The following is a 144,179-nucleotide window of genomic DNA, read 5'->3' as shown; positions in this document are numbered from 1 at the left end:
CTAACCCCAACCTAACCCCAACCTAACCCCAACCTAACCCCAACCTAACCCCAACCTAACCCCAACCTAACCCCAACCTAACCCCAACCTAACCCCAACCTAACCCCAACCTAACCCCAACCTAACCCCAACCTAACCCCAACCTAACCCCAACCTAACCCCAACCTAACCCCAACCTAACCCCAACCTAACCCCAACCTAACCCCAACCTAACCCCAACCTAACCCCAACCTAACCCCAACCTAACCCCAACCTAACCCCAACCTAACCCCAACCTAACCCCAACCTAACCCCAACCTAACCCCAACCTAACCCCAACCTAACCCCAACCTAACCCCAACCTAACCCCAACCTAACCCCAACCTAACCCCAACCTAACCCCAACCTAACCCCAACCTAACCCCAACCTAACCCCAACCTAACCCCAACCTAACCCCAACCTAACCCCAACCTAACCCCAACCTAACCCCAACCTAACCCCAACCTAACCCCAACCTAACCCCAACCTAACCCCAACCTAACCCCAACCTAACCCCAACCTAACCCCAACCTAACCCCAACCTAACCCCAACCTAACCCCAACCTAACCCCAACCTAACCCCAACCTAACCCCAACCTAACCCCAACCTAACCCCAACCTAACCCCAACCTAACCCCAACCTAACCCCAACCTAACCCCAACCTAACCCCAACCTAACCCCAACCTAACCCCAACCTAACCCCAACCTAACCCCAACCTAACCCCAACCTAACCCCAACCTAACCCCAACCTAACCCCAACCTAACCCCAACCTAACCCCAACCTAACCCCAACCTAACCCCAACCTAACCCCAACCTAACCCCAACCTAACCCCAACCTAACCCCAACCTAACCCCAACCTAACCCCAACCTAACCCCAACCTAACCCCAACCTAACCCCAACCTAACCCCAACCTAACCCCAACCTAACCCCAACCTAACCCCAACCTAACCCCAACCTAACCCCAACCTAACCCCAACCTAACCCCAACCTAACCCCAACCTAACCCCAACCTAACCCCAACCTAACCCCAACCTAACCCCAACCTAACCCCAACCTAACCCCAACCTAACCCCAACCTAACCCCAACCTAACCCCAACCTAACCCCAACCTAACCCCAACCTAACCCCAACCTAACCCCAACCTAACCCCAACCTAACCCCAACCTAACCCCAACCTAACCCCAACCTAACCCCAACCTAACCCCAACCTAACCCCAACCTAACCCCAACCTAACCCCAACCTAACCCCAACCTAACCCCAACCTAACCCCAACCTAACCCCAACCTAACCCCAACCTAACCCCAACCTAACCCCAACCTAACCCCAACCTAACCCCAACCTAACCCCAACCTAACCCCAACCTAACCCCAACCTAACCCCAACCTAACCCCAACCTAACCCCAACCTAACCCCAACCTAACCCCAACCTAACCCCAACCTAACCCCAACCTAACCCCAACCTAACCCCAACCTAACCCCAACCTAACCCCAACCTAACCCCAACCTAACCCCAACCTAACCCCAACCTAACCCCAACCTAACCCCAACCTAACCCCAACCTAACCCCCTAACCCCAACCTAACCCCAACCTAACCCCAACCTAACCCCAACCTAACCCCAACCTAACCCCAACCTAACCCCAACCTAACCCCAACCTAACCCCAACCTAACCCCAACCTAACCCCAACCTAACCCCAACCTAACCCCAACCTAACCCCAACCTAACCCCAACCTAACCCCAACCTAACCCCAACCTAACCCCAACCTAACCCCAACCTAACCCCAACCTAACCCCAACCTAACCCCAACCTAACCCCAACCTAACCCCAACCTAACCCCAACCTAACCCCAACCTAACCCCAACCTAACCCCAACCTAACCCCAACCTAACCCCAACCTAACCCCAACCTAACCCCAACCTAACCCCAACCTAACCCCAACCTAACCCCAACCTAACCCCAACCTAACCCCAACCTAACCCCAACCTAACCCCAACCTAACCCCAACCTAACCCCAACCTAACCCCAACCTAACCCCAACCTAACCCCAACCTAACCCCAACCTAACCCCAACCTAACCCCAACCTAACCCCAACCTAACCCCAACCTAACCCCAACCTAACCCCAACCTAACCCCAACCTAACCCCAACCTAACCCCAACCTAACCCCAACCTAACCCCAACCTAACCCCAACCTAACCCCAACCTAACCCCAACCTAACCCCAACCTAACCCCAACCTAACCCCAACCTAACCCCAACCTAACCCCAACCTAACCCCAACCTAACCCCAACCTAACCCCAACCTAACCCCAACCTAACCCCAACCTAACCCCAACCTAACCCCAACCTAACCCCAACCTAACCCCAACCTAACCCCAACCTAACCCCAACCTAACCCCAACCTAACCCCAACCTAACCCCAACCTAACCCCAACCTAACCCCAACCTAACCCCAACCTAACCCCAACCTAACCCCAACCTAACCCCAACCTAACCCCAACCTAACCCCAACCTAACCCCAACCTAACCCCAACCTAACCCCAACCTAACCCCAACCTAACCCCAACCTAACCCCAACCTAACCCCAACCTAACCCCAACCTAACCCCAACCTAACCCCAACCTAACCCCAACCTAACCCCAACCTAACCCCAACCTAACCCCAACCTAACCCCAACCTAACCCCAACCTAACCCCAACCTAACCCCAACCTAACCCCAACCTAACCCCAACCTAACCCCAACCTAACCCCAACCTAACCCCAACCTAACCCCAACCTAACCCCAACCTAACCCCAACCTAACCCCAACCTAACCCCAACCTAACCCCAACCTAACCCCAACCTAACCCCAACCTAACCCCAACCTAACCCCAACCTAACCCCAACCTAACCCCAACCTAACCCCAACCTAACCCCAACCTAACCCCAACCTAACCCCAACCTAACCCCAACCTAACCCCAACCTAACCCCAACCTAACCCCAACCTAACCCCAACCTAACCCCAACCTAACCCCAACCTAACCCCAACCTAACCCCAACCTAACCCCAACCTAACCCCAACCTAACCCCAACCTAACCCCAACCTAACCCCAACCTAACCCCAACCTAACCCCAACCTAACCCCAACCTAACCCCAACCTAACCCCAACCTAACCCCAACCTAACCCCAACCTAACCCCAACCTAACCCCAACCTAACCCCAACCTAACCCCAACCTAACCCCAACCTAACCCCAACCTAACCCCAACCTAACCCCAACCTAACCCCAACCTAACCCCAACCTAACCCCAACCTAACCCCAACCTAACCCCAACCTAACCCCAACCTAACCCCAACCTAACCCCAACCTAACCCCAACCTAACCCCAACCTAACCCCAACCTAACCCCAACCTAACCCCAACCTAACCCCAACCTAACCCCAACCTAACCCCAACCTAACCCCAACCTAACCCCAACCTAACCCCAACCTAACCCCAACCTAACCCCAACCTAACCCCAACCTAACCCCAACCTAACCCCAACCTAACCCCAACCTAACCCCAACCTAACCCCAACCTAACCCCAACCTAACCCCAACCTAACCCCAACCTAACCCCAACCTAACCCCAACCTAACCCCAACCTAACCCCAACCTAACCCCAACCTAACCCCAACCTAACCCCAACCTAACCCCAACCTAACCCCAACCTAACCCCAACCTAACCCCAACCTAACCCCAACCTAACCCCAACCTAACCCCAACCTAACCCCAACCTAACCCCAACCTAACCCCAACCTAACCCCAACCTAACCCCAACCTAACCCCAACCTAACCCCAACCTAACCCCAACCTAACCCCAACCTAACCCCAACCTAACCCCAACCTAACCCCAACCTAACCCCAACCTAACCCCAACCTAACCCCAACCTAACCCCAACCTAACCCCAACCTAACCCCAACCTAACCCCAACCTAACCCCAACCTAACCCCAACCTAACCCCAACCTAACCCCAACCTAACCCCAACCTAACCCCAACCTAACCCCAACCTAACCCCAACCTAACCCCAACCTAACCCCAACCTAACCCCAACCTAACCCCAACCTAACCCCAACCTAACCCCAACCTAACCCCAACCTAACCCCAACCTAACCCCAACCTAACCCCAACCTAACCCCAACCTAACCCCAACCTAACCCCAACCTAACCCCAACCTAACCCCAACCTAACCCCAACCTAACCCCAACCTAACCCCAACCTAACCCCAACCTAACCCCAACCTAACCCCAACCTAACCCCAACCTAACCCCAACCTAACCCCAACCTAACCCCAACCTAACCCCAACCTAACCCCAACCTAACCCCAACCTAACCCCAACCTAACCCCAACCTAACCCCAACCTAACCCCAACCTAACCCCAACCTAACCCCAACCTAACCCCAACCTAACCCCAACCTAACCCCAACCTAACCCCAACCTAACCCCAACCTAACCCCAACCTAACCCCAACCTAACCCCAACCTAACCCCAACCTAACCCCAACCTAACCCCAACCTAACCCCAACCTAACCCCAACCTAACCCCAACCTAACCCCAACCTAACCCCAACCTAACCCCAACCTAACCCCAACCTAACCCCAACCTAACCCCAACCTAACCCCAACCTAACCCCAACCTAACCCCAACCTAACCCCAACCTAACCCCAACCTAACCCCAACCTAACCCCAACCTAACCCCAACCTAACCCCAACCTAACCCCAACCTAACCCCAACCTAACCCCAACCTAACCCCAACCTAACCCCAACCTAACCCCAACCTAACCCCAACCTAACCCCAACCTAACCCCAACCTAACCCCAACCTAACCCCAACCTAACCCCAACCTAACCCCAACCTAACCCCAACCTAACCCCAACCTAACCCCAACCTAACCCCAACCTAACCCCAACCTAACCCCAACCTAACCCCAACCTAACCCCAACCTAACCCCAACCTAACCCCAACCTAACCCCAACCTAACCCCAACCTAACCCCAACCTAACCCCAACCTAACCCCAACCTAACCCCAACCTAACCCCAACCTAACCCCAACCTAACCCCAACCTAACCCCAACCTAACCCCAACCTAACCCCAACCTAACCCCAACCTAACCCCAACCTAACCCCAACCTAACCCCAACCTAACCCCAACCTAACCCCAACCTAACCCCAACCTAACCCCAACCTAACCCCAACCTAACCCCAACCTAACCCCAACCTAACCCCAACCTAACCCCAACCTAACCCCAACCTAACCCCAACCTAACCCCAACCTAACCCCAACCTAACCCCAACCTAACCCCAACCTAACCCCAACCTAACCCCAACCTAACCCCAACCTAACCCCAACCTAACCCCAACCTAACCCCAACCTAACCCCAACCTAACCCCAACCTAACCCCAACCTAACCCCAACCTAACCCCAACCTAACCCCAACCTAACCCCAACCTAACCCCAACCTAACCCCAACCTAACCCCAACCTAACCCCAACCTAACCCCAACCTAACCCCAACCTAACCCCAACCTAACCCCAACCTAACCCCAACCTAACCCCAACCTAACCCCAACCTAACCCCAACCTAACCCCAACCTAACCCCAACCTAACCCCAACCTAACCCCAACCTAACCCCAACCTAACCCCAACCTAACCCCAACCTAACCCCAACCTAACCCCAACCTAACCCCAACCTAACCCCAACCTAACCCCAACCTAACCCCAACCTAACCCCAACCTAACCCCAACCTAACCCCAACCTAACCCCAACCTAACCCCAACCTAACCCCAACCTAACCCCAACCTAACCCCAACCTAACCCCAACCTAACCCCAACCTAACCCCAACCTAACCCCAACCTAACCCCAACCTAACCCCAACCTAACCCCAACCTAACCCCAACCTAACCCCAACCTAACCCCAACCTAACCCCAACCTAACCCCAACCTAACCCCAACCTAACCCCAACCTAACCCCAACCTAACCCCAACCTAACCCCAACCTAACCCCAACCTAACCCCAACCTAACCCCAACCTAACCCCAACCTAACCCCAACCTAACCCCAACCTAACCCCAACCTAACCCCAACCTAACCCCAACCTAACCCCAACCTAACCCCAACCTAACCCCAACCTAACCCCAACCTAACCCCAACCTAACCCCAACCTAACCCCAACCTAACCCCAACCTAACCCCAACCTAACCCCAACCTAACCCCAACCTAACCCCAACCTAACCCCAACCTAACCCCAACCTAACCCCAACCTAACCCCAACCTAACCCCAACCTAACCCCAACCTAACCCCAACCTAACCCCAACCTAACCCCAACCTAACCCCAACCTAACCCCAACCTAACCCCAACCTAACCCCAACCTAACCCCAACCTAACCCCAACCTAACCCCAACCTAACCCCAACCTAACCCCAACCTAACCCCAACCTAACCCCAACCTAACCCCAACCTAACCCCAACCTAACCCCAACCTAACCCCAACCTAACCCCAACCTAACCCCAACCTAACCCCAACCTAACCCCAACCTAACCCCAACCTAACCCCAACCTAACCCCAACCTAACCCCAACCTAACCCCAACCTAACCCCAACCTAACCCCAACCTAACCCCAACCTAACCCCAACCTAACCCCAACCTAACCCCAACCTAACCCCAACCTAACCCCAACCTAACCCCAACCTAACCCCAACCTAACCCCAACCTAACCCCAACCTAACCCCAACCTAACCCCAACCTAACCCCAACCTAACCCCAACCTAACCCCAACCTAACCCCAACCTAACCCCAACCTAACCCCAACCTAACCCCAACCTAACCCCAACCTAACCCCAACCTAACCCCAACCTAACCCCAACCTAACCCCAACCTAACCCCAACCTAACCCCAACCTAACCCCAACCTAACCCCAACCTAACCCCAACCTAACCCCAACCTAACCCCAACCTAACCCCAACCTAACCCCAACCTAACCCCAACCTAACCCCAACCTAACCCCAACCTAACCCCAACCTAACCCCAACCTAACCCCAACCTAACCCCAACCTAACCCCAACCTAACCCCAACCTAACCCCAACCTAACCCCAACCTAACCCCAACCTAACCCCAACCTAACCCCAACCTAACCCCAACCTAACCCCAACCTAACCCCAACCTAACCCCAACCTAACCCCAACCTAACCCCAACCTAACCCCAACCTAACCCCAACCTAACCCCAACCTAACCCCAACCTAACCCCAACCTAACCCCAACCTAACCCCAACCTAACCCCAACCTAACCCCAACCTAACCCCAACCTAACCCCAACCTAACCCCAACCTAACCCCAACCTAACCCCAACCTAACCCCAACCTAACCCCAACCTAACCCCAACCTAACCCCAACCTAACCCCAACCTAACCCCAACCTAACCCCAACCTAACCCCAACCTAACCCCAACCTAACCCCAACCTAACCCCAACCTAACCCCAACCTAACCCCAACCTAACCCCAACCTAACCCCAACCTAACCCCAACCTAACCCCAACCTAACCCCAACCTAACCCCAACCTAACCCCAACCTAACCCCAACCTAACCCCAACCTAACCCCAACCTAACCCCAACCTAACCCCAACCTAACCCCAACCTAACCCCAACCTAACCCCAACCTAACCCCAACCTAACCCCAACCTAACCCCAACCTAACCCCAACCTAACCCCAACCTAACCCCAACCTAACCCCAACCTAACCCCAACCTAACCCCAACCTAACCCCAACCTAACCCCAACCTAACCCCAACCTAACCCCAACCTAACCCCAACCTAACCCCAACCTAACCCCAACCTAACCCCAACCTAACCCCAACCTAACCCCAACCTAACCCCAACCTAACCCCAACCTAACCCCAACCTAACCCCAACCTAACCCCAACCTAACCCCAACCTAACCCCAACCTAACCCCAACCTAACCCCAACCTAACCCCAACCTAACCCCAACCTAACCCCAACCTAACCCCAACCTAACCCCAACCTAACCCCAACCTAACCCCAACCTAACCCCAACCTAACCCCAACCTAACCCCAACCTAACCCCAACCTAACCCCAACCTAACCCCAACCTAACCCCAACCTAACCCCAACCTAACCCCAACCTAACCCCAACCTAACCCCAACCTAACCCCAACCTAACCCCAACCTAACCCCAACCTAACCCCAACCTAACCCCAACCTAACCCCAACCTAACCCCAACCTAACCCCAACCTAACCCCAACCTAACCCCAACCTAACCCCAACCTAACCCCAACCTAACCCCAACCTAACCCCAACCTAACCCCAACCTAACCCCAACCTAACCCCAACCTAACCCCAACCTAACCCCAACCTAACCCCAACCTAACCCCAACCTAACCCCAACCTAACCCCAACCTAACCCCAACCTAACCCCAACCTAACCCCAACCTAACCCCAACCTAACCCCAACCTAACCCCAACCTAACCCCAACCTAACCCCAACCTAACCCCAACCTAACCCCAACCTAACCCCAACCTAACCCCAACCTAACCCCAACCTAACCCCAACCTAACCCCAACCTAACCCCAACCTAACCCCAACCTAACCCCAACCTAACCCCAACCTAACCCCAACCTAACCCCAACCTAACCCCAACCTAACCCCAACCTAACCCCAACCTAACCCCAACCTAACCCCAACCTAACCCCAACCTAACCCCAACCTAACCCCAACCTAACCCCAACCTAACCCCAACCTAACCCCAACCTAACCCCAACCTAACCCCAACCTAACCCCAACCTAACCCCAACCTAACCCCAACCTAACCCCAACCTAACCCCAACCTAACCCCAACCTAACCCCAACCTAACCCCAACCTAACCCCAACCTAACCCCAACCTAACCCCAACCTAACCCCAACCTAACCCCAACCTAACCCCAACCTAACCCCAACCTAACCCCAACCTAACCCCAACCTAACCCCAACCTAACCCCAACCTAACCCCAACCTAACCCCAACCTAACCCCAACCTAACCCCAACCTAACCCCAACCTAACCCCAACCTAACCCCAACCTAACCCCAACCTAACCCCAACCTAACCCCAACCTAACCCCAACCTAACCCCAACCTAACCCCAACCTAACCCCAACCTAACCCCAACCTAACCCCAACCTAACCCCAACCTAACCCCAACCTAACCCCAACCTAACCCCAACCTAACCCCAACCTAACCCCAACCTAACCCCAACCTAACCCCAACCTAACCCCAACCTAACCCCAACCTAACCCCAACCTAACCCCAACCTAACCCCAACCTAACCCCAACCTAACCCCAACCTAACCCCAACCTAACCCCAACCTAACCCCAACCTAACCCCAACCTAACCCCAACCTAACCCCAACCTAACCCCAACCTAACCCCAACCTAACCCCAACCTAACCCCAACCTAACCCCAACCTAACCCCAACCTAACCCCAACCTAACCCCAACCTAACCCCAACCTAACCCCAACCTAACCCCAACCTAACCCCAACCTAACCCCAACCTAACCCCAACCTAACCCCAACCTAACCCCAACCTAACCCCAACCTAACCCCAACCTAACCCCAACCTAACCCCAACCTAACCCCAACCTAACCCCAACCTAACCCCAACCTAACCCCAACCTAACCCCAACCTAACCCCAACCTAACCCCAACCTAACCCCAACCTAACCCCAACCTAACCCCAACCTAACCCCAACCTAACCCCAACCTAACCCCAACCTAACCCCAACCTAACCCCAACCTAACCCCAACCTAACCCCAACCTAACCCCAACCTAACCCCATTCTAACTCTGTACAAAGGTATTCCAACTCTGTCGAAAGCATTCCAACCCTGTAGAAAGCATTCCAACCCTGTAGAAAGCATTCCATCTCTGTACAAAGGTATTCCAACTGTGTCGAAAGCATTCCAACTCTGTCGAAAGCATTCCAACCCTGTGGAAAGCATTCCAACCCTATGGAAAGCATTCCAACCCTGTGGAAAGCATTCCAACCCTGTGGAAAGCATTCCAACCCTGTGGAAAGCATTCCAACCCTGTACATTACATTCTAACTCTGTACAAAGGTATTCTAACTCTGTACAAAGGTATTCCAACTCTGTCGAAAGCATTCCAACCCTGTAGAAAGCATTCCCACCCTGTAGAAAGCATTCCAACCCTGTAGAAAGCATTCCAACCCTGTAGAAAGCATTCCATCTCTGTACAAAGGTATTCCAACTCTGTCGTCAGCATTCCAACACTGTAGAAAGCATTCCATCTCTGTACAAAGGTATTCCAACTCTGTCGAAAGCATTCCAACTCTGTCGAAAGCATTCCAACTCTGTCGAAAGCATTCCAACTCTGTCGAAAGCATTCCAACCCTGTGGAAAGCATTCCAACCCTGTGGAAAGCATTCCAACCCTGTAGAAAGCATTCCATCTCTGTACAAAGGTATTCCAACTCTGTCGAAAGCATTCCAACTCTGTCGAAAGCATTCCAACTCTGTCGAAAGCATTCCAACTCTGTCGAAAGCATTCCAACCCTGTGGAAAGCATTCCAACCCTGTGGAAAGCATTCCAACCCTGTGGAAAGCATTCCAACCCTGTGGAAAGCATTCCAACCCTATGGAAAGCATTCCAACCCTGTGGAAAGCATTCCAACCCTGTGGAAAGCATTCCAACCCTGTGGAAAGCATTCCAACCCTGTACATTACATTCTAACTCTGTACAAAGGTATTCTAACTCTGTACAAAGGTATTCCAACTCTGTCGAAAGCATTCCAACCCTGTAGAAAGCATTCCCACCCTGTAGAAAGCATTCCAACCCTGTAGAAAGCATTCCAACCCTGTAGAAAGCATTCCATCTCTGTACAAAGGTATTCCAACTCTGTCGTCAGCATTCCAACACTGTAGAAAGCATTCCATCTCTGTACAAAGGTATTCCAACTCTGTCGAAAGCATTCCAACTCTGTCGAAAGCATTCCAACTCTGTCGAAAGCATTCCAACTCTGTCGAAAGCATTCCAACCCTGTGGAAAGCATTCCAACCCTGTGGAAAGCATTCCAACCCTGTAGAAAGCATTCCATCTCTGTACAAAGGTATTCCAACTCTGTCGAAAGCATTCCAACTCTGTCGAAAGCATTCCAACTCTGTCGAAAGCATTCCAACTCTGTCGAAAGCATTCCAACCCTGTGGAAAGCATTCCAACCCTGTGGAAAGCATTCCAACCCTGTGGAAAGCATTCCAACCCTGTGGAAAGCATTCCAACCCTGTAGAAAGCATTCCAACTTTGTGGAAAGCATTCCAACCCTGTGGAAAGCATTCCAACCCTGTGGAAAGCATTCCAACCCTGTACATTACATTCTAACTCTGTACAAAGGTATTCCAACTCTGTAGAAAGCATTCCAACTCTGTAGAAAGCATTCCAACTCTGTAGAAAGCATTCCATCTCTGTACAAAGGTATTCCAACTCTGTCGTAAGCATTCCAACTCTGTCGAAAGCATTCCAACCCTGTGGAAAGCATTCCAACCCTGTGGAAAGCATTCCAACCCTGTGGAAAGCATTCCAACCCTGTGGAAAGCATTCCAACCCTGTAGAAAGCATTCCATCTCTGTACAAAGGTATTCCAACTGTGTCGAAAGCATTCCAACCCTGTAGAAAGCATTCCATCTCTGTACAAAGGTATTCCAACTCTGTCGTAAGCATTCCAACCCTGTGGAAAGCATTCCAACCCTGTAGAAAGCATTCCATCTCTGTAAAAAGGTATTCCAACTCTGTCGAAAGCATTCCAACCCTGTAGAAAGCATTCCATCTCTGTGGAAAGGTATTCCAACTCTGTCGAAAGCATTCCAACCCTGTAGAAAGCATTCCATCTCTGTACAAAGGTATTCCAACTCTGTCGAAAGCATTCCAACTGTGTCGAAAGCATTCCAACCCTGTAGAAAGCATTCCATCTCTGTGGAAAGGTATTCCAACTCTGTCGAAAGCATTCCAACCCTGTAGAAAGCATTCCAACCCTGTAGAAAGCATTCCATCTCTGTACAAAGGTATTCCAACTCTGTCGAAAGCATTCCAACTCTGTCGAAAGCATTCCAACTCTGTCGAAAGCATTCCAACTCTGTACAAAGGTATTCCAACTTTGTCGAAAGCATTCCAACCCTGTTGAAAGCATTCCAACCCTGCACAAAGGTATTCCAACTCTGTCGAAAGCATTCCAACCCTGTAGAAAGCATTCCAACCCTATAGAAAGCATTCCAACTCTGTACAAAGGTATAACAACTCTGTCGAAAGCATTCCAACTCTGTCGAAAGCATTCCAACCCTATAGAAAGCATTCCAACTCTGTACAAAGGTATAACAACTCTGTCGAAAGCATTCCAACTCTGTCGAAAGCATTCCAACTCTGGAGAAAGCATTCCAATCCTGTACATAACATTCTAACTCTGTACAAAGGTATTCCAACTCTGTCGAAAGCATTCCAACCCTGTATGAAGCATTCCAACCCTATAGAAAGCATTCCAACTCTGTACAAAGGTATAACAACTCTGTCGAAAGCATTCCAACTCTGTCGAAAGCATTCCAACTCTGGAGAAAGCATTCCAATCCTGTACATAACATTCTAACTCTGTACAAAGGTATTCCAACTCTGTCGAAAGCATTCCAACCCTGTATGAAGCATTCCAACCCTGTTGAAAGAATTCCAACCCTGCACAAAGGTATTCCAACTCTGTCGAAAGCATTGCAACCCTATAGAAAGCATTCCAACTCTGTACAAAGGTATTCCAACTCTGACGAAAGCATTCCAACCCTGTAGAAAGCATTCCAACTCTGTACAAAGGTATTCCAACCCTGTAGGAAGCATTCCAACCCTGTTGAAAGCATTCCAACCCTGCACAAAGGTATTCCAACTCTGTCGAAAGCATTCCAACCCTGTAGAAAGCATTCCAACCCTATAGAAAGCATTCCAACTCTGTACAAAGGTATAACAACTCTGTCGAAAGCATTCCAACTCTGTCGAAAGCATTCCAACTCTGGAGAAAGCATTCCAATCCTGTACATAACATTCTAACTCTGTACAAAGGTATTCCAACTCTGTCGAAAGCATTCCAGCCCTGTATGAAGCATTCCAACCCTGTTGAAAGCATTCCAACCCTGCACAAAGGTATTCCAACTCTGTCGAAAGCATTGCAACCCTATAGAAAGCATTCCAACTCTGTACAAAGGTATTCCAACTTTGTCGAAAGCATTCCAACCCTATAGAAAGCATTCCAACTCTGTACAAAGGTATTCCAACTCTGTCGAAAGCATTCCAACTCTGTAGAAAGCATTCCAACCCTGTACAAAGGTATTCCATCTCTGTCGAAAGCATTCCAACCCTATAGAAAGCATTCCAACTCTCTACAAAGGTATTCCAACTCTGTCGAAAGCATTCCAACCCTGTAGGAAGCATTCCAACCCTGTCGAAAGCATTCCAACCCAGTAGAAAGCATTCCAACCCAGTAGAAAGCATTCCAACCCTGTAGAAAGCATTCCAACCATGTACAAAGGTATTGCAACTCTGTCGAAAGCACTCCAACCCTATAGAAAGCATTCCAACCCTGTAGAATGCATTCCAACCCTGTAGAAAGCGCTCCAACCCTGTATAAAGGTATTCCAACTCTGTCGAAAGCATTCCAACCCAGTACATAACATTCTAACTCTACGCAAAGGTATACCAACTCTGTCGAAAGGATTCCAACACTGTAGAAGGCATTCCAACACTGTAGAAGGCATTCCAACTCTGTAGAAAGCATTCCAATCCTGTACATAACATTCTAACTCTGTACAAAGGTATTCCAACTCTGTCGAAAGCATTCCAACCCTATAGAAAGCATTCCAACTCTGTACAAAGGTATTCCAACCCTGTAGGAAGCATTCCAACCCTGTTGAAAGCATTCCAACCCTGCACAAAGGTATTCCAACTCTGTCGAAAGCATTCCAACCCTGTAGAAAGCATTCCAACCCTATAGAAAGCATTCCAACTCTGTACAAAGGTATAACAACTCTGTCGAAAGCATTCCAACTCTGTCGAAAGCATTCCAACTCTGGAGAAAGCATTCCAATCCTGTACATAACATTCTAACTCTGTACAAAGGTATTCCAACTCTGTCGAAAGCATTCCAACCCTGTATGAAGCATTCCAACCCTGTTGAAAGCATTCCAACCCTGCACAAAGGTATTCCAACTCTGTCGAAAGCATTGCAACCCTATAGAAAGCATTCCAACTCTGTACAAAGGTATTCCAACTTTGTCGAAAGCATTCCAACCCTATAGAAAGCATTCCAACTCTGTACAAAGGTATTCCAACTCTGTCGAAAGCATTCCAACCCTATAGAAAGCTTTCCAACCCTGTACAAAGGTATTCCAACTCTGTCGAAAGCATTCCAACCCTGTACAAAGGTATTCCAACTCTATCGAAAGCATTCCAACCCTATAGAAAGCATTCCAACCCTATAGAAAGCATTCCAACTCTGTACAAAGGTATTCCAACTTTGTCGAAAGCATTCCAACCCTATAGAAAGCATTCCAACTCTGTACAAAGGTATTCCAACTCTGTCGAAAGCATTCCAACTCTGTAGAAAGCATGCCAACCCTGTACAAAGGTATTCCAACTCTGTCGAAAGCATTCCAACCCTATAGAAGGCATTCCAACCCTGTAGAAAGCATTCCAACCCTATAGAAAGCATGCCAACTCTGTACAAAGGTATTCCAACTTTGTCGAAAGCATTCCAACTCTGTCGAAAGCATTCCAACTCTGGAGAAAGCATTCCAATCCTGTACATAACATTCTAACTCTGTACAAAGGTATTCCAACTCTGTCGAAAGCATTCCAACCCTGTACAAAGGTATTCCAACTCTATCGAAAGCATTCCAACCCTATAGAAAGCATTCCAACCCTATAGAAAGCATTCCAACTCTGTACAAAGGTATTCCAACTTTGTCGAAAGCATTCCAACCCTATAGAAAGCATTCCAACTCTGTACAAAGGTATTCCAACTCTGTCGAAAGCATTCCAACTCTGTAGAAAGCATGCCAACCCTGTACAAAGGTATTCCAACTCTGTCGAAAGCATTCCAACCCTATAGAAGGCATTCCAACACAGTAGAAAGCATTCCAACCCTATAGAAAGCATGCCAACTCTGTACAAAGGTATTCCAACTTTGTCGAAAGCATTCCAACTCTGTCGAAAGCATTCCAACTCTGGAGAAAGCATTCCAATCCTGTACATAACATTCTAACTCTGTACAAAGGTATTCCAACTCTGTCGAAAGCATTCCAACCCTATAGAAAGCATTCCAACTCTGTACAAAGGTATTCCCACCCTGTAGGAAGCATTCCAACCCTATTGAAAGCATTCCAACCCTGCACAAAGGTATTCCAACTCTGTCGAAAGCATTCCAACCCTATAGAAAGCATTCCAACTCTGTACAAAGGTATTCCAACTCTGTCGAAAGCATTCCAACTCTGTAGAAAGCATTCCAACCCTGTACAAAGGTATTCCATCTCTGTCGAAAGCATTCCAACCCTATAGAAAGCATTCCAACTCTGTACAAAGGTATTCCAACTTTGTCGAAAGCATTCCAACCCTATAGAAAGCATTCCAACTCTGTACAAAGGTATTCCAACTCTGTCGAAAGCATTCCAACTCTGTAGAAAGCATTCCAACTCTGTAGAAAGCATTCCAACTCTGTACAAAGGTATTCCAACTCTGTCGAAAGCATTCCAACTCTGTCGAAAGCATTCCAACTCTGTAGAAAGCATTCCAATCCTGTACATAACATTCTAACTCTGTACAAAGGTATTCCAACTCTGTCGAAAGCATTCCAATCCTGTAGGAAGCATTCCAACCCTGTGGAAAGCATTCCAACTCTGTACAAAGGTATTCCAACACTGTACAAAGGTATTCCTACCCTGTAGGAAGCATTCCAACCGAGTAGAAAGCATTCCAACCCTGTAGAATGCATTCCAACCCTGTACAAAGGTATTGCAACTCTGTCGAAAGCACTCCAACCCTATAGAAAGCATTCCAACCCTGTAGAATGCATTCCAACCCTGTAGAAAGCGTTCCAACCCTGTATAAAGGTATTCCAACTCTGTCGAAAGCATTCCAACCCAGTACATAACATTCTAACTCTACGCAAAGATATACCAACTCTGTCGAAAGGATTCCAACACTGTAGAAGGCATTCCAACACTGTAGAAGGCATTCCAACACTGTAGAAGGCATTCCAACTCTGTAGAAAGCATTCCAATCCTGTACATAACATTCTAACTCTGTACAAAGGTATTCCAACTCTGTCGAAAGCATTCCAACCCTGTATGAAGCATTCCAACCCTGTTGAAAGCATTCCAACCCTGCACAAAGGTATTCCAACTCTGTCGAAAGCATTCCAACCCTATAGAAAGCATTCCAACTCTGTACAAAGGTATTCCAACTTTGTCGAAAGCATTCCAACCCTATAGAAAGCATTCCAACTCTGTACAAAGGTATTCCAACTCTGTCGAAAGCATTCCAACCGTATAGAAAGCATTCCAACCCTGTACAAAGGTATTCCAACTCTGTCGAAAGCATTCCAACCCTATAGAAAGCATTCCAACCCTGTACAAAGATATTCCAACTCTGTCGAAAGCATTCCAACCCAGTACATAACATTCTAACTCTACGCAAAGGTATTCCAACTCTGTCGAAAGCATTCCAACCCTGTAGAAGGCATTCCAACTCTGTAGAAAGCATTCCAATGCTGTACATAACATTCTAACTCTGTACAAAGGTATTCCAACTCTGTCGAAAGCATTCCAACCCTATAGAAAGCATTCCAACTCTGTACAAAGGTATTCCAACTCTGTCGAAAGCATTCCAACTCTGTCGAAAGCATTCCAACCCTGTAGGAAGTATTCCAACCCTGTTGAAAGCATTCCAACCCTGCACAAAGGTATTCGAACTCTGTCGAAAGCATTCCAACCCTATAGAAAGCATTCCAACTCTGTACAAAGGTATTCCAACTTTGTCGAAAGCATTCCAACCCTATAGAAAGCATTCCAACTCTGTACAAAGGTATTCCAACTCTGTCGAAAGCATTCCAACCCTATAGAAAGCATTCCAACCCTGTACAAAGGTATTCCAACTCTGTCGAAAGCATTCCAACCCTATAGAAAGCATTCCAACCCTGTAGAAGGCATTCCAACCCTGTAGAAGGCATTCCAACTCTGTAGAAAGCATTCCAATGCTGTGCATAACATTCTAACTCTGTACAAAGGTATTCCAACTCTGTCGAAAGCATTCCAACCCTATAGAAAGCATTCCAACTCTGTACAAAGGTATTCCAACTCTGTCGAAAGCATTCCAACTCTGTCGAAAGCATTCCAACTCTGTCGAAAGCATTCCAACTCTGCAGAAAGCATTCCAACCCTGTACAAAGGTATTCCAACTCTGTCGAAAGCATTCCAACCCTATAGAAAGCATTCCAACTCTGTACAAAGGTATAACAACTCTGTCGAAAGCATTCCAACTCTGTCGAAAGCATTCCAACTCTGGAGAAAGCATTCCAATCCTGTACATAACATTCTAACTCTGTACAAAGGTATTCCAACTCTGTCGAAAGCATTCCAACCCTGTATGAAGCATTCCAACCCTGTTGAAAGCATTCCAACCCTGCACAAAGGTATTCCAACTCTGTCGAAAGCATTGCAACCCTATAGAAAGCATTCCAACTCTGTACAAAGGTATTCCAACTTTGTCGAAAGCATTCCAACCCTATAGAAAGCATTCCAACTCTGTACAAAGGTATTCCAACTCTGTCGAAAGCATTCCAACCCTATAGAAAGCTTTCCAACCCTGTACAAAGGTATTCCAACTCTGTCGAAAGCATTCCAACCCTGTACAAAGGTATTCCAACTCTATCGAAAGCATTCCAACCCTATAGAAAGCATTCCAACCCTATAGAAAGCATTCCAACTCTGTACAAAGGTATTCCAACTTTGTCGAAAGCATTCCAACCCTATAGAAAGCATTCCAACTCTGTACAAAGGTATTCCAACTCTGTCGAAAGCATTCCAACTCTGTAGAAAGCATGCCAACCCTGTACAAAGGTATTCCAACTCTGTCGAAAGCATTCCAACCCTATAGAAGGCATTCCAACCCTGTAGAAAGCATTCCAACCCTATAGAAAGCATGCCAACTCTGTACAAAGGTATTCCAACTTTGTCGAAAGCATTCCAACTCTGTCGAAAGCATTCCAACTCTGGAGAAAGCATTCCAATCCTGTACATAACATTCTAACTCTGTACAAAGGTATTCCAACTCTGTCGAAAGCATTCCAACCCTGTACAAAGGTATTCCAACTCTATCGAAAGCATTCCAACCCTATAGAAAGCATTCCAACCCTATAGAAAGCATTCCAACCCTATGGAAAGCATTCCAACTCTGTACAAAGGTATTCCAACTTTGTCGAAAGCATTCCAACCCTATAGAAAGCATTCCAACTCTGTACAAAGGTATTCCAACTCTGTCGAAAGCATTCCAACTCTGTAGAAAGCATGCCAACCCTGTACAAAGGTATTCCAACTCTGTCGAAAGCATTCCAACCCTATAGAAGGCATTCCAACCCTGTAGAAAGCATTCCAACCCTATAGAAAGCATGCCAACTCTGTACAAAGGTATTCCAACTTTGTCGAAAGCATTCCAACTCTGTCGAAAGCATTCCAACTCTGGAGAAAGCATTCCAATCCTGTACATAACATTCTAACTCTGTACAAAGGTATTCCAACTCTGTCGAAAGCATTCCAACCCTATAGAAAGCATTCCAACTCTGTACAAAGGTATTCCCACCCTGTAGGAAGCATTCCAACCCTGTTGAAAGCATTCCAACCCTGCACAAAGGTATTCCAACTCTGTCGAAAGCATTCCAACCCTATAGAAAGCATTCCAACTCTGTACAAAGGTATTCCAACTCTGTCGAAAGCATTCCAACTCTGTAGAAAGCATTCCAACCCTGTACAAAGGTATTCCATCTCTGTCGAAAGCATTCCAACCCTATAGAAAGCATTCCAACTCTGTACAAAGGTATTCCAACTTTGTCGAAAGCATTCCAACCCTATAGAAAGCATTCCAACTCTGTACAAAGGTATTCCAACTCTGTCGAAAGCATTCCAACTCTGTAGAAAGCATTCCAACTCTGTAGAAAGCATTCCAACTCTGTACAAAGGTATTCCAACTCTGTCGAAAGCATTCCAACTCTGTCGAAAGCATTCCAACTCTGTAGAAAGCATTCCAATCCTGTACATAACATTCTAACTCTGTACAAAGGTATTCCAACTCTGTCGAAAGCATTCCAATCCTGTAGGAAGCATTCCAACCCTGTCGAAAGCATTCCAACTCTGTACAAAGGTATTCCAACACTGTACAAAGGTATTCCTACCCTGTAGGAAGCATTCCAACCGAGTAGAAAGCATTCCAACCCTGTAGAATGCATTCCAACCCTGTACAAAGGTATTGCAACTCTGTCGAAAGCACTCCAACCCTATAGAAAGCATTCCAACCCTGTAGAATGCATTCCAACCCTGTAGAAAGCGTTCCAACCCTGTATAAAGGTATTCCAACTCTGTCGAAAGCATTCCAACCCAGTACATAACATTCTAACTCTACGCAAAGGTATACCAACTCTGTCGAAAGGATTCCAACACTGTAGAAGGCATTCCAACACTGTAGAAGGCATTCCAACACTGTAGAAGGCATTCCAACTCTGTAGAAAGCATTCCAATCCTGTACATAACATTCTAACTCTGTACAAAGGTATTCCAACTCTGTCGAAAGCATTCCAACCCTGTATGAAGCATTCCAACCCTGTTGAAAGCATTCCAACCCTGCACAAAGGTATTCCAACTCTGTCGAAAGCATTCCAACCCTATAGAAAGCATTCCAACTCTGTACAAAGGTATTCCAACTTTGTCGAAAGCATTCCAACCCTATAGAAAGCATTCCAACTCTGTACAAAGGTATTCCAACTCTGTCGAAAGCATTCCAACTCTGTAGAAAGCATTCCAACCCTGTACAAAGGTATTCCATCTCTGTCGAAAGCATTCCAACCCTATAGAAAGCATTCCAACTCTCTACAAAGGTATTCCAACTCTGTCGAAAGCATTCCAACCCTGTAGGAAGCATTCCAACCCTGTCGAAAGCATTCCAACCCAGTAGAAAGCATTCCAACCCAGTAGAAAGCATTCCAACCCTGTAGAAAGCATTCCAACCATGTACAAAGGTATTGCAACTCTGTCGAAAGCACTCCAACCCTATAGAAAGCATTCCAACCCTGTAGAATGCATTCCAACCCTGTAGAAAGCGCTCCAACCCTGTATAAAGGTATTCCAACTCTGTCGAAAGCATTCCAACCCAGTACATAACATTCTAACTCTACGCAAAGGTATACCAACTCTGTCGAAAGGATTCCAACACTGTAGAAGGCATTCCAACACTGTAGAAGGCATTCCAACTCTGTAGAAAGCATTCCAATCCTGTACATAACATTCTAACTCTGTACAAAGGTATTCCAACTCTGTCGAAAGCATTCCAACCCTATAGAAAGCATTCCAACTCTGTACAAAGGTATTCCAACCCTGTAGGAAGCATTCCAACCCTGTTGAAAGCATTCCAACCCTGCACAAAGGTATTCCAACTCTGTCGAAAGCATTCCAACCCTGTAGAAAGCATTCCAACCCTATAGAAAGCATTCCAACTCTGTACAAAGGTATAACAACTCTGTCGAAAGCATTCCAACTCTGTCGAAAGCATTCCAACTCTGGAGAAAGCATTCCAATCCTGTACATAACATTCTAACTCTGTACAAAGGTATTCCAACTCTGTCGAAAGCATTCCAACCCTGTATGAAGCATTCCAACCCTGTTGAAAGCATTCCAACCCTGCACAAAGGTATTCCAACTCTGTCGAAAGCATTGCAACCCTATAGAAAGCATTCCAACTCTGTACAAAGGTATTCCAACTTTGTCGAAAGCATTCCAACCCTATAGAAAGCATTCCAACTCTGTACAAAGGTATTCCAACTCTGTCGAAAGCATTCCAACCCTATAGAAAGCTTTCCAACCCTGTACAAAGGTATTCCAACTCTGTCGAAAGCATTCCAACCCTGTACAAAGGTATTCCAACTCTATCGAAAGCATTCCAACCCTATAGAAAGCATTCCAACCCTATAGAAAGCATTCCAACTCTGTACAAAGGTATTCCAACTTTGTCGAAAGCATTCCAACCCTATAGAAAGCATTCCAACTCTGTACAAAGGTATTCCAACTCTGTCGAAAGCATTCCAACTCTGTAGAAAGCATGCCAACCCTGTACAAAGGTATTCCAACTCTGTCGAAAGCATTCCAACCCTATAGAAGGCATTCCAACCCTGTAGAAAGCATTCCAACCCTATAGAAAGCATGCCAACTCTGTACAAAGGTATTCCAACTTTGTCGAAAGCATTCCAACTCTGTCGAAAGCATTCCAACTCTGGAGAAAGCATTCCAATCCTGTACATAACATTCTAACTCTGTACAAAGGTATTCCAACTCTGTCGAAAGCATTCCAACCCTGTACAAAGGTATTCCAACTCTATCGAAAGCATTCCAACCCTATAGAAAGCATTCCAACCCTATAGAAAGCATTCCAACTCTGTACAAAGGTATTCCAACTTTGTCGAAAGCATTCCAACCCTATAGAAAGCATTCCAACTCTGTACAAAGGTATTCCAACTCTGTCGAAAGCATTCCAACTCTGTAGAAAGCATGCCAACCCTGTACAAAGGTATTCCAACTCTGTCGAAAGCATTCCAACCCTATAGAAGGCATTCCAACACAGTAGAAAGCATTCCAACCCTATAGAAAGCATGCCAACTCTGTACAAAGGTATTCCAACTTTGTCGAAAGCATTCCAACTCTGTCGAAAGCATTCCAACTCTGGAGAAAGCATTCCAATCCTGTACATAACATTCTAACTCTGTACAAAGGTATTCCAACTCTGTCGAAAGCATTCCAACCCTATAGAAAGCATTCCAACTCTGTACAAAGGTATTCCCACCCTGTAGGAAGCATTCCAACCCTATTGAAAGCATTCCAACCCTGCACAAAGGTATTCCAACTCTGTCGAAAGCATTCCAACCCTATAGAAAGCATTCCAACTCTGTACAAAGGTATTCCAACTCTGTCGAAAGCATTCCAACTCTGTAGAAAGCATTCCAACCCTGTACAAAGGTATTCCATCTCTGTCGAAAGCATTCCAACCCTATAGAAAGCATTCCAACTCTGTACAAAGGTATTCCAACTTTGTCGAAAGCATTCCAACCCTATAGAAAGCATTCCAACTCTGTACAAAGGTATTCCAACTCTGTCGAAAGCATTCCAACTCTGTAGAAAGCATTCCAACTCTGTAGAAAGCATTCCAACTCTGTACAAAGGTATTCCAACTCTGTCGAAAGCATTCCAACTCTGTCGAAAGCATTCCAACTCTGTAGAAAGCATTCCAATCCTGTACATAACATTCTAACTCTGTACAAAGGTATTCCAACTCTGTCGAAAGCATTCCAATCCTGTAGGAAGCATTCCAACCCTGTGGAAAGCATTCCAACTCTGTACAAAGGTATTCCAACACTGTACAAAGGTATTCCTACCCTGTAGGAAGCATTCCAACCGAGTAGAAAGCATTCCAACCCTGTAGAATGCATTCCAACCCTGTACAAAGGTATTGCAACTCTGTCGAAAGCACTCCAACCCTATAGAAAGCATTCCAACCCTGTAGAATGCATTCCAACCCTGTAGAAAGCGTTCCAACCCTGTATAAAGGTATTCCAACTCTGTCGAAAGCATTCCAACCCAGTACATAACATTCTAACTCTACGCAAAGATATACCAACTCTGTCGAAAGGATTCCAACACTGTAGAAGGCATTCCAACACTGTAGAAGGCATTCCAACACTGTAGAAGGCATTCCAACTCTGTAGAAAGCATTCCAATCCTGTACATAACATTCTAACTCTGTACAAAGGTATTCCAACTCTGTCGAAAGCATTCCAACCCTGTATGAAGCATTCCAACCCTGTTGAAAGCATTCCAACCCTGCACAAAGGTATTCCAACTCTGTCGAAAGCATTCCAACCCTATAGAAAGCATTCCAACTCTGTACAAAGGTATTCCAACTTTGTCGAAAGCATTCCAACCCTATAGAAAGCATTCCAACTCTGTACAAAGGTATTCCAACTCTGTCGAAAGCATTCCAACCGTATAGAAAGCATTCCAACCCTGTACAAAGGTATTCCAACTCTGTCGAAAGCATTCCAACCCTATAGAAAGCATTCCAACCCTGTACAAAGATATTCCAACTCTGTCGAAAGCATTCCAACCCAGTACATAACATTCTAACTCTACGCAAAGGTATTCCAACTCTGTCGAAAGCATTCCAACCCTGTAGAAGGCATTCCAACTCTGTAGAAAGCATTCCAATGCTGTACATAACATTCTAACTCTGTACAAAGGTATTCCAACTCTGTCGAAAGCATTCCAACCCTATAGAAAGCATTCCAACTCTGTACAAAGGTATTCCAACTCTGTCGAAAGCATTCCAACTCTGTCGAAAGCATTCCAACCCTGTAGGAAGTATTCCAACCCTGTTGAAAGCATTCCAACCCTGCACAAAGGTATTCGAACTCTGTCGAAAGCATTCCAACCCTATAGAAAGCATTCCAACTCTGTACAAAGGTATTCCAACTTTGTCGAAAGCATTCCAACCCTATAGAAAGCATTCCAACTCTGTACAAAGGTATTCCAACTCTGTCGAAAGCATTCCAACCCTATAGAAAGCATTCCAACCCTGTACAAAGGTATTCCAACTCTGTCGAAAGCATTCCAACCCTATAGAAAGCATTCCAACCCTGTAGAAGGCATTCCAACCCTGTAGAAGGCATTCCAACTCTGTAGAAAGCATTCCAATGCTGTGCATAACATTCTAACTCTGTACAAAGGTATTCCAACTCTGTCGAAAGCATTCCAACCCTATAGAAAGCATTCCAACTCTGTACAAAGGTATTCCAACTCTGTCGAAAGCATTCCAACTCTGTCGAAAGCATTCCAACTCTGTCGAAAGCATTCCAACTCTGCAGAAAGCATTCCAACCCTGTACAAAGGTATTCCAACTCTGTCGAAAGCATTCCAACCCTATAGAAAGCATTCCAACTCTGTACAAAGGTATAACAACTCTGTCGAAAGCATTCCAACTCTGTCGAAAGCATTCCAACTCTGGAGAAAGCATTCCAATCCTGTACATAACATTCTAACTCTGTACAAAGGTATTCCAACTCTGTCGAAAGCATTCCAACCCTGTATGAAGCATTCCAACCCTGTTGAAAGCATTCCAACCCTGCACAAAGGTATTCCAACTCTGTCGAAAGCATTGCAACCCTATAGAAAGCATTCCAACTCTGTACAAAGGTATTCCAACTTTGTCGAAAGCATTCCAACCCTATAGAAAGCATTCCAACTCTGTACAAAGGTATTCCAACTCTGTCGAAAGCATTCCAACCCTATAGAAAGCTTTCCAACCCTGTACAAAGGTATTCCAACTCTGTCGAAAGCATTCCAACCCTGTACAAAGGTATTCCAACTCTATCGAAAGCATTCCAACCCTATAGAAAGCATTCCAACCCTATAGAAAGCATTCCAACTCTGTACAAAGGTATTCCAACTTTGTCGAAAGCATTCCAACCCTATAGAAAGCATTCCAACTCTGTACAAAGGTATTCCAACTCTGTCGAAAGCATTCCAACTCTGTAGAAAGCATGCCAACCCTGTACAAAGGTATTCCAACTCTGTCGAAAGCATTCCAACCCTATAGAAGGCATTCCAACCCTGTAGAAAGCATTCCAACCCTATAGAAAGCATGCCAACTCTGTACAAAGGTATTCCAACTTTGTCGAAAGCATTCCAACTCTGTCGAAAGCATTCCAACTCTGGAGAAAGCATTCCAATCCTGTACATAACATTCTAACTCTGTACAAAGGTATTCCAACTCTGTCGAAAGCATTCCAACCCTGTACAAAGGTATTCCAACTCTATCGAAAGCATTCCAACCCTATAGAAAGCATTCCAACCCTATAGAAAGCATTCCAACCCTATGGAAAGCATTCCAACTCTGTACAAAGGTATTCCAACTTTGTCGAAAGCATTCCAACCCTATAGAAAGCATTCCAACTCTGTACAAAGGTATTCCAACTCTGTCGAAAGCATTCCAACTCTGTAGAAAGCATGCCAACCCTGTACAAAGGTATTCCAACTCTGTCGAAAGCATTCCAACCCTATAGAAGGCATTCCAACCCTGTAGAAAGCATTCCAACCCTATAGAAAGCATGCCAACTCTGTACAAAGGTATTCCAACTTTGTCGAAAGCATTCCAACTCTGTCGAAAGCATTCCAACTCTGGAGAAAGCATTCCAATCCTGTACATAACATTCTAACTCTGTACAAAGGTATTCCAACTCTGTCGAAAGCATTCCAACCCTATAGAAAGCATTCCAACTCTGTACAAAGGTATTCCCACCCTGTAGGAAGCATTCCAACCCTGTTGAAAGCATTCCAACCCTGCACAAAGGTATTCCAACTCTGTCGAAAGCATTCCAACCCTATAGAAAGCATTCCAACTCTGTACAAAGGTATTCCAACTCTGTCGAAAGCATTCCAACTCTGTAGAAAGCATTCCAACCCTGTACAAAGGTATTCCATCTCTGTCGAAAGCATTCCAACCCTATAGAAAGCATTCCAACTCTGTACAAAGGTATTCCAACTTTGTCGAAAGCATTCCAACCCTATAGAAAGCATTCCAACTCTGTACAAAGGTATTCCAACTCTGTCGAAAGCATTCCAACTCTGTAGAAAGCATTCCAACTCTGTAGAAAGCATTCCAACTCTGTACAAAGGTATTCCAACTCTGTCGAAAGCATTCCAACTCTGTCGAAAGCATTCCAACTCTGTAGAAAGCATTCCAATCCTGTACATAACATTCTAACTCTGTACAAAGGTATTCCAACTCTGTCGAAAGCATTCCAATCCTGTAGGAAGCATTCCAACCCTGTCGAAAGCATTCCAACTCTGTACAAAGGTATTCCAACACTGTACAAAGGTATTCCTACCCTGTAGGAAGCATTCCAACCGAGTAGAAAGCATTCCAACCCTGTAGAATGCATTCCAACCCTGTACAAAGGTATTGCAACTCTGTCGAAAGCACTCCAACCCTATAGAAAGCATTCCAACCCTGTAGAATGCATTCCAACCCTGTAGAAAGCGTTCCAACCCTGTATAAAGGTATTCCAACTCTGTCGAAAGCATTCCAACCCAGTACATAACATTCTAACTCTACGCAAAGGTATACCAACTCTGTCGAAAGGATTCCAACACTGTAGAAGGCATTCCAACACTGTAGAAGGCATTCCAACACTGTAGAAGGCATTCCAACTCTGTAGAAAGCATTCCAATCCTGTACATAACATTCTAACTCTGTACAAAGGTATTCCAACTCTGTCGAAAGCATTCCAACCCTGTATGAAGCATTCCAACCCTGTTGAAAGCATTCCAACCCTGCACAAAGGTATTCCAACTCTGTCGAAAGCATTCCAACCCTATAGAAAGCATTCCAACTCTGTACAAAGGTATTCCAACTTTGTCGAAAGCATTCCAACCCTATAGAAAGCATTCCAACTCTGTACAAAGGTATTCCAACTCTGTCGAAAGCATTCCAACCGTATAGAAAGCATTCCAACCCTGTACAAAGGTATTCCAACTCTGTCGAAAGCATTCCAACCCTATAGAAAGCATTCCAACCCTGTACAAAGATATTCCAACTCTGTCGAAAGCATTCCAACCCAGTACATAACATTCTAACTCTACGCAAAGGTATTCCAACTCTGTCGAAAGCATTCCAACCCTGTAGAAGGCATTCCAACTCTGTAGAAAGCATTCCAATGCTGTACATAACATTCTAACTCTGTACAAAGGTATTCCAACTCTGTCGAAAGCATTCCAACCCTATAGAAAGCATTCCAACTCTGTACAAAGGTATTCCAACTCTGTCGAAAGCATTCCAACTCTGTCGAAAGCATTCCAACCCTGTAGGAAGTATTCCAACCCTGTAGGAAGTATTCCAACCCTGTTGAAAGCATTCCAACCCTGCACAAAGGTATTCGAACTCTGTCGAAAGCATTCCAACCCTATAGAAAGCATTCCAACTCTGTACAAAGGTATTCCAACTTTGTCGAAAGCATTCCAACCCTATAGAAAGCATTCCAACTCTGTACAAAGGTATTCCAACTCTGTCGAAAGCATTCCAACCCTATAGAAAGCATTCCAACCCTGTACAAAGGTATTCCAACTCTGTCGAAAGCATTCCAACCCTATAGAAAGCATTCCAACCCTGTAGAAGGCATTCCAACTCTGTAGAAAGCATTCCAATGCTGTGCATAACATTCTAACTCTGTACAAAGGTATTCCAACTCTGTCGAAAGCATTCCAACCCTATAGAAAGCATTCCAACTCTGTACAAAGGTATTCCAACTCTGTCGAAAGCATTCCAACTCTGTCGAAAGCATTCCAACTCTGTCGAAAGCATTCCAACTCTGCAGAAAGCATTCCAACCCTGTACAAAGGTATTCCAACTCTGTCGAAAGCATTCCAACCCTGTAGAAAGCGTTCCAACCCTGTCGAAAGCATTCCAACTCTGTACAAAGGTATTGCAACTCTGTCGAAAGCATTAAAACCCTATAGAAAGCATTCCAACCCTGTAGAAAGCATTCCCACCCTGTAGATAGCATTCCAATCCTGCATAAAGGTATTCCAACTCTGTCGACAGCATTCCAACCCAGTACACAACATTCTAACTCTACGCAAAGGTATTCCAACTCTGTCGAAAGCATTCCAACCCTGTAGAAGGCATTCCAACTCTGTAGAAAGCATTCCAACCCTGTACATAATATTCTAACTCTGTACAAAGGTATTCCAACTCTGTCGAAAGCATTCCAACCCTATAGAAAGCATTCCAACCCTGTAGAAAGCATTCCAACCCTGTAGAAAGCATTCCAACCCTGTAGAAAGGTATTCCAACCCTGTAGGAAGCATTCCAACCCTGTTGAAAGCATTCCAACCCTGCACAAAGGTATTCCAACTCTGTCGAAAGCATTCCAACCCTGTAGAAAGCATTCCAACCCTATAGAAAGCATTCCAACTCTGTACAAAGGTATAACAACTCTGTCGAAAGCATTCCAACTCTGTCGAAAGCATTCCAACTCTGGAGAAAGCATTCCAATCCTGTACATAACATTCTAACTCTGTACAAAGGTATTCCAACTCTGTCGAAAGCATTCCAACCCTGTATGAAGCATTCCAACCCTGTTGAAAGCATTCCAACCCTGCACAAAGGTATTCCAACTCTGTCGAAAGCATTGCAACCCTATAGAAAGCATTCCAACTCTGTACAAAGGTATTCCAACTTTGTCGAAAGCATTCCAACCCTATAGAAAGCATTCCAACTCTGTACAAAGGTATTCCAACTCTGTCGAAAGCATTCCAACCCTATAGAAAGCTTTCCAACCCTGTACAAAGGTATTCCAACTCTGTCGAAAGCATTCCAACCCTATAGAAAGCATGCCAACTCTGTACAAAGGTATTCCAACTTTGTCGAAAGCATTCCAACTCTGTCGAAAGCATTCCAACTCTGGAGAAAGCATTCCAATCCTGTACATAACATTCTAACTCTGTACAAAGGTATTCCAACTCTGTCGAAAGCATTCCAACCCTGTACAAAGGTATTCCAACTTTGTCGAAAGCATTCCAACTCTGTCGAAAGCATTCCAACTCTGGAGAAAGCATTCCAATCCTGTACATAACATTCTAACTCTGTACAAAGGTATTCCAACTCTGTCGAAAGCATTCCAACCCTATAGAAAGCATTCCAACTCTGTACAAAGGTATTCCCACCCTGTAGGAAGCATTCCAACCCTGTTGAAAGCATTCCAACCCTGCACAAAGGTATTCCAACTCTGTCGAAAGCATTCCAACCCTATAGAAAGCATTCCAACTCTGTACAAAGGTATTCCAACTCTGTCGAAAGCATTCCAACTCTGTAGAAAGCATTCCAACCCTGTACAAAGGTATTCCATCTCTGTCGAAAGCATTCCAACCCTATAGAAAGCATTCCAACTCTGTACAAAGGTATTCCAACTTTGTCGAAAGCATTCCAACCCTATAGAAAGCATTCCAACTCTGTACAAAGGTATTCCAACTCTGTCGAAAGCATTCCAACTCTGTAGAAAGCATTCCAACTCTGTAGAAAGCATTCCAACTCTGTAGAAAGCATTCCAACTCTGTAGAAAGCATTCCAACTCTGTACAAAGGTATTCCAACTCTGTCGAAAGCATTCCAACTCTGTCGAAAGCATTCCAACTCTGTAGAAAGCATTCCAATCCTGTACATAACATTCTAACTCTGTAGAAAGCATTCCAATCCTGTACATAACATTCTAACTCTGTACAAAGGTATTCCAACTCTGTCGAAAGCATTCCAATCCTGTAGGAAGCATTCCAACCCTGTCGAAAGCATTCCAACTCTGTACAAAGGTATTCCAACACTGTACAAAGGTATTCCTACCCTGTAGGAAGCATTCCAACCGAGTAGAAAGCATTCCAACCCTGTAGAATGCATTCCAACCCTGTAGAATGCATTCCAACCCTGTACAAAGGTATTGCAACTCTGTCGAAAGCACTCCAACCCTATAGAAAGCATTCCAACCCTGTAGAATGCATTCCAACCCTGTAGAAAGCATTCCAACTCTGTCGAAAGCATTCCAACCCTGCAGAAAGCATTCCAACCCTGTACAAAGGTATTCCAACTCTGTCGAAAGCATTCCAACCCTGTAGAAAGCGTTCCAACCCTGTCGAAAGCATTCCAACTCTGTACAAAGGTATTGCAACTCTGTCGAAAGCATTAAAACCCTATAGAAAGCATTCCAACCCTGTAGAAAGCATTCCCACCCTGTAGATAGCATTCCAATCCTGCATAAAGGTATTCCAACTCTGTCGACAGCATTCCAACCCAGTACACAACATTCTAACTCTACGCAAAGGTATTCCAACTCTGTCGAAAGCATTCCAACCCTGTAGAAGGCATTCCAACTCTGTAGAAAGCATTCCAACCCTGTACATAATATTCTAACTCTGTACAAAGGTATTCCAACTCTGTCGAAAGCATTCCAACCCTATAGAAAGCATTCCAACCCTGTAGAAAGCATTCCAACCCTGTAGAAAGCATTCCAACCCTGTAGAAAGCATTCCAACCCTGTAGATAGCATTCCAACCCTGTATAAAGGTATTCCAACTCTGTCGACAGCATTCCAACCCAGTACACAACATTCTAACTCTACGCAAAGGTATTCCCACTCTGTCGAAAGCATTCCAACTCTGTCGAAAGCATTCCAACTCTGTCGAAAGCATTCCAACCCTGTAGAAGGCATTCCAACCCTGTAGAAGGCATTCCAACTCTGTAGAAAGCATTCCAACCCTGTAGAAGTCATTCCAACTCTGTAGAAAGCATTCCAACCCTGTAGAAGTCATTCCAACTCTGTAGAAAGCATTCCAACCCTGTACATAATATTCTAACTCTGTACAAAGGTATTCCAACTCTGTCGACAGCATTCCAACCCAGTACACAACATTCTAACTCTACGCAAAGGTATTCCAACTCTGTGGAAAGCATTCCAACCCTGTAGAAGGCATTCCAACTCTGTAGAAAGCATTCCAACCCTGTAGAAAGCATTCTAACCCTGTAAAAAGCATTCCAACCCTGTAGAAAGCATTCCAACCCTGTAGAAAGCATTCCAACCCTGTAGAAAGCATTCCAACCCTGTAGAAAGCATTCCAACCCTGTATAAAGGTATTCCAACTCTGTCGAAAGCATTCCAACCCAGTACATAACATTCTAACTCTACGCAAAGGTATTCCAACTCTGTCGAAAGCATTCCAACCCTGTAGAAGGCATTCCAACTCTGTAGAAAGCATTCCAATGCTGTACATAACATTCTAACTCTGTACAAAGGTATTCCAACTCTGTCGAAAGCATTCCAACCCTATAGAAAGCATTCCAACTCTGTACAAAGGTATTCCAACTCTGTCGAAAGCATTCCAACTCTGTCGAAAGCATTCCAACTCTGTCGAAAGCATTCCAACTCTGCAGAAAGCATTCCAACCCTGTACAAAGGTATTCCAACTCTGTCGAAAGCATTCCAACCCTGTAGAAAGCGTTCCAACCCTGTCGAAAGCATTCCAACTCTGTACAAAGGTATTGCAACTCTGTCGAAAGCATTAAAACCCTATAGAAAGCATTCCAACCCTGTAGAAAGCATTCCCACCCTGTAGATAGCATTCCAATCCTGCATAAAGGTATTCCAACTCTGTCGACAGCATTCCAACCCAGTACACAACATTCTAACTATACGCAAAGGTATTCCAACTCTGTCGAAAGCATTCCAACCCTGTAGAAGGCATTCCAACTCTGTAGAAAGCATTCCAACCCTGTATATAATATTCTAACTCTGTACAAAGGTATTCCAACTCTGTCGAAAGCATTCCAACCCTATAGAAAGCATTCCAACCCTGTAGAAAGCATTCCAACCCTGTAGAAAGCATTCCAACCCTGTAGAAAGCATTCCAACCCTGTAGATAGCATTCCAACCCTGTATAAAGGTATTCCAACTCTGTCGACAGCATTCCAACCCAGTACACAACATTCTAACTCTACGCAAAGGTATTCCAACTCTGTCGAAAGCATTCCAACTCTGTCGAAAGCATTCCAACTCTGTCGAAAGCATTCCAACCCTGTAGAAGGCATTCCAACCCTGTAGAAGGCATTCCAACTCTGTAGAAAGCATTCCAACCCTGTAGAAGTCATTCCAACTCTGTAGAAAGCATTCCAACCCTGTACATAATATTCTAACTCTGTACAAAGGTATTCCAACTCTGTCGACAGCATTCCAACCCAGTACACAACATTCTAACTCTACGCAAAGGTATTCCAACTCTGTCGAAAGCATTCCAACCCTGTAGAAGGCATTCCAACTCTGTAGAAAGCATTCCAACCCTGTAGAAAGCATTCTAACCCTGTAAAAAGCATTCCAACCCTGTAGAAAGCATTCCAACCCTGTAGAAAGCATTCCAACCCTGTAGAAAGCATTCCAACCCTGTATAAAGGTATTCCAACTCTGTCGAAAGCATTCCAACCCAGAACACAGCATTCTAACTCTACGCAAAGGTATTCCAACACTGTAGGAAGCATTCCAACCCTGTAGAAAGCATTCTAACCCTGTAAAAAGCATTCCAACCCTGTAGAAAGCATTCCAACCCTGTAGAAAGCATTCCAACCCTGTAGAAAGCATTCCAACCCTGTATAAAGGTATTCCAACTCTGTCGAAAGCATTCCAACCCAGAACATAACATTCTAACTCTACGCAAAGGTATTCCAACTCTGTCGAAAGCATTCCAACCCTGTAGACGGCATTCCAACTTTGTAGAAAGCATTCCAACCCTGTACATAACATTCTAACTCTGTACAAAGGTATTCCAACTCTGTACAAAGGTATTCCAACTCTGTCGAAAGCATTCCAACCCTGTAGGAAGCATTCCAACCCTGTAGGAAGCATTCCAACCCTGTAGGAAGCATTCCAACCCTGTAGACAGCATTCCAACCTTGTACAAAGGTATTCCAACTCTGTCGATAGCATTCCAACCCTATAGAAAGCATTCCAACCCTGTAGAATGCATTCCAACCCTGTAGAAAGCATTCCACCCCTGTAGATAGCATTCCAACCCTGTATAAAGGTATTCCAACTCTGTCGACAGCATTCCAACACAGTACACAACATTCTAACTCTACGCAAAGGTATTCCAACTCTGTCGAAAGCATTCCAACCCTGTAGAAGGCATTCCAACTCTGTAGAAAGCATTCCAACCCTGTACAAAGGTATTCCAACTCTGTTGAAAGCATTCCAACTCTGTAGAAAGCATTCCAACCCTGTACAAAGGTATTCCAACTCTGTCGAAAGCAGTCCAACCCTATAGAAAGCATTCCAACCCTATAGAAAGCATTCCAACCCTGTACAAAGGTATTCCAACTCCGTCGAAAGCATTCCAACTCTGTAGAAAGCATTCCAACCCTGTATAAAGGTATTCCAACTCTGTCGAAAGCATTCCAACCCAGTACATAACATTCTAACTCTACGCAAAGGTATACCAACTCTGTCGAAAGGATTCCAACACTGTAGAAGGCATTCCAACACTGTAGAAGGCATTCCAACTCTGTAGAAAGCATTCGAATCCTGTACATAACATTGTAACTCTGTACAAAGGTATTCCAACTCTGTCGAAAGCATTCCAACCCTATAGAAAGCATTCCAACCCTGTACAAAGGTATTCCAACTCTGTCGATAGCATTCCAACCCTATAGAAAGCATTCCAACCCTGTAGAAAGCATTCCAACCCTGTAGAAAGCATTCCACCCCTGTAGATAGCATTCCAACCCTGTATAAAGGTATTCCAACTCTGTCGACAGCATTCCAACCCAGTACACAACATTCTAACTCTACGCAAAGGTATTCCAACTCAGTCGAAAGCATTCCAACCCTGTAGAAGGCATTCCAACTCTGTAGAAAGCATTCCAACCCTGTACAAAGGTATTCCAACTCTGTCGAAAGCATTCCAACTCTGTAGAAAGCACTCCAACCCTGTACAAAGGTATTCCAACTCTGTCGAAAGCATTCCAACCCTATAGAAAGCATTCCAACCCTGTACAAAGGTATTCCAACTCCGTCGAAAGCATTCCAACTCTGTAGAAAGCATTCCAACCCTGTACAAAGGTATTCCAACTCTGTCGAAAGCATTCCAACCCTATAGAAAGCATTCCAACCCTGTACAAAGGTATTCCAACTCTGTCGAAAGCATTCCAACCCCATAGAAAGCATTCCAACCCTGTCGAAAGCGTTCCAACCCTGTCGAAAGCGTTCCAACCCTGTAGAAAGCATTCCAACCCTGCCGAAAGCATTCCAACCCTGTAGAAAGCATTCCAACCCTGCCGAAAGCATTCCAACCCTATAGAAAGCATTCCAACCCTGTACAAAGATATTCCAACTCTGTCGAAAGCATTCCAACCCACTACATAACATTCTAACTCTACGCAAAGGTATTCCAACTCTGTCGAAAGCATTCCAACCCTGTAGAAGGCATTCCAACTCTGTAGAAAGCATTCCAATCCTGTACATAACATTCTAACCCTGTACAAAGGTATTCCAACTCTGTCGAAAGCATTCCAACCCTATAGAAAGCATTCCAACTCTGTACAAAGGTATTCCAACTCTGTCGAAAGCACTCCAACTCTGTCGAAAGCATTCCAACTCTGTAGAAAGCATTCCAATCCTGTACATAACATTCTAACTCTGTACAAAGGTATTCCAACTCTGTCGAAAGCATTCCAACCCTATAGAAAGCATTCCAACCCTGTACAAAGGTATTCCAACTCTGTCGAAAGCATTCCAACCCTATAGAAAGCATTCCAACCCTGTCGAAAGCGATCCAACCCTGTCGAAAGCGTTCCAACCCTGTAGAAAGCATTCCAACCCTGCCGAAAGCACTCCAACCCTATAGAAAGCGTTCCAACCCTGTCGAAAGCGTTCCAACCCTGTAGAAAGCATTCCAACCCTGCCGAAAGCATTCCAACCCTATAGAAAGCATTCCAACCATGTACAAAGGTATTGCAACTCTGTCGAAAGCACTCCAACCCTATAGAAAGCATTCCAACTCTGTACAAAGGTATTCCAACCCTGTAGGAAGCATTCCAACCCTGTTGAAAGCATTCCAACCCTGCACAAAGGTATTCCAACTCTGTCGAAAGCATTCCAACCCTGTAGAAAGCATTCCAACCCTATAGAAAGCATTCCAACTCTGTACAAAGGTATAACAACTCTGTCGAAAGCATTCCAACTCTGTCGAAAGCATTCCAACTCTGGAGAAAGCATTCCAATCCTGTACATAACATTCTAACTCTGTACAAAGGTATTCCAACTCTGTCGAAGGAATTCCAACCGTATAGAAAGCATTCCAACTCTGTACAAAGGTATTCCAACCCTGTAGGAAGCATTCCAACACTGTTGAAAGCATTCCAACCCTGCACAAAGGTATTCCAACTCTGTCGAAAGCATTCCAACCCTATAGAAAGCATTCCAACTCTGTACAAAGGTATTCCAACTTTGTCGAAAGCATTCCAACCCTATAGAAAGCATTCCAACTCTGTACAAAGGTATTCCAACTCTGTCGAAAGCATTCCAACTCTGTAGAAAGCATTCCAACCCTGTACAAAGGTATTCCATCTCTGTCGAAAGCATTCCAACCCTATAGAAAGCATTCCAACTCTATACAAAGGTATTCCAACTCTGTCGAAAGCATTCCAACCCTGTAGGAAGCATTCCAACCCTGTCGAAAGCATTCCAACCCAGTAGAAAGCATTCCAACCCAGTAGAAAGCATTCCAACCCTGTAGAAAGCATTCCAACCATGTACAAAGGTATTGCAACTCTGTCGAAAGCAATCCAACCCTATAGAAAGCATTCCAACCCTATAGAAAGCATTCCAACCCTGTAGAATACATTCCAACCCTGTAGAAAGCGTTCCAACCCTGTATAAAGGTATTCCAACTCTGTCGAAAGCATTCCAACCCAGTACATAACATTCTAACTCTACGCAAAGGTATACCAACTCTGTCGAAAGGATTCCAACACTGTAGAAGGCATTCCAACACTGTAGAAGGCATTCCAACTCTGTAGAAAGCATTCCAATCCTGTACATAACATTCTAACTCTGTACAAAGGTATTCCAACTCTGTCGAAAGCATTCCAACCCTATAGAAAGCATTCCAACACTGTACAAAGGTATTCCAACCCTGTAGGAGGCATTCCAACCCTGTTGAAAGCATTCCAACCCTGTTGAAAGTATTCCAACCCTGCACAAAGGTATTCCAACTCTGTCGAAAGCATTCCAACCCTGTAGAAAGCATTCCAACCCTATAGAAAGCATTCCAACTCTGTACAAAGGTATAACAACTCTGTCGAAAGCATTCCAACTCTGTCGAAAGCATTCCAACTCTGTACAAAGGTATTCCAACTTTGTCGAAAGCATTCCAACCCTATAGAAAGCATTCCAACTCTGTACAAAGGTATTCCAACTCTGTCGAAAGCATTCCAACCCTATAGAAAGCTTTCCAACCCTGTACAAAGGTATTCCAACTCTGTCGAAAGCATTCCAACCCTGTACAAAGGTATTCCAAATCTATCGAAAGCATTCCAACCCTATAGAAAGCATTCCAACCCTATAGAAAGCATTCCAACTCTGTACAAAGGTATTCCAACTTTGTCGAAAGCATTCCAACCCTATAGAAAGCATTCCAACTCTGTACAAAGGTATTCCAACTCTGTCGAAAGCATTCCAACTCTGTAGAAAGCATGCCAACCCTGTACAAAGGTATTCCAACTCTGTCGAAAGCATTCCAACCGTATAGAAAGCATTCCAACTCTGTACAAAGGTATTCCAACCCTGTAGGAAGCATTCCAACCCTGTTCAAAGCATTCCAACCCTGCACAAAGGTATTCCAACTCTGTCGAAAGCATTCCAACCCTATAGAAAGCATTCCAACTCTGTACAAAGGTATTCCAACTTTGTCGAAAGCATTCCAACCCTATAGAAAGCATTCCAACTCTGTACAAAGGTATTCCAACTCTGTCGAAAGCATTCCAACTCTGTAGAAAGCATTCCAACCCTGTACAAAGGTATTCCATCTCTGTCGAAAGCATTCCAACCCTATAGAAAGCATTCCAACTCTATACAAAGGTATTCCAACTTTGTCGAAAGCATTCCAACCCTATAGAAAGCATTCCAACCCTATAGAAAGCATTCCAACTCTGTACAAAGGTATTCCAACTCTGTCGAAAGCATTCCAACTCTGTAGAAAGCATTCCAACTCTGTACAAAGGTATTCCAACTCTGTCGAAAGCATTCCAACTCTATCGAAAGCATTCCAACTCTGTAGAAAGCATTCCAATCCTGTACATAACATTCTAACTCTGTACAAAGGTATTCCAACTCTGTCGAAAGCATTCCAACCCTGTAGGAAGCATTCCAACCCTGTCGAAAGCATTCCAACTCTGTACAAAGGTATTCCAACACTGTACAAAGGTATTCCTACCCTGTAGGAAGCATTCCAACCGAGTAGAAAGCATTCCAACCCTGTAGAATGCATTCCAACCCTGTACAAAGGTATTGCAACTCTGTCGAAAGCACTCCAACCCTATAGAAAGCATTCCAACCCTGTAGAATGCATTCCAACCCTGTAGAAAGCGTTCCAACCCTGTATAAAGGTATTCCAACTCTGTCGAAAGCATTCCAACCCAGTACATAACATTCTAACTCTACGCAAAGGTATACCAACTCTGTCGAAAGCATTCCAACACTGTAGAAGGCATTCCAACACTGTAGAAGGCATTCCAACTCTGTAGAAAGCATTCCAATCCTGTACATAACATTCTAACTCTGTACAAAGGTATCCCAACTCTGTCGAAAGCATTCCAACCCTGTATGAAGCATTCCAACCCTGTTGAAAGCATTCCAACCCTGCACAAAGGTATTCCAACTCTGTCGAAAGCATTGCAACCCTATAGAAAGCATTCCAACTCTGTACAAAGGTATTCCAACTTTGTCGAAAGCATTCCAACCCTATAGAAAGCATTCCAACTCTGTACAAAGGTATTCCAACTCTGTCGAAAGCATTCCAACCCTATAGAAAGCTTTCCAACCCTGTACAAAGATATTCCAACTCTGTCGAAAGCATTCCAACCCTGTACAAAGGTATTCCAACTCTATCGAAAGCATTCCAACCCTACAGAAAGCATTCCAACCCTATAGAAAGCATTCCAACTCTGTACAAAGGTATTCCAACTTTGTCGAAAGCATTCCAACCCTATAGAAAGCATTCCAACTCTGTACAAAGGTATTCCAACTCTGTCGAAAGCATTCCAACTCTGTAGAAAGCATGCCAACCCTGTACAAAGGTATTCCAACTCTGTCGAAAGCATTCCAACCGTATAGAAAGCATTCCAACTCTGTACAAAGGTATTCCAACCCTGTAGGAAGCATTCCAACCCTGTTCAAAGCATTCCAACCCTGCACAAAGGTATTCCAACTCTGTCGAAAGCATTCCAACCCTATAGAAAGCATTCCAACTCTGTACAAAGGTATTCCAACTTTGTCGAAAGCATTCCAACCCTATAGAAAGCATTCCAACTCTGTACAAAGGTATTCCAACTCTGTCGAAAGCATTCCAACTCTGTAGAAAGCATTCCAACCCTGTACAAAGGTATTCCATCTCTGTCGAAAGCATTCCAACCCTATAGAAAGCATTCCAACTCTATACAAAGGTATTCCAACTTTGTCGAAAGCATTCCAACCCTATAGAAAGCATTCCAACCCTATAGAAAGCATTCCAACTCTGTACAAAGGTATTCCAACTCTGTCGAAAGCATTCCAACTCTGTAGAAAGCATTCCAACTCTGTACAAAGGTATTCCATCTCTGTCGAAAGCATTCCAACTCTATCGAAAGCATTCCAACTCTGTAGAAAGCATTCCAATCCTGTACATAACATTCTAACTCTGTACAAAGGTATTCCAACTCTGTCGAAAGCATTCCAACCCTGTAGGAAGCATTCCAACCCTGTCGAAAGCATTCCAACTCTGTACAAAGGTATTCCAACACTGTACAAAGGTATTCCTACCCTGTAGGAAGCATTCCAACCGAGTAGAAAGCATTCCAACCCTGTAGAATGCATTCCAACCCTGTACAAAGGTATTGCAACTCTGTCGAAAGCACTCCAACCCTATAGAAAGCATTCCAACCCTGTAGAATGCATTCCAACCCTGTAGAAAGCGTTCCAACCCTGTATAAAGGTATTCCAACTCTGTCGAAAGCATTCCAACCCAGTACATAACATTCTAACTCTACGCAAAGGTATACCAACTCTGTCGAAAGGATTCCAACACTGTAGAAGGCATTCCAACACTGTAGAAGGCATTCCAACTCTGTAGAAAGCATTCCAATCCTGTACATAACATTCTAACTCTGTACAAAGGTATTCCAACTCTGTCGAAAGCATTCCAACCCTGTATGAAGCATTCCAACCCTGTTGAAAGCATTCCAACCCTGCACAAAGGTATTCCAACTCTGTCGAAAGCATTGCAACCCTATAGAAAGCATTCCAACTCTGTACAAAGGTATTCCATCTCTGTCGAAAGCATTCCAACCCTATAGAAAGCATTCCAACTCTATACAAAGGTATTCCAACTTTGTCGAAAGCATTCCAACCCTATAGAAAGCATTCCAACCCTATAGAAAGCATTCCAACTCTGTACAAAGGTATTCCAACTCTGTCGAAAGCATTCCAACTCTGTAGAAAGCATTCCAACTCTGTACAAAGGTATTCCATCTCTGTCGAAAGCATTCCAACTCTATCGAAAGCATTCCAACTCTGTAGAAAGCATTCCAATCCTGTACATAACATTCTAACTCTGTACAAAGGTATTCCAACTCTGTCGAAAGCATTCCAACCCTGTAGGAAGCATTCCAACCCTGTCGAAAGCATTCCAACTCTGTACAAAGGTATTCCAACACTGTACAAAGGTATTCCTACCCTGTAGGAAGCATTCCAACCGAGTAGAAAGCATTCCAACCCTGTAGAATGCATTCCAACCCTGTACAAAGGTATTGCAACTCTGTCGAAAGCACTCCAACCCTATAGAAAGCATTCCAACCCTGTAGAATGCATTCCAACCCTGTAGAAAGCGTTCCAACCCTGTATAAAGGTATTCCAACTCTGTCGAAAGCATTCCAACCCAGTACATAACATTCTAACTCTACGCAAAGGTATACCAACTCTGTCGAAAGGATTCCAACACTGTAGAAGGCATTCCAACACTGTAGAAGGCATTCCAACTCTGTAGAAAGCATTCCAATCCTGTACATAACATTCTAACTCTGTACAAAGGTATTCCAACTCTGTCGAAAGCATTCCAACCCTGTATGAAGCATTCCAACCCTGTTGAAAGCATTCCAACCCTGCACAAAGGTATTCCAACTCTGTCGAAAGCATTGCAACCCTATAGAAAGCATTCCAACTCTGTACAAAGGTATTCCAACTTTGTCGAAAGCATTCCAACCCTATAGAAAGCATTCCAACTCTGTACAAAGGTATTCCAACTCTGTCGAAAGCATTCCAACCCTATAGAAAGCTTTCCAACCCTGTACAAAGGTATTCCAACTCTGTCGAAAGCATTCCAACCCTGTACAAAGGTATTCCAACTCTATCGAAAGCATTCCAACCCTATAGAAAGCATTCCAACCCTATAGAAAGCATTCCAACTCTGTACAAAGGTATTCCAACTTTGTCGAAAGCATTCCAACCCTATAGAAAGCATTCCAACTCTGTACAAAGGTATTCCAACTCTGTCGAAAGCATTCCAACTCTGTAGAAAGCATGCCAACCCTGTACAAAGGTATTCCAACTCTGTCGAAAGCATTCCAACCCTATAGAAGGCATTCCAACCCTGTAGAAAGCATTCCAACCCTATAGAAAGCATGCCAACTCTGTACAAAGGTATTCCAACTCTGTCGAAAGCATTCCAACTCTGTCGAAAGCATTCCAACCCTGTATGAAGCATTCCAACCCTGTTGAAAGCATTCCAACCCTGCACAAAGGTATTCCAACTCTGTCGAAAGCATTGCAACCCTATAGAAAGCATTCCAACTCTGTACAAAGGTATTCCAACTCTGTCGAAAGCATTCCAACTCTGTAGAAAGCATTCCATCCCTGTACAAAGGTATTCCATCTCTGTCGAAAGCATTCCAACCCTATAGAAAGCATTCCAACTCTGTACAAAGGTATTCCAACCATATAGAAAGCATTCCAACTCTGTACAAAGGTATTCCAACTCTGTCGAATGCATTCCAACTCTGTAGAAAGCATTCCAACTCTGTAGAAAGCATTCCAACTCTGTACAAAGGTATTCCAACTCTGTCGAAAGCATTCCAACTCTGTCGAAAGCATTCCAACTCTGTAGAAAGCATTCCAATCCTGTACATAACATTCTAACTCTGTACAAAGGTATTCCAACTCTGTCGAAAGCATTCCAATCCTGTAGGAAGCATTCCAACCCTGTCGAAAGCATTCCAACTCTGTACAAAGGTATTCCAACACTGTACAAAGGTATTCCTACCCTGTAGGAAGCATTCCAACCGAGTAGAAAGCATTCCAACCCTGTAGAATGCATTCCAACCCTGTACAAAGGTATTGCAACTCTGTCGAAAGCACTCCAACCCTATAGAAAGCATTCCAACCCTGTAGAATGCATTCCAACCCTGTAGAAAGCGTTCCAACCCTGTATAAAGGTATTCCAACTCTGTCGAAAGCATTCCAACCCAGTACATAACATTCTAACTCTACGCAAAGGTATACCAACTCTGTCGAAAGGATTCCAACACTGTAGAAGGCATTCCAACACTGTAGAAGGCATTCCAACTCTGTAGAAAGCATTCCAATCCTGTACATAACATTCTAACTCTGTACAAAGGTATTCCAACTCTGTCGAAAGCATTCCAACCCTGTATGAAGCATTCCAACCCTGTTGAAAGCATTCCAACCCTGCACAAAGGTATTCCAACTCTGTCGAAAGCATTCCAACCCTATAGAAAGCATTCCAACTCTGTACAAAGGTATTCCAACTTTGTCGAAAGCATTCCAACCCTATAGAAAGCATTCCAACTCTGTACAAAGGTATTCCAACTCTGTCGAAAGCATTCCAACCCTATAGAAAGCATTCCAACCCTGTACAAAGGTATTCCAAATCTGTCGAAAGCATTCCAACCCTATAGAAAGCATTCCAACCCTGTACAAAGATATTCCAACTCTGTCGAAAGCATTCCAACCCAGTACATAACATTCTAACTCTACGCAAAGGTATTCCAACTCTGTCGAAAGCATTCCAACCCTGTAGAAGGCATTCCAACTCTGTAGAAAGCATTCCAATGCTGTACATAACATTCTAACTCTGTACAAAGGTATTCCAACTCTGTCGAAAGCATTCCAACCCTATAGAAAGCATTCCAACTCTGTACAAAGGTATTCCAACTCTGTCGAAAGCATTCCAACTCTGTCGAAAGCATTCCAACCCTGTAGGAAGTATTCCAACCCTGTTGAAAGCATTCCAACCCTGCACAAAGGTATTCCAACTCTGTCGAAAGCATTCCAACCCTATAGAAAGCATTCCAACTCTGTACAAAGGTATTCCAACTTTGTCGAAAGCATTCCAACCCTATAGAAAGCATTCCAACTCTGTACAAAGGTATTCCAACTCTGTCGAAAGCATTCCAACCCTATAGAAAGCATTCCAACCCTGTACAAAGGTATTCCAACTCTGTCGAAAGCATTCCAACCCTATAGAAAGCATTCCAACCCTGTACAAAGATATTCCAACTCTGTCGAAAGCACACCAACCCTATAGAAAGCATTCCAACCCTGTAGAAAGCGTTCCAACCCTGTAGAAAGCGTTCCAACCCTGTAGAAAGCATTCCAACCCTGCAGAAAGCATTCCAACCCTGTATAAAGGTATTCCAACACTGTCGAAAGCATTCCAACCCAGTACATAACATTCTAACTCTACGCAAAGGTATTCCAACTCTGTCGAAAGCATTCCAACCCTGTAGAAGGCATTCCAACTCTGTAGAAAGCATTCCAATGCTGTACATAACATTCTAACTCTGTACAAAGGTATTCCAACTCTGTCGAAAGCATTCCAACCCTATAGAAAGCATTCCAACTCTGTACAAAGGTATTCCAACTCTGTCGAATGCATTCCAACTCTGTCGAAAGCATTCCAACTCTGTCGAAAGCATTCCAACTCTGCAGAAAGCATTCCAACCCTGTACAAAGGTATTCCAACTCTGTCGAAAGCATTCCAACCCTGTAGAAAGCGTTCCAACCCTGTCGAAAGCATTCCAACTCTGTACAAAGGTATTGCAACTCTGTCGAAAGCATTAAAACCCTATAGAAAGCATTCCAACCCTGTAGAAAGCATTCCCACCCTGTAGATAGCATTCCAATCCTGCATAAAGGTATTCCAACTCTGTCGACAGCATTCCAACCCAGTACACAACATTCTAACTCTACGCAAAGGTATTCCAACTCTGTCGAAAGCATTCCAACCCTGTAGAAGGCATTCCAACTCTGTAGAAAGCATTCCAACCCTGTACATAATATTCTAACTCTGTACAAAGGTATTCCAACTCTGTCGAAAGCATTCCAACCCTATAGAAAGCATTCCAACCCTGTAGAAAGCATTCCAACCCTGTAGAAAGCATTCCAACCCTGTAGAAAGCATTCCAACCCTGTAGATAGCATTCCAACCCTGTATAAAGGTATTCCAACTCTGTCGACAGCATTCCAACCCAGTACACAACATTCTAACTCTACGCAAAGGTATTCCAACTCTGTCGAAAGCATTCCAACTCTGTCGAAAGCATTCCAACCCTGTAGAAGGCATTCCAACCCTGTAGAAGGCATTCCAACTCTGTAGAAAGCATTCCAACCCTGTAGAAGTCATTCCAACTCTGTAGAAAGCATTCCAACCCTGTACATAATATTCTAACTCTGTACAAAGGTATTCCAACTCTGTCGACAGCATTCCAACCCAGTACACAACATTCTAACTCTACGCAAAGGTATTCCAACTCTGTCGAAAGCATTCCAACCCTGTAGAAGGCATTCCAACTCTGTAGAAAGCATTCCAACTCTGTAGAAGTCATTCCAACTCTGTAGAAAGCATTCCAACCCTGTACATAATATTCTAACTCTGTACAAAGGTATTCCAACTCTGTCGAAAGCATTCCAACCCTGTACAAAGGTATTCCAACTCTGTCGACAGCATTCCAACCCAGTACACAACATTCTAACTCTACGCAAAGGTATTCCAACACTGTAGGAAGCATTCCAACCCTGTAGCAATAATTCCAACCCTGTATAAAGGTATACCAACCCTGTAGAAAGCATTCCAACCCTGTAGAAAGCATTCTAACCCTGTAAAAAGCATTCCAACCCTGTAGAAAGCATTCCAACCCTGTAGAAAGCATTCCAACCCTGTATAAAGGTATTCCAACTCTGTCGAAAGCATTCCAACCCAGAACATAACATTCTAACTCTACGCAAAGGTATTCCAACTCTGTCGAAAGCATTCCAACCCTGTAGACGGCATTCCAACTTTGTAGAAAGCATTCCAACCCTGTACATAACATTCTAACTCTGTACAAAGGTATTCCAACTCTGTACAAAGGTATTCCAACTCTGACGAAAGCATTCCAACCCTGTAGGAAGCATTCCAACCCTGTAGGAAGCATTCCAACCCTGTAGGAAGCATTCCAACCCTGTAGACAGCATTCCAACCCTGTACAAAGGTATTCCAACTCTGTCGAAAGCATTCCAACCCTGTAGAAAGCATTCCAACTCTGTACAAAGGTATTCCAACTCTGTAGAAGGAATTCCAACCCTGTACATAACATTTTAACTCTGTGCAAAGGTATTCCAACTCTGTAGAAAGTATTCCAACTCTGTACGGAGCATTCCAACTCTGTAGAACGTATCCCAACTCTGTACAAAGTTTTCCAACCCTGTCCCACGTTCTCCAATGGTGTCCAACCGTGTCCCGCGGGGTTCAACGGTGTCCAACGGCGTCCCACGTTGCAGTCCAGTCTAGATCATCCAAAATTCTTTTCGCGGCTTTTGGTGACCCAAACTGGACTGGTGCGTAGTTCTTAGCTTGGTATCGCTTTCCAAAGATTAATCAACTGATTAATTTTTGAAAAACGATGCCAATTACCAGGTCTCACCACGCGGAGGTGACTACGCACGAGACCCGCCCATGAGTTATTTAACATTATGCATCGGTCTCGACATTCAACCTATTGGCAAGAATGTCGAGTTCTGACTCTAATCGATCATGGGCCTGCGTAAAGAGATAGTTATTTCGTAGTCTAACACCTATCTCCTACGCAGCAGTTACACGAATCTTTACAAACGTAAAACAAAGCTTACACGACGCAATATCTACCTCCCACACAACGCAACATGTATCTCACACACAACGATTACATCGATCAGTACAGACATCGTACAATAATTCGCAACCCTACCGGCAACATTCCGTATCAAAGATACATTTGTCTAACTTGGAACGAAAGAAAAGAAGTGAGGCTACTATGGAAAAGTAGACCCAACAATCAGACGATGAAAGAAAAACCGCGGTTCGCCCGGAACGAACGTAATCGCGATCTCTCGAAAGATCTCACAAACCTACGTGACGTACCCCCGTGCACCAGATAACCCTAAGATTCAGTGGAAGCGCAAGCATTGACCTTCGCCCGATTCCTGTCACGTCGTTTGGATCTTATCACGGTCGATGCCACTTACCGATGATACCAGTGTCCAGCAAATGGGCCTGCAATTTAACACACTCCAACTGAACAGTTGAACCCGGGAAGGGACCGCTGAACAGGATTACAAAGGCAAGGCCCCAACTGAACAGTGGGGTCCACCCCCGCGAGTTCGAACAGAATTACGGAGGACATTAAATGCAGGTCCCCTGTCCAAGTACCGAAGTACCAATCGGACAGTATTGCAGAACTGCGACTCAATCGTCAACAGATTCACAGGTATCACCAGCATGAGGACAACGCCCGCGATTCGAGGCAAACAACGAGCAGTCGTCGAGTAGTCACCAAGACAAGAGGTGTCCTTGGGCGACCAGCGAATCCAAAGTGTTGTCCCGTGTACGTTGACCCGCGCGTACCCGGAATACGCGCGAGCGAGTACGCCACGCGGCAGTTTGAAAGAACTGAGCGATCGTGAAACGATAAATCGCGGGAACAATTTTTCTAATGTGGTAAGCGAGGTGATCAAGAGAGAAAAGATTTTTATTTTTGCAAAGATAAAACTCGAAGAATGGATTCCAAGATAGACAAGTATCGTTCTATAGAATGAGCTTACAATGCATTACAATACATAACATAGGTATCTACCTTATGACTAATTAGGGCTAAAACGCACGCATCCCACGTTGTCCCACGGTGTCCAACGGTGTTCCATGGTGCCCCACGTTGTCCCTCGATGTCCCACGGTGTCCCACGGCGTCCCACGGCGTCCCACGGCGTCCCACGGCGTCCCACGGCGTCCCACGACGTCCCACGACGTCCCTCGACGTCCCACGTTGCAGTCCAGTGTAGGTCATCCAAAATTCTTTTGGCGGCTTTTGGATATTCACACTGGACCAACGGTATCCAACGGCGTCCAACCGTGTCCAACGGTGTCCAACGGTGTCCCACGGCGTCCCACGGCGTCCCACGGCGTCCCACGGCGTCCCACGGCGTCCCACGGCGTCCCACGGCGTCCCACGGCGTCCCACGGCGTAACACAGCGTCCCACGTCGTAACACAGCGTCCCACGTCGTAACACAGCGTCCCACGTCGTAACACAGCGTCCCACGGCGTAACACAGCGTCCCACGGCGTAACACAGCGTCCCACGTCGTTCCATGGCGTCGCACGTCGTTCCACGGCGTCCCACGTCGTTCCACGGCCTCCCACGGTGTCTCATGCTGTAGTCCAGTGTGGGTCATCCAAAATTCTTTTGGCGGCTTTTGGATATCCACACTGGACCAACTGTATCCAACGGTATCCAACGGCGTCCAACGGTGTCCCACGGCGTCGCACGTCGTTCCACAGCATCCCAAGGCGTTCCACAGCATCCCACGACGTCCCACAGCATCCCACGGCGTCCCACAGCATCCCACGTCGTTCCACGTCGTTCCACGGCGTCCCACGGCGTCCCACGGTGTCCCATGGTGTCCCACGGCGTCCCAAGGTGTCCATCGGTGTCCCACGTTGCAGTCCAGTTTAGATTATCCAAAATTCTCTTCGTATTTTTTCTTGATCTAAACTGGACTGTATTAGCATGGTTCTTAGCTTGGTATCGAATTATTGTACAATGTTTGTACTGATCGATATAATTGTTTTCCAAAAATTAATCATCTGATTAATCTGCGAAAAAGATTACATTGAGCAGTACAAAATTGTACAATAATTCGCAATCGTACTGGTAACATTCTATATCAAAGATACATTTGTCTAACTTGGAACGAGAGAAGGAAAATGAAACTATTGACACTGCATATACAATTTAAAGTCTTGTTGTACTAAACTTATGAGAATATCGAGAAGTTATATTACTCCAACGTGATCGCAAAATGTTTCTTTTAAAAATGGGAAAATGGGAAAACAGGAAGAAACCTGAACAATCAGGCAATGAAAGAAAAATCATTTGGGTAACTAGCATACATATTTAATATGCTATGAAATTTTCAAATATGTAACTGAAATGTATTTTCTGTAAATTGATAAATTTGAAACAAACATATTTACTGGATTTAGTATATGAAAGAAACAGGCATCTTTAAAACGAGAACATTTTATACATGAAAAATAAACTAGTACTAATGATCAATTATAGATCAAATTACTATTGATTAAATTATAGCGAATATAGAGAATCATTTGTATCTTTTTAATCGAAACTAGGGTTACGTTGAAAACAAGAATTTTAAGTAATAGAATTTAAACTGAATTAAAAATTAAAAATTTCATTTAAAATAACTAAGATGAGAGAAAACCCGCTTATTAGAAAATCACTTGCTTCGTCTTTTAACTTTTAACAGTATCTGTTATTTCCTACAACAACATAGTGACTTGCAACATAATGTACCGAAAGATATGCAGATAAATAATTTTGTTCAGAATTTTTGTTACAAACGTGACGATTATCGCGAATGAACTTTTGTTTCATGCAAATTTTTACGCCACGAGGCTCAGTAGAGATCATATTTCTAACCGTCGCTCGCGATCCTCCAGCGTCGGAGAAATAATCTCTTATCTGCTCGACGAAAAACATACATTGTATCGACGATCGCATAGTTGTCACTAGGCAGCGAGTTCTGGAACCGTCGATTTCGGACCGTTATTTCTAACAAAGAAGTCGGCCTGCGTGATCATTATGCGCTCGTCGATAGAATGTACGTTTTTCGTCCGGCAGATAAGAGGATATATCTGCGACGCTGGAGGAACGCGAGCGACGGTTGGAAATATGATCTCTACTGAGCCCCGTGGCGTAACACAAATGAAATTCGAATATTTATAAAATTCTACATTACTCTTAAAAGATTAAAAATATCGCGGTCGAAAACATTCTAAAAGTTATGGTTCTAAGAACGAACAATCACCAGCATTAATTCCAATCGCAATGAATTAAATTTTAAAAAATATTTCAAGCCTTCATAGCAACATTAAGATATTTCATTATAATACTTTTTTACGCATGAAATCGCTCACAATTTCATACATGTAAATATATATTACATATATATACATGTAAGAAATGTATGTAATGTAATAATGTAAATATATACATGTAAATATAAATTATACATTCGTAATAAGGTTCTGTATTTTAGCAGTCATGGTAACGTTAACGCTGAGAAAGGAATATGTCTTATAGCAGTATTTTCAGTAATAAACGTAGTAATAAGAGGTGCATTAATAAGGGACGCTGAAAAAGAAACAAAGCAGTAGCCAGAAGGGCTACTAAAATTCGATCGTCTTCCACTCTATATAAACCCGATCAACGCGCCGAGAGTGGAACTGAATATTCTTGTTTCGCAACGCTAATTTACTACTAATATTTATGAAGCAAAAAATTCTCAAAATCAAACGCGAAGAGTGCTTTGTTATATGTGCAATATCAATTAATCTATCATTAAAAAAAAAAAAAAAAAAAAAGAAAAGTCTAAAAATTCCCGAAACTTGAGACGCAACGCTAATAAATTTAAATCTACGCACTCGTATTTAAACAATACGCAACACTAATAGCGAGAGATCGTAGTGCAACCATTTAGGAGGTTGCTGATGAACGACCCCACTTGCACAGCTCTTACAGCTGTATCGTGTGATCCAGGAACAGTGTCCGACAAATACAGTCGGAAGGTTTGGGCATTCTGTAAACGCAACTCTACTTAACAAAACGCGATCATTCGTTGTCGCAACGCTAAAGGGAAAAATAAGTAGAACTCGCGATGGAACAACATCGCAACGCTAACTCTTAAAGTGAATTTAATGAAAATTATTATTTACTATATGAAAAAGCAACATTAAATATTCTGGTATTGCTACTTGCAATACTATAAAATTAATTAAACACTTTTATAATCTAATTTTAAACAATGCAAAACAGGAAAAATTCTAAAAATTGCAAAAGGCAATCGCGATATCGTAATTCGCAACTCTAAAGCAAACGCGATTATCATTTTATCGCAACTCTAATACAACCCGTAATTAATTTATCGCAACACTAATAAGAAAAATCACGAGTGGAGGGCTGACATATCGCAGTGCAACCATTTAGGAGGTTGCCGATGAACGATCACACTTGCACAGCTCTTCCAGCTGTATCGTGTGAGCCAGAAACAGTGTCCGACAAATGCAGTCGGAGGGTTTGGGCATTTTATAAACGCAACTCTACTTAAGAAAACGCGATCATTCATTATCGCAACGCTAACAGGAAAAATTAGTAGAACTCGCGATGGAACAATATCGCAACGCTAACTCTTAAAGTGAATTTAATGAAAATTGTTCTTTACTATATGAAAAAGCTACTTCAAATATTCTGATGCTGAAACTTGCAATACTATAAAATTAATTGAAAACTAACATTTTTATAATCTAATTTTAAACAACAGAAAAAAGGATAAATTCTGATACGTATAGTTCTATAAGAAATTCTAAAAATTCATAATAAAATTTGCAAAAGACGATTCACTACTCTAAAGCAAGCGCGATTATCATTTTATCGCAACTCTAATTCAAACCGTAATCATTTTCTCGCCACACTAATGCAAAGCCGCGATATTATTTCGTAACTCTAATACAATCCGTGATTAATTCGTCGCAACACTAATACGAAAAATCGCGATTGGCCCAATGGGACGATGGACCGATATATACATCGGCCAAAAAAGCAAAGACTACTACTACTACCACTACTACTACTACTACTACTACTACTACTACTACTACAAATACTAAAAGCGAGCATAGTGACAAAGTAGTAACCATAATGACTTCCCATGCTCTGGACGACCCAGAGGATGGGTAGCCATTGGTAGTTGCCCTCTTGAGTGACAGTTTGTCGGGCCTCTTCGGCATATAGCCTCTTCTTTCTTCGAGCGCAATGCCCGCTGAAACTTAAATCTAAGCTCGAGACTTCTAAATCGCAAACAAAAAAAAAAAAAAAAAAAACTTATAAAGGTGAAATAAAAATATAAACCGCGGAAGCTGATGGAAGTGCGCATGGACTGGCCAACGATCACAGCTGTGATCGTTGTCCACTCGCACGTGCGTGCTCGAGCGATAAACGTTCGTTTCGAGCCCACTCGCGACCGCGACCGCGAAATTCGAAAAATCGAGGGGCAAAACCAAAGACGAGAGCATGCTCTACTCGTGCCGGTTTCACCGTCGATTTTTCAAATCAATTTCCAGAAACAGGTTGGTCACACGAAAACGCGCCTACCCGACCAGAGACTGTGCCAACCTGCCCGGCCCTACCTACTTATAATTAACAGACACACCAGAAAGTATACTACCTATCCTACCTAGCGCTATATTTAAAAAATGGCAAAACGGGCACACCAACACACTCGCTCCACGGTTCTCACACAAACGCCCGGGTGCAAAGGTCCTACACTAGAGAGGACGTCCCGGGACGCCTCCGACACCCGAGCTTAGCAAACATGTACACTCTAAGGGTACGTACCTTTTTCCTGAAATCGACTGACGAAGGCTAGTGATCATTGCGTACAACGTGATAAGACACGTCTACAGAAATTATATTTTTTAAATGAATATAAGTAAACTTGTAATTATATTTGCAATTGATAGCAATATTATGAGTGCATATACACTTAATCGCGTGGATGATATTATCACAAAATGTGATTGTATCGAGACGTAAATTGAATCGATATATGTCTCGATATTTTTAATATTTGAAGTTTTAACGAATGAAAAAAAGCGACGCAATTCCACGGCCTAATAACACACATACACAATGTGGAAATTACGTCGTGCACGATACGCTAACGCATCGTCAGTCGCTGAGAAATTATTACATTACTTAATTCTAGATCATCGTGCCCAATGTCTTTCTCCCATTCAAGTAGCACCTGGGCACGTGAATGAGATCCTGACAATGGGCACGGAAATGGTTAAACCTGAAAATCCTGAACTAAAAAGATGATTAGTTTGTATAATTCTTATTTAACGGTCTAACGTTCTTTGATTTTATGTTTTACTATTTCGTTTTGATTAACTCTAATTTATTAATTTAATAGTAACTAAGTAATACTACTATATTAATTTAACAAATCAAAACAAAATTTTAATATTGCAAAAAAGGTAACGTTAATTGAAAAAAGATTAAGATTCGATCAAATGGAACAGTTGACTCTAAATATATTACTAAGAAAGAAATAATCTCAGGCGATCTCTTTATCAAAGCACATACTCGAAAATGCAGAAGCAGTGTTCAAAATTATTGCTTTGATTAAAACACCTGCCTGTCGCGAAGTGTCTTCTTGCACGTAAGATTTCACACATTTTTGTACGGAAAAAAATGAATTTTACTTAATATTGACTTACCTGATAAACGTGACTTAATATTGTCACGATCAATTCATTGCTAAAAATCAAGTATATTTATGTCATACAGGTATATTCGTGTAGATATTTGCCATTTGCAAATATTCTTACGGAATATTAACACGCATATTTATAAATAACACGAATATATTCGGAAATGTATATGTTTAACCTAACTATTAAAAAACTAATTATTATAATCGCGATATGCAAGAAGACCTATCCTAAACTAATAAATTTGAAAAAAGAATGTTACTACTCGCGGGTATAAAAAATACCCGCGGTCACTATGCTCGCAAGAAATTCTACGTAATACAACCGGTCACCCGTGCCGATTCGGACCTTTCATCCTACGACATGATTGAGTGACCGGAGGAACAGAAATGCATGCGACTCACCGTTCGATGCGAAGAAACGGAGGACGTTACCCTGGATGCTGTGGTATCCCAGCGAATATCATCAGGGAGGAATCGTTGAATGGCCAATGGTAGCAATGGGGGTTGCGAAAAATCTGTTACAAAAGAAAACATGATGAGTGATTGCTGACTATTTGAAAAGTTGGAGATAATGAAAAATGAAGGTTTCTTAACTTTAATAATTTTAGTAATAATAAAGATTGAAATTCTAATAAACTTTGATTAGTATAAAAACTGAAACTCTAATATGAAAGTTCAAAATCTAAAAATTAAGAATCTAATGATTTCTTAAATATGTTAATTATTTGTTTCATAATTCGGTATTAAGACTTTAACACTTATTTTATTTTAATGAAAGAATAACCACAGAAAACACTAACCTCCCAAATTTTCAATCAAATTGTATTTTTTAATTGATAGTGATCAAAGAAAAGTATACCGAATAGATATAATAGAAGTACGATATGTAAAAATACTTACATTCTTGGCCTTTGAGCCACTCTTAAAACATTCTCAAAGAAGATGAAGAAGTTGAAGCAGTGATATGCCTATAACAGAACATGAGATATCATTAATATCGTTAATACGTAATAACAAACTTGAAACTTTAGCAATAATAAAGAGTAACGTCTAATAAATATGTAAATTGGAACTCTAGTACAAAAGTTTTGAAAACAAAACATTCAGTGATTTTTTATGCGTATCAGACGGTTTTATCGTACTTAAATATTAAGACTTTAAGATTTTATTTCAATTAAAAAGGACATTTATAGCTTTCTAAAATATCATTAATTTTTACTTTATAATTAACAATATTTCAAACAAAATATAATAAATAGAACAAATTGAAATACAATATATAAAACTACTTACATTCTTGAGCTCCTGGAGAGGCTTTATCCTCTTGAGGGTGGCACTGACTCTAATACCGAAAACGAATATTCAAAAAAATAAATGTATAAAAAAGAAAAAGAAAAGACTACGTTACCACGACCGCGTAAATTATAATCGGCGAACAAGAACTCTAATATCGCGTACAAATTTGATTGATAAAATTTTATTATTTTCGCGTGTGATTATTCGATCGAATTTAATCAAAACTATCGTGATTTTAAAATATTGAAAAGAAACTATCGCGTAACAAACACTGACTCTACAACCGCATTGCGCGCGGTCACAAATATTTCCTGAAAATAAAGCTGTTTAAAGGCGGGGATGGGGGTGGGGGTGGAAAAGAAGCGAAACATCGTTTCGATAATTTTCTTCTTTTTCCTATCGGACGTTTACTTAGAAAATACTGCTACTTTTTTACACTCAAAAATTATTATTAAGAAATTGGAATAAGTTTGAAAAATATTATTTAGTTGAAAATTATGAGATATTTCTCGATAGCGAACAAATGCTTACGAATACCGTGAATGCGGTGCAATCGTTTGCAAGAATTATATTGTTCGTAATTAGAATATATACTGTGAATTTTCGTTATTAGAATACGAAATATACATTCCACTAATACACTATCGCGTGTTATAAATATTGGAAAATATTTGCAAGAATTCAAAAGTTCACCACTAAATATACTTAAAGAATACTGCACAAACGCGCGCGAAACCTTGTTTCGAGATATTTGAATCTAACTGTTGTTAGGGTGCAAGTTTATGACGTTAACTGCAGCAAATTCACATATTGTAGCAAAAGAAATTGAATTCGATAAGTAAATTGTTTTGATATAACTCAATTTAAACAATAAGATAATTCGTTAAAAATTTGTTTGAAATAGGAGAATGATTACATACATCGGAAATAGAACAATAATTTATTTAATCGTCTTTATGTTCATTTTAGTATTCCAAATAATTAAGAAATTATCTATTATGAAATATGTATCAAATATACTTTAAAATAAATATAAATTGTACATCAAACGTAATCCATATTCGAATAAAAAGACAACAGAATTATTCATACAAAACTATCTTAGTTAAAATATACTTATCGGTTTGATCATTAATAGTCTTTGCATCCATATGTCAATTTTTCTGTTATTTTTATATTATCTCTGCTATCGACAAATAAGGTACACGAAAAATTACTAGAAATTAAAACAAATGTATAAAATAATTAAATGAAATTATAGTCTAGATTCAGTGGAAAAGAAGAAAAGATTTTTATATTTCGTTCCAAGTCAGAAAAGTATCGATGTACAGAATGGGCTTAAAATACACTTGTCCCACGGTGTCCAACGGTGTCCCACGTTGTCCCACGTTGTCCCACGGTGTCCCACGGTGTCCAACGGTGTCCAACGGTGTCCAACGGTGTCCAACGGCGTCCCACGTTGCAGTCCAGTCTAGATCATCCAAAATTCTTTTCGCGGCTTTTGGTGACCCAAACTGGACTGGTGCGTAGTTCTTAGCTTGGTATCGCTTTCCAAAGATTAATCAACTGATTAATTTTTGGAAAACGATGCCAATTACCAGGTCTCACCACGCGGAGGTGACTACGCACGAGACCCGCCCATGAGTTATTTAACATTATGCATCGGTCTCGACATTCAACCTATTGGCAAGAATGTCGAGTTCTGACTCTAATCGATCATGGGCCTGCGTAAAGAGATAGTTATTTCGTAGTCTAACACCTATCTCCTACGCAGCAGTTACACGAATCTTTACAAACGTAAAACAAAGCTTACACGACGCAATATCTACCTCCCACACAACGCAACATGTATCTCACACACAACGATTACATCGATCAGTACAAACATCGTACAATAATTCGCAACCCTATCGGCAACATTCCGTATCAAAGATACATTTGTCTAACTTGGAACGAAAGAAAAGAAGTGAGGCTACTATGGAAAAGTAGACCCAACAATCAGACGATGAAAGAAAAACCGCGGTTCGCCCGGAACGAACGTAATCGCGATCTCTCGAAAGATCTCACAAACCTACGTGACGTACCCCCGTGCACCAGATAACCCTAAGATTCAGTGGAAGCGCAAGCATTGACCTTCGCCCGATTCCTGTCACGTCGTTTGGATCTTATCACGGTCGATGCCACTTACCGATGATACCAGTGTCCAGCAAATGGGCCTGCAATTTAACACACTCCAACTGAACAGTTGAACCCGGGAAGGGACCGCTGAACAGGATTACAAAGGCAAGGCCCCAACTGAACAGTGGGGTCCACCCCCGCGAGTTCGAACAGAATTACGGAGGACATTAAATGCAGGTCCCCTGTCCAAGTACCGAAGTACCAATCGGGCAGGATTCCGGACCTGCGACTCAATCGTCAACAGATTCACAGATATCACCAGCGTGATGACAACGCTCGCGATTCGAGGCAAACAACGGGCAGTCGTCGAGTAGTCACCAAGACAGGAGGTGTCCTTGGGCGACCTTCGAATCCAAAGAGTTGTCCAGTGCACGTTGACCCGCGCGTACCCGGAATACGCGCGAGCGAGTACGCCACGCGGCAGTTTGAAAGAACTGAGCGATCGTGAACCAATAAATCGCGGGAACAATTTTTCCAATGTGGTAAGCGAGGGGATCATGAGAGACGAGATTTATATTTTTCATTCCAAGATGGATAGGTATCTTTGTACGGAATGAGCTTACAATGCACATAACATAGCTAACTATCTTATGATTAATTAAAGCTAAAACGCACGCATCCCACGGTGTCCCACGGGGTCCCACGATGTCCCACGGGGTCCCACGATGTCCCACGGTGTCCAACGTTGCCCCCGCGGGGGGGGTCTTAGTCCAGTCTAGATCACCAAAATTATTTTGGATGATCAAGACCAGACTATATTCAAGTAGTTTTTAGCTTGATATCGTTTTTCAAATAATAATACTAATATTCAAAATAGTACTTGGTGTATTATTATTTGGAAAACGATACCAATTACCGGGACCCACCACGAGGAGGTAACTACGCTCGGGTCCCATTTACATAAACAGTTTTTAAGCATTGGAAGCAGAGATGCAAAATTATTTTATAACAAAGAAGTAGCGTGTATTGAAATTTATTAATTAGAATGGCTGTATTACGTGGATCTGCATAATCATACTTGAATATTGAACTTATCATCGAAGAAACGAAACCATGCAAGATACCAATTGTAGTGCGTATGGATGAATACGGTGTTGTTTCCTTGGTTTTGTGCAGACATGGAAAATTACATTTCATCCATAGACACTCATTAGGTACACTCTGCGTTACCACTGGTTTTATATAAAATAGTGAAATGAGAAATTAAATACTTTAGAATTTAAAATTAAAAAATAATGCTATATAGAAATACAATAGCACTTCAGGGACTTGAAAGATTTCGTAAATATTAAATAAAACGAAATAAATCATTAATTTACTCACAACGAATTGACGGTATTCATTTAAATCAATGAATGTAGAGTTGTTTCCAATTAATGGTACAACTGTTATAAATTAAGAGCATAATTACTTTAAATTAATGGGAGGATATAGTTATAAATTATTGGTATAATTGTTAAGAATTCATGGAGTAATTGTTTTAGATTAATGGCTTAAATGTTATAAATTAATGGCTTAGATGATATAAATTAATAGTTTAAATGTTAGAAATTAATGGTTTACATGTATAAGGTAACAGTTTAAATGCTATAAATTAATAGTTTAAATGTTGTAAATTAATAGCTTAAATGCATAAAATAACAGTTTAAATATCGTAAATTAATAGCTTAAATGTTGTAAATTAATAACTTAAATGTTATAAATTAATGGCTTACGTGTTATAAATTAATAGTTTAAATGTTAGAAATTAATGGCTTAAATGTATAAAATAACAGTGTAAATGTTGTAAATTAATAGCTTAAATATTGTAAATTAATAGCTTAAATGTTATAAATTAATAGCTTAAATGTTATAAATTAATAGCTTAAATGTCGTAAATTAATAGCTCAAATGTTAGAAATTAATAGCTTAAATGTTATAAATTAATAGGTTGAATGTTAGAAATTAATAGCTTAAATATTATGAATTAATAGCTTAAATGTTATAAATTAATAGCTTAAATGTTATAAATTAATAGCTTAAGTGTTGTAAATTAACGGTTTAGACGTTATAAATTACTAGTTCAATGTTATTGTTAATATTTTTTGTTTATTTACAGTATATTTAAGTTCTTCTTCGATGTTCACACTCCGGCAGTTCAGGCACTAAAGAGCTCGCGCGCGACTTCCGGGTTCCTTATATACCTTTACAAAGTGTCGAGATGTCAATCAAAGGGTAACGATCTTTTGACAAAGCAACAGACGGTTTTTCCATTATAACAAAATCACATTGACCAATTTCTTAATTTTTATTGTAAATGGACACCTTCAACGATTTAATACGACATCCATTTTTATCGTTTTAATAGTTCTTACAAGCTAAAACTATATTCACACTTCTTTGATACTAGTTTTCGACTATCAGTTAGTTAGTTAGTTTGAACAGAAAAAGAAACAAAGCCTAACGGCAGTCGATGACGTTACTGTGAAATAAGTTAAGGTATAAAATTCATATTAAACATTATATTATATTATCGATATTGGTTCATTTACTCGTGCTAATTACAAAAGAAAATGTTCTTTTTTCTTGAATAACACCTACATCACTGTCTGCGGTATTTACAATTCTTATTTAATGCTAATTTAAAAGTCAGGTACCTTTTTAATTCCTCTAAAGTTAAACAAGTAAATTTACTCGTTATAGTTGTAACATAAAATGGCTTTTTTTCTTCGATACCGCCTGCATCGCTGTACGTAATACTGATATTAATTATGTAGCGAATAATATGAATTAATTGGCTGTAATCGCGATTAGGTATTTCTTCGTTAGATCTATCAAACGATCTATTAGGCTGTTAGCGAGAGACTTATTGATTCCTTGAAGAACGGTTTGGTTGTTATAAATTAATGTTTTAAATGTTGTTAATGTATGTTTCAATTGTTATAAGTTAATAGTTTAACTGTTATTAATTAGTTGCTTAAATATTGATAATCATTGGTTGGATTATTCTAAATTATATTATATAATTAATAATAAGTATAATTATTATTAAGTAATAGCTTAAATATTATAAATTAATGCTTTAATTGTTCTTAAGTAATGTTGGTTTAATGGTAATAATGGTTTAAATGTTGTTAATTAACGGTTTGATTGCTTATTAATGCTTTAATCGTTATTAATTAATAGGTTTAATGTTATAAATTTATAGTTTAAATGTTATAAATATATGTTTTAAATATCGTTAACTAATGGTTTCATTGTCGTAAATTAATGTTTCGAAATGTATTAAATTCATAGTTTAAATGTCATAAATTAATAGTCTGAATGTTGCAAATTAATGGTTTAAAGGTATAAAGTAATAGTTTAAATGTCGTAAATTAATCGCTTAGATGTTGTTAAATAATAGCTTAAACGTTATAAATTAATAGCTTAAACGTTATAAATTAATAGCTTAAATGTTATAAATTAATAGTTTGAATGTTAAAAGTTAATGGCTTAAATGTATGTCGGAGATGAAAGGAATGTCCGGGTCACAAAGGTCACGGGGACCTTTCCTTTGGAATTCTTTGGAAAATCCCCAGTACTTTAGTCTTTTTTCGGCACTGGACGCGCGGGAAGCAGCAAAAAGGGAAACCTGGGAGCGATGGCAATACCAACTGGCCGAGGAGGATGCCGTGCGGCCACACAGGATGACACAGGTGCTCACCGGCCACGGGGTATTCGGGGAGTACCTGCTACGCATACAGCGGGAGGTAACCTCTATCTGTCACCACTGCAAGGAAGAGGAAGACACGCCGCAGCACACGTTGGAGTTTTGTCCGGCGTGGGCGGAACCGTGACGCGTCTTTCAGCTCGTCATCGGCGAGAGTGTAGCCCCCGAAGCTATAGTAAAAGCAATGCTGAGAGGGCGCCAGGAATACACCGCCGTCCGCACCTTCTGCGAGCAGGTGATGTTCGCGAAGGAACGGACGGAGAGAGAAAGGAAAAGAGCCCGCGATCCAGCTAGAGCGACAAGACAAGGAGCTCGACGCTAGGGGGCGTGGTCCCCTCTAGCGGCCCAACATAAAAACAAAGCATGCCTCCCTCAATAAGGGAGAACACGACGAAGGGTGCCCCCTGGTAGTAAATCGCAAGAGAGCCCAGGGCACCTCCACTAAAACGTGATGACCACCGTGGAGTTTTTGTCGGTAAGAGTGCGACACTACTCGGCTGCTGCGAAAGCAACACCGAGTGTCCATGAGGATTTCTCCACGTATAATAAAAAAAAAAGGACTGTGCATGTTGTATGCCAAACTCGGCTGTCGGAGGCGTCCCGGGACGTCCTTTTTAGTGTAGGACCTTTGCGCCCGTGCGTTTGTGTGAGAACCGTGAAGCGAGTGTGTTGGTGTACCTATTTTGCCATTTTTTAAATATAGGGCTAGGTAGGATAGATAGTATACCTTCTGGTGTATCTGTTAATTATAAGTAGGGGGCATAGAGCCGGGCAGGTTGGCACAGTCTCTGGTCGGGTAGGGGCGCTTTCGTGTAACCAGCCTGTTTCTGGAAATCTGATCTGAAAAGACGACGGTGAAACTGGCACGAGTAGAGCATGCTCTCGTCTCTGGTTTTGCCTATCGATTTTTCTAATTTCGCGGTCGCGATCGCGATCGCGAGTAGCCTCAAAACGAACGTTTATCGCTCGAGCACGTACATGCGAGCGGGCAACGATCACTGCTGTGATCGTTGGTCAGTCCACGTGCACTTCAATTAGCTTCCACGATTTATATTTTTATTTTATAAGTTTTTTTTTTTTTTTGTTTGCGAATTAGAAGACTCGAGTTTAGATTTATGTTTCAGCGGGCATTGCGCCCGAAGAAAGAAGAGGCTATAAGCCGAGGAGGCCCGGCAAACTGCCACTCAATAGGGCAACTACTAATGGCTCCTCATCCTCTGGGTCATCCAGAGCATGGGAAGTCATTATTGTTACTACTTTGTCACTATGCTCGCTTTTAATATTTTTAGTACTAGTAGTAGTTTTTGTTCTTTTGGCCGATGTACATATCGGGCCATCGTCACATTGGGCAAATCGCGATTTTTCTTATTAGTGTCGCGGAAGAATGATTACGGTTTGAATTAGAGTTGCGATAAAATAATAATCGCGTTTGCTTTAGAATTGCGAATTACGATACCGCGATCGTCTTTTCCAATTTTTATTATGAATTTTTAGAATTTCCTATAGAACTATAAGTATCAGAATTTATCCTGTCTGTTATTGTTTAAAATTAGATTATAAAAATGTTAGTTTTCAATTAATTTTATAGTATTGCAAGTAACAATACCAGAATATTTAAAGTAGATTTTTCATACAGTAAACAGTAATTTTCATTGAATTCACTTTAAGAGTTAGCGTTGCGATATTGTTCCATCGCGAGTTCTACTAATTTTTCCTGTTAGCATTGCGATAATGAATAATCGGGTTTTGTTAAGTAGAGTTGCGTTTACGAAATCCCCAAAGCCCTCCAACTGCATTTGTCGGACACTGTTTCTGGATCACACGATACAGCTGGAAATGCTGTACAAGTGTGATCGTTCATCAGCAACCTCCTAAATGGTTGCACTACGATCCCTCGCTATTAGTGTTGCGTATTGCTTAAATACGAGTGCGTAGATTTATATTTATTAGCGTTGCGTATCAAATTTCGTGAATAATAATAATAATAGTAATAAAGAAATAATCGTGAAATTTGTGGTTAAAGTACGCCCGTCCTTTCCGCACAATTTAGTTCTCCTTGCCTGTGACGTCACATATGCCCGTCCTTGTCGCACAATACAGCTTTCCTTGTCTAACAGGAGTTGAGATACCTTCACTTACATTCTATACTCCTGTTACTTTGCCGCAGTTCCAATCGGTTTCGATAGATGGCGACGAGTCCGACACCTCACCGCGGAGCTGACCTAGCTCTTTACGTGTCGCTTACTTGATTAAATTTACATTTATTTTATATTGAATTTGATGAGATTCCTACCCGAGACACATATATGTATGTACATATTCGCAAAAGACTGTCGGTACTACTGCAGCAGTGTATTCTGCTTATAGTTGTGGATCTGGGACAGCATATACGTGGGCATTGGTTGCCGGCCGCCGCTACGTTTCAACAAAGTCCGAAACTAAACCAACATTGGAATTATAATGTTTGCTTTTTAATCAGGTTTCAGGGTTTGAAGTTAGATACACATTTACTTATTTTTGCTCGTCTTTATTGCACAGCCCATGTTCTCACTTATACTTTTACACGTTCTCTTAACACGTTCTAAACAAAGTAAACGTACGTGCGAGTGTTAGATTTTCAATCAAGATACGAAATTGTGTACACGCTGCTTTCGGATGTTACCGATTCCATAAAAATACCGAATTCGTTAAAATTCGTATCGTCTGAACGTGCTTTGTTTTACTAGTTACAGCTACATACATACTTTCCTATAAATCCATTTTTAAACACTTCTTTTACATCGTCCTTCTCCGTACAATTTCTCAAAATTAATTTTGCAGTAGCAATGCTCGTTTCAAATTGAAGGAAAGGAATTTATGTTGTATTATAATAATTATATAGTATTAATATTATATGGTACTATGTATGTCACACCTATATTTATAATATTTACTTCTATTATATAATTATCTTTTTTATTAGGATACTCTTTCTTAAGATGATATTTTTATTAAGAAATATTGAGAATTTATATATATTATCTTTTATTTTAAAAATTAGAACATATATATATGTACACACACACACACACACACACACACACACACACGCACGCACACACAATACGTTTAAATTTTAAAATAATTCTTTTAATTGAAATAACGTTTTACCAATGCCAATGCCAATGCCAATCGTACATTCGATGCGATATTGTAATATATTTGAAGAGGAAAGGTTACATAATGCGAATTATTTGCGATTCGTGCTCAGGTTGGTTAGATATATGATGAAACGGTAATGGGCAATAGATGAGTTATTGAACTGAAGTGATTTAAAGGTGATAGCTCTATTATACTATTTGTGTGTGATTACACATATCGTTAGGATATATTTAGTTCTAACATTTTTATTTCACTTCTTCGCACAGCTATTACAAAAAAAGCTATAACATTCGATCCAAAATTTCGTACACATATTACGTTGTTCGACATAATATTAGTGACAAGCAGAGGAAATCCTCCTGGAAACCTATCGTTAATGATCATAGGTATTAATCGCACGTCGATCGCGCTCTTACATAAACACGTAGCTTTGAAACAGCGCGTGTTATACACACGTTAAGAAAAATATACATAGAAAAATGTGACCAGTCACATAATAAATCAAAATACATGAACACAACGTTACGTTCGCTTCTTCTGAAATACAGTTGTTTATAATTCTTTTCACGTAGCGAAAGAGGATATTCAAAAGAGACCTAGAAATATTATGGTTGTAGTAATCGCTCGCTCAGTGAATCGTATTCGTTCTCGCAATCGGTAAATACAAATCGCGAATTACGTGTACGCTTATTTTCGTTTCATGATATTGGCATTCTATACGCATGTACAAAGTTCTATATAGATAAGACACGTATAGAATATAAATGCCATCCGATATTTCTTTCCCCCATACATATTAGCCCCCATACGTCGCTACCGGATATAATAAATTGTGATTTGTAGCTTTTGATGTTTGTAACTTTTGAAATATGAACTGGAAATGGATTGATCCCTTAAATGGCTTGTAATAACGTTTGCCGTACGCCTACTCTTTGACTACTTCCATTCACGAATAGTTTACACGGTTTCGTGGCAGTTCTATGCTAACTGTTGTATTTTTTAATAATAACAGCGTACCTACGTCACAAAAGTGGCAATGAATTGTAATTCCAGAAAGAAACGAAAAGTATTTAGAAATATTTGTCTATAAATATTTAATCTTGATTATAATTAATAAAAAATTTTATGAAAGCAATGGCAATTGTCCAAAATCGATCATCCGCTTCATCGATTTCAATAATTTTTAAATATGTTGTCGAGGGCATGATTCTGAACGACTTTTTCCTATACATATATGATATGTATTTCGTTCTTATCTTCTGTTTATAGTTTATACAAGTTTACATAGGCTTTCTACTTTATCCGGCACACATATATATATATGTGCTGTCACGTACGCGCTACACATAGACAGAATTCACTGCGGTGTGGTACTGACGGTTTTTTCTATTCTATTTTCTTTTTCTTCTTCATCTTCTTCTTCTTTCGAATATCTCGTAAACTATAGTCTACCGGCAGTTACATGCATAGGGAAAAATTATTCAAAATGTTGATTTCTACAACACCAATCAGAAATCATCGAAATCGTCGAGGTGGATTGATAATTACATGAAAACCTTTCTATGGAATTATCGTTGTTATTATTTCTTAAATTGTTTTGATCGAGAATCTTATTTAAGGGACGAATCCAATACGGTCAACGGTGCCTTCGATGGTACTTTGTGTCTACTAAATTATTTATAAAAACGAAGAGCAACCATTCATTTCCATATACGAATAGTATTTAAAACCACTCGACTTATGAATAATACGTAGGCTGTCTAAGAGTTGCGATAATTTTTGTGATTAACGAGTCGTTGCCTTAACAAGAATTATACATTTTGACGTTCAACTTTCGCCCAAGCCGCAAAAAAATATAAAATTTCTCAATTACAATAAATACAATCTAATATTTAAGTGTGATCTGAAATTAATTCTTCTATATTAAAGTTCATGAATTTCTCATTAAGAGGCATAATTTTGTTTGATTGTTTATCATTTTCATTGAGAAAAACTGATTCGAAAATTTCATGTTTCTCTTATACATATAGGTGTACGTTTCGTGGTACATTTATTATGTTGTATCTGAAAATGCACAATTCATCCCTGCAACAAAATAATGCCGGAGACGTATCGCGTCTATATGTAGGCTTTTTTTTTTTACAATATACATGAACATATATGTATTTCATCGTGTAAATATAAAGCCCTGTTTTTCCTGATCAAATAATCGGTGAATCTACAGGAAAGCTAGTTACTCCCTGATTTTGATGATTTGGAAACATGTTGTAAAGCTCAACGTTTTAAACAACTTTTTTCTAAACATATAACCGGCGATCGGCTTTAGTTACCTTAGCTACTTAACTTAAATCTACATAAACGATAGGAGAAAGAAAAACGATAATGCGGTGGCCGCGCATCGTACCGTTAGTTAGATTCGCATAACTCGCGGTGAACTCGGCGCGGAGGGGGCTCGTCGTGATGTCGTGCTTATGAGTGGTTCTAGGGCCCCTTCCGCCATGCGTCAAGTACGGCCACCGTGGAAATTTTAGCCGGTACGAATCCGGCACTACCCGGCGCTCTCTCCCCGGAGGGTGCGGGGCGCCTATGAAGGTTTCCTCCACGAAATAAAAAAAAAAGGCGTTATTTTATTCGGCCACCGCACCGCGTTGCGCCACGCCCTGAGGCAGCCGCCAGCCAAATTGACTCGTACGCTGCTTCGGATAGAAAATTATAGACAGAATTCACTATAGTGGTATCGACAGCTTCTTACGAATATATCGGTAACTAAGACCAACAGGTGGTTGTACGTATAAAACAAAAAAAGGATGTTCAAAATGTTGAGTTTTACAGCGTAATTCAAAGTCATAGAAATCGATAAGGGGCATTTTTGCACTTTCACCAAGGAACCTTATTTGAATAAAACTGTATTTGATGCTGTTGAACGAACAAACGAGCAAATTACGTCATTATTTAAAAGCAATCGAATCGAAGTCGAAAATGATATCTAACCAGTTTGTCGCTTTTTCGATAGACGTAATAAAATATTAGGATTACTGCCATCTCTAAATAGCAGTATATACAAAGATGTATGTATCTTGTGGTGATATGTCCTTTTTCGTATTATATAGCGATAGTTGATTCTTTGGCGAACGTACGTTTCTCCGAACGTTATTTCGGTTAACCAAAGCATCGTCGATAATCACGGTAAACTATCTGCACTTTCTTACACGTATCATCGTATCTATTTAGATGTTAAATTACACATACTATAATCTTTTGTTGTTTATCGATATGGATTAGTAACGTATTAATAGTAATTACTACTTATTTGATGCTTAGGGATATTCGCTAGGGATGATATTACTTGTTGTTGTTACTCATTCGAATAACACACTCGAAACATAGGTAATTGAAATTCGGCGAGTGTTATTTCACGCAATTGATTCTGCATCGTCGATTTCGAACGTGCAGATAAATTTTATTCTTTTACATATATAGTATAATACGTATGCGTTTTATGTCGCAAGGAGAACTAATACTTCTCGTTCCTGTCCTCTGAAACTGATCTTTTCTTTGCGAAAATATATAGTAAAAGATCGATGTTAATCGTTCGATCGTCAAATTTCTTGTGTAGTACCTACACATGTATGTACAAGGTGTCATGTTGAAATCGTAAATATCCATCGCCACAGAAATACCATCGGTACAAGGTATATACGGTAATTAAAGAGCGTTGCGATCGTTTCGCGACGCAAGAGTAAATTCAACAGCGATTGCTTTAGAGTCCATTTCCGTTTATAGACTGTTTCTTTCTTCTTTTCTTTTATTTCTTTTTCATTCTTTTTTTCTTTTTTCTCTTTTCTTTTCTTCTTTTCCTTTTTTTTTTTTTTTTTTTTTGCAAGATAATGGCAAAAGATAGTTTAGCGAAAGATGGAAAAGCACGGTTCTACGTTTCTGCCTATGCTAGTCCACGGTCAAAGTCGAAAGAATACGGCTCGTAAACATTAATCTATTAGTTCTACGTATAACTAATATTATTGATAATAAGATATATTTGGCGTGATAACAATCATTGAAGCACTAATCGCATACATAAGTTCTCGTGTCTTCGTATGTATCGGTGATTAAATTTTTCATTTGTTTGTTTATTGCGTAATCATCGAGTAATTTATATAATCACACCATAGGATTTCATGTAGTACAAGATTAGGACCATAGAATGAGAATATGTAAAAGGAATTCAAAATAATAAAGGAATTCTAAATAAATTAGAAATCTGAAGTAACATAACGCTTTAGCTTTCCTTTAGTTATTGGGTCAATGAATAGAAGCTCGTGCTTGAAGGATTACAACGGTGATAGTTCGAGTTGCTGAAAAAACCGCAGCAGCTTTCGAGATACGTATTAACGAATATGTATATTAGTGTTAAAATAGTAGTACACAGCGTAGTCGACGCGATAACTGCTTTGCCCGATGTTCGGTAATCGACTTATCTCTATGTAACTGGCCGCCTTACAGTCACGGCGGCCTCAAGGAATAAACCAAACCCAATGTGATATTCTCGAAAGCTCTCTCGAAAATCTTGGAAACTACGAGTTTCCGGCAATCTGGACCACCATTATCGTAATCCTTGAAGCACAAACTTCGGATTAAAGTGTCACACGCTCTCCTATTCGTTGTCCTTTTTAATTCTAAAGTTATACGATAGCTTATAAGTAAAGTGAATGTAAATCTAAGCAGTTAAAGGAAGGATAAATAATAAAAATTAATTTTCAATATTTCTATATTTTTGTTTAGCATTTAAATTCATAGTAATCCATTTTAATAATATATGTATACTTAATAGAATTATTATGTTAATTTTTTGGCGAATAAAATATAGATTCAATATGTTCCTACGAAGCAAATATTTATGTACTTTAATGATTGTTATAAAATTTCCGAGCACAAAAAATGGACCACGATATTAGAATTTGTCCAACTATAGATATATACGGATATTCATTCTTTTAACTAGTAATTAATATTGTTGTACTATAAAGTATAAAATAAAAGAACTTCAAAAATATCTTATTATCAATCTATTTTTATCAAATTAATTAATTTTTCTCGCAGTTTGTTCACCTACTACGAATTAATCTAGTTCCTTTATCTAATTAACCGATCGAGTCTAAGTTTTTCGTTGCATATTCACTGTTTTTATCTCACTCATGATTTTGTAGCGTTTATCCTTAAATTGTATGTACGTATGCATATGTGTATGTACGCCTACGCGAAACTTGCATGAGAATTCCGTTAACAGTAAATCGAAGAAACGTATAATAGAAAATAGATGCAAAGGCGATCGATATAGTCACATTATACATTTACACATACAAATACGCTTTCGTATGAAATGTTTCCGGTAAAGCAACTGTTAACGAAATCTCAGAGAGTATAGAAGCGATTCGAAATATATGTACAAATATGTAATAGCAGCAGACATCGAGGAGCTGTAGATGTGATGCATAAAGGAAATAATGTAATGAATTTGAGGCGGGGAGGGGGGGGGGGGGGGAAATGGCAATGATTCTACGTATAAAAGAAAACTACAAAGAAAATCAATGTTGAACATGACACAAAACACCTTAAAATTATGCAATGTAAAATTATGCAGCATACACAAATTCCTCGTTACAACAAAAAATTATAGTTTATTTTATAATATAAATAAAAATCGGTAAATTTGGCTTTGTTATTAAAGATATATGTACGTATATTTATATACATTTACTTTCACTTTTTATGGCATGTAAATGAATAAGTATCACAAGTCGATCTCTAATATTTTTGTCTTAGTGTTCTGCGAATAAGATTTTAAGTTACAAATACAGTGGATTTCGGTTATTCAGGACACATCGGTACTACCGTCAGTCCGGTTAAACGGATGTCTCAATTATGCCAAGTATCACATAGATCAATACAGAATTACGTAGGTAGTTAAGATAACAAAAAATGTAAAACAAACTACATAGTTGATGAGAATATTTTGAGAAGATAAAGTAACAGCGAGCGGAAACGATAGAGAAATGCGATACGTAAGTAATGCGTCTGTAAAAAGATAATAAGGCAAAGGAATGCGGATCTAGTTGATTACATCTAATACACCCAATACAATCATATAGATAAGCAATCGTTCTGCCCGAAAATATTACGGTACAAATAAGATATAGCCATGTGACGATGAGCAAAAGAAAGGAAATGGTAGTCTTATTTGCCCCTATGTCGCGCCGTCCCGCTTGCTATCTTCTCTTTCTCATAGACTACCGCGGTCATCTGTCCCAAAAAAGCCAAACACGCTGCTGCTTCAATTAATGAAATTAAGCGAAGAAAATTAGGACTATCTACAAATGGTTTTCATTTATTCGATCAGGTTCTATACTTTCAACTTCGTTTCAAATAAACGATTACCTCGGTTAACCGGTAGTTCAAATAAGCGTAATCCACTGTAGTAACTTTATAATTTATTTCTTCTGTTATGAAGAATTTATGTATATCTGTTCGTTGCGTGATTTAAACTAACTGAAATGAAAAAAATATACAGATTATGTGCCCGCTATTATGTGAGAATGTAAAATGGCATCACAATGACTTCGATCATAATTTAAAAAGTATATAAGATTAATTACATCGTGCGTAAAGATAATATAAAGATAATATGCTGAGCGCGCGCGCGCATTTGTATGAGTAATAAATGGGCACTCACATACATACAAGAAATTATGAATACAATCACAAACTATTTACATACAATGTTAATAACCTTTTCTTAGCTTTACATTAGACGAACCATTTTTATACGTATCAACTTATTAAATAAAAATGGTTGTCTTCAAACACACTTGCATACTCATCCACGTATGATTATCGTTATTTCTGAACTATTGGGGTTTATAGGGGGATATATGCTTGTCTAAAAGTTCATAACCAGTACTAACCTTTTTCCTTGTTTGCGTCTTTCAAAATGTTTACAACTGCGATAAACGGGATGCATCTATTTTTATGGAAACAAAGTCTTTTACGTCTATTATTCTTCGTTTACAGTTCAATTGAAAACTATATTACGTGTGTACGACGTATGTATGTATATAATTTCTGCGTGTGTGTGTGTGTGTACGCGCGCGCGTGCGTGCGTGTACGTATGCGTGTACGTGTACGTGTGCGTGCGCGCTTGATGCACGTTTAGAAATTGACAACCGTTTATCAAATTTATATATGTATGTATACAATAGTTAACCTCTAACTAGACCTTGAGACTAAATTATGGCTTGTTTATCTTTTACTTCCTCGGTATTTTATATCGGTAAATTTTAATTAACCGTATGTGTGTGTTTATAAACCGATGCTACTCATCAATTGCTTAGGCCCTCTTTTTAACGTGGATAAAAGTGTACGATCAGTATCATCGTACGTATATCGCGTTAACATACTGGTGACATCTCTCCTCTTTCTTCTTTTTTTTTTTTTTTTTTGTTTTTCTTTTTCATATCTCTTAAGCCCGATTATTATAGTTTTGTTCATGAATTATGCATACAAGATATTTATATTATTAAACGCGAGACCGGAGAAACGTTAATAGACGTAATTCATTCACTCTATAATATGAGGCACGCAGACAGCCATAAATCATTACAGTGGTATCATTTATCTTAAGAAATCAAATAAACTCGATGCACGATTAGGTAGTATGTTTCTTCTATCTTGATAAAATTGATTGAATAACTTTCTTTTACTTCATCGGAATGTATCCTAAGGGAAACTCTCATTAGCAATGCTGGAAAATTTAAACGCAGAGAAACTAGTGGAATCTGATAATAAAAGATATCAGAGGTATTTAGAATTATCGGCGAAGGTACAAGGGCAATGTGAATGATATATCAATCCAATTCGTCTAATCGTGAGCTTCTTTTTTACACTTAATTTACCTACGCACTTTTAGATAACCATTTGTCTTAAAGCTGAAATCTTGGATACCTATTAACGAGTTTCCAACAAAAAATGTTTCCTAGAATCATATACAATAGTATATGTAACAGTTACGCTCAGTCGTGCCACGTGTTCGGAAAAGCGCATCATTATTGCACTGATCTGAGACTATAATTGTTTTACATTAATAAACATAATTGGTGTTTTTTCCTTGCGAAGTCAACAAATGTATCTCTGTTGACGCTTGATAAGTTTGCCTATCTATAACAGATCTATATGATGGACGTTTACATATATATCTAAATAAGTTTAAAAAGAAATGTATGACATTTACTACTTTTTACATATCGCTATTCGCCGATATAAAGCAAATAAATAAATAGCTTTTATATATATGTGTATATATATGTATATACACACACACACACACACACATACAATTCTATAGAATTATATATATATTTCTATAGAAGAGCTAGTGCATGCGTGTGGGCGGGAGAGTGGTGAGGGGTTAGGTTGGGAGTGGAGTTGTGGGAGGGTGGGAGGGAGAGAGAGAGAGGGAGGGAGAGAGAGAGAGAGTGAGAGAGAGAGAGAGAGAGAGAGAGTGAGAGAGAGAGGGAGAGAGAGAGAGAGAGAGAGAGAGAGAGGAGGAGGAGGAGGTTGCTCTTTCTATCATGCCATGTTAAGCATCATTACAGCTGTGTATCGTTTAAGTATACATTGCATAGATCCATAGTAAACATGATTTTCTCCCTTACTAACCTTATAGCAAAAAGGAAAAAATTGCAAAAATACATTGAGACATGATTGATCTAGCCAATTCATTAAAGTCTCTCTATACGTATTTCGATTCAATCGATATCCGTGCACGCAATTTATATTCTTAAACAAAACAAAAACACACACACGCGCGCGCGCGCGGACGCAAGCACGCGCACACGGACGCACACGCACACGCACACATCAAATCTCAATTTGATCTAAATGACTGACTATTCGCATTCTTTTTTCTGTTTTACTTTTCAATAGAGACTGAATATTCCATAAAATGAGATACAACAACCTCACAGAGGTTGTTGAAGTTGAGAACAGACATAGCTAACCCTTTCACCGCCCTTAAAGCGTTGCATCATTTTTATTCGGCTTGTAATTAGGTAAATTTACCTAAACACCACAACTACAGATATTCTAATTTACTGATTCAGCCTTTCGATTTTGAGACGCAGGCGGTGAAAGGGTTTGATATATTCTAGTTCTGTGACTGTGTTTTTTTTCCACCGCGCGGCTTGATACTCTCGGAAATCTGCCACATTGCTTCCTCACAGAGGAAATCGCTAAAATTATTGAAGAACGTTATTATACGTTCGTGTTTCTTGAACGAATATGTTCTGCAATAAATAAATAAACAATTCAATTTAGAAATAACATTGAAATATATATTCGTTATTTTTTTTTTTTTTTTTTAAATTATTAAACGAGCGAGCTTACCCTTTTTTGAACCTTTTCATATTTTCAACGATATTAAACTGTTGCCATCTTTTCGAAAAATTTATCGTACCATCCGGTAACAAATCATTGTTTCCAATATGCACGAATGTAAGATCTTGTAACACAAGTCCGCTGTAAGTGAAAAATATGCTTCGAATATTTGTTAGCTCTTCGATGAACTTTGCTTCGACGAAAACATTGCTTTTCGATTATTGAAAAGGAAAAAAAAAAAAAAAAAGAAAAGAAAAAAGAAAAAAGGATTAAAGGTACTTACATGTACGGAATGCATGGCGGTTGTGTTTCTGCCAGAGCTTGCCTGTAAGCTCTGAAACTACTGGAACTATCAATAAGAGCGCAATATTCTTTTAAACCTTCTGTAATATGTTTCTGCCATTCGAGCCTTCTAATTGGTGCGCTATCCAACGCAGAAAGCAAGGCTAAGTAGCTATTAAAATTATTTATTTTTCTAAGGTGCTTCATTATCTTGATAAATTTAACAACGTATTTCTCTCTATCTTTCGCTTCATTCTCTAATCTATGTTCCAGTATTCTCGATCTAGCCCAGTACGACATTTTGTTAAAGTGTTCTGTGAACCTAGTTAGATTCGGACTTCGTTCTTCATTCTGTTCTTGAGCCCAAATTAGTACTTCCGGAATCTCAATCTTCATGAATAAATCAGCATCTAACAATGTCATTTGTTCTGCAATTTGTTCGCTCTTGAAATCGAGAAGGGAAGCTTGCTTTGTTGTTACACTCAACGAAGAAAGAATCGGTTGTGTAGATTGCAACTGTTTCGCTGCGTGTTTTTCCAAAATTTTAACACGCAAAGCTTTTGCCATAGTAAGATCACCGCTACATACCAATTGCTGTACGAATTCCATTAGAGTTTGCAACAGGGTATCATCGAGATCTGACATGCTGGAAGAAATTATAACCTCTTTATAGTTACATTGAATTATTTGCGATATATTTAGGAAAATTTCTTTAATTTTTTAGTTAATTTTCTAGAAAACTTACGTTAAATCGCTGACAACTCTAACCAACAAGGAAAATGCTTCACGTGCTGCTCTTTGTTTAATAACGTCAGCAGAACAAGAGAATCGTTGATGACGCTTGTGTAATTTTTGAATTAACTCCAATGGTTGCATAAACGTTCTATATGTTGTTAGAAACGCCTCTTGATACAAAAAGTCTGTAAATAAAATAAGCATGCGGTAATTAATTCGTATGGTAAATGTTTTCTTTTTTTTCTTTTTTTTTTTTTTTTTAATTGCGTTTCGCAGAAATTTTCGTACACATGATGAAAGTATTTATTTTTCGGGAGAGGAAAAGCAATTTTATATTTTGTAATTTTAAGTTACAGCAGAATTGAAAGTAAATCCAACAAATAATTATTATTATTACTGACCTGATTCTTTCTCATCTATGAAGCATGAAAGAATACGAAATGCATTATATATCATGACATGACTTCAATGACTATTCATTTGTCAATACAATTTATATTATAACGCTTGAATAGAAAACTTACCATGTTTATTAGCTTTGGTTGCATGAATTAACAATGCATCCGGGTGGCCACCCCTTATATCTGGCCCTTCTTCGTCTGGTTTCTTGAAGACTAAATACTTGCTGATATCGAGTTCATCCAAAATAGTATCGTCTTGATCGACGTCTCTCAAGTCCAAGTTATTATCATCGACGGAAATCGACGATAAGGCATTACTCGCAGGTCTTGAGGACGGTAATATAGTGTCCAAAGCAACGTTATTCTAGAAATGAAACGGCAACAGATTAGTAATGATGTGTCTAGGTAATACAAATCTACGTTAATCTACGTTACTTTATGAAATATTTACCAACTTCGCTGGAGACAATGGTGATAACTCCTTTTTATCATGAATACAACCAGATTCCTCTACTTTCATTGGTGTTGACGTTACGATTGGTTCGATTGTATGTATGCTTTGCATACTAATGGTGGGTTTTGGCGAAATTGGTGGTGGCGTTGCATTTGATTTAATGGAACGGGATCTCTTTGGTGGTAATGCTGGTGGGAGACTAGAATTATTCGTTACTTCCGCTACTGATGGTGTCATAGTTACGGAGGTACTGAAAAAGATATAATAAGCTTTCTTGTACTTTCTATATTAAACACGGGAAGATGTGTATAAATTTTCATATCTAGAAACGCATACTTTGAATTGTCATGTAATGTAGTTATAGTATGTGCCATGAAAGAACACGATTGTGTCGTAGTAAGAGCCATTTCGTGTTGTTGCCATTCCGCTTGCATCGAATTATAAGCTGCGACTGAATGACGGGTCCCAAGACCAGAGATGAAATCGTTGTTGCTGTGAGAACAATTCCCAAACATCTCCATGTATGCCATGACTGGAATAGATACGATTAAATTGATACGATTCTAATCTACTAGACAATGTGATATACTTAAGAAAAATAAATAAATAAAAAAAAAAAATACGATTCCATATATATATGTGTGTATACATGTATGTATATTATTTCTATTTTTATCACACATGTGTATATATATGGTACATACAAGCATGATTCATGTTACAATAAAATATCAAAGCACAAGTGTATAAAATACAGAAAAACACTGATGCACAAGCATGTATCTCGATAGATAATGACATATATGTAAGGTAGCGAATACCAGATTATTATAAACTCACTGGAATAAGAGTGAAATTCGTTAAACGACATTCTTACCGCGATTAAGATTACATTCTTCGCGGTTAAACGGTTACTTAAAATTGGAATAAATATCATCACGATGATGCAAGCATGAACAAATATCGTGTCGATCGAGGAAATTTCGGATCGTTGGAGATATATCCTCTAGTCGATTCTTTACGCGTAATTGTGGAAACGAAAACTAAAGTCGGCTGTCTTAATTCTAGAGTTAAAGAAGCGTAAGTGTTAACTGACTATTAGCAAGAAAAGGTCAATTTAATTAATGAAACAATGACGACGCCCACATAAGTGGTTGAAGATTAGTTTCTACGGTTAATGAAATTTAGAGCTATTATACGGAAATGTCAATGGAAATAATATATTTATAAAGTACGATGTGTAACAAATTCAAATCAAATAAACGTATAGAGTTTGATTTGACAAAATAATTTAACTAATGAAAGGAAAAGATGAGTGTGGATAGAACGTAATGAGATCTGAAAGTTTAATAATTTGTATGTAAGAAAAAAAAAAAAAAAAAAAAAAAGAAATATATATATATATTTCACACACATTACTCTATGTGTTTTTAGTATTATTTCATTATTTCAATTATATATATTAAGATATAAGCCATGAGAAAGCCCAAAAATATGAGTGACATATCCAAGCTTAGTCAAATGAAATCGCGTTGATGATTTCGACAAAATGAAATGAAAAATAACGACGAAAACATGCCGCAAAAAGCTAAGATATTAAAAGTCGTGTATAATTAATGCGTGAAACGACGGGTTTCAACTTAGCGTGAACGTGTGTTTGCTGAGGGATAGCTGATTTGCGTGGGCAGGATCCCACTTACCAGAATATGCCACTGATTGGAACACTGGGGGATACAAAATATTGTATCAGTTTTAACCTACTACGTGGAAAAGATTCTGAACGACTAATCTAATATAATCTAGATAATCTCTAACGTAATTTTGTTTAATAATTATTCTCTTCAAATTCAGGCAACTTCGTGTTTAACACATATCCATTATCATTGATACTTTATTTGAATATTTTCAACAGCGACAAAGCAATCGTAGTATGGTGTTAAATATTATCTGCTGTATTACTGTTGTTTATTATAATTACTATAATTCGACTTACTATGCCTTTTCTTAAGCGGCAGTGGAGGGGGTTTACTGGTATCTGTATTATCGCCGTTATTGGTATGTAAACTACAGGTTGATAAATGCTCATTTTCAGGTACATTGTCGTACTGTGACGGTTGACGTTCTTTCCTCCGTTTCGATCGCTTTTCCGGCAATGCTGGCGGCACACCATTAGCGTCCGATGCAGAAATCGACTCCATTTCCTACGAGACACGGAAACTCACGTTTAATAAGAACATAATATGTCGATGTTTGCACATTTTTAATCTACGATGCATCGACGATCGAAATTATTGCATAGTCATGATAGAATTATAAATACATATAGAATTTCTGCAAATAATCAGCGAAAAAGGAGCTTGATTTCTATGCTATGTTTCGATTTAAAAATTGTTTAAACTGTTTTTTTAGTAATAGATATAAGTAAAAGATTTATAAGTAAGAAGAAATAAAATCACGACACACAACACCCACATTTACCAATTTTTCTAATACAGCAGGATCTCCAGTTCCGGAAATATTTGTTGTACTAACGGTACTCTTCGTACTAGTCATTGTCTTCTGAGTGAAAATAGACCCGTTATTGTCCGAAGACAGTTTTGTTTGGGAAAACGATTGTTGCGAATTAAACGTTTGGGAATTGTAACTAATACTGCTTTGCTGAGAAGATCTTTTGGACGTTATACTGGAGGTGGTATAACTTTGAGACGAACTTCGTTGCGAATGCATGGATACGAAACCGGATTCCTGCGTTTGAGTCGATAATCGTTCCATTTTTCCTTCTATACCTGAAACATAATCGCCATATGGTTCGTTATAACGCGTTAAAAATGTTTACTTGCCTGTTCTTCAACTTTCTTACGAAAAGATACTTTGCAACGCTTCCCAATTCCTGTCGGCGGGCACTATTTTACGAAGGTAAGTTTCATTTAGATAATCTAGATTTAGCAAACGAATCAAGAAAAAGAATACCAACCTATTAGACCGATCGGAACGAAGATCTATACTATACTGTTTAGTCACGTAGTCTAAAGGTCTGACACCTACGTTGCCTGCTTCGCTCTAGCTATTCGAGAAATTCTTGCATAATTTTAGCTCTTGTACATTTTTTCTTTACATTTAGAAATGTGCAACGTCATCGGCACCGCCTTTACTTCAGCTTGACGGTGTTGGCGACAAATATAAAACGATTTTGTATTACCCACCGGTAAATGGATTAAGCATTTCTTGCGGAGTTTGTTGACCCAATAACATTGTGCTTGGTATGTTTGTTTCGGAACCGTCCCAGCAACTACAGTTTGAACTACCATTAACTTGCATACCTATAAATGTAAAAAAAATAATCAATATATTTAGTTTCTCTCTATATCGACTGCATAATGTTTGGAAAAAGATTGATTCGATCGATAAAAATGAAACTTTTACGCATGTATGTATATAATTAAATAATTTTTTTTTTTTTTTATCGTTACGCCACATAATCTTTTGCCGTTAATTGCTCGGCGGGGAGTTAATTATTTTCGAAATATGTATCCTAACGTATCCTAAGAGATTTTCAGTAAGACTGATTCGACGATCGAGACAAGCACAGTTGAAAACCGCTTCGCTGACTAAGCATTGTCCGCATGGTGAACCTTTCGACACAAATGGAAATGTACTTGTATAGATCTACCGCTACAATTTTAGGATACTTCTAATTTCGTTGTCATAGATCGGATATAAATCTTCATAGAACAAACTAATACGACTAATACGATATTTCAATGTTGAGAAACGGGAGCTACGCTGAGGTTGCCTCGTTTCGGAAAATGTTGACGCTTAAATTTAAAACAGATGATTAAATGTTGGCAATTTATAAGTGACATTGATTGAATGGCAACCGGGATGGCAAAGATGAAATTACGAGCTAAAGCGATTTTTAGATTACGCTATAGGTACTCTAGAGTGGGATTCTTATTTCTTGAGAACAACCAGCAGAACAGCCAACAGAACAACTAGGAACAACGCTCGAACCTCCTACCGTGAAACTGTGCTTTATACGATTGCTCTTTAAATTTCAAACTCCTAACACGCTTGAGTTCAAGATTACATCATCTTCCGACGTACTATGTGCAACCCGCGTCTACTAAAACGATGTACAGGGACTGTAGAATACTTTACTGTTAATATATTTACTTTACTGTTAATTCCAGTTTGATGAAAACGTGCCGCCACAGACCCCTATCCCATTTGGTTCCATTTGGTTCCATTCCGATTGCCATTCACTTGTGTAAAAGGTATTTCATCGCATCAATTTAAGTAACATAACGACTAACACTAATAGTTGGATACAGATGTGTTGAAAAGAAGACAGAAGGCAATTATATTACAAAATGCAAATAATCTACGTTACAAAAAAATATCCTAATATCGTATTATAGTCGTATATACGTATTATAAGTTAATCTATAATATAAACATATTATTTATATAAATGATAATTTTGTCTACGTGTGCTTCTCTTTATTACTTTCTTCTTTTAAGTATACTTGAAACTGACTCGATATCGAGTCAATGTTACCGAGATTATGCAAGGTATATCTCGTTTATCACATTCTTATTGGCCTTGATTAAATACTCGATGCTATGATACGATAAAAGGATGAATCTGTTACCTTGGATAGTAGCCATCAGGCTGAGATCCATACTATCGTTCAGAGACTCGTCGTTTGGTCCCATGATCGCCCGTATCTCATCTTCGTCACGGGAATGATTCAAGGCCGAATCCAAACTGCCAGCCGACGCGCTCAGAAGAGACGACGAATCCTCCGGAGATCGACTTCGTAGGGAAACACCGTCGAGACTAGATGCTAAAAAACCTTCGGATTCATCGAGCAACTGTTGACCTCTCGTTCTCCGTTTCGGTGGCAATGGTGGCGGTGTACCGGAAGAACTATTTTCTTCCGACAGACACATATTAGTTCTGCAATTCACCATCCAAACATTATCTTTTAATCGTACTCGTTTAACGTAGAACTACTTTTACACTACATTCGAGAATAGATGCGTTGTTACGCACTATCTATAAAAAGCATAGGAAGAAACTACCTCTCGGGGAGTGGCGGTTTTGGGGGAGGACTAGAATCCCTTAAAATCGACTCTGAACTATGCGAGCTACGGACCAAACTAGTAGTCGCAGCTGTTTGCTCTAAAATCTGCCTTTCCCTTGGCGTTAACGGAATATCAGGCAAAGAGTTTCTTTGCGGCGTCATTTCCGATCCATAAGACGACGTTCTGAAAACGCGATTTCAATGGTTCATCGTCAAATTCTGCTGATTACCACTGATTGACACAAAATGGTATCGAACTTTTAGTCATTATACTAATAAAATCGAACAAATAATTTTTTGTAACAGTATGGAAGAATGTAAATTTATCGAAAATCAGTGTTTGAATCAAAGAACAAGTAGAAAGATTACCTATTACTAGCTGTAACGACGACAGGTTTCTGTCTATTGGCAATCTTCTCGTTCGCCAGGGCAACCAAATTTTTCACAGCTTCTTCGACTAATCCTATGATGTGTGTAACGTTCTCGGTATCCAACGCAGAGGACTGGTCACCGTGCAGCAACACGTCGTCACAGAGTTTTAATAATTGTGCTAGAGCTTGATACACTTGGTTCGTCGCAGATCCCAGAGTAGAGCTTCGTCAAGAAAATACGAAGGTCGCGATTACAAACGATATCGTATTTAAAGTTATTATATTCGATAGCATCTACAATTTCGTCTCTCTTTGCATTTCCAATAGATGATAATTAAAGTTTGAAATTACAAGCATAGATTACATTTAAGATTCTAGAGAATATCTTCGATCTTAATGTTTTAACTGAACTTACTAGTTGAACAGAAATAAAAATAAAAATGGAAATAAAAATAAAACTACGATATATACATACATATTTTGTTCCAATATATCTCAAAATACCTAGTTCCCACTAGTTGTAATTATACGATAATTGATACAGTGCTTATCAACCTTTAATATTTTTTCAATATTTATTACTATATATTTGACTTTTACACAGAATACATTTGTAGTTGCATCAGCTCGAAGAATATTAGTTCGCGCAGGCGTTTTATATAAAAATTTAGAATTTTAGAATTTTATCTAAACACTTGCTTCGAATGTTACAAACGTAAAATATATTTCCATGATTTACATAACTTTTTCCACATAGCAAGTAACGAAGAAAATGACCAAATTTAATTTAGAATTAAAAATAAGATATAAAATTTTCAGAAGTTGTTCGAACATTTCGACGTCCCTGGCAGTGTTGTGCGTTGCTCGTTTAGCTCGATGTTAAATTAAGTTTAGTTATAAAATAAATATCTGGCATATATTTTCACGCGCACCAGCGATCCTTGATATCGAATAGATGAAAGTAGCCGGTTCAAAGTTTCAAAGTCAGGAAATATATATGTTTTTTGATATACCAAGTCACTCGATTGATCTACAAGCTCTTTCGTTTCGTTCATTCTCTGGAGGATAGGAACGCAACTAAAAGGAACTTCGGAGAAAGATCGTTCGATACGTTTTTGATCGATACTTTAATCACGATCGAATTCGCTTACCTGTTCTCGTAGAGGAGATAGGACTTCAGCACAGTGTGTATGGTGGTAACAGTATCGAGGACGATGGTGCCGTTGCCGGGCAGCATCTCGAGCTTTTTCTTTGACACGACGTCCCGGAAGTGAAGCAGTGCCAGTTGCACTTGTCGCACGTGGATATGCAGGTCTCGGAGGGGATTCTTGTCGAGGGTGGTCGCGCCATCGGTGCAGCCGGGCGCGCTTTTATCACGCGGTGTTCGCGGCGAGGAGGGCGAGGCGGCCCTCGTAGCCGCTCCGCTGCCTCCACCTCCGCTTCCGCTACCAGGAGAGCGCATGTGGGAGAGCTTCTCCAGGAAGTCCTCCTTGAAGGAGCGCGCACGACGCGCTAGTTTACCACCACGCGCCTTCCCGCTGGAGCGTTCCTCGACTTCTGTAACAGACGATAAACAGAAAATTGAATATCGTTTATCGCGACACAGAAGGCGATTATGCGTTTCCTCGTCTTTTCGTTTCAGACTTGCGTAGGTTGCAATAATAATTTGCGTGCGTTCAACCAAACTTATTCCCGTGCAATTTTCTATTTTTTCGTCACATAGTAGCCAGTTTAAAACCATTATTCCACTTTAAAGATATGGAAACAGATTGCCACAGGCGAACATACGTTGCAAACGATCGATCGATGTAACTTGTATCGTAAAGGGTGTAAAAGGTAAGTACGTGATATCCGTGTTAACTGGTGAGAAACGCGTTTAATGGACTGTCGTCGCAACGATTACAACCGATCGATCGAGTGGCGAAAATTTTATGCTGGAAAATTTCGCGCTAGAATAGCAGACGTACTGGTACGTAAATTCCATCGGTGAATTCACCGTGCAAACGAAACGGATAAATATATCGGGAATAGTAAACAAACGCGACCAAACGTTTAAAATCAAAGCGACGCAACGGCCGGGGCTCGATTGATCGGTTCGTTTGTCGAGAAGATTCGAATGTACAGGCAGAAGGGCTTTCGATTCGATTCGATTCGATTCATTTCGAGTTATCTTTTTTCATTTTTACGAAGATTGTTTGGATAAGTTTGATTTGGTCAAGTACCAGTCTGCTATTATATGGTTCGGTGGTATGATGATAACTAAGAAGAGGTATACATATAGTTATATTATAGCATCTGCAATTGATGTTACAGAAATATATCTACCTATACTTGTTAATTCGGTAATACTATTGGTTAGAAAATTGTTGTTGTCGTTGTCGTTGCTGCTGTTGTTGTTGTTGTTGTTGTTGTTGTACGAACCGAGTCCAATAATAAGTATATAATAAAGTTGTTAAGAAATATGTTATGTTATAAATAACGATAGAAGGGTATTGTAGAGCTTCGTTTTAAAAGTGGACGAGCGACCAAAGAAAAGGTCGACGTAATTTTCAACGTATGGATTTGCTAGTTTAATAATTCTATTTAATGGATCGTCGAAATGAGATGCTGGATCGATTAATGCATATACTCTTGTAATACTGGTAATAATTTTCAATGAAAACGAAATAAAAATAACTCTATTTCAGTCTGCCAGAGAGGTTCTGCGGTTCTCGAGCGTAGATGGCCATTGTCAAGTTATGACGCTCCAAGAGCTAACTTTAAAGCAACAAATCTGAGCAATCTCTGTTGGCCTGGTTGATAGGATTATATATTTGTCACACAGGGAGGACCAAATAAGTAATGCGCAGTATTCTGCAAAGTGTGTGTAACGCGCACTTTGAAATTTCCTTTAGGTATTTAACGAAATCGCTGCTATTACCTGGGAAAATATTGTCGAATCTAATCTATTAACGAAAATGTAAATACACATGTCATAGCAACGTTCAACGTTCCACTTTGCACAAAACACCCCGAAAATACCCACCGCAAAGATCGGTCTATCGAACGCTGTCCGCAACGCTTCTCTTCGATTAATAACTTCATGCTCGAATCATTACCAGGTTGTTTGCCTGGATAAGCGCGCATGGAGACAGAAGGGGTTGGTTGAACCAGTCATCTTTGGTGGTTTGCGTTTCGCGATAGGGGGAAATGCAAGCAAGCGACTGGTCGAGGCAATCTCTGCATCTCTGATCACGTATGCACGTGTGTATGTACGCCGGTAAATCAAGTTCTATTCACGAATTCCGATTGAAACCTCAATCAGGCGTGATTTGCGCTAAAGGCAGGATTCGGATGGCCGACAGAGATAATAGAAAACACGGAGAACGGAGGACGGAATCGAAATTGCCGTGACTGACTGGATCCACGGAACATGCTCGATCCTGTACGCTGTCTATACCAAAGAAGTGCGCCTATACTCGAGGCTGCTGCAACCAGCGCACCCGCGCTTCGCAAATAATCGCATGTACGACAGAGCCTTTAACAGTTTATTTGAGAAAAGGCACCCGCATATTGTTCGACCAAGGTATTCGTCGTTGCTCTCTATGCGAGTTTCGATCGTCAGGACGCTGACAAACGACAAAGGAGAACGTTCTGTGAAATTGCTGCTGCACGGCAATGCCAAGCCACACGCTGCTTTTACGATCGTTAACGAGCATCATAACATTACATCATAACGAGCGTTGTTTGCTACGTATTGCAGTTTATTCGCTAGACATTACTCTTTCGGATTGCTGGCTGTTCGGATCGATGCAACACGCCTCATTCGATACCCGTTTTTAATTAATGGACGAGACACAAGAATAACTTGACCATTGGATCTTGCCTAAAAACGCGGTATTTCTCGCGATAATATTCGTCGCTTGCCTGATACAGTATCGTCCTTTCAAATAAACTTTGGATTATTCACTTGCGCGCCTAATATATCCCAAAAACAAGATCGCTCTTGCGTGGGTATACATGTGGATGTATACGTATATGTACATGCTTAATGGTGTTAATAACAAGAAGATAATCGATGAACGCAATCGTTGGATTCTCGCGTGAAGTTAATAACTCGCATGGTAACGCACACATACAGAGCAAGCAGCCCTTCGTCAAGTAAACATCACGTTGCTGGTACACATGGCGCGGATCTTGTTGTTGTCGCGAGGTAACACGAAGAGCACAGCGGTCAGATCATCTTTTCATCGTTATCGCGAACGTGCAACGTGCTCGAGAATGCAACGACCGCGATAGCTTTCCACGCATGTCCCTTTAATCGCGTCACTGCCAGCCATTCATCAGCGTGAAAGCCTCTCGCTGCGCCGTACCGCACCACCTCGAATACGTGCAAGTGGAAGGGCTTTGGGTTGATGGGTTGATGGAAAACGTGAACACGTGCGAGAGGGTTTGAGAGCCGGCGGTCATCGCCGTCGTACAGACATGAATCAAAGCGAAATACTCCGCTTTACTCTGCTATACTACCCGTTCGTCATTCTAATCGCGGCCGATCGTCTTTCGAATACCGATGGATCTCGAATGGCGTACAGCTCGAGATTGGATAGCTTCGATAGTTTGGATTAACAACTGTACGATCGATGAACGAGAGACGCATCGGTGTTTCTGAAAACGGCTGACGAGTGAATTTTTAGCATGCCGATGGATGAAGGGCCAGGCCAAAGGGGTTGAGATCCGTCTAACGATCGCCTTTAAGTAACACATCGAGAGGAGAATATTCGGACATTGAGCAAGATTTGCAAGCTTGGAATGCCTTTTAAGCGTCTTAGTGAATAAGTTAACGTGAAATACACAGCTATATGGAGAAAATGACCAACGGTTTCTTCTCCTATCTTCTTCAAAACAAGTGCCTGTTGCAAGTGTTCCGCTAATGAATAATTCTCGATACTACGTTATCGACAATTAGAGGTTTAAGATGTTATAGGCTTGCATGAAAACAGATATACATACGTACAAGGGGATAAAATGCGTTGTACGTTACACGTTAGTTGATCCTCGGTTATTAGGCGCGCGTTTCAATTCGCCAAGTTATGGATTCTGTTATCGAGGACGGTATCATACTAAGAATTACTGACTAAAATTATTATCTCTTTTCTCACTCGATTCACCAGCTTACCGAGCGTGAATGAAATAGGGAAAAATATAACGATGTTGTTATTAACAATCATCGTTATTATTAGTTAGCCGTATAAAACAACGAGTAGAGTGCGCGTCTCAATTTCGAAATTAGTTAATTTAGAAATCAGATTAATGCCCCAGATTGCCATTGGCGAGTGTAGCCAGGATAGAAAGCCAGCGTAACGTTCGATACAGATTTCCAAAAACGAAAATAATCCGACAAGCGCCAGTTTTACTCTTTCGTGGTGAAACGAGTATTGCCGCAGCGACAAATGAGAATAGGCTTTATCGTTGGTCTCCCTCCCTCCCTCTTTCTCTCTTTCTCCCCCAGCTTGAAAACATATTCCGATCTGGTACTAGAATATTTATAGCAATGTTGAACGAGAGTCACGCGCGCGAAACCATCTAAATTGGACCTGACAAAGCGGAATAGAAGAATATCGAACGGCGTTAACAATTGCCTTATTGTTAGGCGGCTGAAAATTCATTATCTACAGCTTCGTTAACGAAAGCGCCTGTTCGAACTAACGAATTTCGGATTAGCGACGACGCATCGTGCGATTACGAGGTGCGGAAGTCGAGCAAGAAATTCTGCAAAGGTAACCGAACATCAAGTTGAAACAATAACGGAGTTATTAAGAACGACGAGTTTGAGCACGGGAGGATTTAAAGCTGTATTTACGGTGTTTCGGCACTGGAGGATTGCTGCGGATGACTCGTGCAGAGCGGAGGAACACGAAGTAAGACCGGTAAGATAGGTACATATTTACACGAGTTCACTGAATCAATTTGAATCAGTTTGAAATGTTGGAAATAACTCGACATCGAGCATTATATCGTCAACCTATTAAAAATTATCTCGACAAACTTCGACGAAGTAGAAGCAGATCGGCAGAAGAATACCTGACTCGGCAACGATCCATCCCCAGTGTACTCCCTCGCTCGTCGGGCAGTTCTCGCCCTTATCTCCGATAACGATTTCGCGAAAAGATATCGACGTCCACGCGACCTCGTATCGATTCATCGTCCTTCTAATCGAGGAACCAGCCTGAAAATCGTCCGCGATACGAAGAAACTCGATGACGCTAGGCTGCGCGCGACTCGGTCTCCATAACGTTACGTTGCGAACGAAACAGCGCAAAATGTTTGAGGCGATCTGTAATTCCTATCTCGTCGATAGGAAGAAGAAGGGGCGAAGAAACGATGGAACAGAGAGACATACGACGAACGAGAAGAGGGCTAGGGAGAAATAAATAAATGGACGAAAGCGAAAGAAAGAAAGAGGGAAAAGAAGAACAAATGAAAGGATCTTTCGTAGATGGAAGTTAGATGAGTGGAAGCGGAAATGTATCGGAGGTTGCGCGCGCGCGCGTTTGTGTGTAGGTGTAGAGGTGTAGCATGTATTACGTACATAGGTAGGTATATGACGAAACACGTGTGGAACATGGGACTCGGGATGGTACATCGCGGTCTGCGGTTATCGGACACGCGATTTCATGGTAGATCGTGCCTAATACCGAAATGCGGATTTTCCGGGTATTTCGCGGCGGAACCGCGGGAAATCAGGACCATCCCGCTGTCCGTGGAAAACGGTCTATTAATCAATCGCTTCGTAGCGGTAGAACTTAATATTATCGGAGATTTTGCTTGACGAGATTTATTGCGATAACGCGAATGAAAAGTTACGTTTGACGAGCGGATATGTACACCGCGTATCGAGTTGACGAGAAAATCCTGCTTTTCCTTTTTTTCCCCTATAAAAATAATTAAAAAACGGTGTTTTTATAATTCTCGATATAGATACTAGGTAATAGATGATAGATACAAGATACGAGATAGATATTAATAGTAAAATATACACATATGGAAAGTGTCTGGTAAATCGCTTCCTATTTCGCTTATTTCCTAAATGATCGCGAATCATAACTGTTTCATCTACCGATCGATGCAGATTTACGTTTCATTTGACGTTTCATTTGTTTTGCGACGAGGTAATGAATTTTAGATAAGCGCCAGCATATCCGACTCCGACACGCGTTCTTAACCGAATTGTTCGATCACGTTAAAAATTGTTGCTTCGAACTTGTGAAGCTAGGATGGCGCGTGACGCGACGTGTCGTGGTAAGTTGTCGCTGACAGGATATACGCAATGCGATACAATAACCGAATGAACCCAACCGATATACATACTTAAATTCGTTAAAACGTTAAAGCGCTTCATAGTTTTAGCTTTACAATGACATTGAACGTCGAAAGTACTAAAAATTTTACAAATATTTAGTTGATATGTTTCAATAAATAGCGTTAGCGGTTTTCCGGCACGATAGCTCCGCTAGTGAATCTGATGCTAATCGCTGGTCGTTAATAACACCGATGCCAATCAGCGCGCTAAAGAAGAACGCGAGTGTTGGGGAATGAAAGAAAGCTGATGTCAGGATCTAAGAATATCCATCAGCGATCGTCTGGGTATTAATCGCGTTGAGACGGAATATTCACGATATTCTCCCAATATCGTACCTTTTTCTACCATCGCATCAGCACCACTTGATCTCTGTCAACCTACACACCGCACGCTGTGAAAAAGGAAGACAGAGTTATATGTATCTAGAGTAAATAGAGGCGATAAGTTCTTGACTCGATGCCTGTTTGTCAAATGGATTTTCATACCGTCGGCGTTGTGGATCGAAAGTGGAACGTCAGAAAGAAAAGAACTTCCATTCGAACAGATAGAAAATATATCGTATCGTCGCTGTTATCTCGTCTAAATAATCTGTTATTTTTCCGGAACACACGCATCCTCAAGTCACGCAGTGCCGGCCAGTTTCCTTTACACGGTGCATTCCGTGAGACGGGAGTCGCGCCGAAATAACCGCGAGGTTGTTGCACCGCTCTGTAATAATAATACGCGGCGGCGGCGGCGGCAGCGGCGACGACGACGGCAGCGACTATGTCCTGTTCAGTCTTCGAAAAACGTGTTAAACGTGGCACTTGAATTTCATCCTCCCACGCCTGTCCCTTCAATAGTTGGAAGGGGGACACTGGATGGCGGCGAGAGGCGACGGTATGTCGGTCTGGTGTATAACGTTGTAAGGTGTAAGTATAGCGTGTTCTCTGTTCGATCGAACGTGTTTTACGATATGGTAATCATTCGACTGTGTGAGAACTGTTAATGAAAGCGTTAGCTTTTTCCCAAAAATGAAATGTCGGTAGTTGACTGACGTGATGTAATAGCGTTTTAAGCCGCGTTGAACAGTGTCGACACTATACGAAGAAGCGTTGTTTAAAGCCGGAGTTTAAAGAGCTTTCGAAATAGCTTAAATGCCGACAGAGAATTATTCCAAGATGGTGCCTTCGGACAACGAACTAAATTTAGTAAGCGAGCCCGAAACCGGCGCGACGCGAAGCAACGGCCAAATCACGATGTAAGTGACGAAACATCGAGGAACGCTTCGCCGAAGACGAGAATGTTCCCGGCTTCGAAGCAATCAAACTGTATCGTTATCGTTATCGTTATCGTTACCACCACCGTCGCACGAAGCGAAGGGTGAATATCAACGAAGAAGGGAAGGAATATGTGCATATCGAGCAATTTTTTATCTAATTGCAGTGTTTAATCGCGCTCATTGTGTCTCAAACTATATAGAAAAGTTAATAAACGGTCATTGTGGCATGATTTCTCGTTTCGACAGAAAAGCGACACACGTTGCTCTCTCTCTCTCTCTCTCTCTCTCATCTCCCTCTTATTATCTGTTGTTATTCCCATCGATCACCTTTCATAACATTTCTCTCACTTTCTATTCTTAATCCGATTATCACTCGCGTCTAAAACTACAAATACAAATTTAATTACTGCGTCCAATCACAGACGGATAACATTTTTAACCTCTCACTTCAATCGTAAGAACTAATCGAAACGTTTTATAAAAATCTCCATCTCTGCCTGTCCCTATCCCCCCTCTTTCTCTCTTTAATATATATACCAACGAATAAAGTAAATAGCTAACAAAGAAAATGCAAGGGGAACGAGCAAAGAGAAAAAAGAACCGACGAATGTTATACCGCCGTGCATGAAGGATTTCTATAAAAATTGTTTTCGCTTTATTTTTAATTCTATAAATATAGACTTAAACTTCCATTCTAACATCGTAGCCAATATGTACATATATATATCGATTCTTTTTATCGATCGTCATTTGAATGTAAATGATTTATCTTATCGCAACACCTAACCGAGTTAATTACACTTATTACAGAATATTAACGAGTCTCGTGTAATTTCGATCGGTGGTTTAATCATACGCTATGTAACCACCGGCTCTCGTTGGACGAATCCCGATTAACAAATCCCCCGGCTAATTTGTTAACAGGTTAAATTCCATGCAGCTGCATCGCCGTTATGGAAGCGGCCAAGCCGATTCAGTTTGGAATTTCCCATTGCGCTCGCAGCGATGCAATTACGGAACTTTAATGTTAGCGGAATATCAGGCATCGTCTCCAGCTGGGAATTTCATGGTTCGATAACGGTATTAGCGAGCACGGGATTGCCGGTTGCACCAGCGTGATTTTCGCAGGTGGTAACGTCGTACTCTGAATTAAAAGATCGGATCGACGACGAAGATGGTCCTTTTTCGTCTATGCACGCTTCTGGCTGCATGGATTCTAAAACTCTCCAAGTGTTTGGATTCCACGTGGAAATACGGGACTACGTTTCCTAATTAAAACATGAGAGCTAGGTTTCAGAAAAAGCTCTTTTGTTCCTTTAGTAGCTATGTTTTATTATATATAGCTGCTATCATATTTTTAATTACGTTATATTTAAGTATAACGCGTACTTTCCACTTCCTACGCTAATCTATCTAAAAAATCGAATCATACCTCCTATGTAGAGATGTTAACCCCTGAACAGCGCGGGGGTACGTATAATTTTAAACTTGCGAAAGATTTATTTACAAATGACTATAGCCAATCGCAAATCTTATTTTGTATTCAACGCTACAACTATACATATATAACAAAGTGTATGTATATATATATTTATTTGTTTATATGCAGTTATTCAATAGGCAGATATAAATCTTAGTCTAATGGAGAGGAAAAGCAGAAAGCTTTTAGGGAAAAGCGACGACGATGGCATAAGCCTTGATGCTGTCGCAGCGATCGTTGACGACGCGGCCGTATCGTAACGGTAGGAAAGCGGTAGCCGCGTGCTTATGATCTTCGCCGAAAAGCCGAAGATCGAAAAACGTGCGTGCAGAATACAGCAAAAACGATAAGTCGATCGACCCAACCAAGTCTCTCGAGTTACCGCTGTCAGCATCCCTCGTCGAAGCCATTTCAAGAAATATTTCAAGAAATACGTATGTACATTGTACATACTTCACCATATCATACGCTCACCGCCCCTGCGTGCCATACTTGTCCTATACGAGCTAAATTTCGTTCGATCAAACGAAAGAAAGCGCAACGGTTGCAAAATTGTGAATTTGCCTGCACCAAACATTTCCAGCCTCGTCCAAACAGGATTGGAAACGTTCGAACGTTTCAAGTTCCAACTAATTAAATTTACTCGAATCGTGAATTTACTTTGCATTCGAAGCCCATTGCCCGGCGCATGTTTCCCTTTCTCCGATCGTCTTTCTCATCCGACGATCCGTTAAATTCTCGCCATAACGTGCTCTGATTACTAATTAAATTAATTGTAACGAAATACGACTTGCGATATTCACGCCTCGTTATCGTCGTTAGCATTTGTCCAAATGCCCTCGAGTTAGCTACGAAACTCGATAAACAACTCAGAGTTATAGAGCATGTACGTACAAAGAAGATAAAAAAAAGTGCTGCTCGAGTTTGGAAGCTTTCGTGCGACACGATACTTGGAAAAGTAAAGCGTTAATGCGATAAATAGAAAAAGGAGCCTTCGGCAATGGCGCTGCATTCAGCATTCGTAACATGGAGCGAATTGTAAATGTATACGTATATAAATATGTATATGTAGAACAGGGAGGCAGATAATTGCACTACTATCTGTTTTCTTCGAGAGCAAAGTCGATATTAATCCGGTTACAAGGGGTTAAGAGATTATTTATCAACGTTCGATAACGAATAACGACAGATCGAATCAGATAGAATAAATCGGATAATGACAGATCGAAGAAACAAGACGGGTCGGAACAAGTAATGTATGTAACGTTTCATTTTGAATGTTAGCCGACCTAACGTAAACACATTAAAAATGAAAAATCGAGAGAAAATCGCCCGAGCGAGTGGATGAGCTTTCTAAATCTACCTACGTGCAAACTCTTTTCTTTTAATGTGAAAAGCCGCTGGAAAAGTGGCTAGTAGTAAAATACGGACGAAAAGTGTACTCCACGGATGTGTGGAAGAACGCGAACTGGTCCGATTGCTTGCCCCCTGGATTCGGGTATTATTACATTCGCGACGAGAATCGCGTGTACCATGCATTTTTTGCCAACATTTCGCTGATTTTTCGTAAAATAGAATTCGCCTTGATTCGTTGGAAATATTTGTTTGGTCCTTGAGCAAATATTGCAAACATTACGATGTGAAGCTCTATATGAAAGGGTTAATGGTTACCGTTCGTTAACAGCGCATATTCACCGCGTATAATTCGTTGGTACAACCTTTAAGTCAGCTACACGGGTTCCGGTGGACCTATGAGCGGGCGTAAGATACATAGGTATACCTCTTCGGATTTACTGTGATACCGTATCGTGCGCGTACGATACAACTATACGGATATTTTAACTATTGCAGGCGGCCTGCCTGATCAAATACAAAAAACTGTTCGATACGCTTGTCAGGTCGCTGTAACAAATATATCATAAGAGTTATAGATAACATCGTAAACTTCAGAATATATGTACAATGTATGTATTATGTAAGATACGTATGTACGCGTGGCACGATGATCGGCCGAAACGCGCGTGGCTGTAACCTACGACGCGCACACGTCGATGTTGAAGGTACTGTTCTGCTTGGTAACAGCGAAGCTTAATGAATAAAGGAAGGTATAATCCGGCAACAAACGGAGTAGCGAAATATTTCGATATTCCTTGAAAGGTTCTCTTCTTGTCAATCTGAAGATCTTTTTTTGCAAATTACGTCTCGCTTGATATTCGTTTTGTTTTTTTTTTTTTTTTTTTTTTTCGATATGCGATATGCTCAAATTTGTCTTCTAACGGTATATTTCGCCCTAACTCGTATCTTTTTGCAGAAATTTTCAACGTCAGCTACCACCCCACCACTACGCCATGCTCCTATCTTGCCATTGATATTAGATCCGCCCCATTACAAATAGAAAATCCAAATGTTCCAAGTATTTCGAAATCTATACACCTTCTTACACTCTCGTCTGCCTTTTCAGCCTTCCCTCGAAAGAGAGATTAGGTTCGTTCGGACATTCGAGCGAAAAGATCATACCGAGAGAACAAGCGAACGATAAAGCTGATTCTTCGAGCTAAGCGAAGCCAAGTCAAACGATATACTCGGTTCTACGCTACCAAACAAGAGTTGTTCTCCGAGTCAAATAATTCGAAACGGAATTTGTAAACCAGGGCTGGCTATCCTCGAACATCGCGGATCCAATTCAACGTTTACCGTCGTAATCTAACGATCGTGCAACATAACGCAACATAACGCAACATAACATAACGTGCCACTATTATACGCGAGGATAGGATATTAAAATATATTAAAAAAGCTAAATAGATTTGAGATTCAAGAAAATTTGTTCAACGCGTGTTTCCTGTCGTTCACGTTGCTTGTTCGTTTACATGCTGGTAAACATGCCTCGGAAGCTAGTCCTTGGAGAATGTATCGTTGGTGCATTTATCCATGTGGTAACGATTGACATAATAGCGTAACACGTGTGTGAAACATGTGCGATACCAAAGGAGGGATGCTGAAAACTTGCAGGAAATTAGATACAGAACAGCCTGTACTATGGAGAAATGCGTTTGAAAAACGGCCTTCTTCCATTTAGCGTTACACGTTACGAGTTTTCCAAAAACCAGTACTTCTCTCCCTTCTCTCGACGCAAATCTTCGTATTGCACACTCGTAAATAGAGTCTCTTTCCCATTACGCTGTTTACGGCAGTGACATTTGGTTCTAGCGCCAGATGGCTCGTGTTTTCGATATAGAATAGAACGCGGCAACTTTCATATAATAGAAAATAAACTTACACGTTACAAATTGTACGTTTATTTCTCAAACGTAAGATGAAGGCCAAGCGAAGAATTTCTCGTTTGTCTTTCAAATATAGGTAACTGTCCTTATAAAATGTCCTTGTAATAAACTGTCCGATATAAAATGTATACGTAATAAATGTTCAAAGTTCTGTTTCAATTGATTGATTCTCACACGAAGATGGCACTAGAAATTCCCTAAAAACGTAGTTATCCTTTCAAAGATCTTCTAACCACTATCATCCTAAACAAATTCAATTCTGACAATTGCAGCTGCGCGTCTTGCATGACTCATAAATGCAGCAATAAACACTGCGCGCGTGCTAAGAATGCATATAAATAATTAATCAAATTCAAGACATAATTTATGCACCGAAGTACGCGCGCGTGCGGCAAATAAGTTTCAATTTCTTTCTGTTTCTCTTCGCTTTATATTTACGTATCTTGAGAAACGGAAAACTAAAAAGAAGAAATAATTTAACGACGAAATAAAAGATTATCGTTTTTTCAAAGCTCCGCCTCGCTCTTTTCAAACAAGGTGAATAAATAAAATAGAAAAATTTGTCGAAGGAAAAGATCACAAAATTGGATAACATAAAGAGACATTAATAAGCGACATTGAAAAATCATCGTAAAATACGAAGGCAACGGAGAATGATTGATCGCGATCTATTTTGCAAAGAGCAATTCTGACTCGACAAATTCTATGGTTAATCGTGCCACTTCATTTCTAATTCCTTTTGAAAATAAGTCTGACAGTGTATCGACTATGAAGGTGGATTTATGCGTATTACATATCCGTTCGGAGACGGAACGGTTACGGCTTACGACGGCACGGTTCCGCTCGTCGTCAGACATTTCTATACCGACAACGGTCGGTAAATCGATCGGCATGCCTATGCAGAGCCGATCGGCTTCCCAAGCGAAGAGACGTCTGTCTTGGCACTACCGCATTGGCCGCTGGCCGCATTGGCAAATACCGACGCGGAATGGAGAGACGCGGCCTTACGTCTCACACGCGTGCGGGAAGGTATTCCGTGTCGGAAGTTGTCGGAAAGCGTCCAAAGTGTAAACGCGTACATTCGGATAGTACGCGTTATACTGAGAATCACGAATCGGACATTTTCGATGGAACGACAGATGGACCGGCGATATCGTTTCTCACGTTTCCGCCAATACTTCTTCTACCGCTTAATAATGAAATGTACGTGTATATGTGTATCGTTCAAAAGGTGTGACACTTACGAGAGATAAATGTGAAAAGATTATCGAACGATATCCACTGTACGACACGAGACGGAGGAATATTTTATTCTTCGTGCCGTTTTCAAGCAGAAACTAACATGCGCGTTCCGACTCTGTGTCTGTTTGGGCAGAATAATCATGTCGTAACCGGTAATCGGTTTTTTTCTTTTTTCAATTGCGTATCTCAACGGATAATATAAACCCATCTTAAGGAGTGCGCTTCGTATAATAGAAGTATTAACTGGTTAATACTGTGTTGGCCAATCGAAACACAATTATTTTGATACATCCATGAGCATTTCTTTATTTCGATAGATCTTTTACTAGCGACTTTTCCTTTTGCAATCCGTAACGAATACGTAACGATTAGTAGTTAATTCAATCTTTGTACCAACAGCAAAACCATATGGCAAAACTGTACGTTAATTAGTTAAATTACAAGAGTAAAAGTTATAAAGTTATGGAAGAAACGAGCCAATTAACGGAATACCCGATAGATTATTTGAGATTAATAACGTATGTGTTGGAAAATTGTATCGGTTGCATCGAACCAAATTCTAAACGCGTATCCTTTTACCATAAAAAATCGTGAGAAATAAAGATTCGTTGAATCGATCGAACCAGTTTGAATATGACGCGCGGCAATAATGAAAACAACGAGAGGATAAAATTGCCGGTGAACAAGAAGAAACGAGAAATATCTGCTTCTGCTCTGTGTAGAGGTTCGCTTCGTTCAATTAATTAACAACTCCCCGTTACCAGCAAAGCCCGTGACATTAAGTTCGCTCGAGACGTGGCGTTGCGTGGATGGGGTTCACGGTCGAAGAACATGGTCGTCGATTTTTCGTCCATAATAAATGGAACAAGAGACTGGAGTACCACCATCTGTCGATCAAATCACCGACTTTGTTCTTCTATCGCCTTACAAACGACACCATACCCGTGCAAGGAGAAAATCTACTCGTAAAGATGGATCATAGCTTTTTATCGGCTATCGTCGATAGCTTTGCTGTTAATGCTACGTTGTTTTATTAACGATCAATGATTAACGAGATGCCGCGATCGTCGATTTCAAGTTATTTCGTATAAACGAGAGGCCAGAACGAGCGAGTCGAAAATAAAAATGTTAACACATTGGATGACTTAAGCCTGTGACCTTCGTGCTGCTGTTTATTGAATCGACCGACCGCCTACTTTCATGCACTTGCCATGATCTCATCTCTGAATTCCTTCTACGGTATGTTTTATTATACATACATATACGTAATACGATGTCCGTAATAAGTAAGTAAATTCCATGCTTAACGAATATCGATATATTGCGGACATTGTTGGGCCCAAGGGTTATTATGTAGGTCATGCTGGAATGTTCTTGTAACGATAATTGTCGCGACGAGATTTACCTCGAAGCGTGTATCGAGGCCAAGTTCCATGTGAAGGGATCTGGGTACCATGCGATACATACGTACAATTAGTATATGATATCTGACCATCGGTAGCGCGTATCCGTAGATGTACGTATACACACGCGTTTCAAGCAATCAAATATCTCAACATTTATCTATGCGAAACAATATCCAAATTATATTATATCAGTTAGATATAGTCGCTTGTCTTTGTCAACGATATTCGTCGTATAACATTTTAATGTGTTTGTAACGAACGTAAGCAGAAATAATCGTGTTTTAATAATTAACCTTGCATAAGGGGAGATGTTTTTAGAAAGTGTGGCTCGAAAGAAATGTCGATCGATCCTGTTTCGACATTGTAAATCGAAAGAAAGTTTGGTACCACGATTTCGCCATATAAATTTTATCTCTCGTATAATAAACCATTCTTTTAAACCAATGTGCTAATCTTGAGAATGAGGTTAAAAAATGTCGTAAAAGTTAGCAGGCAGCGGGAGAAATTTGTTAGCTTGTTAAAATGAATGAATTTGAGTTTAAACCGTTCGTTCGCTTTTCCTTCGTTTCGTAGGGCGTAGATGTATAGTAGGTACATAGATATACATATCTAGACGCCTCGGAGACAGAATGCGGATGTAACCATATTCCTTCCTACGATCTTGCGTCTCGGCGTTTCAACCGCAAAAAATCACGATACACGCCCGTGAAATGAGTCATAGGCGCCAGCGGTTCACGTACACATACCGCGCGTACGATATGTGATGGAAACGGAAAAGTTTCGTTATGTTGGTTCGGCTCGCTGACAACAGGACATCGTGATTTATCGTTACGTGAGAAAAACACGAAGGCACGAAGGCTCGAAGGTTCGTTCAAACAGGCACGTTACTTCTGTCACAAAGTTATTAATAAACACCATTCTGTCATTGCCATCGTGCAGCCACGATTGATCCACCGTTCTCGCGTCGTCCGGCGTTCGCCTTTAAAATTTAAATGCCATCCGAAAAATATCAAGGGAGAAAATTGAGCGTGATGCGACACGATATATAACTGGTGAAAATTTCGTTGGTCCAACATATAGTCACACCCATCTTAACGATCGCTTTGTAAGAGTATTTTGAATCGAGCGCCGGCCAATTTCGAACTCGATTGTTCAAATCACAAGGAGACGATTGAAATCTATTGGTTGTTCGGCTTTCTCATCTTATATTCAAGAAACAGAAATTCGAACTACAGAGGTTGTATACATATGCGTTCCTTATAAGCATATCAAATCGAATTTTAAATAATGAATATTAAATGCAAAGCAAACAAAAGTTTTCGTCTCTGTTTAAAACACGCTTCGTTCAATAATGTTTTATCGATGAACGAGAATCTGTGTGAACGAAACGTTGTGTGAAATGCGAGCCACGTATGAATAATATGACAGAGAGAAACGGAGATGCGTAACGAATCAAACGACGGAAACCGTAGATCCGTAGGAGTGACGAAAAGTACGTGCGAGGGACACGGGCACAGCGGGTCACGTATTACCGGCGATAAATAAATTTATCTTACCAAACGATTTTTCCTTGCAAGTAAATATTTATATATACGTACGGTATAGGTATATAGGTGTTGGTACGTGCGTGCGTGCGTGTACGTAGATGATTCGTCCGACAAGTACGTAATATAAACGATCTATAAGATAGAACCGTAGTCTCATAAAAGCATTCAAACCACGAATATTCGAATTATCGATCTAATTCGACCGAATCTCGACGTTGCACGGATCACGTCGTAACACGATCGTTTTTAGAGAAACGACCAGTTTACCTGGCTTTCGATTTCACGGTTCGACCCGTTTTCCTCGGGCATCAACGAGAAACCAACATTCCAAGGAACCATCCAAGTCTTCCGATAAGGTAACGCGTCGTAGTTTTCTCCTAAACTCGAGTATACTCGACACACACACACAGGAATGTTGAAAACTGCACAGAATAAGTAGCTCACTGATACTAATATATCACAAGCATCGTGAATTCTAAATGTACCACTGCACTGGTAGAATCGGTTTTCTTGAAATTCGTAACCGGTCGCATGCGGCGGCTGAGAAACGATCGAGACGATGAAGATCGTCGGTCGACCGAGTTTCTGTCGTGTAGAGTGTCGCGGAGGAAAGAATTTCGAACGGAAGCCGCGCAGCAGATTTCCCTGGCTCGAAACGGACACGTTGACAAACCAAGAAAGGAACGAACGGACAACGCGACGCGACGAAACACCGAACCGGAGAGAGGAACGATACGTACGTACGTACGTCCGGAGCGCGTGGCGTGTGCGCATCGACTGCTAACTTCACCCAACGAGCATCGAGTACGATCTCTTGTCTTTCCATCCTAGTCGCACCGACGCGACGCGCGTGTCCTGCACCCGGTCGACCTTCTCTCTCGCGCTTCTTTATCTCTGCCTATCGTTACGTCCTCTCTTCTCCTCTCTTTTCTATACAGTTTCGTCCAGCCTGCTTAGGTCGCCTCTATCTGTACCATACCAGATATTCGACCTTCCTTTTCCATTACTTTGTTTCTCCTCTACTCGTGCTTTCTTTGTGTCCACAGATTTTCCATCTTTCTTCTCTCACCCTCGCCCACTCCCAACCCTTTTTAGTCCTTGTTCTACTAACGATAAGCGCTCTCGCGTTGTGTTTCATTCTCGCGTTCCCACGTTAACAGAAAGATGCATCAGCTGTGTTCCGTTCTTACCCCGTTTCACGTAATACGTTCCCATTTTCGTGATCGGTCGTTATACGCGCGTTCGACGATACTGCAACCTGAGTAATACAGACGTGAAAATTAATTTAATTTTCATATGAAAATTCTAAAACAAAAAAAAAAAAAAGGAAGAAAGAAAAAAGAAAAAAGAAAACAATACAAGTTTATAGTATGTTGTCTAATCGATCGATTCCTTTCTTTTACCATAAATCTTGTATGTAATTGAATTTCTCATTCGACGATGCATAATGTTAAACGAGAAATGAAAAAAGTTATTTTTCTTAGCGTCCAAGTTATTCAAAAAGAAATGTAGAATTTCACCCTCGTGTCGATAAGAACGATTGTTGATAAAAAAGGTCGCTGTGAAACGTTTTTCCGACGACTATCTTATAGATGTAAATTACGTATACGTAATTAGTAGTCGTATATAGATATATATATATATATATATTTCGCAGACATAATAATACATCTCGTCGAGTATTCGGCGTAAGTTAAATTTAAGTTATTATACAATGTTATAAAATACAAGATATAATTATTTATTATCCGTTATTATTATTGGAGGTTGTCCGTGAAACGACCAGGCCTCCTCTTATATGTTTATTTATCCCTTTCTCCTTTCTTTCGCTGTATTCTTACGGCCGACTTTCGTGCTATTTTCTCGACCAGTTCGTTCTCGCTCGGCGTAATAATAAAATTCTGGACGGAACTTGCGGAGCGAGTGGGACGATCGTAAAAAACACGATCCGCGTGAATTTCGACTCGCAATAACAAAATACATAGTTTGTGATACATAAGCGTATGTATCGACCACCGTCAGCGATTCATTACGTAGAACGTTGTCGAACGAATCGTTTTTATGTGATTAATTTTTGCCGTTTTACCAATTGATCCATAAAATAGAAAATATTGTACACGTTCGTTAATATAGGAAAACTCTTATTTCATTTCTATTACACGCGACTTTTTCTAAACCTCGAAATGTTTTAACGACTTTCGTAGTAGTATACAAATATACGCTCTATCATTTTTTCACGAATGCTATCGAAATACATACGTACATTCACGCGTATATCAGATTACTTAAATTTACTACTGATTTGTACGCTTTACTTGCTTCGCTGCGTATTATATTTTACGATTAATGATATTATACTATTTCTAATATCTACATATATCGTTTAACATTTTAACTCCTCGATTCTTAACTAAACAAAATAATAAATAAATAAATAAATATAATTTCATGTTACCACGTGAATAACGATCTGGAATTCTTGCCGGTTCAGAGCGAATCATAGAAACACCCAATGACTTTCCAGAACCGTAACGACTTGCATAGGTATTAGTTATCGTGGTCGCGTCTCGACCCACAGAATTTCTGCTCGCAATTTGCGTATTAATGGCGTCCCGCGGAGGTAGCGCGGGAAATGACTTTAGCGGGTGATAAACGACATTTTACGACCGCCAGCCGTAGTGGTTTCTCCGTCGCGTCGTTGCGATTAACGGTAGGTAAAACATCGATGCACCCTGTGTGACTGCGCCGTGTTTCGATACACGCGTGTACATTACCGTACACGCTACGGAGCATCGGCCCATGCTAAATAAGAACCTAATAGGGAAGGCGAATCATTTTCATTCTTGCTAGTCGCGTCGGAACAGCGAACGAACATTAAGGAAGGCTACTACTCTGCTACACAACGGCTGCTTTAATTGCAGGCGAGGAATTATATCTACAATTTGTAGTACAAATCGTGAAACGCAGTTTGACGCAGTGCGCAACGCGAATAAAGGGAGTTTTTCCAGAAATCGCCGATACTCTGGTCGCATTTTCGTTGTTATTCGTTGTTAAACGAAAGAAAGAAAGAAAGAAAGGAAAAAAGAAAAAAGGAAAAGAAAAAAAGAACGGCGGAGTCGCTTAAAAATGAATCCAACGTAACAGAGGATGGTAAAATTTAGTTCGGAAAATTATGATATTGGTACTAACTAGGTAGCGCAGATAGAGTATTTCAGTGCTAGAAGTAAACGAATAAAGCAAGTATCTAAGTAAAGTAGGTACATATGTAGCTGTAATATTTTAATATCTTAGTATTTAGTATTTAGTAGTACTTAATAGTATTTGGCAGCGATGGCACTTATTCGAAAGAGACGAATTGGGTCATTCGATGACACATCGATCGCTTTCTCGCACCGATGTCAGGGATCTTTTTTCTTAATAAAATGCGACAGGTACGGTTCCGCGTGAAATTAACGGGGTTTAAGTAAGTTATCATCTTGGGGGTTTCGAATTTTGCAATGTTCCAGCGATTTTACGAAATCTAGCTGCAATTACTAATTAACGTCGTTACTAATTACTGTGCCATAACGACAAGTACGTATCCAGAAAGTATGTAAATTATCCAGATGTTTTATCGAATTATCCAATTACGCGATGAATCCGTGATTTTTCTGCTTTTAACGGGCGAAAAAATTCTTTCTTCTACGAGAAGCAATATTCAAATTAAAGATTGTTTGCCTGAATTTTTCTCTCACGCATACAACACTGTCCAATACTGGCTATTGTTTCTTCAAAGTCTGTCTCAGCAACGAACCCAATTTATCTTCCAAGTCAGCGAAAACGTAAATAACCGACCAGAAGCGTTTTACGGAGCCAAAGGAAGAGCGAATGATACCGGGGAACTTTTAATCGAAAAACTTGGAACAATGCGTTCTCGCTGCTTTTAACAATAAATCCGATCCGACGAAAGCATTTTATTATTCTGTTCGTTGCGTCGCGTCGCGTCGCGTCGTGTCGCGTTGCGTCGCGTCGTGTCGCGTCGTGTCGCGTCGGGTCGGTCGAATCTCATAATTTCATCTTACTAGCGATCAACGACTCGGACCACGATCGTTTATTTGTTCCTTGGAGTTCAGTGACAACGTTCGGCTCGTGCGATATGACACATCAATTGTAAAATCACTTGATTTAACTCGTCAGAATCTTAATTTAGCAGCGCTCTTGACTGTTGCTTTCTTCTTTTCTAATTGGAAAGATAAAAGTTTCATTGCGTCGTTTCGATCTTCTAAATATTTAATCCTTAGCCGATATCATTGATACGATCGTGTCCACGACAGGTTTCGGTTCGATAATCGTGTAGTTGTATCGATGAAAGATCTTCGAATCTCGATACTGTTCATACGCGTGCCTAATAATCACAGAAAAATTAATTGAACGAACTTGGCGGGTAAACGCGTACGGCGATAGAGATAAATAACGAAGGATGTTGAACGGAAGCAAGGCTACGAGCGAGAAAGACGAGAGAACATCGATTCTCGCTGGGAAAATATTGGCCCGTGCACCGAGTGTATCGAGAATTTGCAAGCGAAAATACGGCGACGAGACGCAACGCGCGACACGAGCCCTCGCGAGAGAGGAAGCCGCGCGACACTGGAGAAAAATGTTGTCGTAAAACCAGCGTAATGAACACGGAGCCGAGGCGAGAAGACACGGGTAGGGGTGGAGCGTAAAGAGCTGTATTACTTCTTTCCGGTCTTGGCCGTGTCGCGTATATCGCGGACGATATTATCCGTTTCCGATAAAAGCGTCCCTCGGAGAGAAAAAGGGAACCGCGGTATCGTATATATACGTATCCGTTTTATACCTTTTTCTTGCCGCAAAGTGCGCATAGATTCGGTCGCTGCGCTGCAGAAATTTGAGAAGCAGAAATAACGCGCTGCGATGTAAAAATCGCACGCGTTGAAAATCGACGCGTGAGAAAATACTGTAAATAAAATGTGTGTTATGTTGTTATGTATGTTGTTATGTAAATAAAATTTACAAAGGAACAACTTGCAAGCTGTTTTTTTATTTTCTTTTACTAAATTTATAGAGAAATAGCTTGATCGCCGGCGATATATCCTATTAGTTTAGTTGGTCTAGACTATGAGCGGGGAGATACGGCGGAAGGGATTTGCGCGCAGAAAATGACGAGGAACAAACGTGCAAAACGTCTTTCGATGTTCGTTTCTGCGCGTTCACCTTCCAATTCGCAACATGAAACTACTCAGATATGAACCTCTTTTACGTTTCCAGACCAATCACGCGGCAGACGTTAGCCGCAAGCCTCGATTTAAACGAGCTTTCGAGGCTTTTCCGAGGAGCGAACACTCGCGCTGGGGGGGGCTTGCTTGTTTGCGCAAGCACACAAACCTCTTTTATCAAATTATAAATGGTGAATTATCTTGGTGAAACGTTTACCAATTATATACATTGTTTTAACAAGGGGTGAATCGATCCATACGATAGACAAAATCTTTCAGTGGCAAGGAATTAATTTCACTTGCTGGAACTAAATTGAACTATTTTCAAACGCATCTTTTAGATGGCAAACGAAGGGAATTAGGTGTTTCGATACGTGTGAAATAAATTCGAAAGTGGATCCGGATGAACGCGAGGCGATCGGGTTCAGCGATTAAGCGAATAACGGAGAACAAAGGGGAAATATATAGGCTGCGATTTCTAGGCGAAACGGAAACAAAGCAGGATGGACGGACGATTCCTGGTCTTGCCTTGCTATTGTATTAAAGGTAGAGCCAAATGGGGCGGTATCTGAACATCGTTAATTAGCACGTGTTCCAACGTCACGAGGATACTCGAAGCATCTGGATACTAGACGCTTCATGCCGTTGCACTGCATTGGCTAGGTTCGATCGCATCGGTGACACGTTCATCGTTCTCCGATGTGCTTTGTTTCCGTTAAACAATGGCTGGCACAATCGGATAAGTTAATTCTGGTTCGAAGGATTGATACGGTACAGCGAAGATTCATGATTCCAATTAAATGCAATATCTATCGATTTACAAGCGAATTAAGTATGTATGTAAGTAGGTATACATATATTTGAAGACCGCAAAATTTGTGTAAATTTCACAGTATCGATCGTGATCCCCGAACGTGGATTAGAAAAGAAATCCAAAATTTTTAAAATATCAATACCTATTATTACCGATCGATACTACAACCACGCAAGGTACATACATTGGACTTTACTCGACGAATACAGAACACGTTCAATGGACAAAGAATCGGTTGGTCTATGATTTAACAAGCACCCGATCCCTCGAACGTCGATCCACTCGGACAAACAATAACCCCCGCTAAGAGCAATAACAACCCTGCTCGAACTCTCGCGATCTCCGCTCGAACGTCTCGCTGGCGGTTATGATCCTATAATAATAAACTAGTGTATTTTTCCCGTAATTGGAAAGAACATCGTGCCCTGAACATTTCGACGAATCGCTTGATATTGCAGTCTAGCATTAGGCCGATTCGACCCTGTGTGGATAAAAGGAGATAGCGTGGGACGAATGTACGGATGAGTCAGACTTTCAGAAGTTGATTCTCGTTTGGCAATCCATTTATGCTTCGATGTACATTGTTGTACATGTATCCACCCACGTTTCACGCGGTATTTCATTCGACCGAAAGCCGTTACCAACCGCAGAACGCGACTATATTTGCTTAGAAGGTGGTGCATCGAGTAGTTGATTGCACGAGGGCTGCTTACACAGAGCAAATACGATATCTTCTGAAAAATATTAACTCTGAGATATGATATTGTTGCCGCGTCAGTGCAGCAGGCGACCGAGTAAAATGGAAAATGGGATTAAATTAATATCATCTATTTTCAACCGTATTCTTGTTAGGATATGCGAATTAGTTAAGCTGTTTAGGCGACAGTTCGTCTAAAGATCGTATCGATCGTCCGATTCAGACGAGCGTACGTAACCTCTTACTATTAACGACTAAATCCGACTCTAAAAAGGGCAATTTATGGAAGAAATTGAAAAAATCCAACATTTCACGCGATTGATTAAGATTACCGCATCGATCTCTAGACGATTAAGTAAATTTTTATATTTTACCATCCTCTCGCAATTTATTATTCTATGCAATCTTTTTATTATTCTGTGAAAAAAATCTTGCAATTATCACTAACAATTTACTCTTCCAAATTTCATGTTCAGCGGAAAATGTATGGGATGTTAAAGAGAGAGAGAGAGAATGGGGGAGACGGGGAGAGAATGGAAACAAGGGAAAGAAGATCCGTATCGATTGTTTTGTTAATCGCTGAAAATGGTTCGCGTGAAGGGAAATGCCCTAGTGGCTCTTAAAGGAAAGAAAGAAGGAAAAAGTAATAGCTTTAACGACGTCTGTAGTTAATGCTATCGTTGCGTTGCTTGGTTTAATGACGTTGAAGAACCGCCGTTTTCCTTTGACCGCGCGTTTTCTTCAGTTTGCAAATGGCCCAACGCGGGACGGCGCCGTCACATTCGGCGAGGTGAGGCCAACTCGCTAATTAATGCAGCTTTAGTTGCACACTTAGGCAAGAGGCGAAGCTAAACGCGAGGCTTCTTCTACTCTGGACGAAGCGATGCCAGTATCTCTCAACTACGTAAGTATTCGTTAGCCGCTTTAATTCTTTGATCGTCTTTCCTCTTCAGTCTTCGGACTTGTGTACTCGATCGTAGTTTATCTTTCATTTCCTTGGCTAACGATTGCCGGGGGTTCGGACGCGTCGCATGATCGACCATCGAAATTCGCATACGTCGTGTAATTATCGCCTTTAAACTTTCGTACTTTCGTAGCGGTCACGTTTCTCTGTGTAAATTGCAATAAAAATAATCGACGAGACAATTCCTTGAAAGTTGTCGATTTAATTTTCCAATTAAGCAGACGCCGTCAGAGATTTTGCAGGAATAGAAAGACCAAGCTAATATTTTAGCGATCGATATCGATGCGTAGAATATCCGTAAGATAGGTTTGACAACATGGTATCGTACCGTGCCGTAAAAGAGCTTGCGTAACCCAGACTAGGGGTGTTTGTAATTAACAGATAGTTTCCAACATCCCGTAACAAAAATTCATTTCGTTTCGTAATCCTGTTAGTTGTATACGCTCCTTATTTGTTGACGGTAAATGCACTAACGCTTGGCTCGATAAATGATAAATGATATAACGAATAAACGATATAAACGATCGTTAAAATTACTTAAACGATTAGATTATTTTGTTTAGTTTCGAAGAGTCCGAATTATCGCATGATAATTGCGAGAAATATAAGCGCAGGATCGTAAATCCTCGTAATCGTGCCATGGTAGATCGTGCCTCAACGTTATCATTCTGCGAATATGAATCACAATACCAGTTGGTAGATGTAGTTACGCCCCGTATCCAAGCGGCTAAACGAACTGTAGCATTTTCTTATCTTCTTTACGTGCTTATCGTAATATAATGCTTATCACCAATATCTCTACTGCATTTTTATATCGCAAACTGTATATATCTACGTATAATAAATACACTAACTATACTATGGACATAGGTATGTATGCACATGTACGTAAACTAATTTTCTCCTTTACGCGCCTAAAGTCATTTGCAATTTTCATAAGCTCGAAGATTCAATTATATCGTACTACTTCACACGCACCATGTTATTGCCATTTAAGCCAATCTTTTCCATTACGATACGAATAAAGTAAAATAAGAAATTTTCCTCAATTTTCCAGCTGCTAATACGTATTTTTTATGTGTTATTGGTGCTAATATGTTCTTGGTAAAATTTTTGCGGTGACCTTTTTACATTCGTCGTCGTTCATCAGGAAAATACGGAAGAAGGCATCCTCGGAAGGTGCAAATACGTTGCTCACCTGTCCTCTGTAGTCGCGGCGGCGCGGCGTCTAAATTGCGCTTTGTGTAAATAGCGAATGCAAATTTGCTCGACTAAGCTTAACGACTCAGGGTCGTTTGGCGAGTAAAGTTTTCGTGTGCGAACATAAAAATGTAGTTGTGTAGGCTGGTAGAAAGTTGTGTTCGATCGGCTACCGAATCCAACGGTCGACCAAGTGGTTGACTGGCGAGCAATTTTCTGGCCCCAGTTGGCCAGAAAGTTGGTCGACCCGTCGATTTAGCTAGTCGAGTAAATTTGCAGTTACACGAAGCGACTTGGTAAAATTTCTCGCCGGTCGACCGCCTAGAGTCGATCCGTCTATAGCCGTTCGAAGTCTCAAGTCCTAAGGCCTGTTACTTATACAAGCAATGTATAGTTTATCGCGCCGACGCGACACCACGGCTCAACTAGAGACCGCTCTCTCTCTCTCTCTCTCTCTCTCTCTCTCTCTCTCTCTCTCTCTCTCTCTCTTTCTCTTTCCCACGCTCTTCTCGTCTTTTCCTTTTCTTTTTTAACGCCGCAATGTCAAAGCGTCTCCTCTAGAATACGATTACGTACACGTCTTTTCGTTCAAATTTTCCAACCGGCAACAGAGCGTCTCGTAGTAACATAACAAAACCTTGAACACAAATTCTGTCATAAAATATAATTACACCGTGCTGAAAAATCAAATTTCATTATTATAAATTCATCGATATAGGATATGAAAAATAAAAGTCCAACGAAATGCGATCGTTGATCGATCGATCGCCGATCGAGTCGAAATTAAAAATTCATTCGTTGCACGATTCAGCAAGGATTGTTTAATGGGAAAAACGGCGGATTAATCGGCAGTCGTTTATTCGCTTCTTCCCCGATACGTTTTAAAGACAGGATTCCTGATACGTCGCGGTGGCGCGCCACGGTTGAATCGCAGAAATTATTCAAATCTGTCCGGGTTCAGAACCCCTGAGGTCACTGTCATTACCGATCATCGTATAGATACAGAGCCACAGGGGCAAACGTAATATTCCAGAACAATCCGCACCTGCGAATGCCAACTATGCCCTTGTCGATCGGCTACCTATCGATTATCGAAAATTCCCGATAACATTCTTCGCTCGTGATAGATTTTATCGTGGTTCGGACTAAGCGGATTTGACTCGGCCGATTAAACGCGATAGACCGAAGGACCATCAAGGATCTCGTACTTTGGTTGGTTTGAAATGCGACGATCGAGCACCTCAACGAGAAACGCGAATTTAAATTCATTGAAAGACTAGCGCGAGTGTATCGTCTCGCAAAAGATGTACATCTACCTATGGCATTTTCTAAATAAATTACCAAGCTCCTGTTTACTTTGATCTTTATTCGATTCAACCCATCGAATCGAATCTTTGCATTAAATTGCCCGCTGCGTGTCACAGATCGAGCAGGACGAGAGTGGAGCAACACCGCGAACAATTAACGAGTCTCTCGTGAAATTAGTGCCGTCGCGTGTACTTACCATCGAACGGCATGTACGATTGTTTGTCACGATTTTTCTTTTTTCTCTTTCTTTAGCGAGCCGATTGCTTCTCGCGTTCCTTCTGCGTGAGATCGAGACAGAAAGAGAGAGAGAGAGAGAGAGTGAGAGAGAGAGAGAGGGGGTAGGGAGGGAGGGAGAGAAAGAGAGAGAGACCCGACATCTCTGCGATAATTAATCTCATTAGCGCGGAGGATTCGCGGACTAATGAGATGCCAGCGCACGATCTTGCCACGACGCGACGACACACGTTCCCTGATATTTTTCTTTCTCGCGCCTCTTTGATACAGTCCCCACGGGCCAACCAACCATCGCCCATCTCCAGCCTGATGTTCGCCAGGCATTTTTTAACGAGCAACACGCCGTTCGTTTCAACGCGTAATTTTTCTTTTTTCTTTTCCCTTCATCCTCTCCGTCGACTGTTAGGAAGAAACTTTTAATTAGTCCCAGCGAATAACGATTTCTCCGATGTTTCACCGAGACGTTCCTAAGCTTCCACTAGTAACCATAGGATCTGCAGCAGTGAGACGCGATGAAAAAAATCGAGCATAGAAGGTAGAATGGAACCGGTCCATGGTTTCATCTTCTTTCACCTTCCTTCTTCGACTTAGAAGACCGGTCTCGGCCCGTGGGCCGCTCTATCAGCGTCTACATTCCGCGACCGGTAGAGCAAAATTCACATGGCTGGAAGTTGCTGTATGAATCAGAATCGACGACCGAAGAACCGAGCACGCTTAACGTTGGCGAAGGATAGAAAACAGGAGAAAACGCAAAATTTTTTAAACCTAGAAAAGCTAGGTGGGGAGAGGACACAAAGAGAGAGCGAGAAATGACCTATAATGGGGAGAAATGGGTAAGAGACAAGAGGAAATAGTAAAAAGAACACAGAGGTTGCCTAATTCCCTTTTCCATTTATTTCTACCGCCAACGCGGCCCTGTTCCACGGTCTCGTTTTCTCTCTCCAACCCCCAACAAGGAATTTCGCGTTTCTTTAACCATTTAAACAGCGTCCTAATACCTTACGGTTTACGGTGACTTACAGACCGTGATATACAGCGATAACTACCGTCACCTAAAATCGTTGCCCCTTTTATGGCGTTGCGAAACTGTTCAGGCGATACGTGAATACCAATTAAGGATGCAGCGATATTGTTCTCCGTTTACTTTCTCTTTAGTCTTCTGATTTTTCCTCTCGTTGGTTCGTCAATAAATTGATCACAGTTGAGAATACAGAACGTGTAAAACGTACGGAATAGGTGAAAGGAGTAGATATTGGCGTGTTCAATGTAATGCATAGAATGGCATTACGATTAGAGGTAAGTAGAGAGCATCGGCGAAATTCTTTTTAAATGAAACTCGAGTAAATTTTCATCGCGTATTACTTAAAGTAACTGTTACAACAACGAGAAGAAATTACTTTGAGATGGAGAAGTATTTCGCGAACGACTTCTTCGCTGTTCCACCTTCTATATATTATATACGTGTGTACATAGATTCAGATAGTTCATAGGCAAAAGCAAACAGCCTCGCGATCCTACTCTACGTACGACCTGTCGTCGAAGCTATCCCCCTGGCACGTTACCGAATCCTCCGAAACCCCCGAAACTACGCGGAGAAGCGTAAGCGTAGACTTTGCCAAACAGCGATACATATTCTCCTCTTCTCGCTGGAAAATTATCGGTGCGTTGACGTTAAACTCTTTTCTCGCGAAAAGCGGATTTCTTGTAATTTTTGACTACCGAGGAGAAAGCGACGTAAAGAGTTACTACGATCCGTGTGTCTTGAGATTTACTGGCCGAACTTGCCGAATAAGTATACGGCCGCGGCGTGTCGTTCTAATGCCAACGTCAAGTTTGCCTTTACCGCGAAACACGATGTACGTTAAACGATCAAACGGTCGACTACTTTCTCCGTACTGCGCGTGCCAATGGCAAGATTCGATTGCTCGCTTGTCAACAGCCTGCGCCATTGTTCTCCGTCTGCGAACGGTATCGTATTCGTCGCGTTTGTTTCGTTGGGCAATTTCGTCATATGTTGGATCATACGTTGTTTACGTAATTTCTATTTATCGTTGATAAGAAGTTTTTATACTTAAAATTGTCGATCTATGCTTTATATGGAAATTAAATACAGTACGATATAATAAATAAATGTCAGCGAACGAAATTGTATAATAATTTATTGTCTTGACATATACCAACTACAGCTATTTTTTAAACATATCTCTTGAATAAAATATGGAATCATCGGATAAAGCAAGATATTGCATAGCAAATTAGTGTACGTTGTACATATATCTAATGTATAATCTATATGTAAGGGAAAGATACAGATAGGAGATGGACAAGGGAAAGAAAATAGATATGGTAGTAAGAAGAAAGTATTTAAAAAGAGAAAAAGAAGTAAAAGTAAGGACAGTAAATGTTCATTGAAAGAGACTTATATGTGACGGCTTGTTGCCAAAATACTAGTTCCGAAGCTTTCGTCTATCGAGGATCGACGGGTACTAGAAGGGGAGAGCGAGCGAGCGAGCCTGAAGCAAAAGTGATTGAAAACTCTGGCCAAGAGGACTCTTCTATAACGTCTTGATCAAAGCAGGCAGTGGTTTGCACCCTGCGGGGCGACGTGTAGGGCTACCCTCGTAAAACAAGCTTGCTCTCCTGCGATTCTGCTTGATGCGTTAAATGCTCGTGTAGAAGAAAAACGTATGATTCGTAACGACGTGAGCAAGAAAATACCGTCGAACGGAACAAGTTTACTCGGCCTGGATTAGAAGCTGAACTAGAGGATGAAGCGGAGAAACGAAACGTCCTGTTTCCAAGCTGATTCGTTGTTATCTCGTTTAAATTACTTTTATATTGAAATTTCGTAATCCTATAATTCGGAATCTTTCTCATTATATATTGTACGGTAAACGTTTTACGACAATGGTGAATCCATTATTAATCGAATTTTAACTTTTTAAGGAATCGAAGCGACGACGATATCTCTCACATCCAGCGAAATATCGATTAAATATTTCGATATTGTAATAAATGTTTCGAGTATCGTGCGAAATTATTCTCAATTAATCGGTAGTTCAATTTTTTAAATGAGAGCAGCTCTAGATAATCCGTAACGAGAATAACCCGGCTTGTAGGGTTCTCTTTATTTTACAAGATGAAACCACCATTTCTAAAATAGATGATAGTCAAAATAACGATAGACGTCGGAAAGGTTCGGAAATTTTATATATTCAGAATCGCAAGATCGAACGTTCGAAGAAGAGAGAAAAAGACGGACGACAAGCATAGGTTTAAAAGCATGCACAAACGAATATTTTCATTAGCCTTGTCGAATCGTTTATTCGCTTAATTATCTTTTATAGCGAATAATTGTTTTATGTAGCCCCGTTAAAAGGAATTTAGCTTTCTTCGAAAACGTCCACGATTAGTATTTCAAATAGGAAATGCCTACTCGTGAGAGTGTTGGCTGCAACGAGTTCCATGAATGCGGATTACACGGCGGCGCCGTGTCGGCAGGATCGCTTCTTTCTCTAGGAAAGTAAAATTCTAGGTAAAATTATTTACTATTAAAAATACAAATAGTACGTATAATCTTTTATCATGATAAACCGTAGCGTGTCCTATAAAAATAATTTTATCCAATATCCTCGCGTTATTTGTTCTTTTTGTTTATGGCATTTTTCAATTTCTATTTTGAGAATTGCAGTAACTGAAAAAGAAACGACGCGATGCAGTATCTATCGATACTATTTTTGCAGAATCTGCTGCGTTCGTGTACTTGCGTGTACGTAAATGAAACGCGCGAGATGAAGCGTATAGTATTGTATTAACCGTTTCTTATTCAGATAGTAAACTAATCGTAGGTAACGTTTAGGGGAAAGTGAAAATAGAGATATAAGAAGAAATAAGAATGGATGTAAGAATAGGCTGGGCAATTTCAAAATGTTTTATTATAATTCAGATATCGGACCAGGTTGAAAGCATGATATCCACGCGTTCGTTTCAGACGTTTCTTTGGATAATCTACGTTTCGCCTGTACCAACCGTATTCGAAACTTAATTCCAACTTGCAATTCATCCTATTCAAATCTCGCAATACACGCCGGTTCGCGCATTGAATCCGCTTAAACAGTGCGTGACCCGCAAATAATCGCATCGCGTTCCGTCGGCTTTCAAAATCAACTACGGTCAGTTCGGTTTAATTTTCGGCTGGGCATCGGCAAACTTCATCATTGCATTAATTACCGTGCATCGTGGCTCGTGTTTATCAATGTTGCACCCTCTCGTGCGTATTTGTTTACAGGCAGCAGTAAACGTTGCGGTTCGCATAATAATCTGCGTATCGCGTATTTATGAACGAATCCGTGCAAGTTTCACCGTTTCCACGAAAGGACGATGTTTCACCATATTTCACGATATTTTACGATATTTCCCGATATTTCCCGCAGGAGAACGGTATTCACGGAGTCTAACTTCCGTTTCTAGGTGACGATAATAGGTCAAGTTTGAAAATCGCATGGTCTAATCGTATGCCGCGAACTAGACAATTCTCCATACATTCGTGTAAAATTAAAAGAATTCTAGTCTTATCTTTGTCTCCCATGTACTCTACTTTTACGCACTTTATACAGAGAAATTTCCATAATTTCCAAAGCGACCTTGTTGCATCTCGATCGAAAGAAACACTTAAAAGTCTTAAAAGTCAAGGATCAGCCGTCAGCCGTTAAACGTCGAACAAACGCAAAACGTTCTGTTTACATGTTCGTACAGAGTTTAAAATCACGTTGTTCGAAAATGGTTTCCCAATGGTAGAAAGCGGGACGCGAGAACGCAGCAATTTGTAGCGCACCGCTAGCCCAGGGGGAAATCACTGGCTGTGTATACCTTATGCACAGCCGTAGAGGGTGGAGCACGATGGTGTACAGTACATCGGTGTATACACCGTACACTCCGGATCGCGGAGGCGTTAATAGCTGAAGGTGGCTACCGACAGTGCTTAATATGATTGACAGCACGACCGTGGCTATGGCATATTTAGTGCGGCCAAACCCGCATCTATAACGCGGTTATCTCAAGTTTAATTACTCTAACAGATAGTCCGGGAACGTCGATAGCGTTTGACCGGTGAATATTCCGCGAAGAACGCATCCTGTTGAATTTAACTGTCCTCGATGACGCGACGGTACGACGGTACAACGGTACGCGGTACAACGTCAAGGGTTGACTTTGACCTGAACAAAATTAGATAGCGCGATAGATAGTACAGATAGAAGTATACGATTGCAAGTCTTTCGATGTAAATGAAAATTCTTCTGAATCGTAAGCGCACGAACAACTATGCACGATACGGTGCAACTAAAGCAGGGTAAACTTGAACGTGATCTTGAACGTAATATTTCCTCGAGCAACAAAGTAATGTTCTCTCTCGACTGCGATCACGGTTCTTTTAAACATTCGACTTGTTCGGCCAACCATAACACGGAATATATCATGCCCTTAACCTGAATTTCTTTTTTCCAATTACCTTTCAAGCTGCAGGTCGATATGGAACCGGAAAGAGTCTTGGCGTGATTGGTCACGGCCAACAGCAGAGGCGTGGCAGCGATGAAGCTCTTCGACTTCGGTACGAACCCCTTCTGCACCGCATAGCTACGTGTGCGTCGCCGGAAGATCGGCGAGTCGAGGAAGCTGTCGTCGTACTGTGGCATTTTAAGAAGCTATTCCACTAAGAACCACGATGGATCCTCGTAACACGGATCACAATCGGTGTTCATTGTTCCACTGGGTTTTTCGAGCACAATCCTTTTTCTCATATTGTACCAACGATAAAGCACATTGCACAATTTGACGGGTAACGGGATCGAGTTATCAAATTTGTTGATCGTAGTTGGTCTTTCTTGAAATTGCTGTTTACACAGATTCTTTATTTACCACTGCCGCTATTAATATTTGAGCGTTTGTCTTGGCGTAGGAAACAAAGGAAGAACGTTTCATTGATTTCAACGGCGATTTATTAATTTTTCGTTGGAACGAAAGCGTTAAGAGCTAATCGCCGTAAGAGCTAGCTATAAGAATGAGTTGCTTGATAACGACGCAATGGTAAAAGCGATAAAGCGAAGCAGCACCGCGATAAATATACCAAGTAGCACGCGAAGAATATATATCGTAGTCGCAGGCTGACGATTCTTTTTTTATTTCTCATTCTATCGCTCGTTCTATCTCATTTTTTATATCTCGTTCTATCGATTTAACGCAAAAACAGCTCGATGATCCGTTCTTTCAACAGACACGTACATACGGTAGAGAACGGTAGTACCAGACTATAGTTATCGATGATCACTATCGAACAACAGCAACGTTTCTTAAGCTTATTAAGAAACACACGTATGTAATTATACACGCATGATCTCACGAATAGTAGGTATATTTAGCAAGTGACTACAAGTTCATGCTGTATACCGTGTAAACAGATAACACCGGCCGACGATACACCGTTTCTTGAACTTTAATTCTACGCTGACAACGAGTGGCGGATAATTTATAATTGACGATAAGCGATATAATTTTAAGATATGGTCGTGCTTGAAGAAATGCGATTATTTAGGATTTAGAGTAATTCGCGCAACGGTTAATAGGAAATTTCCAAGCTCACTCTACTATGGTATATATGTGAGAATAGGAAACGAACGAATTTTCAAATCTTCTATTTTGAAATGTTTCATCGTTTTATCGTGCAAAGTAAATCAAAGTAAATTTTAGATGTAGTGTGTAGTTTAGAGTAAAACGTTCGAACGGTAAGAATTCCAACGAACTCGAACGGAGATTTTACTGTGCTTCGTTAAATGATCGTTGAACGATACAGCTAGAAAAGCTGAAATATTTAAATCGAGCCACACCGATGACAGTATCGCGCCTAAATATACGTACTATGTTACATTTAGAGGTCTCGAGTATGTATATATGTACTATAGCAAAGTGGAGTATGTACCGAGGCACATTCGAATTCCAGGATGTCTATTTTAACGCGACGGATGTTCCGTTACGATTTCTTACCGCGCTTCCTAGTTTTTCATGCAACCTCGTAGATACGCTAATACGATATTACCGTTTTCTCTATACTATCATCGTGTGAATGCAATAATAGAAAATTCAATGGTACAACGCCTGCTACTACCGACAACATCAAATTATTTCCAGCGATCCATCGATGAAACAACACGAAATTATACGTACGTATACTAATTAGTTTTATAATATATTTATTTGATTCAACGTTCGTGTTGGGAAAAGACGAAAGCCGAGACAAGTTCTGGTGTAAAGCGAATGTCTTTAATGCTAGGAAATGTTTCAATGGCAAAAAAGAAAAATGAAAGATTAAATACCGTGTTGAATGTAATTATGCTACGCGATAAGAACTTTGGATTTCTAATTTGCAGAAAGTATCGATGCTCTTTTCTTCCTTTTTTTTTCCTTTTTCTAGAACGAGCAGATCGATGTACCCGTGTTGCCTGATAAGCTGTGAGATATAATCCACCATTCGTTTAAATTCTATAACAATAGTAGGAAACGTTTGAATCTGCTACGTTAATACAAGATGCCTTACAAACACTAGGAAAGATAGATATTTAGCATAAAAATCTGCCAACGTAAAACAAAGTTCTAAATTTCTAATTACTTTGCAATTTCAAACAGAACCTATCTTTCCAATTCTTTAGTCGCCTTCAAAAATCAATATTGAACTCAAACTCTAACTAAACAAGTCGAAAATCTTCTGATAAAGTGGTAAAATATTTCATCGTAAGGGTAAAAAAAAATCATGAACATGACGATACAATGATTACGAAGCTTGATCAAACTGGATCGAGTTTAATGGAGTTACCGGTTGATAAAAATGCATCGATCAAGAGCCGCGCTATACGTAATACGTAGTATACGTATAATGTGAAGCGGCGAGATACTTGAAGGTTCCGTCAGTTTTCACGACAAACGATCCGCGGTTGCTGGAGCGGCAGGTCGACCTTTTCTCCACCTTCGACCGCCCTGATCGCGATTCCGCCATCGCTTTTTACTGCTTTCCGAACGACTACGATTCGATACAAGACCAGGAGGTCAATCGTGTAACGTAACTAGTTCCACGCTGGACTGAACACAAGGACCAAGTTTTTCTGGCTTACTTGCTCTCGTTAAATTATCGAGTTTTCTAGCCAAATTTATACATACGAGGCAACGACTTCGAACCTTTGTCGAAGAAATGAAACGTGGCTGCCTCGTTAGGTAACCTATTGGTGAAATAAGGGTGAAACGAACCGTAAAAAGAAAAAAATGGGTGATACAGTGGATATATGTATGAATAGTTATAAGCTGGATAATGCAAAGAGAAAAAGAAATACGGTGTTTGAAAGATACATGCCGGATGAAACAGAAAATAGGTACATGTAGAAAACAGTGAATAAGACGCGCACATATTCAACTAGAGAGAAAATATTTTATTTATTGATACGTATGTATGTAAGTATAGTGCTATATCTTAATGTTTGGAAACATACAGATTTTTCTATTATTAACTTTCTATTATTAACAGGTATGTCGACAATAATTTTCACGTTTCTGGTGCTGTTAATAACGCGACTGAATGAAAAACTGATCACTGTAACGAAACAGTGTCGAATCTTGGAAGATCAAGCTTATCGAAAATGAAGTTTGGTAAAATAGGATATTCTTCCGAGAATTAGCATCGTATTTGCACGGAAGGACGAAAATTTTTTCGAGTTAACTCCAGTTAAATTAACCGCTTGGTATGCACAGGTGATATATCACGAAACGCTCTAGATCAGCCTAAAACTTACTTATTTATTTAATTCTTTATTTGTTTTGTATTTAGGATTGGTCGAAAACTGATTTTTGCCCTCGATACTTGTAACCGAAAGCACACAAAATGTCTCACATATCTAATATTTGTACGTTTATAACTGTGATTTCGGATAAAGGAAAGAGAAAAAGAGAAAGATTTATTTCTAAAAATACAACATATTTTGTGTTTAAAATCTTTTAACGCGATTAATCCCGTCGATAAAAATAAATTTCTGTTATTTGGAGAAGCCGTGCTACTAAAGAGATATGCAAAATATCTCGTCTATAAATGTAAGAAGGCTGAATCTGCATTGAAAGTGTTAAAGTAATCCAATGTCACCTCTAAACGTGAACGTTTAGAGAAACGTCTGAAGCGCGATAGAACGACGATCAACGATCCTCTCTTAGCAGTACGTTGTCAAATAACAACAAATTGGTCGACTTTGGTAAAGTACCAACGTCCTAACCTAACCCCAAGAATAATCTTGACAACAAACCGGTGCAATTATTTAGCATACTCTTCGACAGCCTTGTAATTATGCAGAGCCACGGGAATTTCGCGACCGACCGAAATTTCCTGATTAATAATAATCGTAATTAAGGAATGATGAACTTGCGACCCAGTTATACTCTTATATATTATACTAAGGTTTTGCATTATTTTTCGAGTTGGACGATCCATTGACGTAATTCGCGCGATTTTCTCTTGCGTTTAACGTCGAGCGTCGAGATCGATAGGACTTTTAGCGTGGAAACAATAAGAGGAGACGGGACGAAACGAAACGGATTTGTCAATGTTAATGCTAATCAGCGAACGAAAAATAAAATCGGGCGAATCGAGCATAAAAATTTATCATCGTGGGCTGCTTTTTTATTTCCTTCCATCTGCTCCTAGTGTTTTTGTTTCTCCTCTGATCTTTCTTTAATCCGTTTACGCCCGATTAATTCAGCTAAATTCTATTCTTTCTAATTAAATTTCATTGGATTGCACGATTAAGACACGGCCAATGACAGAATATTTAAATGCCACTAACGACATACAACTTCCATATTGCATATGGAATCTATTGGTTATATAATAATTAAATAGTTTGAGTCTGCCGTTGATACGCTTATTTCGTTTCATTCGTTAATCATCTTTGTCGCAATTTTGAAATATTAAATTATCCCGGCTGGAAAAAATGTTTCTCTTTAATTCGTTATTTCGTCGGTTTACCTTCTAAATGAACGCATTATTACCAAAGTTTCCAAGTGAATTGCCGTTTAATTGTTCAAGGAATGAAAAGTAATCGCTTCGATGTCGCTTATCGTCATCGTCTTTGACCGCAGAACGTCGTTCACACGGATTAAAACGCATATCGGTCGCTGCGCCGGCTCCTATTCAGCTAACTAATCGGGCCTTGATCGTTTATTACGCAGCATCTATGCGCCGTTTGCTCCAGATCGTCCGACGTGTCGCGATCTAGGTCGTCAAGAGCATCGCGTAGATCTTTTGATCGTCACTTTGCGGAAAAACACGCTCGATCTCAGCGAAACGAAACGAAACGAAACGGGTGGAGGGAACGTCCGAAGAAGAGAGCTGAACATACGTATTTGGCAAATATCGTGCCGATTCGACGATGTCGGTTGATCGGAACGGAATCGCTTACGCGAATCCGTAAATTACGTACGACCGTTTCAGTTTGCTTATGTACGTGTCGCGACATTTTCGCGAGCGAGCTCTAACGTAAGCGAGATCTTCGCGCGTTAAAAATCTGTGTGACGCGACGTCGAATTGACTCGAACCGCTCGAATTGTAAATGCCAACAATGAGTAAACGACGGTGTATAAATTCGAGAATTAACGATCAAGTATTTCGATAGGAAGAAATGCGAAATGTCCAATCTCTTCAAGGGCGAATTTATCAAGTCCATAAAGAAACAATTAGTTTTAACTTTTTTCACTTATCGGATATTAAAACGCATGTATAAATGTTATTAAACGAGACGGACAATATTATTTTAAATGATCGAGAATTATATTTATCACCGTTTTGTAACTATAATGTAATATAAAATATTCGCTCTGTTTAATCGTTTAGTACGATAAATTGAATTTTATATTTTATATTATATAATGTCTTTTGCACTTTTTTCAAAAAGTTTCGTTTCGAGCAGCATCGATGACGAACTGAGACGATTCGTATTATTTATTTAGAGAAAAATAGTAAGAAAAGCTTGATGAAATCGTGGAATAAATAAGCTGTGATTGTATTAAAATATAGTCTCGATTACGTGAGGAACCCGAACGAAGAAAAACAACGAAGATTAACTATTAAACATAAAACGGAATTTTCGTCCAAGTATTTGATTAAAAACATTCACGCGACGCGCTAGTAAACTTTAACTGTGACCAACATTTTTTACGCGGCTCTATGTTACATATATATTCTTCTTGCATATTTTTTCTTTCTCGCTATTCTGATCAGTTCGGATTTAACTTAACCGTTCGATGGATTTCAATGTTTTCGTTGAAACGTTGTTGTTCTTTTTAGTGAAACGTGTACACACACAAACCATATGCAATGCTAGCAATTTACGTGATAATCTCTCTCCATATAGTATAATTAGAAAAATGATATCAGCCTTATCTATGTTTTTCGCTTTATTCGGCAACTTGCACGAATTTCTTTATCTTCTCTAAAAAAGAATCATCATAAATAAATCTTACGATCCATTCACAGGCAACATCACCGAAGTCCCATGCCACTTTCATTCATCGCATTTCATTCATAGATCAACTTGAGACACCGCCGTTATTTATCTCGAAAACAGGTATTGCACGAACGAGTGAATAACGAGTAAAACCGAGTCTCCGATGGAACAAATTAACATTAGTTGTTACTGCGACGCACTTTTACGTTTAAATATAAACGTTATTTGCATTGAGAATTTCGTTTTCAAACACCAAAAGTAAATTCTCAATTTTCTTCGTCGTACATTCGTTTCGAATTAGTCGATTTTAAAGAAAATCCACTTTACACCAACTTAATAAAAATGATTTCTAGGTGAAGAAGAAGAAACGTCGAGCAATTGTTTACTTCGTGTAACTAGACACAGGAATTATCCTAGCTAGAGCTTCCAAGTCGTCGATCGTGACGTGATTCGCGATTGTTCGTGGAAAAGAATCGAGAGCTTTAGTTTCGACGACTAACTCGATACACGCTGTTCTCGAGTTTTGAAATCGTCAGTAAAAAAATCGGAAATCGCCACGAAGCGGTACAACCGAGAAACCGTGCTTTTCGCGTAACTCCACATACCGTCCTAAAATCCTCGAGCGATCGGCAAAGATTATTATCAAGATCTATAAAAAATATATTAACATTTACTACAATCTGCAGGTTTTTACGTAGGTATTTAATATTCACCACGACGAAAGGCTATGAGAAGATTAATAAAAGAAACGTTACGACCCGACGTAAATTGTTCATTTCTAGTTAGAAACTCATCGATGGATTTATTACTCGACGAAGCTCCGTTTTGGTGGAAGATCGCGGAACAACTAAAGATTCGCTCTCGGCAAGCTTTGCCTCTGATGTAACGCGATACATCTATACTATACACCACCAACCATGGAACTTGGATCAACGCAATGTGAATAGTGAAAAACTGATGTACTTATCGTGGAGATTAGTACCGCAATTTTACAAATCCGCCATTGATTTCTTAATAAGCTAATCTGAGATATGAAAAGCTTTAGCATAGCGAATAATTGAAAAACATTGATCTAAACCGTATTCGATTTAAACTCGTAGTAAACTCGTCGCGCTCGTATCGAATTTGCGAATTTTCCCCTAATTCTCATATTGCAAAACTTTGTTAAACCGCTGATCATTGCTGCGCTAGATGTATCGTCGTCTCTATCTTCGAATACAAATTAAATCTATCGATCTTTACATCGCGGCGAATCCTCCAAAGCTTTTAACGATAAATAGTAGTAGATGATAGTGGACGATGTTTTATGTTTTAGTAAGAAATCTTTTAGCCCATAAAGTTTAAAATTGACAAAGATAAGGTAATTTCGATCGAATCGCTTCATTTTCCTTCTTGCAAACATTGTACACGTAACATAATGTATTTTTAATAGGACTTTGATGTTGCATTAAGAGGCGAAAAGATTCCTAAATGAATTATGTTTGTGATATTGGCGATTAGTATAACGATTGGCTGATTATCTTTTCTATCAACGAATTAAAGATGAGGAATTTTTACGTCCAGTGAATAACTGAATAACCGAATCCATCTTGTCAGTCGTGGGAACGGAAAGTTGATCTAAATTTCATACGAATCTTGATGTTGATTTACCTTGATTTCTATCATTTTTCAAACTGTAAATGTACGAAGTTTTAGCAAGATAACACGAATTTTCCTATATTTAATGCACCACGTTTTATCCACTTTCCGTACGATCGTAGAAAAGGTAAGAATCGATCCACTTCACCACGGCAAATATATATCCACTAAAAAAACTAATCACTCGTTAGAGACACTCTGCATCTATCTTGAACACGGATTGTTGCTCGCGTCGATTCGTCTTCCATAAATTTCCTCATTGTGTATTTTCTGGAAGATTAGAATCTTTACTTTCGAAATAATAGACCGTACACTTTCTCCAAAGCGCGCACAATTACATAAAACCGATATACCTACGTAAAACGGATTCGCCACGTTTGTTACAACCAAGTTTCTATACCAGCTTCTAGATTTGTTTAACGCAACTGATTTTTACAACGGTAATCCATCTTCTACGATCAATGCGATCAACGATCGAGAACTTTTACCTTCGGCTCTATATTATCTTTAGGCAAACGTGATCGGTCTGAAACGAATTTTCACATCAACTCAACACGATTCTCCAATCTGTGCATCGTAGCGTTCCTGAGTTTTCACCGTGCGCTGACGCGATCGATCGCAGAAAACTGATCCGAATCGATCAGTCCGCTGAAATACGTCAGGATCTTGAAAATCTCACCGACAAACTTCACTGACCGTTCCCGGACGTCGTCGTTTCGTTGTGTTCGACGTTTAAACGAGTGCGTTAGAGACGTCTACGAAAGAGCACCGAGCGTAAATCTGGTCCGCGGATCGGATTCCAAACAGGTCCGTCCGAGTTTAAACGACAGAGTCAAAGAGAGGCGAGTCGCACGCGAATCCGGAGGTGAACCGCGGCTAATACTCGTGGACCGTCCACTAGCAGGATCGCCCGGTAATATCTGTGACTTTGGCCGGGAAAGAAGGCTTGTCTATTTTAACGGGTCAGAGAGGCAGACAGAGAGAGAGAGAGAGAGAGAGAGAGAGAGGAGCGCGCGCGCGCGTGCACAATCTAGCCTCGCAAAGGTCTGCGCGGTAAAGTGAGACGCAAGAAAAATACAAAGAGGAGACGAGACAAAAGGCCACGCACATAGGCAGTCGCTGTTACGTTCGTTCTTTATTTCGTCGAGCAGAGACGAGAAGAGAAAGAGAAGAGAAAGGCGAGAGAAAGAGAAGAAAAAGAGAAGAAAGAACGAGGAGAGGAGACGAGGAATTGAGAAGCAGAGAAGGAGGCGGCACAATTTATTTGCGGACCCCTGCAGCACTGTGTCAGCGTGCGATGGCTAGAACTACTTTTCTTCCTCCTCTTTTTCTCGTTTCATCTCGCTCGCCGTTCTTTGCTTCCCGTCTTCGTCGACGATGCAATGGACATTGTCATTGCCATTGCACCATAAATTGGTTTAGCTCGCGTAAGAGAACGACCGTGCAGATTATAATTTTCCTCCAGTCAAAGCTTTCCTTTCCTCTTGATCAGATGTCATGCTTCGAACGATCGGTCACTTACCTTCGAACAAAGATCTCTGGCTTATAGCTAATTCTTTTTCCTTTTAACCTTTATAGATTTCTATTCGTTTTCCAGAAATTAATCACTTTCCTTTCTTTCTTTTTTTTTCCTTTTTTTCTTTTTTTTTTTTTTTTTGTTGTCGCTCTTAATGATTATGTTTTTTCGTCCAGTCGCGGGGAGACGCGATCGCGTTGAAGCGCGTCAACGGGAATCGTGAATTCCCGTTACGATTATAACAATCGACACCACGAACAGGTCGATCCCCTTATCTCTTGAGGGATAATAGGGGTGTTTGTTGTGTAATAAAACTGTAATCAACAGTTTTATAAGATTTATATTTTCAACAATTTATTACACCTATTATCGCGCCGTGTCGGAAGATATATTTGATAATTGTATGCTTGCTAGTTGCTTCGTATAAGCAAAAAGTAGATTAAGTTAATGTCGCGTAGACCGTAGCGAGGCCTAAGTTTGCAGCAACGGTAGATGACTACGTCGAGATTGAAAGAACGATAAATTTGACTGATCTAAATGTGTAGCGATAGTAGATGACTGCGCCGAGATGGAAAAAACAGTAGATGTCTGCTCCAAGGATAAGACCGTTGACTCGACTACACGAAGATTGGAAGAACGGTAGAAGACCCGTCTCATGCTATTAAGGAGGAAAGCTCGGTGTGGGTGTGCATTTTTGAACTAAGAACGCGGATTCGTTGTTCACACTTTTCGGTAGAAAAGCGAGGGTAACGATCCGTGATACCCATTGGTTATAGCCAACGTTAATAAATAAAAATATAAGGAGAAAGTCTCCTGCAGATGTGGCTCATGGGTGTCCTTGTTCATGGGAAAAACCTGCTATTTCGCTGGACAAACACCCGCTTTCTCCGTAATTTGTAAGAGCGTGCAAAAAAGATAAGGACGGTTTTAAGGACCATCCATAAACCGAAAATACTTATATGAATAGAGATTATCGCGGGTCAGTGTAGGCCTTGGCGGCCAGACCATGAGAGACGTCGCACGGACCATCTCACGCGACGTAACATATTATATTGCATTATTAATTTTTCCACAGTTTCACCGACGAAACGTTGCAGGTGATTAAAAGAATTAACGGATAAAGTCCCGAAACCCCAGCCTTCCCTCCTCCCAGTGGCCAATCGACACGAAATTTGTGAGGATCGATGGAGCTAGAGAGAAAAAAAGTAGCGAACCCCACGTATAAAATTTTAACTTCAGGTACTTGTTAATTTCCGAGATATTAGTAAAAAATTTTTAGTGTTATACATCGACTTCTGCCTATACGAACGTCGATACGTCTGATACAATCGTCCCCGCTATAGTTAGTAGTTATCTCGGCGACTCGTCGAATAGCCGGTGATACGATATAATACAATAACGATATCGACCTCAATACCTGTAAGATATTCCACGTAAAACAGGTTACTGTAACTTTGATCGCACCAAACACACACATGTTTCATGTTCTATTTAAACATTCTCTAAAGTGATTAAGTAACCAAATGCTTGATCATTTTGCGGCCGGCTAACCCAATCCAGCTTGAAAACTAAGGCCGATCACCGGCGATAATATGCGTTATTATATTATCTGTATAAATATAAATATATACATATATATATATAACATATGCATACGGTATATTGTAAACTAACATTTTTCGGCCACTGAGATTAAAACGTAACGTAGCTTAGAAAGAACCGGTCTAATTGCAGGTGAGCTATAGCTACTGAAGCCGATATCGTCACTGCGTCATCAGTCATCGGCTGTTTGACAATCGACAACTACTACAGCGAGGACGGTTGAATAACGACGCATGTATAGGCAGAATTCGATATATGCTACGGAAATATTTTTTTATTAATATCCGAGGAAAACTAGTAAACACTCGAAGCTCGAACTTTTTATTTGTAGCCTATAGCCACCTTTTCCTTGCCATGCTCCCCGCGACTCTCAAATTTCATATCGGATCGTCTCGAAATTATAGCCGAATTGACAAACTTTGCACGATCTCTAGTTATGTGAAACGTTTGCTGCCAGATCGTTTCAGAGAAATGGAGAAAATCTACTACTAATCATAAATAGTATTTATCCGTAATCCTAGTAATACATCGCACGTAATGCGACAATGATCTTTTATAGTACTATCACGGAATGAAAGAAAAAGTAAGATAAGAGAACGATTGAAAGAAATATATAACAATATCGATGAATTCCTTAACGGTGTTGTGCTTAATTGATTTACGTTTTTGATTTTTAAATCTATCATTATTGTACATGTACATACTTACATATATGCGTGTAACGTGCAAGAAAATCGAATGAAATGAATAACTGGAGGGTAATATTTGTATACGTGACGTGTCAAATCAGTAAAAACTAGGATATTTATCATATATATAAATGTAAATGGCTAATAACTTATCAAAAACTCGTTCCTTACTATACTTCGATGGTAGTACTTGTACCTTATTTTAATACTACATTACGGATAAATAAGAATAGTATAAAATATATAATGATATCTATATATCATATATAATGAAATATAAGAAAAATATTGTAATTTGGAGACACTAACGTCACTTTCCCAATACTCGTACAAATTTAAAATAAATTGTCAAGTTGTAAGTCCTCGAATGCTTATCGTCAAACAACTTTCCACCAAATACTCTTTGATATCTTAATCTCGATATTTTATCGTCTCGAACGTCGTTCGACTTCTTCGTATTTTGTCACCTAATAATATCCTAATAACTCTGAAATAATAAGAAGGGAAAATCAAGTTAAATTAACATACTATTTAGTCCCGATACATACTACTACCTATTAAATACATTGGATCTATCGTCGACTGAACGCAACAATTTTTTAATCAAATTCTCTGTATGCGCTTTTCTATGGCTCTAACGCGGCCGAATCTCTCAAAATTTCAATTCGTATCGTCATCAATTCATTTCAATTCGTAAAACCATCGATTATCGTTTCACGAAACGATTAATGTCGGTAAAAAATCTCGTGTACAAGATAAAGCGACAAAACGTCTGCAAAACTTACGTTCTCTATAAACGAATCCCACAACCATCGTGACTCGTGCAGCTAGGAAAATTTCTTTTCAACCTGCTCGATCCTTTGTCGCAGACACGTTGTATCACGAGAGAAGAAGACTGTTTGGCTGAGGTTCGTTTCGCCATGACGATTACCTTAAACGCTCGCGATTATCTGTATACGCGCAGATATCGAACGATAAGGAAACGATAATGACGATTAATTTCCGAAAGAAGGCAAAGAAGGTGTCGTATCGAGCTCGGTTAGTAGTCTCGATGCGACGCAACGTGTGCGTTATGTGCGTGCAACGAAAGCCTACGAAGAATAAGACGCATGGGATCCGTTGGATCAGAACCTAAATTAGGATCAACACGTAACGTGTATACGTCGACTGGTTTTCGCACGTGCACGTTCCCCTCTAATCCGTGTACCGAGATATCACGTTTGCTCGACGAAACGTGAAAACAGATGCATATTCATGACTCGTCGGTGAATGTACCATGCACACGCTACAGATCCCCGGTCTCTTCCTGACGCTGCATCGCATCGGTGCTTGATATACAGATGTATGCGGTATACGAGACCTACAACATTTGCCCCTGTGGCCTCGCGTCGAGGATAGCCTACCGATGGGATCGAGGATCGAGAAACACGAGCATCTAAGAATCTAATCCTAAACCCGATCATCCCGTTGTAGTACGATCGTTGATGACCAACTGTCTATGCATATGTGTACACACGTCTAATATAACGTATAGGATTTGTTTCCTATTCCTGACGCTGTTTATGGTATAATGTACGCGCGGTATTTGCTTCTTGATCATCTTTACTCGAGAAATATAATCGATATTGTCGACGGGACACTCTTTAATGAATTAATTACTTCGTAAAGTCAGTGGTCTGCTATGTTGTTGGATATCGCGGACTAAAGTTGAAATTCCTGTGACGAAGGAAAAAGAAAGAGAAGAAACGGATAAAAGAAAGATAAAAGGGGAAAGAAGAGGAAATCGTTCCGCCGAAATTTCATCTTTCCAACCGTAAGACACGCACTGTTACATGCCAGGAGTACGTACCCTATATTTCCCCGTGTCCTGTTCTCACCGAGGAGATCCAGCAGGAGAGCGTAACTGACAAAACGGCTGGACCTCGCATATACAATGTCAACAGAGCAGAAAGGAGAAAGGCCAGAGAACGCGTAGAATTTAATCGCAGTTCGATCTAGCCCACGTTCTTACCTTTCCTTCTTCGCTCTCGCCTTCCTCCCTTTCTTTTTCCAGACAAAGACAAAGTCGTTTAATCTGCTCAAGCATCGCCGGCTGCGGGCATTTACGCGACACACCATAGAATTATTTCAACGAACCAGCCGGTCTAGCTGGAAATTTAACGAGAGTGCGCTTTTCATCAGGAATTCCCTGGCGAAACCGTGGATTTATTATTGACCGAGTTCGCAGTGTCCAGTTCGTCTAACCGAGAGGGTACAATTTCTCCTCTTCTCCGACGTTCTTCTGTTTTTATGGCTATGGTAATTGTTCTACGAGAGTATTTATTTCTCGCGAAATGCGAGCTTGCGATATTTCGCCGAGAAGAGACTCGATCGTCCGCGGTGCGTTTCTTGGTAACGAGATTCTTTCTCGTTGTAAGTATTGTAGTAACTGGTAAAAACGAAACGAAGGACCTTTCCGAGACGTTGCGTTGACGATAATCTATCGGAGTAGCTGGGTGAAATACCCGATGAATTATCAAATGAATTATAGTTTGTTTCTTAGAGAGACTATATTATATTATATTATATATAAGCCTTAAGAAAGATTATTCGTCGTCGTTCTTCGTATGATCTTTCGGTTCGGGTAACCTTTCACCTTTCGGTTGGATCAGCTTCGCTTTTCGATCCTTTACCAAAAAGAGTAACTAGAAAAATAGAATTTTTCCGAGAAACGTGTTTATACGATAACGTAATGATATTTTTAAAAAAAAAGGCTGTTCTATCGTGACACAATTGTATTTTGTTTCCCACGATTTTAGTCAAATCTCAAGTAATCGATACGATTTAAGATGAAATTCTGCGTGATCAAATTCTTGAAAAATATATTTCTCTATATTTTTACGCTTGTTCTTGTTTCGTTGTCAAATTGTTGATCGATCGATCGAGTTGATTTATGATAAAAAAAAAAAAAAAACATTTAAAATACTTAGAAAAGGAATGCATATAACGTACATGTAATGTTCTAATGTAATAGATCAGGTGGAAAAAAGTTGTTGTTATTTACGACGACTTGACGCGATGGTAAAAGATGGTAAAAGTGTATTAAAAGTTTGTTAATCGATAATAACTGTAACTTTGTTGACGCCCTTTTCTCCGCCTAACGTTTGTAACCCCTTGGATAGATCCGGCGAATTTATTTTTCAGATGCGAGAGACCATGCCAGAACGTGACAGACACTCCACGATTTCAACCGGGAACAAATCAACTCGCATTAAACACAATTACCCAGCGACAGATGACGTAGGGCATATACCGAGTTAGTCGCTACTACTAGCTATCCGGCAAATTGATCAAACTGCCTTTACTTGAAGAATATCTAATCGTCACCAGTCCTACGTGGTCCAACATATCAATCCCGATAAGTAGCACTTATTATAATAATAAAATAAAAACGTTAGATATTCTGAGGCCATTTTATCACGTTCAATTTACAATTAAAAAGAGAAAGAAAGAAATTTACATCTGCATTTTATGATAATATAAAGTCTCAAATTGCTGCCTAAATTACGTCGAATAGATAATAGTGTGTACATTTCGTTAATAATTTGTGCGTGTATTTTATCTTTTACAGTATAAATTTTGCTTTATATACAATATATGCATACCGTGTTATAATACAGTTTCAAAAGTTATCAACATTCGTGCCAATAGTTATATTAATTATTTTAATTACCTTTAGAATATATACGCACTTATATTATGCACTTATATTCTCATTGTTATGAATGAATGCAACAATAGAATATTGTTCGACATTTGGATAAATATATCTTCAAGATAGTGGGGTAAAATTTTACAGGGCACTTGAAAATATATCGAAACATGTGAAACCTCTGATAGACCTGCATCATCTCTAATAAATACGCGTATTACGTGTCCTATTTAAATTATCTGACCACACCATTTTCTATCAAATTCGCGTGCAACATAGTGGCATATAGTAAAAGGGAACGTAACAACATAGTTACTGCTATCAATTGCACGCAGAGAGCAATCGAAATGAAAAGCCGCATGCTCGATACAACGCGACGCGTTCCGTGTAATTTTTAAACAACGTAAACAAACTTACGACTTCTCGAGGCTTTAACACGTTCGCTGCTGATCGGATACAATCACGACAAATATGTATGTACGTATATAGTTTTCCTAGAGAAAAGCTATAGTTTGAGTTTGACATCGAAATTGATATGTGCTTGATACGCGTACCAACGGAAATATGAGACGTACGCGACGAACATGTTAATATGGTCGCATTCGATGCCGACCTACCTATATGTAAGTAAGTAAGTATGTAACTTTTTGTTTGAAGCGTGCGAACGCGAACTAAAAGAACTCGCGACACGGGCAGCTGTTCGGATTACATTGGGCTCGTCCCTGGCGCGTGGACGGTTTATTGACACACTCTCCAGGCGACCGCGTATTATTACCAGTGTCGTGCATCCGCCGCGTAACGTTTTTCAAGAAAGGAAACGATTGTCGTAGCATGAGGACGAATCTCGGCTCTATGGACTAGGAGAGGAAGAAAATCAACGATGCTTCCACCTCTTGTGCCATTCTTTCCATTGTTCGTGCGGTTTCTTCTTTCACTTTCGCATCATCGGGCAACATTAGTCCTCTTTCAGACGCAGTTTCAAAAATGTGTACCATATTCCTTCGAACGACGGATACGATATGCAATTTCCATTTATAGATTCGAACGCGAGCAACAAATTTCGTTAGTTTCGTATGAAAAATGGAATCTTTGAAATTAAAGCGATACGATCTTGATGAGTGGAACGAAAAGGTGAAATTGTAAACGCGGGCGCAGTTACCCTTCATTTATAAGTGACATTCGCTGAGCGTTGTCGATGTTCGTCGAAAGGTACGTTACCCACGTTTTCAGAAAGATGCCCGTTGTAATCGTCAATTGTAATGAAACGGGCACCTGTAGCAATGTGACACGCAATGCGGAGAAGAAAGAAAGAAGGGAGAAGGAGAAACGATAGAAGAGGCGTGCTAACGCATATGCTTTTGACGTTTCGCGTCCGGTAGCGTCCGTGAACGATTGCACTGCTAATATTTAGATTAACGCGGCAGTGACTATAGCGGCGTTCGAGGATGTTAAGCTGTGAGAAATTCTTGTGATAGGCGCGTAAACGAGTAAGAATTTGACTGACAAAGGAGAAAAAGAAGAACGGCGAGGACGGCCGGGTTCCGTCGTTGTTGCAGAACATCCTATACTTACATACTTACATACGTTCTCTTTGATCGTAGGTCATAGTACTTACACGGTATATCACTCACCTGCATGCTTCTCCGACTTCGGCGTGGAGGCCATCGCTAGCCGATAGTATGTCCTCTCGAGCCACGACACTATCTCACCATTTCTACGAATGATCGCATCGTAAACTACACACTAGTAACTGCCGCGGCGTTTTTAGTCTAATGTAAACCCGACGTGCACCGCTACATCTTCGTTTGTCAGCCATGTTTCGGGGTGCGAGCGCGCGAACCGCCATCGTGCGGTCACGATTCGAACACAACCACCATCCAGAGCAATATGGCCGGCCGACTGTCATTCGGGTGACATTTCACTCTATTTTCGATCTCGGAAGGATGTTTTCGAACGACTGATTTTTACAAGCGCAGCATGTTCTGCGACTGCACTCGCGCGAGAATTGAAACCGCGACACTGGTTAATCCGCTGCGACGATTCGCTTCATAAGTATCGCCGTGTGAAAATTAATCGGAGGAGTGGCGGCGCAACGACCGACTCTGCTACGTTGGTACAGTGGCTCTCAAAAATCATCGTCGATGTGATCGAATACAGTCTGTAGCAAAATATATTTCACGGTTTAACCGTGACGAGGAGTGAGTACCGAGCAACCAACGAGAATGTATAACGAGACATTGCGTGAATTTCTTATAAGTTGAACAATCATTTGTTAAGAAAATAAAGTGAGTTAGGCGAAAACCAATTTTTCCTGTTTATGCCTCTCGAAGATTGGTAGAAAGTTATTATCAAACGTAAACCCGTGTAAAAACCCTCTGATATTAACAAATTGAGAACAAGTATACGGGTTTATTTTTACCGATGTTAAAGTAAAATGGGCAACTCTGGCTTGAAGCAGCATTACGAAACTGCAAAGAAAACCGGAACGTTAAAATTGTCAGAGAGGAAACTCGACGAATTTCCACAAAATCTACTAGCTTTGTCGCCACTGTTACGAACATTGGATCTATCGGAGAACAAATTTGGTCATATTCCCGATGAAATTGGGAATTTCACATTATTAAAGCAGTTGAATCTTAATCATAACAAATTGACCACTTTGCCCGAAGCACTTGGAGCATTGACCAAGTTAGAATGTTTAAACGCAAGTTCGAACCAAATAAAAAGTATCCCTTGGTCTTTATCTAAACTAATGCGTTTGAAACAGGTCAACTTATCCGACAATCGTATAACCGAATTTCCCCCCATGTTTTGCGAGTTAAAATTTCTGGACGTATTGGATTTATCGAAGAATCGAATTACCGTAATTCCCGACGCGGCTGCGGCGTTACATGTGGTTGAACTTAACCTCAATCAAAATCAAATATCGACTGTATCTGACAAATTGGCGGAATGTTCGCGCCTAAAAACTTTAAGACTCGAAGAAAATTGTCTACAATTGAGCGCGATACCTACCAAAATTTTGAAAGATTCCAAGATTTCCGTTCTCTCTGTCGAAGGAAATTTATTCGAAATGAAACAATTTGCTAATCTCGATGGTTATGATAACTATATGGAAAGGTATACTGCGGTAAAAAAGAAACTGTTTTGAGAGTTATTCTATAGAATATTTATTACGAAATTTGTTATAGATAATAATAATAATAATAATAATAATAATTACATAATTATGTTATGACGTTGAAAACAAGCCGCATCGTGTTCGTGCAATTGTATTATACTCGATATCTGCGATAGAGTGATCATAAAAATAAAATTCTTAAATTATTCGTGAGATAAGAACGTTTTTTAATAAATTGATGAATGCTTTTACGGAAAAGCATTTTTATACTTAAAAAAACAGAGAGAGAGAGAGAGAGAGAAATGCATTCATTAGTAGATGATGAGCTCGATATACGATATAAAAGTTATGTATACAAATAATGTACATACAATATAAACCTTTGTTATATCTGGTATAACATTCAGGATTTCAGGTTGTATTACATGGATTATAAAACGATGTTTAAACGATATACATTTCGTGTTGCGATATAGTTCTTACAGAAATGATCATATATACGCATAATTTATGGAACGTTAGTAGAACATACAATAATAAGAATAATATATTTTGCGAAAAAACTTTTGCCTTTCTTTTTTTTTTTTTTTTCATGTTTCAAATTAACAAAAACATCATTTTTAATCCCAAAATGTTCCCCATTTTGACATATCTATACATATTTCTATACGCTGCAAACTAAACTGTATAGATACAATCAAAAATATGTTTGAAGCAAACATTTCCGAAATTATTATAACCAGTTATAACATGTAAATGTATGATATTGCGTATTGTGTAATCTAATTGTTTCATAAATTAAGTTTCGTAAAAATAAATTGTGCTCTTATTTTGAACTTGTAACTTTTATTACGTTTCCTAATCAAATTTTTGTCGCGTATAATTATAGTATTTACAAGTATAAATATGCAGAAAAAATTATTTTACTATTGCGAGTGAAAAACAAATGATGTTCTGCATCCCAAAATGGCGTGTATGGTCTTTGCTTTCTGAACAGGAAGAGTTGCTGAAATTAAATAAAAAAAATCGGCAGGTGAGTTACGGGCAGAAAAAAAGTTACTTACATGCTTCAACTTCCAAGTTAGCAACCCTTCACTTGCGAATACGTGAGTAGCTTAAGTATTACTTCGTTAGGCATAAGAGATTCGTATTCCAGTCTTCTGCCGATTGGACAATTACAGCTAATTTTAGAGCGCATTCAATATCCAATGATCAGCTAATATGTGAATAACCAATAGCCAAAATGTTATCTAGCTCTTGCGGCGCTTATACTTAGTACAACTGCTTGATATCAGAGTGGCAAAATCGTTATTTATACATAAACGTAATATAAAATTGATTAACAAATTCATATTTTGCATACAAGTTAATTACAAGAAGCTATAGAAGTTTTGATAAATAATAAACTTGATAAAATTAGATGCGACGCATGAAGATGTTTTTTTTTTTTTCTTAAACAAATCATTGCATTTATTAACTATCGTATTTTATTTAATAGTGCTTTAAGGTCTGTTTTGGATTATTTAAAGTGTAACAAAATTTATACAGGTTTAGAGAGTATAGATGACGAGAATGTTGTGTATGAAAGATGTACCACTCTAATTGTTGAAAGATTGCAAGATTTCTATATTCCATATATCGTTCCAATCCCGAAATCTTCTACGTTTTAAATAATTATGATAATCCCTTGTAATTATCATAATATAACAGAATATCTAGCTACGCTGTCATCAATTGTTTATATTATACCTGTACTACAATAGAACGTCCAACTAACGACCATGGCCGTACATCAAGATTTGTATGCCCTGCGCCATGTTGTTCACGAATTTTTACACGTACACCAAAACATGATATACGATGTATGTATTTAGAACTTTTGTTAATAGCTCGTTTAGTTATTTTCTTGTGCTTGGAAACAAAGTAGGGTTGGTGAGATTGTTCCATGAGAACATTTGTCGATGAAACAAACGTACAAGGTTATAATTTAAGGCTATAGTATTCATGAAATACAATTATAAAAAACAGACTCGGAACATTGACCAACTATCTCTGATTCTATTTGACGAGTTCCGAGAGAACGGTGTTATACTTTCTAGGCAAAAGTGTAAATGTAAGTGTAAAGCGAAGAGAAATGGGCACCGTTGTTTCGTTAGACATCCCTACGGGGAGCACTGGCACCACGGTAGGTTAGTTGAGCAGCGTAGTCTCTAGCAAGTGTTTCCCCGAATATGGCGGACGGTGGTTATTCGAATTTTCAAGGGACACAATGAAAGTGCACCGAGTTCGCGGCGGTGATGTCCGTGTCTAAGGGCGTGTGGTGATCCTGAGGGTGGCCGACGTAGATACCCGGGCGCCGCCGTGATCGTAACGGTTGCATGCGTGCCGGCGTGTCGCCATCCTGACTTCACGGGATAGGGTTTTGCCGCGCCGCGATTCTGTGTCTGAGAGCGACCGACCGTGGCGGGGCCCCCATGCTTGTAAATGGCTGACGGGAATCGGAAAATGAGGGCCGAACGTCGCGCGTGATTCGACGGCCAAGACGCTGAGGTACGACATAGAAAAGGTGTTTGGAGATCGAACGATATTCGCACGGTCTTCTGTCCTATAAACACCACCACCGGTCCAAGCACCGCCCGGTGTTAGGAGATGTCCCGGGGGTTGTTCCTGTCTATCGTATCGCCAGTGTCTTTGTCAATTAATCGGTTTTAAGGTCTCTTCTGTTCCCTTAATCGGCAGAGAATCTGATTTCATTCGACATACTTGTCGTCAACGATAAAAATGTTCTCGAAAGTGTAGCCGCTCGTGCGCGACGTTTCGTCTTGTTTAGAACAGCATTTGTAGGTGCTCTCGTTCGTTAACGAGAGCGAGAGCGCGCGGACTGGTTTTTAATGAGATGCCGATCATATGGTCGTTATTTCTTTCGCAGGTATACGCGATACTTTTTTCATTCTTGTAACGTACTTATCGCCGCTTGTAATGGACACGTACATAAATGAATGATTTGGCGGACGACCATCTATTTTGCACATTTGCGTGGACCAAGCATTATGTGTACGTGCATGTAAGATTTGCATTCCTTTCGGATTTCAACAAACATTTTACAAGAAGATTGTATATTAACATGGCCTTCCATTCGAAATGTTAACCACTTTCCTAACGTAATTATCGTAATTTTACCTCGAAACATGTTCAATTTTACTTCTATAGGATGCTATTTATTTCATAAAAGGCTAATTTCCACATATATCGAGTTTGTTTTATAATTGTTTAATAACATTAAACAGCAATTTATAACGTAAATAGATATGCGGTGTAGTATTGGTGTAACTAATAATAACTAGAAGCCTTATCATGTTGATGTTATTATTTACTATCAAATCATAACATGTTTCTTCTATGGTATCTAATCATTTTTTATGATCTGTACATCTTATACGGATAAACATTAATAACAGCTTTATTTCAGAAATTGAACAATGTTAGATTTAAAACAATGCCATTAAAATGTCTTTAATGAAATTCCCTTTGTAACATTTGAATCTAAAGTTAAATAACGGCTATTTCATTACATTATTTAGATATGATTCAATCGTTAATTTTATGTGTGTTAAGTTATTGTTGTTCTCGTTCCATGTGACCGTAGAAACAGGGTAGAAAATGTCAGAGCCAGAAGAAAGTCTGGCAGCGCCGGATAGCACTACGAGGGAACAAAAATTGGGTTTCTCTCATGGGGACGACGTTCTTCTTCAGCACAAAGATGGGAAATATTACCTTGGAACGGTTGTTGAGGTACATTTGTATAATATTTCTCAAACGTAGCTGATTTTCTACATTTTCCAATAAAACATAGTTAAATCACGCTTTGCTATCGGATTTAACATAGCGAGAATTTCAAAATAGCTAAATAGCTAGACCAGAGGTATTTAACATAGTTGGAGGAAACTCTATCGAACACTGTCTGTACAGGTGGATTTGGCAAGGGAGAAATGCCTTGTCAAATTTATGGACAACACCTCCGCATGGTCCTCTGTTAAGGAGTTGACAAAGCTATCAATGCCAGATTCTGATGTTATGTGCGTTCTTTGTAAAAAATCTCAGCCCAAGACTGATAACGACATTATCGTTTGCGACAAATGTGGTCGTGGTTATCACCAACTTTGTCATCAGGTAATAGGACAAAAAAGATATATTTGAGAGAGAGAGAGAGATCGATAGTTTATCTGTAATTGTGCCAACACGTTATGAGATAGACTTTCAAAGCTTATGTGCTTGCAGCCTCAGATATTAAAAGAAGAAACTGCAGCCGAGGCGCATTGGATGTGTAAAAGATGTATAGATAGTCAACCGCGTACGCGTGAAGTTGTAGAACCGAAAACTTCTATGGTAAAGGCAAGTATCAGAAAAGTTTGCAGTGGTAGGGACCAACCTCAGCCGCCACCAGATGATATGACAAAGTTGCCGTACGATGTAAGTATCCAAGACAATCTTTTGTAATCTTAATTTGAATAGCAAATCGATAACAATAATAATAATAATAAACTGAACAATATTAGTCCTCTTCTTGTATTTTTAAATATATTATTTTGTTGAAAAATATATTAGAATACTGATAGAATCAATAGTTAATGTTTGTTACAGCCCAATATGTTAAATTGGGATGCGCATCATAGAGTAAATGCGGAACAAATTTATTGTTATTGCGGACTCAATGGCGAATGGTATACGCAAATGTTGCAATGTGCTCGTTGCAAGCAATGGTTTCATGAAAAATGTGTCAGTTGCTTAACTTATCCTTTATACAGTGGAGATAGGTAGGTGAAAATGATGAAATCTTGGTAAAAGGGTCTCATTCCTTATTCCTACGGTGGCTTTAATAATCGATGTTATTTATAGGTTTTATGTATTTGTGTGTTCAATGTGCAATTATGGCAAAGAATTCGTACGGCGACTGGAATTGAAATGGGTAGATCTGGTGCACCTGATGTTGTACAATTTAACTGTTTACAATGCTAAAAAGTATTATGATTTGGACACTGTTATCGTACCTTATGCCAATGATAACTGGAACACTTTGCAGCTTCCTCCACGGGTGAGATGTTTTATAGAATTTTTCCGAACGTTAAGTTCAAGATGTTTTTACTTGGTTAAAAATGTGCAAAAATTAGACACTTAAAAAAAATATGCGTATGTATTTGTTATTGTTAGATCAGGGATGTCAGTGCTCAAATACGCAGAGAATCTATACTAGCAATATTGACAAATAATAGGAACAGATTCAAATGTGGCAGAGAAATAAAGAAACGTACTACGATATGGGGTCTTAGAGTTAGGTTACCACCACCGTGTCCAATTGTTAATCTTCCAGCAACTGGTGTAATAGATGATTCTGTGTTACGTAGATGCTGGGGTGCTAATAAAAGACTGCAATATCTTCCTCCGCCTACAGGGTTAGTTACCGCGATATTGTTGTTTAAAATACGTACTTTAATTGTTATTATTATCTTCCTTTTTCGTTCCTTCTTTTCTCCTTTTTAACGACCTTGAAAGAAATATCGTTTTGTTGCAGACCGATATCATTACCAGAAAGTACAAAACAATTAACTGCGTTGAAACAAAGTACAGCAGAAAACTTGGAAATTCCAGTAAATCCATCGGACGTGGTAATGCGTGGAACAATTTATCAGAACTCGGAAGCAGAACAAAGTTCATGTCCGAGTCCAAGCCCACCGAGTCAATCGACGCAGTCCCTGAGGGAAAGGTAGGGCTCTGGTTCACTGTATCGACGAAACCTAACAACGTGTTTCCTAAAACACTTTTGATCGGGGTTATCCGTTTATTTGTTATATAGGTATATCGGAGGTGGCTTTGTAAAGAAATCATTCCCGTTTCCCAAACTTAGTTTGCAAAGAAGGAGACGTTTAATGGCATTAGGAAGTTCTCGTGAAAGAATGTTACGTAAACACAAGAAAAGAGAAAAGAGCGACGGTGCTTTGAGCAAAGCTCAGGGCGTTCGAGAAGCTAGATATAGGAAAGCGAGGAAATTATTGAAGAATGCTATAGCTAAGGTAATAGATAACAAAAAGAGAGAAAAAAAAAAAAAAAAAAAAAAAAAAAAGAACAGCAACATCAGGTGTAATTACTACTATGGGGCTCCGTACAATCGGGATTCGATCCAATTGCTCGTTATATATTGCAGAGTAAATCCCGTAACTCGGAAACATCTGATTTACCACCGACACCTCCAACTTCAGTTTCTGGTCCACCTACGCCGCCAGCCACAACTTCGGGTATATCTGAACTATCCGTGCCTAGTTCTGTGGAATTGATGCATCCTTTACCACCATCTACGCCTGCGGATACAAGTGGGGATGAAACCAGTTCAAGAGGAACCTTGGACTCCTTCATTCCACCACCCAAAGACTTTGAAGGCAAGAATAATCCTTTTAGAAATCTCAGTGATTTATTGGGTACACCTGGCAATCATCTCGCTCAAACAAATTCAAGTACCCCGTCACCGTACAATCAATGTCCAATTACATTACCTCTACCGCTTACTCCTGTTATATCTCAACCGCCGGTAGTGCGGCCAGCCAAAAGACAATTATCGGAAAAAGACATTATTATAGACAGAAACGGGCAAGTTAAACGTAGACGTCAACATCGGAGAGGACGTCCATCGCAACAGCAGATACAACAGCAGTATCAGCATACTGCCAGTAAAACGGCAACCATCTTACCGGCACGTAATAACGAAATTAAAAGTGAATTTGCAAGGAATTTAAGAAGTTCGTTTAACGGTGCCTCGAGCAGTGCTAGTAGTCAAATTGGAAATTGTGTCGATTATGCCTTAAACGGGAGGAGACTAAGACAACGTCAAAACAATGACAAATTACCGCCTCCAGATCCACAACCGCAAAAGAAAGGTAGCGTACCTTCATCCCCAAAGTGTTCGCCTGTTAAACAAAGTGCGCCCGACATATCTCTGGATGATCTAAAATCATCGGTGAACATATATTTTGGAGCAGCTAATAGAATCGCTGCTGGTGAAAAGTTTGTCATCAGAGCAAAGAGGATAGGACCAAACGGTCAGACTCAATACCTAATCGAGTGGGAGGGACTTAATACTTAACAATAAATCATTTCTTTATGATTATAAATGCATTGCAATCGTATGAAATTTCCGTTAACGAATCGAGCAAGAGCGATGTTACATCGTTGCTCGATCAGTTTCAAATCTCGACGCGTAAAAGAGATGATTAGTGACAAATTGATGCAAGTCACATGCACTGCCATTCGTTACATATGTTTATGTAATAAGTATATATTAATTGGTGTACGATGTGTGACTGTTCTTGCAAATGTAAATTTTATTTCATTCGATCAAGAAACTGCGTGTCTTACGAAGAGAAGCAGTTTGCGAACAATAGTGAATATAAATTCATTGCTGGACAATGAATTTGCTTTGCCATTTGTATTTAAAGTAAAAGACCGATTCATCGATTTGTTTCGTTTCATATACCGGAATAACATGAACGTTCTCCTTTTTGTTTAATTCAAATTCTATATTCAAAATGTACCGTCCATGATTACCTTCGATGCATAAAATTCAATTAACGTTTCTACATCTATTTTTAATATAAAGCGAGGTAATAGGAGCACGCGTGAGGGAAACATTTACAAGAACAATCAGATACATTGCTTTATGAATTGTATATATTGTAGCATAGTAGTTTGACAGGAAAAAAAAAAAAAAAAAGAAATCGAAGAATGTAAAGCAAATGTAAAAGGAGAAAGGAATCGTTTGCATTCGTTAGAAATTGGCCAATCGCTCGTTTTTATAAGTTGCGGAGCGTGCACCATGATCCCGACGAGAGAAAAAAAAAAAAAGGATAAAAAAAAAAAAAAGAAAAGAAAGAAAGAAAAAGATGCGAATCGAAAAACTGACAGTTGTTCCTCTCACTTGAGCTAACATACTAGGCGACCGTTAGCGGTTAGTGTGCGTTAAAGAGTAAATGAAAAATATGGAGTAAAGAAAAGAAAAATAGACATCCTGCAAAGGTTATTTTTCAATACAATCGTAGAGATAGACATCGGCTCCTGTAACTTGATCTTCTTGAACTGTTACGCCCACCATTTACTCGTACGACAATATGGTTAAAATCAAAATCATAACACGCGATCATACTGCCACAAAACAAATCTGCCACGCTGCAGTTTGTCTTCTGCGTATAACTATGCGTTCGACTTGTTGTAGTATTTGACGATTCTATAGTGGCTAACGTAACGGTGCAATTGCTCGTGAACAACCTTTATTCTTTATATACGGTTCAAGATGATGAAGATGCAGTTCTAGCATTGCTCATTATTATACAAGACTAGGGGGAAAGAACTTACCTATTTCGTAATAACGTACAATTTAAGGAGTCGTCGCATAGCTGAGTACGTAAGTGGTTGGCCAAAGTTATCTATGCGATAGATAACGTTGTAAATTTTCTCCATGCGTTTTTCCAGGTTAGAGAAATCAATCTGAAGACTCGAGACGTAGCGAATCTTTATAAAAGTGTTGTTGTTACAGAAAAAAGTTAAAAGAAAGAAAAAAATGTAGGGCATGTGAAGGTATTCGTTCGCATGTAATAGAGACACGCGTAGGCAACATTTTTCCACGATTGAAGAAGAAGAAGAAAAGTTTTTGAAGTTTCGTAAGGTGAATTTAAAAGAAAACGCTGATACAACCTGGATTGATACAATTAACAGTGAATATTCGTACAAAATCGTTTGTATCAGGATTTTTTGTCTCGTTCTCAGAGAACTTACTGATACGCATAGTAGCATACACGCATACCTATAAAGGAGGATTAAAACGTCGAACTAATTCCCAATTAAGTTCTCGTATCGAAAGAGCTTACTAAAGGAAAAAAAAAAAAAAAAAGAAAAAAAGAAAGTCGGAGAAATTGCATTTCTTATACGATTATTTTTAGTTGTACAAAATTCGAGTCTATTTTTAGTTTTTAATTTGTCCCGACCGATTACGACGTTAGGAAGTAACAACGAAAAGACTTTACTAAAGTCGTTCGGTAATCAGTCTTTCTTCAGACACTAAAGAGGAATCGAGAGAAAAATATCATGTTTCGCTATACCTAATCAAGCGAATTTACGTTTGTTCGTTCGATGAATTTCGATATTTTGCGTAAAGTAAGAATCGTATAAATTTTCCCTGAACATCTGGATACGAAAAAATCGCGAGTCAGTCGTGTTTAAACAGATTTACCTAAGATAGGTATTTTTAAGTGCTATTTATTTAATCTACTGTACGTAACGATCATCTTTCTTTGCATTGTAATTCCTTTAGAGAGGTTTTGTAAAGTCGCGACCGATTATCGTTTGTACGAAGCTCGGCGAAGATGAGTTTTAACGATTTTCTGCCAATTACATACACGTTACATACACATTCGTTTTTTATACGTTTCTATATTGCTTTATCTTCTCCTCTTTTCTTTTCTTTTTCGATTTTCTTGTTTTGGTTCTTTTTTATCTCCTCAAAGAGTGACAGAGAGAGGGCGGGAGGGAGCGAGAGAGAGAGAGAGAGAGAGAGAGAGTGAGTTACTTCATATTTTGATTGTCTTCTTCGTGCGTTAGAAAAATATGTGTTCAAGTGTGTTCAGACTGTAATCGTAATCGTATTATACACGCTACAAGATACAATTTTCGTAACAATTTTGTATAAAGGATACTCAAATAGCACGGATATCTTATTTCTAATTGTACAATCTTGCGCGAAAAACGTTATACTCTCTAAAGGAAGCGTATATAAGTATATGTTGGACGAAGACACTGCCAAACATTTCTAAGTTATAATTTAATAAACAACGTTAGACAATACTGCGCTATGATACGTCAACTTCTTAATTAAACGAACGTTGTTGCGTTTATAGTTTCTTTTGTTCTCCCGTTTTTCTTTCTTCTTTTTCTTTTTTCTTTTTCTCTTTTTTCTTTTTTCTTTTTTTCCTCTTTTCCAAGTTCACCGTCATGCTCGAGGAACGAAAAACCAGCAGACACGAGCTGAACCTAAATACAACTTAAGCCGTTCTCGTGCACACGTAGAACTGTTTATCTCTTCCCCCCCCCTTTTTTTTTTCTTGCATAGACTATCAATTAAAGGGAAAAGGAGACGCAAGTTACGTATACTCGTGGATTTTTCACACGAACGATCCAACTGGTGATCGACGTTTCATTTTCTTTTCTCTCTTCGATCAGCGTCGTCGAAGTAGATCACTCGCCATCACTCGCGAGAAAACGATTTAGGATGGAAGCTTGCATCGGCGAACAAACAAATGTTGATCAAATTGATTAATTTGTTGCGACCGTTGCGTTATCACGTAGTATCGTTAGACAATTTCTTCCTTTGCTCTTTCTCATTCTGTTACGTTTGCGCGATTTATCTTGTAAGTTTTACGGAAGCGACAGTTTTTCGTACCTACCAGTGTGATCATCCCCTACGATCCGTTACGATCCGTTACGATCCGTTACGATCCGCTACGTTAAAGTCACCTTAAGCGTGCCAATACGAGATCGAATCGACGAATGCGACAAGGGAAATTTGAAAAAAGATCGATCGTCGAAAGTGGTGTCGTCGTTTTAATTGCTTTTGTAAGATCGAAAGTATAATTGTCCGATTTCGAATTTCGAAGCTCGAAAGAAAGCTGTAGTGTCGCCGAACAAATCAAATTTTGACACGTAATCTCCACTTTGACTTTTATTAGGAAAAATTGAATTGAAAATGAACAAGGGATTTCGGCATAAGAATTCAAAGTTAGAGTCGAATTTTTTCCAATTTGAAAATTAGACAAAAATTCGCTCTCGTTTCACGCATACGTCTATTTGATCGGAGAGCCGCGGCGCAAGACGAGCGAGCGGTTAGAAGGCGACGAAGCGACAGAAAGAAAACGTCAGAGATCTGCGATCAAAGTGCATTTACGTAGAAACAAGAATCATCGTCCGCTGTAGAAAAAGCAAGCGTTAGCCGCTTCAAGATGAATGGAAGAATCGAGGGAAGAAGATGGAGCTACCCTGCCGCGGAGCTCCTCTACGCGCGACATAACAAAGAAAAAGACTATGGAAAGTTGGACTTGGCGTTTCCACGGTGAAGCAACATAACGGAACGAAGATGTACTGCCAGTATCGATGTAAATATATTCCTTGCTATTCCCTTTCCGATACAACAACTGTCCCACCAACCCCCGTTTTTTAATGCAAATGCGCGAGGAATACTCATAGCCCTAATGTACGTAGAGGTTTGTACGCGATTATAGAGGCGGGAAACCGTCGCGTCGAGGAGAAACGTGCCTCGTTCCTCTTACGATTGGACTCACTTCCGGTGAATGTATCCGACGTGTGTCGTTTATCGTGTGCGTGGTTCCGTTAGACGCCGCTCTTTCGCCGCAAAATGTATTCTTCTCGCTCGAGAGAAAAAAGAGATTCGATTGAATTTACTAAACAGGCGGTCGCGATTACTTAAATATTTCGTTGACGTGCTCGACGCTGTTCGACTAATTGTTCGATGAATGATTTTTCAAACGATGATACGATGTTTCGAGAGTTTCGCGTCGTATAAGAACGACGGGAAGAGCGAATTCCAGTAAGAAGTTATTTTATTCTTAAATTTTAATCTTAAGATTAGGAAAAGAGTATCGTTGACGAACAATCGCGGCACGTATACATAGAAAGATGCATAGAATTATCGTGAAAATAGAATTTCCGTTCGAACAACGCGATTACCAAATTATTTTAGCTTAAATACGAGGTTAAATGCGACAGCCAGCACGATATTATTTATATCTTTACAGGAAGACATTTGGAAGACGAGACAAATCTCTAGTTACGTTCCGTTTACGTATTTAGTTATGTTACAGTTATTACGTGATACGTCAGCTATAAATTTGTATCGTAGTTCGTAGTAGTATGGTGGAAAATTCGATTGCCATACATTTAAAGATTAAATAGGTCGGCAATTTCTATATGTCGCTTCTCTCATATCGGTTTCATTAGGATAGATTTCCGTCGTTTGTCCGATTACGTCAAGGCAGACTACAACGGATCGTCGATGACCGCCTATTTAATAAATACAATAAAATGTTCTTTCTCGACGCGCGAGTAACGTTCGGTGAACACGATGCTTTTTTCTTTCTTCGATTCCGTATGCACGCATCGACAACCAATCGTGTAACGATCGTTCGACGCTCCGTTTCTCTCCGATGAAATCAAGAAATTCGAGTGCTGGTTGCCCGAATAATTTGCCTTCGTCGATAGATCGAATCGAAAAGAGAAGAAAAGAAAGAAACGATACGAGTAACGATCTTTTCGCGGCGAAGCGCGCGAATTTTACCGTGTGTTTCGCGGTGGAAAGCGAGATGCAAAAGATAATTGTGATGAAAGAAAAATTATTAGCAGCTGATACGCACTTTGAACCAAGGGTACTTGGAACGATCCATGTAAATACCGCACCGTTTAAAGAATTTTTCTACGAGAAAATTGTTCATAGCTACTGAACGTATATATGTATACGTGATTTATAGCAAACTATCGTATATGATTTTTTACTCGACGTTAAGTATACAGGATGCATACGAGATATTCGCTAAAGTAGACAACAAATTTTCACCGTAAGAGAGAATAAGATTAAGGATCGAGACCTAAAAATTTTGACACCGTACATTGTGATTTTACGTTCCAAAAATTTAATTTAAACTCGAAGCAATTTCACTGATTTTATTTAACGGCTCTGGCGACAAATGTTAGAGTACGGCTAATTATTTAACATTTTTTTTGTTTGTTTGTTTTTTTTTTTTTTTTGAACGATGTACGGGGTGTAATTCTTTAATTCTTTTTTTTTTCAATTCGGTTTGAGGCTTCCTTTCGAACGAATTTTATCCGTTAAAAGATTTGTGCTCGAGCGAAAAAACCCTTTTATTCGTTTCTGTTCGTTCAGATCATATTGCAGTTTGCAAATTATTTATTGCACTGTAAATTATACTTTATCCGTCTATAACAGTTTATGTAAAAAAGTTTACACTTTATACCGATAGAAGACTATCGATAGAATTTTTTCGAGTCGTAGCATTATTTATTTCACATTGTAGTCTATATAGATGTATAATATGTATCCTGAAGAGCACTTTTATACGGACTGAAACAAAAATTAAGAAATAGAAGTTAATTCGCTGGATACGTGGAACAATTATTTCAATAATACAAAGTACAATTATTTCAGCGAATATCCCG

At 40.6% G+C, this 144,179-nt stretch overlaps 3 protein-coding genes and 2 long non-coding RNA genes across 10 annotated transcripts; 3 read left to right on the top strand and 2 right to left on the bottom strand.

Annotated features, from left to right (window-relative positions):
- Positions 1-62,591: 62,591 nt before the first annotated feature.
- Positions 62,592-70,862, bottom strand: LOC139985674 (uncharacterized). The gene is made up of 2 exons (XR_011799473.1): positions 69,523-70,862; positions 62,592-69,478 (listed from the first exon to the last, which is right to left on the bottom strand). It is a non-coding gene; the product is annotated as an uncharacterized lncRNA (long non-coding RNA).
- A 482-nt stretch (positions 70,863-71,344) lies between these two features.
- C3g (C3G guanyl-nucleotide exchange factor) lies at positions 71,345-113,316 on the bottom strand. 2 transcript variants are annotated; one of them, XM_072000272.1, is made up of 16 exons: positions 112,623-113,316; positions 80,270-80,675; positions 79,117-79,341; positions 78,746-78,931; positions 78,313-78,620; positions 76,864-76,980; positions 76,133-76,446; positions 75,654-75,861; positions 75,361-75,384; positions 73,997-74,192; positions 73,658-73,910; positions 73,330-73,570; positions 72,816-72,990; positions 72,072-72,716; positions 71,798-71,929; positions 71,345-71,697 (listed from the first exon to the last, which is right to left on the bottom strand). In XM_072000272.1, exons 1-16 carry the CDS (start codon positions 112,804-112,806, stop codon positions 71,559-71,561), a joined length of 3,753 nt encoding a protein of 1,250 aa, XP_071856373.1. In that variant the 5' UTR covers positions 112,807-113,316; the 3' UTR covers positions 71,345-71,558. The 2 variants fall into 2 exon arrangements, with proteins under 2 accessions (XP_071856373.1, XP_071856374.1); XM_072000273.1 differs by lacking the exon at positions 75,361-75,384 and having other exon boundaries at positions 112,623-113,315.
- Positions 113,317-115,035: 1,719 nt separating this feature from the next.
- LOC139985675 (uncharacterized) lies at positions 115,036-116,110 on the top strand. Its single transcript, XR_011799474.1, has 2 exons — positions 115,036-115,903; positions 115,980-116,110. It is a non-coding gene; the product is annotated as an uncharacterized lncRNA (long non-coding RNA).
- Positions 116,111-129,062: 12,952 nt separating this feature from the next.
- Positions 129,063-131,126, top strand: LOC139985673 (leucine-rich repeat-containing protein 57). Its single transcript, XM_072000274.1, has one exon. The coding sequence runs from the start codon at positions 130,212-130,214 to the stop codon at positions 130,926-130,928; it is 717 nt and encodes a 238-aa protein (XP_071856375.1). The 5' UTR covers positions 129,063-130,211; the 3' UTR covers positions 130,929-131,126.
- Positions 131,127-133,085: 1,959 nt separating this feature from the next.
- On the top strand, positions 133,086-139,422 carry Pcl (polycomb protein Pcl). 5 transcript variants are annotated; one of them, XM_072022981.1, is made up of 11 exons: positions 133,086-133,448; positions 134,545-134,690; positions 134,868-135,068; positions 135,177-135,368; positions 135,540-135,712; positions 135,795-135,990; positions 136,107-136,348; positions 136,468-136,659; positions 136,750-136,966; positions 137,098-137,329; positions 137,528-139,422. In XM_072022981.1, the coding sequence occupies exons 2-11, from the start codon at positions 134,559-134,561 to the stop codon at positions 138,028-138,030; spliced, it is 2,280 nt and encodes a 759-aa protein (XP_071879082.1). In that variant the 5' UTR covers positions 133,086-133,448; positions 134,545-134,558; the 3' UTR covers positions 138,031-139,422. The 5 variants fall into 5 exon arrangements, with proteins under 5 accessions (XP_071879082.1, XP_071879080.1, XP_071879079.1 ...); XM_072022979.1 differs by adding an exon at positions 133,828-133,952 and having other exon boundaries at positions 133,088-133,448; positions 137,098-139,422; XM_072022978.1 differs by adding an exon at positions 133,828-133,962 and having other exon boundaries at positions 133,088-133,448; positions 137,098-139,422.
- Positions 139,423-144,179: the final 4,757 nt, after the last annotated feature.

Source organism: Bombus fervidus, chromosome 3 (genome assembly GCF_041682495.2).
Source record: "Bombus fervidus isolate BK054 chromosome 3, iyBomFerv1, whole genome shotgun sequence".
In the NCBI taxonomy this organism is placed as follows: domain Eukaryota; kingdom Metazoa; phylum Arthropoda; class Insecta; order Hymenoptera; family Apidae; genus Bombus; species Bombus fervidus.
This window is presented reverse-complemented; position numbering and strand designations above follow the sequence as displayed.

Coding starts and splice junctions, on each gene's coding strand:
- C3g (XM_072000272.1), bottom strand. CDS start 112,806: ATGCCACAGTACGACGACAGCTTCCTCGACTCGCCGATCTTCCGGCGA. Junction 78,932..79,116: donor GTCGTTACAGCTAGTAATAG/GTAATCTTTCTA, acceptor TCGCGTTTTCAG/AACGTCGTCTTATGGATCGG. Junction 75,385..75,653: donor GCCGCTTAAGAAAAGGCATA/GTAAGTCGAATT, acceptor TGTATCCCCCAG/TGTTCCAATCAGTGGCATAT.
- LOC139985673 (XM_072000274.1), top strand. CDS start 130,212: ATGGGCAACTCTGGCTTGAAGCAGCATTACGAAACTGCAAAGAAAACC.
- Pcl (XM_072022977.1), top strand. CDS start 134,559: ATGTCAGAGCCAGAAGAAAGTCTGGCAGCGCCGGATAGCACTACGAGG. Junction 135,369..135,539: donor TGACAAAGTTGCCGTACGAT/GTAAGTATCCAA, acceptor TGTTTGTTACAG/CCCAATATGTTAAATTGGGA. Junction 135,713..135,794: donor CCTTTATACAGTGGAGATAG/GTAGGTGAAAAT, acceptor TGTTATTTATAG/GTTTTATGTATTTGTGTGTT.